The 141369-nt window shown below is 37.6% G+C and overlaps 13 protein-coding genes across 16 annotated transcripts in view; 5 read left to right on the top strand and 8 right to left on the bottom strand.

Moving 5' to 3' along the window:
* The window catches only part of LOC132854608 (stereocilin), a 16216-nt gene extending 12492 nt beyond the window's left edge, over nt 1-3724 (bottom strand). The window contains exons 1-5 of the mRNA XM_060883177.1: nt 3657-3724; nt 1780-2930; nt 1368-1392; nt 790-1285; nt 1-700 (exon numbers count right to left, since the gene is read on the bottom strand). The exon at nt 1-700 is cut by the window's left edge and continues 188 nt beyond it. Of these exons, the coding sequence (XP_060739160.1) occupies nt 1-700; nt 790-1285; nt 1368-1392; nt 1780-2930; nt 3657-3724 (2440 nt within the window). The remainder of the gene's footprint in view (nt 701-789; nt 1286-1367; nt 1393-1779; nt 2931-3656) is intronic.
* Nucleotides 3725-6752: 3028 nt separating this feature from the next.
* Nucleotides 6753-13294, top strand: slc39a1 (solute carrier family 39 member 1). Its single transcript, XM_060884483.1, has 4 exons — nt 6753-7208; nt 9221-9345; nt 9984-10286; nt 11338-13294. The coding sequence occupies exons 1-4, from the start codon at nt 7094-7096 to the stop codon at nt 11689-11691; spliced, it is 897 nt and encodes a 298-aa protein (XP_060740466.1). The 5' UTR covers nt 6753-7093; the 3' UTR covers nt 11692-13294.
* A 2740-nt stretch (nt 13295-16034) lies between these two features.
* Nucleotides 16035-24982, top strand: rlbp1a (retinaldehyde binding protein 1a). 2 transcript variants are annotated; one of them, XM_060865186.1, is made up of 8 exons: nt 16035-16067; nt 17262-17302; nt 17508-17627; nt 18246-18450; nt 19035-19213; nt 21024-21182; nt 21501-21611; nt 23115-24982. In XM_060865186.1, the coding sequence occupies exons 2-8, from the start codon at nt 17294-17296 to the stop codon at nt 23259-23261; spliced, it is 930 nt and encodes a 309-aa protein (XP_060721169.1). In that variant the 5' UTR covers nt 16035-16067; nt 17262-17293; the 3' UTR covers nt 23262-24982. The 2 variants fall into 2 exon arrangements, with proteins under 2 accessions (XP_060721169.1, XP_060721160.1); XM_060865177.1 differs by having other exon boundaries at nt 17508-17636.
* Nucleotides 24983-25515: 533 nt separating this feature from the next.
* On the bottom strand, nt 25516-43789 carry abhd2a (abhydrolase domain containing 2, acylglycerol lipase a). Its single transcript, XM_060884468.1, has 11 exons — nt 43625-43789; nt 42080-42162; nt 41764-41979; nt 37195-37370; nt 35616-35783; nt 34967-35150; nt 33670-33762; nt 33438-33539; nt 32125-32194; nt 31902-31986; nt 25516-29299 (listed from the first exon to the last, which is right to left on the bottom strand). The coding sequence occupies exons 3-11, from the start codon at nt 41970-41972 to the stop codon at nt 29085-29087; spliced, it is 1302 nt and encodes a 433-aa protein (XP_060740451.1). The 5' UTR covers nt 41973-41979; nt 42080-42162; nt 43625-43789; the 3' UTR covers nt 25516-29084.
* Nucleotides 43790-46970: 3181 nt separating this feature from the next.
* si:cabz01068815.1 (solute carrier family 51 subunit beta) lies at nt 46971-56017 on the top strand. Its single transcript, XM_060884444.1, has 6 exons — nt 46971-47053; nt 47740-47812; nt 49095-49466; nt 50575-50676; nt 54611-54701; nt 54863-56017. Exons 2-6 carry the CDS (start codon nt 47773-47775, stop codon nt 55140-55142), a joined length of 885 nt encoding a protein of 294 aa, XP_060740427.1. The 5' UTR covers nt 46971-47053; nt 47740-47772; the 3' UTR covers nt 55143-56017.
* On the bottom strand, nt 54153-62125 carry rasl12 (RAS-like, family 12). Its single transcript, XM_060884457.1, has 5 exons — nt 61650-62125; nt 61329-61385; nt 60787-60860; nt 60035-60225; nt 54153-57888 (listed from the first exon to the last, which is right to left on the bottom strand). Exons 1-5 carry the CDS (start codon nt 61753-61755, stop codon nt 57549-57551), a joined length of 768 nt encoding a protein of 255 aa, XP_060740440.1. The 5' UTR covers nt 61756-62125; the 3' UTR covers nt 54153-57548.
* Nucleotides 62126-64051: 1926 nt separating this feature from the next.
* Nucleotides 64052-66145, top strand: kbtbd13a (kelch repeat and BTB domain containing 13a). Its single transcript, XM_060865161.1, has one exon. It carries the CDS (start codon nt 64136-64138, stop codon nt 65630-65632), a length of 1497 nt encoding a protein of 498 aa, XP_060721144.1. The 5' UTR covers nt 64052-64135; the 3' UTR covers nt 65633-66145.
* A 576-nt stretch (nt 66146-66721) lies between these two features.
* Nucleotides 66722-74298, bottom strand: ubap1lb (ubiquitin associated protein 1-like b). Its single transcript, XM_060884400.1, has 4 exons — nt 72903-74298; nt 71668-71871; nt 67260-67361; nt 66722-67090 (listed from the first exon to the last, which is right to left on the bottom strand). Exons 1-4 carry the CDS (start codon nt 73365-73367, stop codon nt 66956-66958), a joined length of 906 nt encoding a protein of 301 aa, XP_060740383.1. The 5' UTR covers nt 73368-74298; the 3' UTR covers nt 66722-66955.
* pdcd7 (programmed cell death 7) lies at nt 73359-80944 on the bottom strand. 2 transcript variants are annotated; one of them, XR_009649329.1, is made up of 6 exons: nt 79755-80944; nt 78710-78848; nt 78375-78605; nt 78035-78122; nt 75225-75358; nt 73359-73484 (listed from the first exon to the last, which is right to left on the bottom strand). XR_009649329.1 is itself a non-coding variant. In XM_060884390.1 (5 exons), exons 1-5 carry the CDS (start codon nt 80772-80774, stop codon nt 77217-77219), a joined length of 1599 nt encoding a protein of 532 aa, XP_060740373.1. In that variant the 5' UTR covers nt 80775-80943; the 3' UTR covers nt 77058-77216. The 2 variants fall into 2 exon arrangements, 1 of the variants encoding a protein (XP_060740373.1); XM_060884390.1 differs by lacking the exons at nt 73359-73484; nt 75225-75358 and adding an exon at nt 77058-77337 and having other exon boundaries at nt 79755-80943.
* Nucleotides 80945-82507: 1563 nt separating this feature from the next.
* On the bottom strand, nt 82508-95330 carry clpxa (caseinolytic mitochondrial matrix peptidase chaperone subunit Xa). Of its 2 annotated transcripts, XM_060884422.1 has the most exons (14): nt 94987-95329; nt 92693-92844; nt 92467-92584; nt 91514-91668; nt 91099-91261; nt 89951-89992; nt 89032-89208; nt 88114-88278; nt 87898-87986; nt 87480-87644; nt 86991-87293; nt 86568-86660; nt 86372-86478; nt 82508-84246 (listed from the first exon to the last, which is right to left on the bottom strand). In XM_060884422.1, the coding sequence occupies exons 1-14, from the start codon at nt 95039-95041 to the stop codon at nt 84153-84155; spliced, it is 1878 nt and encodes a 625-aa protein (XP_060740405.1). In that variant the 5' UTR covers nt 95042-95329; the 3' UTR covers nt 82508-84152. The 2 variants fall into 2 exon arrangements, with proteins under 2 accessions (XP_060740405.1, XP_060740415.1); XM_060884432.1 differs by lacking the exon at nt 89951-89992 and having other exon boundaries at nt 94987-95330.
* Nucleotides 95331-96195: 865 nt separating this feature from the next.
* On the top strand, nt 96196-106525 carry spg21 (SPG21 abhydrolase domain containing, maspardin). Its single transcript, XM_060884379.1, has 9 exons — nt 96196-96282; nt 100601-100663; nt 100956-101117; nt 101570-101650; nt 101748-101893; nt 101980-102088; nt 104585-104692; nt 104787-104927; nt 105023-106525. Exons 2-9 carry the CDS (start codon nt 100601-100603, stop codon nt 105146-105148), a joined length of 936 nt encoding a protein of 311 aa, XP_060740362.1. The 5' UTR covers nt 96196-96282; the 3' UTR covers nt 105149-106525.
* A 511-nt stretch (nt 106526-107036) lies between these two features.
* ankdd1a (ankyrin repeat and death domain containing 1A) lies at nt 107037-120088 on the bottom strand. The gene is made up of 15 exons (XM_060884369.1): nt 119729-120088; nt 117831-117934; nt 117073-117171; nt 116466-116564; nt 115793-115897; nt 114586-114684; nt 112601-112699; nt 112413-112511; nt 111791-111889; nt 111199-111297; nt 110969-111067; nt 110242-110337; nt 109941-110139; nt 109076-109207; nt 107037-108304 (listed from the first exon to the last, which is right to left on the bottom strand). Exons 1-15 carry the CDS (start codon nt 119760-119762, stop codon nt 108243-108245), a joined length of 1524 nt encoding a protein of 507 aa, XP_060740352.1. The 5' UTR covers nt 119763-120088; the 3' UTR covers nt 107037-108242.
* Nucleotides 120089-125118: 5030 nt separating this feature from the next.
* plekho2 (pleckstrin homology domain containing, family O member 2) lies at nt 125119-141133 on the bottom strand. The gene is made up of 6 exons (XM_060884408.1): nt 140713-141133; nt 134689-134838; nt 134011-134133; nt 129759-129863; nt 128439-128537; nt 125119-128286 (listed from the first exon to the last, which is right to left on the bottom strand). The coding sequence occupies exons 1-6, from the start codon at nt 140719-140721 to the stop codon at nt 126601-126603; spliced, it is 2172 nt and encodes a 723-aa protein (XP_060740391.1). The 5' UTR covers nt 140722-141133; the 3' UTR covers nt 125119-126600.
* Between the last annotated feature and the right edge of the window lie 236 nt (nt 141134-141369).

Raw genomic sequence — 141369 nt, 5'->3', positions numbered from 1 at the left:
CAAGGCCTGCTGAGAGCCCCACAACAAAATCTAACACTTGGAGCACATAACTTACTGTGGCCAGCCAACCCACACGTTCATCAACAACACCCTCACAATGATTTAATTTATACACAGCTTCCTGTAGGATTGGAATAGGATTTATACAGAGCTGATGAGTGTCAAAGTTATACGGTACAGGCAGCATGTCAAACAACTGCTGGAGAACACATTGGGTCTCCTGCTTTGGTTCTGAATTGGAGTTGCAGTAGTCTAAGAGTATGGGCTGTTTAGGAACCAGCATGATATATAGACTCGTGTTCTTGCAAATGTGATCCCTCAGACCTGCTGTGTCGCCACAGAGTTCAAGCAGATCAGAATTGGTGAAATGCTCTGCTGTCCAATTTAAAAAGTTACAGAGAGCATTTTTGGAATCATGGTGGGAATCTTTGTTCAGGATTTTGGAGCAATATTCTGCAGCCCAGCCAGTGTGAACTAATGGATATGATGCATTGCCACACAAGGCTAATATCAGTGCGGAATTGTTAGGCAGAAAACACCTCCTGAAATCTTGTGCATTTAGAGATCTAACACTGAGCAGCTCTAAGCAGTCTTCAGCTGCAGTACTTCCAGAACTTCCAGAAACTTCACTGGAGAGTTGTTCACAGAGGTCATTAATACTTGATTTGTTGAGGTAATGGTAGTCCTTGGTAGCAGCAGCCTAATAAAATAACACAGTTACAGCATACTTGTCAATCAACCTCATAGTTTTTTTTTAAAACATATGATTTAAACATTTATTACTAATACCTGATGGGCTTGATGAAGCCAGAAGGAAGTGTTGGCACATACTGTATTATTGAAATCCTGTGCAAAGTATTCACTGCACACATGTACCCACAGGAAATCTTCCTCTGCCGCAGAGAGGTACCATGCTGCATTAGAGCAGCTGACATGGAGGTCAGGCACTACATGACCAGCCTCTGGGTCCAATGTTGCATCACCTCCATCAAAAAGATTACAGTAGAGAAACACAGTAAAGTTTGAAACCCCAGTGAGACCTGGAATGGAGGCATTGCATGCTGCTTCCAGGATCTCAGCTGAGACTGACAGCTCTGATTCTATTTGATCATGGAACAACTTTTGGGGCTGGAGCAGTCTGGTTCTTTTCACTGATTGCTCTTGGTTTAAGTCATGTTTTTCCATCTCCGCAGACGAACAGGTCATCAAAGATGGCCGAATCGGTAAACCTTGTGACGTGAAACCCATGGCTTGAGCATTCCATGTCAGATTATGTCTAATCCCCCTATGCGATGAAGAGTATTACAATAGTGTTAGAAATGTATTAAATGCATGCTCAAAACATAATATTTTAAAAAGTAACTTACCACAATAGCAACTGTCTCAGGTCACCTAAAAAAAAGAAGTTGCAAACCAGGATGAGTTGGATTGTTCTCTGTTAATACAAATCAGTAAAAATTACTGTGGGTTGTTAATGAATTGCAAAAAGTAAAGGACTGCCATACAATTAGGCTCAATGGAACAGCATAGCTGGGTACATAATGTCAGGGGTATATGGTTACAAATCAACAAAAGGGTGGGTAGATTATCCAGCCCATAGGATTTAGCGTACCATGATCTTCTTGATGACTAACATGGCCATTGTGATTTCAGGAATCCAGAAATATGTTTAAACTATAAAGATTTTATTGTTCAAAAAAGTATGCAATAAAAGCTATAGAGAAAAAGCTATTAAAAGGAAATGATTATTTTCAACTGAAAATATAAGGATAAACTTGCCTACAGTGCACCTTCCCACTTCAGTGGTCTTTGGCTCACCAGCCATGCTACCTAGATCATCCAGCAGTGCCATGGTCACACGCGAAACCTTCCTCCTCAGATTACTGTACACTGTGCTACCCACTCTGTGCAACAATCCACGCTGAAGACCGTCAAGACCCTGGACGAGGGCAGGATTTCGCTCAGCAAATTGTGCTGCTCTTTCCCCACTGTTTGACTTCGACAGTGCCTGCAGAAGTAAGACTTGCATAGGGCTAAGGCTCTCCATGTCTTGAGATTTATTGTTCTCCCCATGTAAAACCTCGGGTGGAATGCTAAATGGCTTCAAACGTCCTGCCAAGAAGTTACCATCCCTGTGGTCACTGTAAGCACCTGCAGGGTGCAGATTCACCACAGGTTTCCAGTTCATTGTCTCCAGGAATGTCAGGAGTTTTTGCAGCCAGCTCAGGTTGAACGTACAATCACTCTGTCCTTTCAGGATGCAGATAAAACCCTGGAGACCTGCACTGGCCTGGCTATAGGTCCCACTGACAAGAGCTTGTAGTGTGGTGTCAAGCAAAGCACTAATAGTCTTCCAGTTCTGCGACACAAATGTGAGAAGAGGTTTTTGCGGCTGTTGTTCTATGAGGGTAAGGATGCTCTGCAGCAGACCTAGTAGTCCATCCCAATGTGGGCTACCTCTTAGAGAGAGGAAGAGGTCTTGTAGCCTGAAGCTTGGTCTAGGAGGAACCCTCCCATCCCAATCTCCTAGTTGCGTTTTTCCATCAGACTGCGCAAAAGATTGCAACAAGTTTTCCCAAAAATGATCATTATCAACAGGGAGCTCATCATCTAGTTCAGCACTCATTTCCTGAAGATACATTGAGATGTTATAAAGAAATCCTGACAGCCTGTTTCGGTCAAATGGTTTGTTAAGAGATGATAAACCAGGAGCTTTCTTGGGCAGGAGTCCTAGAGACTTGAGACCTCCAACAATGTTCCTTAGAACTGTATGGATTTGTTCATCCTGTCTCCTCTCTGGCTGTTCTCTGCGGGGGTACCAGCCTCCACCCTTTCGCCATATCTCAACCAGCTCCTTCAGAATTGCATCTCTCTGTTCCTCCTTTTTATCTCCTGCAATATGACATTTGGATGTAAAGCCTAAATCTGATTAAAGAATATAAACTATGGTTGAACAAACAATACATGTATTTTCTCACCTTCAGCAATAGTGGATACTTTACCCAATAAGAAAACCAACCCCATTACAATTCCAAACCTTCCCATTCTGAGCGCCATTCACGAGTTTCAAGACTGTGTGGATGAAATCATACCGATGCTCCTTTGAGAAAGCACCTGTTCCTTTTAGCCTAAGACTCTCACGGAGTACAATGTCACACTGCAGAATGGATATCAAATGTTAATGACTGCCCACAGTCACTTGATTACACTTTCACTAACAAAAAACGGACTGCGGTTACTTTGCATACAATAATCACTATTCATTTTACATTTAAATGATCTGTAATACAACAGATTTATCAAGTGATAGTCCATAATTAGAGTATCAAATATGTGTTACTTGTTTAATTAAAAAAATGCTCAAATAAAGAATGTAAAACAATTGTTGCTATATTCATCATTTTAACTGCTTATTATTTTCATTTCATTTATAAACACCTGCAATTTAAGTCTTCAGTGTTTTGGCCATACTCACACGCGGTCATAATCCATTCCCTCCATTGGAGTTCAGGGGAAAATGCAGATAATACTCATGAGAACATGCAAAAAATGATCATATATATGAAAATAAACCTTAAATACTATATTGTCTCCTTTCTGTCAGTCTGCACCTGTCTCCTGCTTTCCCTCTCTTCTGTCTTGCCAGAGAGTGTCACTTTTTTTCGATCTGTTCTTCCTTCAGCTCTATTGGAACTTCAGCCAGAGCTTCAGGTTTCAGCGCCATCATTTGAGCATGTGCCAGCTGGCAGGCTTACCAAGCGAATTTATGTATGGCTTGAGGGCATTATTCTGCTTGTCAAAAATGACATCCCATGTGACATGTGGACTTGTGAGCATATCAGTTATGAAGTATGAAACTATAAATATTATGAAGCTCAGTGTTGGTGAATATCCCTGCAACATTAGATTGCAATTTGCTTCTTTTTAGTTAGGAAAGGACTGAGTCAATAACATGCTATATACTGTTACTGTTTAAAGACAACAATTGCAAAGGTTTTCTTTTTAAATGTCTAAAGGCTTAGATTGCTTGATTATATCATTGACACTGTCCTGGAGGACTGTTCTGGGTTCTTTTTTCTTGTTTTTTTTTTTTTTGCCTGTCCAAAATTAAAAAATAAAGCACAGTATCTGAATCTGTACTGTCATGATTACCCTGAGAACTTTTTGTTATCTGTTGGACATGTCCTACTATCCTGTTACAGAATATAACTTTGGACAATGTCCTTGAGCATACTGCTTTCCGTACACGAATGCCAAAAGGTCTCCTGCAGCTGTCATAAAACAAAAACTCTCCAGCAGCACACAATCAGGCTCTTCACTAACAAACATAATAATCTCTCTCCTGTCTGAGTTCTGTCTGCAACAGTGGAAACCTGAGCAGAAGCAGTGAAAGGACCAACTCAGGCTCCCCACAAAGCCTTTTAATTCTGTCAGTGTCACCCCCCAGTGGAACAATAACTTCCTCTTGTATTATTGATACCTCGGGGAGCGGCGCTCACTCAGCGGCATGGGGCTCAGTTGGCAGCAAGCATATTAAATGAGAAACTTTACTCTTCCTGCCTTTTTCCCTAATTTCCAGAAGCTTGTACTTATAATAAGGACAACACTAAAGACAGAACACTAAAGACTTTTGGTGTGAAAAATAAATGATAATTTTTAATCATATGTGTTTTATGTGTTTTAATATATATGATATTATACCTTAATATAACCTACAATCCTTAGTCCTTAAAAATAGTTGAATGTTACTTGTACTAGATGTTCGTTGTACAAAAAAATTGTAGATGTTTCTCAAGTATTCAATGGATATTTAATAGTTGTAGCTTCTACCTAGCTGAAAGACAAACCCTGGCTGCATAAAAAATGATTGACTGCAACCAGTCTGTTGGACTCAGATCCTTCTATTCTGTTTACTGACGGAATGGGACATAGGACAACCACTGATCAACTAATATTTTGGTGGTGGAGCAATGTCAGCAGAACCAACCAAAAATTCCAACCAACTGTAGTCATGTGGTTTTAAAAACCCAACAACCTGAGGATGAGCAACATAAATTGCATGTGAAAAAAATGAGCTATAGTAAGTAGTTCTAAATAGTCCCTAGTGACCCATATGTTATTTGTACCAGTAATTAATAAATGCTAAAATTCAAGGTCAGTGTCACTGCAGTGCTCATGTACTGTACCACAGTTCTGGTCTTATGGTGGACAGTACGGTGGCTACAATCAATACTTGTACTACAGTCAGTTACAAAATGCACCAATATGGATAAAATGGCCACGGAATATGAGTCAGGCACACCAGTGCTTTATCTTTTTCCAATACCAATGTCATTTTAGGTAGTACTGCTACCATGGAGCCCCAGAGTTTAGCGGTACTGTCTGTAAGGAGTTTTGTGTGTTTTTGCCATGTTGGCATGAGTTTCATCCACTTTCTTCCCTCTTCTCCTGAAACATGCTGAAATATGGACTGGCTACACTAAATCGCCCCTAGGTAACAGTGTGTGTAAATGTCAGAATGGGTGGCTGAATATTCAATTCAATTCAATTCAAATGTATTTGTATAGCGCTGACATTGACTCAAAACAGCTTTACAGAACATAAACATAGAACAAAAGGTTATTATAAAGAATAATATAAACATTTGTATAATACAAAATTCAAGATTAATATTAGATTTATTTAAATGTGTTTGTATTGATCCCCAATTAGCAAGTCTGAGATGACTGAGGTGACTGTGGTGAGGAAAAACTCCCTTAAATGGTGAAGGAAGAAACCTTGAGAGGAACCAGACTCAAAGGGGAACCTCATCCTCATGTGGGTGACACCGGAGGGTGTGATTATAAGTATACAGTCTGATAAATGAGGAGGATGAGGAGATTGTTGTCCTCTAAGACCACGTGGAGTTGGCGTCTCCTCTTTAGTATAGCAGAGTCTAACCGGAGCTGGTAGATCTCTAGATGCCTCAGGATCCTCACAGAGTCGCCCTCAACTCAGTGGAGGTCCAAAATCTTCATGGCACTGAAGACAATCCGGATATATTTTACATTTTTTAACGCTTAGCATAATGTTAAAAATCTGAAGAGATTAATGACTATACAATTTTTGGACATAAAGCTATATGTATCACAGTTTATGAACTGAAAAAAAAATAGGAAAGTTACAGTGAATATTATATTCTATCTATATAATATTATATTATATATTATATTCATTCTATATTATAATGGATATAAAACACCATAATAAAAAAGTTTGGACTTTGAAAGTTTCTGAAATCAGTCAACTACGGAGTGGGACATTACCTAGTTACTTTAACTAGAATTTTAGTATTTTTTTTAAACGACTTTGCATAAGAGTTCATTTCAGTTCAGGCGTCAATATATTGACTTTACCTAATCACCATCACAAGACTCGTCACGTGTCCATTCATCATGCACGCGCTTTCTGAATCCTACAGTCATGCCCCTGCTGGACAAGTCTGGAACTGCATGCTTTGAAACACTACTCTGTAGTACGCATGTATTTAGTATGGATCTATATTTCTGTTTTTATTGATCGAAACGGCGAATTAAAATGACTGTCTAATAATTTTAAACTTGACAACACATAAATGTGAAAGCCTAATCTGTAAAAGCGCTAATAAATTAAAAAAAAAAACATTGACGTGCTTATTGTACTAATCCTACTATTTAGTACGCAAGTTACCATAGCAGCGCAGAAACCGGAACACGGAAGCTTCAGATGAAAATAGTGGGCGGAGCCAAAGAGAATGCGGTCTACACGGATTTTTCGGCATAGAAATATCGAAAGCTATTAGTTCTTTATTTTTTTTATCGGTTTTACGATAAATATAGACTTTTGTATTGTTTGTAAATATGTATTGTAAATGGATGACTGGCTAACGCATGAGAAATAGATATTTGTTTATAGAGTTTAATTTTATAGATATTTGTTTTATAGAGTTTGTTTACATCTCGAGTTTGATTTCATCTCGAGTTTGTTTACATCTCGAGTTTGTTTACATCTCGAGTTTGTTTACATCTAGATTTTGTTTACATCTAGGTGGCACTGAGATACATTGCCGGTCAGGATGGAGTATTTATTACTGGTTAAAATAATAGCCCTGGTTGGCTTGTTAGTTCTTACTCTATTTTTCGGGTTCATTCCTGTCCGGATGAAATTTTTCCGAGCTGCGAGTGGAACAGGTAAAATTCCTCCTGGTTTTATATCATGTCTTGTACTGTGAATCAGATCTGCACTAATTTATCATCGTTGTAATACACAATGTCATGTGTCTACATTATCTTTGATAATTCTGAGTGTTTTGCACTTTAATATATTGTTTATCAGTAAATGGATTTCTTTATGTTATAGATAGATAGATAGATAGATAGATAGATAGAACGTCAATGCATAATACAGATACACAGCAACCAAATGCAGTTTGGCATCAACCAGAAGTGCAAAGTGTAGCAATTGTGCAAATAGACAAGTGCAGTTAAATATGTAGCATATGTATATAGATATATATGTAAACATATGTACAGCATGTAATATATATAGGTATATATGTACAGTGAATAAATAGCAGAGCAGGGCTATAGCAGTGCAGAGATGTGTGGACATTGTTGAAGAGTACAAGTAAATGGTTCTAAGGCTATGGCATTGTAAATAATGTGCAGACACTACTGTAAAGAGACAACAAGTATAAGGTAATAAGGTTTTGGCATTAAAAATGTGCAAGCTGATAGAATGTATATATATATATATATATATATACATTCTATCATATGTATTTTATCAGAAGCAAGTTAGCACTGTTCAAGGTCTGCTGACCGATAAGGGAATCAATAATAATGGAATTTTTTACTATGTCTAAATCAGTGCTGTTTGTTCTTGAATGGTCTCTTTATCTTGCAGGCTTGATTTGTGATACATACATATTTGATGTTTAGACATCGTTAACTTAACATACATGATCAAACTGTGCTCAAGAGTGCATTTATCTATCAATACATTTTAACAAAACTTTCCAGTTCTCTTTTTTGGAGATTTGAAAGGTCATGTTAATCTCATTCATGCTGAGCAAGCTTTTAACCATTGACTGCAGTTTCTAAGCCTTGCATTTAGAGACAGATGGTAGAAATGGGTTAAAGAGCAAAAACCTGACCTGACACATATTCAAAAATAAGTCAATGTAAGGGTTCAATTTTGATCATCCAACAACAGATTATTTTCTGTTTTGTTGAGACAGTGCTTATTAAATATAATGATAAGTTTAATGAGCATGAACTAGGTGGATTATTTACTCTATCAGAATCAGAAGGAGCTTTTTTGCCAAGTATGCTTTCGCATATAAGGAATCTGTTTTAGTGTCATACACAGAGACGACACAGACAATAACAATAAATAAATAAAAATACACATATGTAAATACATAAAGAATTACAAATTATATATATAAAAAAATTGTGTGTACAGTTGTGCTATAGATGATAGAATGGAATAGAATAGTATAGAATGAGATGTACTAGGATGGAAGTGGTAACAAATAAATATAAGATTATTGCACATTGTTATTGCGTAATGGGGAAACATTTAACTGTTCATGAAGTAGACTGCCTGAGGAAGAAACTGTTCTTGTGCATGGTTGTGCTGGTATTTGGGGATCTGTAGTGCCGGTCAGATGGTAAATGTTCAAAAAGCGGATGACTTGGATGTGAGGGATCCAGAATGATTTTCTGAGGCCGTTTCCATACAGTTCTTGAAGGGTGGGAAAGGGAGCACCAATAATCCTTTAGGCTCTCCGAACCGTTCTCTGTAGTCTTCTGATTTTGTAGCTGAGTCAAACCTGACAGTTATTGATGTGCACTAGAACCTAAAAGTAGATGCATGAGGCACAGTTTGTCCAATAAAGTTACACAACATTCTTAATAAGTATATATGACATTTTGTAATTGCTCATAGTATTATATTTTTTATAACACAATTAATAGATTTTAAATTTTGGCATCCAGTTTAAGATCATGACCTACCATCACTGCTTGCATCATTAGTTCACAGAATGCTTGTTTTGCACTTTTATTTTTGCTTTTTATAACTATAATCACTTCTTAGATGTTTGATAAGTAATTAAAACAGGACCAAAGATATAGGTTCATCATCACCGACTTTCCTAATCAGTAGTCACTCTTGTTGTTTTGTGTGTCTTTTCCAGAAATCCACAGGACAGTACTGAGTTTAATCAGCTGTTTCGCTGGAGGAGTGTTCCTTGCTGCCTGTCTCTTGGACATTATCCCAGATTATCTGTCTGATATAAGTGAGCAACTACAAGACACAAATGTGAGTTCTCTTGGGGTCAGAATTGATCATAGTACACATCTGCGTCTGAAAAACACCTTTCCTGAATGAATGGCGACTTTGTGTTTTTGGTCCTGTGAAACAGTCTCACAAAATTAATACACACTTTGTATGTTAATTACAAAGTTAATTAATTAATGTACACTTTTTCTGACACACTGTCTGTATCAGTTTAAGCAGGAAATTCAGTGCTTACAAATAATCCAAAATATCTAAATGGTATTTGAATCCAATATTTAATAATCCCAAAATTTGTATTTTTTTTCCTTTCTAGAAGGTCAACACTTTAATGTCTAAGTTGTGTGTGTTTTTTTTTTTGGGTTGTTTTAATTTTTTTTTTGCCAAAATTAAATTTACCCAGTATTAAAAATGACCTTTGGTCTGTCCATAAAAATTCTGTATTTGTTTACCTACAACTTGCTTGACTGGATCCAACACACACTGAGCAGTTACGGTCTTCTATCTTTTGCATAATATGTTCATAATGTATATAGTAAATCAAATGCAGTAAATGCACTATATAAACAAAATGTATAGGAGCGAAGTACAGTACAATAATTTCTTAATAAGGAACAGAACAAAAAGGTTAAACCCCAAACGAACTCCTATTATCTCACCAGATCGACTATCCTCTGGCTGAGTTCATCATGGCATGTGGATTCTTCATCGTCCTCATCCTCGAGCGGCTGGTCCAGAGCTGTAACAAAAGGGGGAATATGGAAACAGCTCCTCTGCTCCCATCTGCAGGTCACAGCCACTCACACACACATCGCTCCATAAACGAAGTGGATAATAGTAGCCACCATGTTCACATGGATCTGCAGGCTCATTCATCCTTCCGCTCGTTCATGCTCTTCCTGTCTCTCTCACTGCACTCTGTGTTCGAGGGTTTGGCCATCGGTTTGCAAGCGACTGACACTAAGGTAAAGGCTTTACTCTTGAGCGCTGACTTTTACATTGCAGGTGTCAAACACGAGTCCAGGACAGCCAGGGACGTGCACAATGAGCGTGTACTTCAGCTATGTATTTCAAATACATTCCTTTATGTAGAGTAACTATTTATTTAAGAAATCCTGCCCTAAAATCTGGTGTGATTTTGAATGCAACATTTTATAATTTGGTATTTTGGTTGAGAAAGAAATCCTATTTTAGCCTGACGTGATCTTGACATTTTTGTACTCTCATGCCAATATGGTTTTAAATGACCTATAACCTATACAGTGAACAATGGTTGCTACCTTATCTTTGGCTTGGGTCAGAAATCCAAGAGAATGAGTCGCTTCTTCAAATCTGATATGATCACTCAACCTCAGATTTCCACTTGTGTTCACTTGCCCCCTGAGCTGCACTCAGATTGTTTGGGTTATAAACAAGTGATTGGGTTTTTTTTTTAAAGTGCTCAAGTCTGAAGAAGAAAAAAACATTTTGTAGCTGCTTTTTAATAATGATTTGAAAATCCATGCACTGATGATTCGGAGAAATACAACCGAATCATTTTATATACAGGCTTTATGTGCTGTGATGATGATGATGATGATGATGATGATGATGATGAGAAGTGATCATTGTGAAAGTCATTTTGTGGCAGGTTTCCAGATTATACAGAAGCACAAAGTAATCAAAAGGTGTTTGACTAGGTTCATGGATATTCACAGTTTTATTTACAATTCTATTTTTATCACCAAAAATGCCTAAGCATTAAAATGTGCTGGCTTGATGTATTTTTTGCTTGAACAGCAAGTTTCCGTAGTTATGGTACATGGTGCACCCTGCAAAACTTAAGGAACTTGTTGGATGAGACAAAAGCATTTCACTTTTGCAGATTCATGTTTGTTTTCATTACATTGTTTCAGTTCTTTTTTTTTTTTTAGATCTTCCTCTTGTGTCAAATTACACTGGCTGTTGAAATGGCAAACATGGTTACCTTTCTTTTATTTTATTTTATTTTATTTTATTTTAATAAATCCTGTCTAGGTTTTGGAGATCTGCATCGCCATCTTGATCCACAAGAGCATAATCGTATTCAGCCTGTCGATAAAGCTGATCCAGAGTGCTGTCCCGATCATGTGGCTCATCATCTACATCCTGGTTTTTTCCGTAATGTCACCAATGGGCATTGCTATCGGCATCGGGGTGAGTGAAGCTCAGCTACAGATGGGAATGTTAGTCCAGGCTGTGCTGGAAGGCCTGGCAGCAGGAACCTTTATTTACATCACATTTCTGGAGATTCTTCCTCATGAGCTCAACTCTCCAGAGCGACAGCTCCTCAAAGTGCTCTTCATCTTATTCGGATTCTCTCTCATGGCCTTTCTGTGCTTCCTTGGCTAAGAGGAGATCACAGGGATTTATATGGAACATTAAGGACTATTATTTTTAATGACAATAAGTAAAATACACACAAGATTCATATTTTATTATTTTTATTTTATTTTATTTTTTTATTTTAACACTGATGATTTTTTTTATGGATTTGAGCTGTATATCTTACTATAACACACTAATTAAGAACCATGCAAATGTACAACTCACTTATCAGTTAAATCCAGTGTAAAGATTTATTAATTTATTTTTTAGAAAATATGCCATTTAAATATTATCTGACACATTTCAGTGTTCTGAAGGTTTTCATTCAGAGAACCATTTTATTAACCTCATGATTTTATTTTATTATCCACTCGAAAAGGACGTCTTATATATCTAAAGAGATTATGGATTATTTTAATTATTTTCAAGCGTCCAATCAAATTTAGCCAATCAAATTTACTAAACTGATTACTAGTAATTGCATTATTCCTGCACAGTATTTTCATTGTGAAAGTGTTCATCTAATATCTATCCCTTTTCTCCAACACCTTTTGCAGTTCTGACATAATGTGTCCCGTGTGGACAGCAGCGTATGAATAACTGACTTACACAGTGTCTCATTTTGGGCAAAAATGTTTTCTATGAATAAAATATTCAAAGATGCGGGGTGAAGTGGGCCGACGTGTAGCACCATTACAGTTCTGATCCCAAAGATTTTAAAATTTTATCATTAACAGTTTTGTTTTGTTTGTTTAACTACAGCAATTTGACAACGGTGACAGTTTTCTATATATATTAAAGAATGATAGATCATATATTTAATGTTGTGAAACATCTCAGAAACAAGTCAGTTTCTGTTCTTCCTTTGCTCTTTTTAAAAAAATCTTTTCCCCTTTTTTTCTTTTGAAATGACTAAGACAGAAAAGCAGCTTGACATGTTACTGACAAAGTCCTCAATCCTAAACACTTCCCTTTTTTGGAAAACCTAACAATTTGATCTCAGAAATCTCTGACACTAAATTCATTATAAAAAAAAAGGAACTAATAAACATCTACTTTGATAAAACTTCCTAAATTTCCATGTTAGTTGTTACTATAGAAAAAGCAAAAAATTATGATACATTTTTAGAATGGTATTTATAATACATTAATCTAACTCAAATCTAATCAATAATACATTAATCTAGGACAAATGATCATCATAGCTGCTGTTATAGATTTTTAATCATCACCGTCTGACACATTTCAACGGATAATGTTGACATGAAATATTGCCACTTTCCTACTGCCGGTGTTTGCATGAACGCCCAACTGACATATTTGTCTAGGCTTGAAAAGACTTCATCATAAGACCGTTGTTGAAGATAGCTTGAAGCTCAGAAAAAACACAGATGAACCTCTCTGTTGTATTATTTGTATTATGCACTCAGTCACTAAGTTTAGAATTTCACTGTGTGAGATACACACACACACTGTTATGGTGTAAATGTTTGCTGTAAATATGTTGCTATATCAATACAGTGCCTTTTTGTAAATCCATACATGCCATTCTTTGTGCAAAACAAATGAGACGGGAGTACTTTTTTTTTGTGCCTTACATGATCAATAAATCCACTGTGGTGAGAGATGTGTGGAGTGAATGCTATTTATTTTCATCATGTGTTCCTTGCTTTTGATCAAACTGCATACAAAAGCTGCTGTTAGTTCCTCAAAAATATCACAGAATAGACACAGTGACACGCCTGTAAGCAGTGAGTCACCGTGACTCATGACTAGGAGATAGTGTTGTGTACAGTTGAAAGTGCTAATTCTTAACTTGGAAAGTCCTGTTACATTTGACCCAGAACACTTTTCATTATTAACTGAGGTCTTATTACTGACTTAGAAACCACTAAACGAGAATCTCTTCTTTTCAGTAGCTTACCATTAAGAATATGGAAAAAAAAAAAAAAAAAAAGCACTACTCACTCACTCATCTTCTACCGCTTATCCGAACTACCTCGGGCGTCATCGGGCATCAAGGCAGGATACACCCTGGACAGAGTGCCAACCCATCACAGGGCACACACACTCTCATTCACTCACGCAATTACACACTACGGACAATTTTCCAGAGATGCCAATCAACCTACCATGCATGTCTTTGGACCGGGGGAGGAAACCGGAGTACCCGGAGGAACCCTCAATTTCTCAGCTGTATAAATGTTTCACAGGTTTCACAAGAAACACAAACAAGCTGATTTATTAGAAATGTCTATGCTTTAGGTGCTCTTTGTAGGCATATCGTTACTGAGTGTAATATTTAAATCTGTAAATGCATCAATGTAAAGAGCCCACCAGTGGACCACTGCCTTCCAGATATTACATGTGTGGTCACTGACATGGTAGTGAGTGTGGTATGAGAGAATGAGGCACAGCGGTGTTGATGGATGTTTTAAACCTTTGTGCACAGTATACAGAGACTCACAAGAAGAATCAGGAAATACAGGTAGTATAAATGGTAAAGGCACAGGTGTGCCAGGAAATGAAGATATTTGGCAGCAGGAGGTCAACAAAATTCTTCTTTGAGGCATCCAGTGTATCTTAGCAATGGTCCCATCTCTTCTGTTGAAAAAGTTTATGATTCACGGTTCTGTCAGCCTGAATAAGGAAACAATAAATAATGAGAATGAAGCATCATGCATATAAAGGTCCAATCATATTCACTCAGAATGGTAAAGACTAAATGACTTGTATTTGTACCCTGGTAGTGTTCTACTTTTGCAGCCCATCTTTTTACATTTACATCATTTTTGGCAGAGCAACTTACATTATCTCATTTTTTAATACAGCTGAGCAATTGAGGGTTAAGGACGTTACTCAGGGGCCCAACAGTGGCAGCTTGGTGGACCTGGGATCAAACTCACAACCTTCCGATTAACCCCTAGGCTACCACATCTGTCCTAAGGTTTTGCAAGATGTCTATTCTGAGCTGCTTTTCTGTTCACCACAGTTGTAAAGAGTGATTATTTGACTTACCATAGCCTTCTTGTCAGCTTCAACCAATCTGGTCATTATGCTCTGACCTTTCTTGTAAACTTTTTTTTTTAACCTTCAGAAATGCAGTTCACTTTTACTGTGCTGGTGAGACTGCTGTGTGTGAAAATTCTAGGATATCAGCAACACTACTATGGTCAAAGTCACTGAAATCACATTTTCCCCATTCTGATGTTTGACATGAGCGTTAACTGTAACTCTTGACCTGTATCTGGATAATGCAATGCATTGCACTGATGCCACGTGATTGCATAAACATACAGGTGTACAGGTGTTCATATTAACATGATCAGTGAATGTACAGTATGTTAGCTTCAATAAGATTAGTTTTTTTGCTACTGAAAATGAAAGTGTACAACCCATTGAACCACACACGTGTCTAAATTAGATAAGGAATAAAAAATATGATCATATAACTACAATTTTATCATCTCTACACTGGCTACATGTCAAAACTCTTACAAACCATTGCTATTTATGTACAAGGCTCTAAACGGTTTTGCTCCCATGTATCTAACCAGTCTTCTAACAAGTTACAATCCTTCACGTTCTCTGAAATCACAAAACTCATGACTTCTGGTAGTTCCCAGAATATAAAAATTTACTAAAGGCGGTAAAAGGTTTTCGTATTTAGCTCCCAAACTTTGGAATAACCTTCCTGATAGTGTTTGGGCCTCAGACACACTTTCCCAGTTTAAATGTAGATTAAAGACATATCTCTTTAGTCAGGTGTACACATAATACTGTACATCCCATAACCGTACCTTCATTGAGACGACACCAACCATGTCAGAATCCTGAGGCATCTAGAGATGTACCAACTCCAGATGGACTCTGCTTCATGAAGTGTCTGGACATTTTAAGAGGAGATGCCAACTCCATGTGGTTTGAGGAGAACAACCCCAATCAATACACAATTGTCAGACTGCATATTTATAATCACACCCTCCAGTATCACCCAAATAAATATGGGTTCCCTTATGAGTCTGGTTCTACTCAAGGTTTCTTCTTTTTCCATCTAAGGGAGTTTTTCCTTGATACAGTCGCCTCAATCACCTCAGTCTTGCTCATAGGGGATACATACAAACACGTTTAAATATAAGTCTAATATAAATTTTTGTATTATATTAATCTTCATATAATATTACATTTCTTGCATATGTCTCTTATGTTCTGTAATGCTGAACTTTGAGATGATGTCTATTGTTAAATGCGCTATACAAATAAATTTGAATTGAATCACGCATCCAGACCTTTGCAGACCTGCCCCTTTGTAGCCCCCTTCACTGAGTGCCTCAAAGTTCCCTGACCCATCTCATTCCTTATTCTGGATGGAAACGGCTTTTTCTGTCCCTGCGGCTAAGGTAAGGCATGGGGTCTTTTACCTGTGAATCTCAGATCTGAGCTTTTTATATATGTTTTAGAATATTGAGATTGTTCATAAAATGTATACAAGAGTATATGCTGAAGACAGCTGCTTTATTGGTGCCATGTGTCTTTCTCTTATTTATACATTATAGCAATGTAATGATATACTGATCTAGTGATGATTTTAGTAGTTATTATGAAAATACATGAGATTCCCACATAGTATTTAATAATCTATTAATTATGAGTGTATGCTGAAGACAGCTGCTTTATTGGTGCCATGTGTCTTTCTCTTGTTTATACATTATAGCAATGTAATGATATACTGATCTAGCTATGATTTTAGTAGTTATTATGAAAATACATGAGATTCCCACATAGTATTTAATAATGTATTAATTAGTGTAATGACATGACATGACATGACGTGACATACAGCTAAGTACGGTGACCCATACTCAGAATTCGTTCTCTGCATTTAACCCACCCAAAGTGCACACACACACAGCAGTGAACACACACACACACACACCGTGAACAAACACCCGGAGCAGTGGGCAGCCATTTATGCTGCGGCACCCGGGGAGCAGTTGGGGGGGTCGGTGCCTTGTTGAAGGGCACCTCAGTCGTGGTATTGCTGGCCCGAGACTTGAACCCACAACCTTAGGGTTACAGTAGGATTCAAACTCTCTAACCATTAGGCCACGACTTAATGTGCGGTATCTCTGCCATTCACACAGAAAAACACTTAATGATGTAAGGATCACTAAAGTACATCCCTATAGATGTAAAATCCCCATAGAACAATCAGATTGAAGATTTTGCAAGTATACTTTTGCTTTAGCTTGCTATCTCTGACACACAGTAAATGCAATATATGAAAATTGCTACAGAAATCAATATTATAATCCCTCTTACATTAAGAAGCTTAAAAGGGATCCATGCAAATTTTTTTTAGCATAATTCATTTTCACACTGTTTTGCTTACACAGCTGTTTTGTTTGATAGAAAAACTACAAGTGGAACAACATGTGCCCTCTGATGGGTTTTTTCTTGATTTCTCTCTTGCTTGTATATATATATATATATATCGCTCTGGGATTTGTTGCATGACCTCAGGATTTGAACTTGTAGCAGCAGTAGCACGTCCCCAGTGAATGGATTTAATTAGATATTGTTTCTGTCTTCAGTGTCTGAGTAACTGCTGAACGATCTGGTGATTATGGCTTCTGTAAGTTCACATGTACCACATATCTATTCCTACTTTGCATCATTTCGGGTATTTTTAATACCCTTTAATGCTGTTTTTGTGTGAGATCTGTATGATTTCATCCTCAAATCATGGGCAAGCAATTAGCTTTCTTTAAATCTTTTAAACTTTGTTGTACACAGTGGTTGGTTGCTTTACACTTTCTTTGTCTTTGTTGGTGAAAAAGACCGGCACTTTCCGCATGGTCTCAGAGGATGAACAGGCCTTGCGCTCCAAGCTTGAGCACCTGACTGTGAAGGATCATGGGCCGGTGTTCGGGCCATGTGAGCAACTCCCTGATCACACAGTACAGAAGGTTTTTTACGTTCTTTTGTTTGTTTTTTTTAATATTAATAGTATCTACATAATGTAAAAGTAATGTGCCAGTAAAAGAATAAAAAAATATCTATTATTTTACATGGATTTTTATTTTATTTTTAGATTTTGTTCCATAAATATCACAAGAAAAATGTCAGGATCTAGCCCTTTTTGCTGGTGCCACCTGTTCCTTATGTGTCTAATTGTCTCCCCTGTTTGTTCCTTCTTGAATCCTCATCTTTGTGCTGTCTTTGTATCTCTTACCTGTATCTTTGAGTTTCGGTTTTCTTTTCTTTCTCCTAGTGTTTCCCGTTTTTTTGTGTTATGTTTTATTTAATAAATTGTGCTTTTAGCTGTCCCCGTGTTTGGGTCTGAATTTTATCCACGAAGACACCCCACTTTTTGGGACAGAAAAAATATTATGATGAACATGAAAGAAAACTTTATAAAATGTATTTTATAAAGTGTTTTTTGTTTTTTGTAAAATGTAAATTTTAATCTTTTGTGATTAAGAAAAATCAACAACAGGAAATGAAAAACAAAAGAAATTTTGAAGTAAATGAGTCTTCCTGTTTTGTTCATATCTGTATGACTTCTTTTCTAACAGGCAAAGGATGAGCTGAAAGAGACCGTGGAGAAAAGAGTGTCTGCAGTAAAGGAGCTGAGATCCCTGATTTGTGAGAAGCCAGAGAATATGGATGACTTGTCCGTGGCCGTGAAGGAGAAATTTGGGAACAAACCAGATTCTCTGCTCCTGAGGTTTATTCGTGCGCGCAAGTTTGACGTGGCCAGAGCATATGAGCTCATGAAGGGTGGTTAAACAATTTCCTGGGTCTCTAATATCTGATAGATTGTCATTGTCATTTGTTTATGTCACACCGCTGCTTTTGTGTAAAAAACTGTGCTGTTCTACTCTACATCTCTGGGCTTTTTTTAACAAAGAAATCATTTGTCTCAATTAGGCTTTCAGGGGAACACTGACAGAGGCTCTTTGTGCATAATTAGGGCACATTTATTTTCCCAGAAACTTCAGATAGTTATGACCAGGCAGACAAGACAGGCTTTTATGCCTCAGCCTTCAGTTGCTGTGCACATGCATGAGAGAAAAGTGAATGTGAATGTACACTTACTGGTTAATTGGTGCATTCTAGAGTGTATAAAAGGACAATCCATTATTGCATCATCTTGTAAACTTCTGACCGAGGTTGAGGACATAGAGGATGTGGACAAAACATGACAAAGAACTTACTGTCTTTTGTGTGTGTGTATGTGTGTGTGTGTGTATGTGTGTGTGTGTGTGTGTGTGTGTGTGTGTGTATGCGGCATCACACTTGCACTCTTTTTTCATATGCAGACAGTTCTTGCTGTTTGTATTGATCTCATTTCTGTTCACCAGGTTATGTGCGTTTCCGACGTGACTACCCCGAGCTGTTTGAGGATTTGACCCCTGAAGCAGTGCGCAGTACCATCGAGGCTGGCTATCCACAAATACTTGGCACACGTGACAAGTACGGACGTGTGGTGCTCCTTTTCAACATAGAAAACTGGGATTTGGAAGAGGTCACCTTCGATGAAGTATGTGTACGAAACACAAATTACACCCAAAACACAGATCTGGTAAAGGGACAGCTAAGCCTCCAGTCTTTCAGAGATATAAGAAAAAAATCAACCAGGATTCATTGTTTATGGAAAATGTTTCTGCCTCATTTTAAAGGGATAATAAAAGATAATTGTGACTTTATATCTCAGAGTTGCATCGTTATTTCTCAAAATGATGTCTTTATATCTCAGAATTGCGTAATTTTTTTCCTTGCAATTCTTGTATTTTTCCTCACAAATGCACCATATATTTCATTGTTCTGATGTAATTTCTCCCAGTTACTTATGTTGATCTTGCTGTATGGTTATGCAGAACATTATAGAGTATTGTTTTTTTGTGGTTTCACAAATCCTGATCCTTCAAGAGAGATCCTGATTTCATTGGAGGAGTCAAACAACATAAAGCTAAGCCTCAGGACTCTTGAAAGAACATTACAGAGGAATCGGTTGTGGTGTAGATGCAACAAAACAAGATGATGCAGAAGTGGCACATTTCAATTAATAAGATTTTTAAATGGACAAAGTGTGGCCCATGACTGTTATATATGTGTCGACGTAGATGACCTTTGTCCATCTAAAAGTCTCATTAATTGACGGACAGTTTCTTTGTCTGTAATAATCCCAGACATCCAACATTTCTGGTGTATCCACCAACAATCATGTTGACATTCTGGTGCATGAAGCTGTTGGTGTATAAAATATGGCACTTCTGTATCATCTGGTTTGTTGCGTCTACACCACAACCGATTCCTCTGTGAAAAAAATCAGAATTCTGAGATACAATGTCGCAATTATCTTTTATTATTTTTTAAAACGAGGTGTGAACAATCTTTGATAATTCTTGTTGCTCATATCAGTTAAAAATATTTTAACAAGGATTATTTGGATTCTTTGTTAAACCAAGTCCAACAGCACCACCAATGGTCGACAGATATTAAATACACAGAATTTCTAAGATAAAGTGAGATTGATTTTTCTTTGTAGCCTGAAGATTCATGCCATCTATCAGTGAGAGACCTGACAGGTGATTAGACAGAGTAAAACCTGACATAGATCTAGATTAATTATCTATTTGGGATGATCTTGTTTAGCCATTGTCGCTGACACATCTCTTACACGTCATTAGCAATGATTAAGAAGGTGTGTATGAAATACGTTTGCAAGTGAAACAAACATAAACATAGTGTATTATTTGTCTCTCAACTTTTTTTTAATTTTATTTATTTATTTATTTATTTATTTATTTATTTATTTATTTATTTATTTATTATGAAATAACTTTGGAGGAAAAACTTAAAGTAGATAGACCGACAGATAAGCACACATTGTTTAATCAGATACAAAGTACAGATGAACAAAATGGTTCCAGAGGAAACAGGATGAATCCAGTTGGCCATTGCGATCTTCAAACACTGCTTTTGTTTGTGTGTGTGTGTGTGTGTGTGTGTGTGTGTGTGTGTGTGTGTCTTTGCCCCATATCTTATTATGCCATTTTTACATACTGCTCAACTGTAATAATCTAAATAGTAATAATAAAAAAATTTAGTTTATACACTGTCACATTACTTCATGCCAGTTTATGGGGTAAAAAAAGCAACTTGTTGCTTCTGAGTGCTAAAAATTGAACGCTGTGCCAAATTACTCCCTTCTAATACAAAGGTGTCTTTGTCTTGCTTACATAAAGCAGCTTGAACTGTCATAAATATCTAAGTGTACCCTGTGGTGCTATGTTGGCTCTAATGTTCTGTTCTAACCCGGTCTATGGCTTTTCTCTTATAAATGACAGACTCTGCGGGCTTACTGTGTCATCCTGGAGAAACTTCTGGAAAATGAGGAGACTCAGATCAATGGCTTTGTACTCATTGAAAACTTTAAGGGTTTTACTATGCAGCATGCAGCTGGCATCAAACACACTGAGCTGAAAAAGATGGTGGACATGCTGCAGGTAACAAGCACATGGACGAGATGTTCTTGTCACATACACAGTTATATACATTATACAACTGGCAGTGGGATAAAAACATGACTTTCTCCTCATTAGACTGTTCATATAAATAATATAAATTAGAAATGTATAATAAGAAGAAGAAATAGATTGTGCAAAATGTGATGTACAAACTGTGCATTTGTGTTACATGTTGTAACAGTAAGCGCTTTGTGTGGAGTTGTGAATGTTGACATGAATGTGAAACATCTTAAATATATGCGTGTAATACATCATGTCCAGTATGTACAAAAGTAACTACTATTTTTTAATACTTAGGACTCGTTTCCTGCACGCTTCAAGGCTGTGCATGTGATTCACCAGCCGTGGTACTTCACAACCACTTACAATGTGGCCAAATCCTTCATGAAGAGCAAACTGTTAGAGAGGGTGAGTGAACCAGAGTGAAGGGATGCTCTGTACTAGCACAGACACTTACTCCAGCTTTTGAGTGAGTCGAGTCCAGAACTTGATTTCAGAAGCGATATGTTTTGGTTGGGGAAAAAACTCATTCTTATCCAATACTGTTTTATTCCTTTTTCAGATTCATGTTACTATATGATCGGATAAGCGGTAGAAGATGAATGAATGTTACTATAATGATCACATAATGTCTACAAATCAGCAAACAAGTGATATAACATCCCAGTCAACTCTTTAGATTCCACCATGCTGAAGAAATGCCACTATGCTATTACGTAGCTTACCTCAAGCATGATGCCCATGATTTTCCATGTCCAAAGCTATTCGATTTATTATTTTTTTAAATTGTGAAGCATTGTGAAGCAAACCAGTGTTGTACATCACATTATGAGTTATTTATGTAGAGATTATTTTTCCATGAAGAGCACAACTCAAATTTTATTCCTCTAATGCCACAGCAGGTTTTGTTGCGGAACATTCAATTCAGATTTTAACAACAGATATTTTCTCAAATCAGCTTTACAGAAATATAGAATAGATGATTTTGAATAGAAATGACAAAGTTTCAAATTAAATTTATATTCATCCCTAATAAACAAGCCTGAGGCAACACCAGCAAGGAAAAACTCCCTGAGATGATATAAAGAAGAAACCTTGAGAGGAACCAGGCTCAGAAGGGAACCCATCCTCATTTGGGTGACACTAGAGAGTGTGATTTATAAATAATTTCCTTACTAAAGATATCAAGTGGGGTTGTGTAACCAAGAGCTGTCGAGAAACTTATAGCGTCATTTCTGAGCACAAAACCGATTAGCTGCAACAGTAGTTCTATCTGTTACAGCTATTACACAGTTATCTATTTGTATTATTGCATTATTGCATATATAGTATAAAAAAAACAACAACTCATATCTCTATTCTTGTCATGTTAATATGGCAAAAACAGCTTATGTTCTCATGAAACGGCAAAGCTCTCTATACTGAAGACGTTCTCATGTCAGAAAACTTCGAAAACTAAGTACTTAGTACTACACAAAAATACCAGCTTTACATGACTGGCACAAAATAATGACACTCGAGAAGAAATTTCTACTCACCTTTTACAACAATTACACATATATCAATTATTCAATTTCAAAAACCCCTCTGTTACAGAATTAGAAGCTTTCTCTTGAGACGAGATTCGATGAGATGAGAGAATTTAATTTATTAATCCCCTGTAGGGAAAATAAGTCAATACAGCAGCACAAGTAGAAGGAATAACACCTAAGAAAACCCTATACATCAAAAATAGTGTAAAATACAAATAGTTTAAAAAAAACCATTATGTATATATTTTTGCAAGAAAACATTACATTTACCCTGGCCTCTTTTTTTTTTTTTTTATCAAAGTAAAGTATTTACATGTTCCTTTTTTAATGAACCATTTCACAGAAACAATAGGTTTAATCTCCTTTACCTCCTGCTCAGGTGTTTGTTCATGGAGATGATCTGGACGCTTACTTCAGAGACTTTAGTGTCGAAATCCTCCCTCCAGACTTCAGTGGGACAGGACTGAGATGTGATGGCAGAGAGACAGCAAACAAGCTGTTTGGCTCAGAAGACACAGCTCTTTAAACGACGGGAGTCACTAACACGCTAGTCTGGCCAACGTATATGGAGTACACTGATGTACGTCCTTTAGGCAGTATAAAAAAGTGGGAAAAAAAGATGTTAAAATATGGATGAACATAAAGAACTGTACCATGGGAGAAATATAAACAGTATACTGAACAACGGGAGCAGAATTTTTTGTTAAAGGAGACGAGGTAATAGAGGTCATGAGGGTTATGTACTATTATGTACTATGCTACTCTTTAGTAGCATTAACCCAGCTAAACTTTAAGACATAGTGTGTATATAATCAAACATACACACACTCCACAATGAAGTGTTTTAAGCTAAAGTGCTGATTGACTGACATATCGTGGTACAGATTTTGTTCTCCATGACTGGTTTTATGATCTAGATAATAATTAGCAGTGTTTATAATAAAATACGACTAATGGAAACGTTAACCATTTTAACATGTGGTCGGTCAAGGTGGCAATACATATGAATTAACACTTACATTCAGATCACTGGCTTTGTGCTCAATGAAAACTAAGTGGTTTACCATGCTGCAGGATTAAACACTGGATGTTCATGTCGATGTGAACTTCAAAAGAAGAGAATAAGAATATAAAGGGGTTGGACAAAATAATGAGGACACATGAAATATGTAATATCTCTTTATTAATAAAGTGTTGGGCCACCATTTACATTTAATACAGCTTACAACCTTCTTGGAATAGATTCATACAACTTCTCAGTATCTTCTAGTAAAGTTTTGTACTATTCATCTAGCAGAATATCTTCTAATTGCTTCAGAGCGGTTGGTGTAGGGAACCTGCTTGTCACTTTTCTTTCGAAAATTTCCCAAATTGTTTAGATGATATTCAAGTCAGGTGACTGAGCTGGACAGGGTTGATGTTGAAGTTCTGCTCTGCAAACCAAATCATCTTGAAAAATGACTATTGTTTGGAACCAACATTTGAATCATATTATGAACACTTTTAAATACTTTCTGGCAGAAACACGACCATGTAGACTAATGATGGGGCCAGAAGAATACCAATATATGGCTGCCCAATGGAACCATACAGCCCAAGTTGTACACTTCCTTGGGGGTTCTCCATACATAAGCTCGACCTGCTGTTGGGAACAATGTAAATGAGTCATCAGACCATATCACTCGTTTCCAGTCTTCATCTGTCCAGGTTTTATGATCAAGACACCATCTTTTTCACATTTTTGTGACATCATTGTTTTGATTTTCTCCACTATTCTTTTTCAACTATGAAGTCCTATCATGCTTTGTATACATCATGGAGATTGTTGCTCTTAAAACACCAAATAGTTGGGCTGAAACAGTTACAGATGCTTCTGCTAAACAGGCTTCCATGATCTGCCCCCTTTGGAAGTCTGACAAGTCACCAGTTACAACAGTATCTTAAACTTACCACTGCTGAGAACAACTTGTTTTATACTGGCATGCAACCTAGACAATATATAGCAACACAAAATAAATAAATGATAGTCACAACATTTATTTTTTCACAGTAGCCTACACAAATAATATTAACTCCATAACAATGGGTGTCCATTTTGTCCAACCACTGTTTTTTTTATTCTTGCATGTGATCCACCAGCTGTTGTACTTCACAACTTCTTACAACGTGGCAATGAACAGCAAACTGCTGGAGAGATTAGAAAGAGGCACCTCTCATGTCTTTTCTCCATGAGAAAGATCAATAAACAGGAAATAAAATATAATCCCTCATATCCTAAATAACCTTTGTTTCTTTTGTATCATCATATAACAGTAGTGCTGATTCCAATGCCATCATTTAAAGGACAAAGTTACTTTAATCAACTTGAGTTACCTCCATCCATTTTCTGTACCTCTAGGACGGTATATCAGGGACAGGGTTCCAACCCATCACAGGGCACAACAAACACACTCAGACACACACACACTCAGATACACATGCACGCACTCAGATACACATGCACACACTCAGATACACACGCACACACTCAGATACACACGCACACACTCAGATACACACGCACGCACTCAGATACACACGCACACACTCAGACACACAGACACACACTCAGACACATACACAGACACACACTCAGACACAGACACACACTCAGACACACTATGAACATTTTCCAGCTGCATGTGAATCAAATGCCTAGAATCAAACCCTAGAGATACCAAATACAGCACAATGTTATCCATCCATAATATAAGAGAAGGAAAAGACAAACACACAAGAAATATTTATACAAGAAAATAATTTATTTTAACACATGAATTATATTTAATCCAATTATTCATTCACACACTGTTTTTTTTTTCACCCCAAAAAAAAAAAAAAAACAACCAAAAAAATTTTTTTTAAGACAGACACACAATGTTGTTATGGTTAGTAAAGGTGGAATATGATGTAGTCATGGGTACAAACAACCCATCAAACACACAGCACGGTGAACACACTGTGATCAGCTCTATAAACCTATAAATCAAATTTCACTGCATAAATCATGGAATGATCTTACACTGCATTAGCAATTTTCACCTGATGGTCTAACGTGGTCAGTGGGAATGCCAATGGATTTTTAATGCGGGCTTTACTGTGTGTGAACAGCAGGAATGGGATTTCACACTCCTAATTTGACACGCTTCTTATTTATCTGGACAAGGCCCTTCAGTTTGGCATGGTAAAAAAACAAATAACAAAACTCAGATTTTATTGCTGATGGGGAAATAACAAAAACACACACAAAGAGAAAAAAAAAAAAAAAAAAAAAAAAAAAAAAACACCGTTATATAAAGTACAGAATTCATGTTCACCGTGTTATATTTACATTTTTTTCTGGTTTTGGTTTTCAGAACAAAACGTGCTGATGATCAGCACACACTCACTGATGATTATTCATGTACATCATAGTCCAAAACAAATGAGTAAATAACCAACACCAAGAGACAATTATATATAGATATCAATAAATGAACCTTGAAAATCAAAAGAGACGCGGCTAAAGCCTGCATTTGTGCAAAAAAAAAAGTAAGAAACATTCAGAAAGGCAGAAGGTTGCTGAGCATCAGATAATGGAGACTGGAATGATGCTGGTGTTTCTGATAGCTCAGATCTCATGATGTGCTTCAATACTGAAGGAACAAACTGATTTTCCTTGACCAGTGTCCCGCTAACAAGAGATCTGATAGAAGAGCGATCAGAAGCATTTTTTTCCTGCAGACGAATGAAAGTGTTTACTGCATAAGATTTGAGCTTGAGGTCTGAACCAAATACAAATACTATAAAACACAGGATTTTGGTGTAAATTGAGATTAACCAACAACAACAACAACAAAAAAAAGGCCAGGAGGTGGCGTCTGTGCTCTACTGACTGACTAACTCGAACTTCCTTATCTTTCAGATGATTTAGAAATAACTGGCTGAGTGCAGTCACAAAATGAAGCCATCGATGGTCTCAAACATCTGCATCCCATTTCCAATAACTCGATCCCATCCAATTGCACATATATGAATAAAATTATTATTGCTACTAACTAATCATTGTCTTACAGCAAGCTGTTTAGCATTGTGCATGCTGGATGTATACTGTGTTGAGTTGTTTGGTATCTCAAGCAGACTCGGTTAGGCCACTGGTTTATACTGTAAGTGGCCGCAGACATTCACATTCCTTATCAGCATGTTAGTAGTGATTCAGATGACAACAGGTCAGATTTCATTTGTAACTGAAAGTAAAATAAGTACATTTAGCAACTTTAACCAAATGACTTTTGAATTCAAGTCACTGATGGTTTAAACACTGATTTGGCTACTGATCACAGGTCGTGAGTGCAAATCCAAGCAGTGGCAGTTTGCCCTTAACACTCAACTGCTCAGCTGTGTAAATGAGATTAATGTTAGTAGGGGCAATTTAAGAGTAACCAAAATGTTTTAGGAGCAAACTGGAAGAAACCAACAAGGACAAAGTGGAGAATGAAAAAAAAACTCAGGATTTAAACAAGACCCTGGAACTATGAACACTTGACATGCCCAGCGTTAATCTGATGGCTGTAAGCGCCCTTCATTCGACTGGTAGCAAGAACAGTATCAGTGTTTCACTATAAAACCAATGAAGTGAACTTCAGACACTAAACATGTCTCAGTCTAAAAGCTGAAAAGTTTTTTTTTTCCCCCTTTCACTTTCTTGTGCAACTTTTCTTTCTGCTTCCATTCTACTCCAACTATTCAAGAACATGCAGTTACTCTGAACAACTGAAACACAAAGTCAGTAATTTGCTCAAAGTTCAGATTCTGTTCCTTTTACAAATTACAATGAAACAACCATAAAAACTGGTCACGAACCACAAATGAAAAATGAAACACATGCGTGCAGTGAGCCAGCATTCACAGACACACGCAGTCTCCTGCTGAAACTCCTACTCTGATCCACACTTCAACCAAACTAACAACAATCCTAACAACATCACAGCCGAGTGCACAGAACTGACAACGTGTTTTGGTGAATGTCAGGCTTTGGTGAACAGGAGGGATCATCGAGTCATTGAGCTGAAGAGATTGGACATCTCTCCCTCTTAGTGCATTGTATGATCTAGTCTGTTTTAACTTTAACTATGCAATAAATGTTATGGCAAAAATAATAAAGTGCTTTAATAAAAAAAAGAAAAAGCGTTTTTTAGCTTTGATGATTTATGTTTAACATTTTTTTCCCCCACCCAAAATGAATAATACAGTAAAATGAAAAGTGCTGACTCGGTCTAGTCGAGGTATCAACAGACCAGAGCGTGTTGAAGAGCACAGAAAGAGGCACCAGCAGCATGCCCGTCCTCGCTATAAGCACACAGTGCCTGCATAACGGCCAGTTCCCTCAGTGTTATATACAGTGTAGTAGTGCACGGTCGGTCTACAGTAGCTGTTTGTGCTGAAGTCTTTCCACTCTAGCAGCTTCAAGCAAACTTCTTTTACACTAGGGCCAGACGTATTTAAACCGACATGATGTGTACCGTATTTTCCAGACAATAAGTTGTATCCAAGAGCAAGACGCATTTTATATGGAGCAGTTCGAGTTGGCTTAATGTAGCAGTCATTTTTAAATATCTTTTCACTGCATCTATAATGGCACTTTAGTGTAATTGGTCCGGTCTGTAAGTCCATCCTTATCAAGAAGTCATAACATATATTATGGTCTGCAGAGCCCTTCAGTTGTCACTGTGTGTTAAACATGATGGTAAAATCAGGCAGTCTGACTAAAGATTCCTGAAATCTTGCTTTGGGATTTCCTTACTCAGTGATCTTTAAACGCAATTTCTCACTTTTCTGGAGTAACTTTAAAAATAGTTCTGAAAAGTCTGTAGTTTTCAGAACGGTTGTGAAATAGAATGTGAAATATAAGAATCTAATATGTATATATATATATATATATATATATATATATATATATATATATATATATATAAAGATTCAAATTTCATCAGGCAACACATCTTTTATGCTTGCGTTATTGTAGTGCCAAACTATTGTTTGGGTTTTAACACAAATAAACGTACTTAGAATTAGCGTGATGCAAAATATATGGGTCACTATATTAAGTAATAATCTTTAAGTCCAGAAAATATGGTACATGTATAACACTGTCCTCATTTCATCCTCTCTAACGTCTATGTGCCCGTATATGAAACATTTTCTCTAGCACTGATCACAAAGACACTTTTTTTGTGTGTGTAAGATGAGTCAGAAAGGTCAGACCAGTCAGGAAGGTCTGAGTGGTTTGATAGGGAATGGGTATGATTTGAGTGAGGGCAGAGGTCAAAGTTTAGGAAGTATTGTTCAAGCATGTGCCCTCTGAGGCTTGGGCTTCCTGGCTCTGGCATGTTGGCTTCTGCTTCTGCCACTGGCAGATGGCGTTGGCGTACCCCACGATGACCTTATCCATCCAGGTGAGAGGCTGCGGGAAGAGAACGGCGCCTTCGAAGAATCCCAGGTGGCCGCCGTGCAGCGTCAGAGAAAAGATCACATTCTCTTTCTTTTCTGGAGAGGGGAAGAGAGGAAAGAACAGGGAAAATGGGGAAAGTTACCTAATTTCATCAGACTACATGAGTCTAACAATGTAAAGTATCTGGACTTCAGCCTTCTCAACCATTCTGGACTGTTCTGAAGTACAGAGTGTCTTCTTATCTCTTTTATGACATTTTATTGCACATATTTTCAATTAAATGCTCTTCCATTTTTACCTTTAATTTTCAAAGCCAAATCTCAGATGTCTCATCTAAATGAGCTTGTTGCAGTGATAATACAGAGCTGTTAAGGGTGTAATATAATACCAATATTTCTGTCGGTTTTATGCCCAAAATATCTGGATCTGTATTCAGATTTGGAATTCAGATGTGGAAAATCCTGAAGAGAATAGTTGTTAGTTGTCTTTTTAAACCCGAGACCTGAGGGATACCATTCCTGATGGAGACTTCTTGTCTCAACCAGATGCTCGTGAAACTTTCTGCCAAGGCTTTTTTAATCTGTTTTCTAACTTTTTTGAATAATGTATTCATATGTGGCTACATCCTATTAGATTAATAGAAATATCTTGGCTCAGGTACAGAGAATACAACTGGTACCAAGAAAATGTATCCTATTAACCAAGATCTCTTTAACCTCTCTTTAACTTGGCTCCTGGTCTATTACAGGGTGAACTTTAAGTTTCTATTTAATGTTTTTTTTAAAGCTTTAATGAGCTACGTCCTCAGAGATCAGGGACTTCCTCTGCTTTTACATTTCCCTCTGGTCTCTGAAGTCCTCAGATCAATTCTATTATGGCTATTAAGTCAAGACTAAAACACACAATTTTTTTACTTTGCCATTCTGTAATATTTAAGCCAGCAATGGATTTAAACCGAGAAATGTAGAAATTATAAATCCATTAAAGAGGAAAAAAAAAGCAGAGTTAGGTCATAGTAGCTAAGCACAAAACATACTTTAGTCTTACTTCAGAAGTCTTTAATAAATCACTTAATTGGAGATTTATTAGCTTTATTTCCTCCAACCCACGTGCTCGAAAACCTTGTACTAGAACAATTTAGCTTTGTTGTTTTAAAATTGATTTCTAAGTAAAATTAATTCCTACAGATTTTAAAAGTACTCCAAAATTTTATTTACTGGACATGTCTAGCCCCGTGTTTAGCCCCGCCTCCTCTATAAGATAAAGGTTGTTGTATTTTCCTTGCTCTGAGATTGGACCTGAATCACTCTGAAGATAAAAGTCTTAGTTAGAAATGTTTAAAACTAAATTAGGAGCTCTTTTAGATCATTCTAAAAGAGATTCATAGATCATTATTCCTTTTAGATCTGAATGTTTTTTTTTCCCTTATTCTTTTACCTCAGCATGACTGAAAAGACAAACATTTCTTTAAGTGTTCTCTGGCAGACACTGAAGCTTGAACCACTTGTTCCACAACCCACTCATTAAGCAATCTTAAAGCCAATAATAAACTAAACACACTTGAAGCCAAAGAAAACTAAGAAGCTTACGCCCTCTGTGTCTCTCTTGAGTCGAGGAATCTAAAGGTCACAGAGCAGACACTGAGACATATATGGGTGTAAAAGTGTCTAAGTAAAGCATTGAGTCATGAGACCAATTTTCACGGTGCCCTGACAACAATTATACAAACTGTACAAGAAAGATGAACATTATTCCTAATCGTCTAAAATCTACCACCTTTCCACCACAGAGCTTTTTATCCATCCAGGTGTACATTTTTTTGTTCTTGCATAAACATGGTATCAAAAATTATATTTGTAACTCGGGTCACATCATGGCGCATGGAACTAAATTTAAAGTCTTGGACAGAACTGAAGTTGAATACTCAGACCAACAGAAAAGGGCATAAGGTAGTTTAAGAGTCACTTTTAAAAAGGTAAAAGCAAACAAACAAAAAAAAAAAAACTAGCTGTAACAATGCAGGTATCCTTTCCTCCAAATCAGTCTCAATTATCTACCTTGTCAAACATTAAATATGCATGTAACTACCAAACCCTGATCTACTAACAGCATCGAAGACATACTGTAGCTCAATCTAATATACACCCTGTATAAATATATATTAATATTAATAGAATATCACTTTCATCGTTCATCATTTCATCACAGTAATGTGTTCTGACTAATCTCCATGACGAAGCCTTTCCTCATACTGACTGGCAGTCAGCTGTGTCTATGTGTGTGAGTATCTAGGACTAACATGACATCTCAGTCACTCATCGTTCTAAAAACAGCCAGCTTGTCCTTGGCGAGCCTCTTCATATTCAGAAGTAGGCAAGCTGTAAACTGCATGGTGTGGATGTACTGTCAAAAGATGTTGCTACATGCAAAAGACTAAAAAAGAGATCTGTTTGAAATAATGGCTCACCCAGTGTTACAAACATTTGCAGCTCAGCAGTTTGGGCTCTAAGGCCCTAATTCTCAGAAACGGATGGAAGAAGCGCAGCAGAATCCGTCCGGTTCAATATAATTGTGAAAGCAACTTGTTGGACACTAGTGTAATAAGACAGATAAAACTGTCTTTTCTAGCACTTCCTCAACAAAAGTGTGTGTAGTGAAGTAACTAAAATGAAGTGTGTGTTCAGAAAGCGGCGGTACCTGCGAGTGTGCGTGGGATGGTGAGAAGAGACTGGTGTACGAGAGGATCGTCGGCGGAGTTCACCAGCAGGAGTGGAACGTTCACCTACAACACGTGGACACAAAGCAGTTGATTTAATACAACAACAAAGACAAGGAAATTCAGAAATGTTCGCATTTAAATAATATCTGATATATGAAAATACATTTGTTTGTTTAAATGGCCAACACGAGCTGTACTCACATTGTGAATGAAGTGCACACAGCTCTCCTTCTCATAGTACTCTTTCAAAGAATTGTGTCCATGGAATTTTCTAGAACATAAAAAAAATCAATACTGATGAACAAAATGTAAAGCAGATCTTTTTTTTTTTTTTAATATTCTATTACTATGCCTTCTAAAATCGTCTTACTCCACAAACACGTTTACTGCCTTCACTGAATGAGACTCCTTAAATATTTTGTTCTCCTTAATACAATATTAGGTCAACACAGGTGTATACAGTTAGTGCAAAAGTTTGCACACCCCTACTTTTAAGCTAGAAGAAATTGCATGCGAGTTGTGATTAATAGTAGGAAATAAGAGATGATTAATCATGTAAGATATGAGCGAGTGGGCGGGGCTTCCTTGTTATTAACAAACACTGGAGATTTCACAACACCTGCACAACTGTCAGTCATTTAGAATCGCATGCAATTCAAATCATCTGCCTTTGTTACCGTATGAAAACAAACTCAAACAGATTTTTCCTTGCATAAGCCCACGTTCCTACGCAAATTGCATAAAAAGGTTGGCCAGTCTAACATAATGTTAACATATTAATACTGGAACAATAATATTACAAATTGTTTGGTGAACATTTAGACTTCTATCGCACTAAGGATCGCACTAGGTTTGTTTATGTGGATTTTCTTGCCTGTCTTATAGTTTCATTCTGTTATTTTCTTCCTCTTATTAGTTCTAAATATTAGTTACTAAATAGTCTTAATGGTCTTAGTAGGGCCTTCTCTAGATGTGCATAAGGGCAATGTTTTTGTTTTAGTACATACAGTACATTTATATTTTAAGGCATTTGGCAGATGCCCTTATCCAGAGTGACGTCCAATTTTATCTCATTTTATACAACTGAGCAATTGAGGGATAAGGGCCTTGCTCAGGTGCCCAGCAGTGGCAGTCTGGTGGACCTGGGATTCAAACTCACAACTTTCAGATTATCTAGTCCAACACTTTAACCACTAGACTACTGCATCCTCAGTATAATGGTGTTTTTCTGATTCCCACTTTGCTGTGATTGCTGAGTTTGAATGTGCTTTAAATATAACTTAAAAGTAAAATGTGTTTTATAGATAAACTGCGGTATAGGTGGTGCACTCAATTTATGTACAAGCTAATATATACATTTTAGCTATGCAGATCAAATTATCCTGGATCCCTTCATATGATTTTATCATTAATTATCTCTAAAACAGTTGCTTTATTTCATTTTAGGAGTCTGAACTACAATTTTTTACAAACATAAGGTCTTTTTAAAACCACAAAGCGGCACACGCACACACCTCATGATGTTGTCATCGATCTGCATAAGAGAGGTGGCAGTGTAAAGGCGTCTCAGATCGGCATCTATCAACTTAAGAGAGCCTCCTCCAAATAGACTGCCCCTGTGGGAAGAAAAGATCAAAAACAACTACAGCAAATACCATAGAGAATTACTCCTAACAACCAGAAAGAAGACAACTGGCTCTGATGTTTCACACATTCAGCTTTGTCGTTTATTGTGACTGGCTCTACCTGTGTGACAGGATAATCTTCTTCATGTTGTCAGCCATGAGGAAATTATAGAAGCGCCGGCATTGGTCCCACTGCAGAAAGGTCTCCTGAGCTCTAAATACACAGAGAAACATGCTATATCAACCATGTACACGAAAATGACATGATCCTGTAATACTTTCCAAAGAGTTTCACACACAAAATCTGCTAATATACTAGAAATTTCCCACTGAGCTTCTGAACAGTAAAGCAGCTCACTCATCCACATTATTAACACTGCTGCTACATGAAGAGTGGCTTCATGCCATGACTCGATGAGTAATGTCTAACAGCAAGTTTGTTCTGTTTATAGATTCGGAGAGTTCCTGCGAAAATACGGTTTACATGTGGAGCACAGTATGTTAAATAGTCGCACGGTTGTAGGATGTTACAAATAGTGGTTCAATTTTGATTAGAACCGCAATAGACAAAGATGTGCTACACATGTGAGGATGAGAAAACTCCCACGTCTAACAACCACCGCTGCTTCGCCAATACATTTCAGATGCCAGGCTGAGGAAGCAAGCACAGCTGGTAAAATATATTATTTACATCTGTTTAACTAACAAACTACATACTTGCTAATCAAGCAAAACAATGAGTATCTTGATACCCAAATAACAATCTGCCGTGAGAAAGCATTAAAGCATTAAACCTGCAGCTCCTTCATTTTTGCGCAGCCACAAAAAGACATTTTGGTGGACCTGACAAGCTCAGAGGACACAAGCTCAGAGGACACACCTCTTTATTGGGCTTAACAAGCACCTACGGCAACACCACCTTAGCTGGGATGAAAACAGACAGCCGCTGTTCCTTCGCCTTGTACCGACAGCCAAAAAGACATTTTTGTTTAACCTTATGCCTCCTTCATTAGACATGACAGGTACAGAGTCCAATATTCTTTTACTAAGCCTGATAAGCACCAAGGCCACACCTAGTTCTCTTTTGTATGACAGCCAAGGCTCCTAATGCCAAACTTCCTTCACTGGGACTGACAGGCACATATGCCTCCCTTGAACAGGCCACACAATGCAAAAGAAATGTATCTGAAAATAATTTCTAAATATTGGTTTACTAGTAATAAAAAGATGGCCTGTGGGATCTAACCTCACTAATATAAAGACTTGCAGATCCATTAAAGCACAAACACCCCACAAACACTGCTCTAAATTGGTACAGCTGTTTCGTCAGCATTGAAACAAATGAATGCATCTTAATGTTTCTAATGCAGAACCACATTAGATTTTGCATGATTTTATTCAGAAAAACTCCAGCTTGCCTGAGTGCACTGTAGCCCTGGCACACGCTCACGCAGCACAGCACACGCTCCTGATTGGCATGATTCTCCCCGAGGAATTTGCAGACGATGTTGCCACCGAGACTGAAGCCCACCATGATGAGCTGGCTCTGAGGGTAGGTCTTCTTTATGTAGCCCACCATGGCTGCAAACTCCCAGGTACAGCCTACAGAGTGTGGAGAAAGAAAAAAAAACATTCAAAAACCACATAAATGCTACCTAAAAATGACTGTAGGCATCACTGAGTATTTGTGTATTATTATGCACAAGTAGGTTGTGTGTATGTACCATATTCTTTCTTTACTTATATAGCAGTCTTTGGTGTGAGAAACATATTTTACACATTTTCTCTGAAAGTTCTATGAAAAAGCAAAAACATCAATGTCTGTATAAAATATACGTGTATAGATACCATCACAAAATCAGGCAAATAGGCAAATAATTTTGCTATTTACTTAGAAAATGTATTGCTTTCTTTCAAGAATAGATTAGAGCCTTTACTTTGTCATTATTTTAAGAACAGAAGAAATGGGCAGAATTATGTTGAAGGGCAGGGCAACAAGACAACAGTCAGAGGTTTCAATGTTTTTTAACCTCAACAGCTTGGCTCTAAATGTTTAATGGAACGTACCATAGGTGAACATGCGGGGGGAGGTGAGCTCGATGTTGGGCAAGGCCCCGAGGTGGTTGAGCACGGCGCAGCGGTAGCCTTGCTTCTGTGAGTAATCCACAAATGTGCGGATGTAGTGCTTCTCGCTGTGGTTCCCAATGCCTGGACAGATAACCATGGTGACGTCCGCTGTGTGAGAGAGCGAGAGAGAGAGAGAGAGAGCGAGGGTGAGTGAGAGTGACAACATGAAAATGTGACCGCAAGCAATTTGCATGCTGTTCAGGACATGTCTGATTTGGCCAGTGATAACAGAATGCAAATGTGTCACCTTTTTTACACTTCATCCAAACTAAAGCTGTAGATTTTTTGAGAGTTTACCCTTGCATTCACTCATCATTATTTTCTACTTCCTTAGTTCAATGATCTGTAGCTAAACAGTGGTTTTTCTATATGCTGCTAGAATACATTTTCTGTGTAGAACACGTTCACTGGATGGCTGACATTTGGGAAGTTTTGAGCAGCACATGAAATATTACAAATTTAACTCATATTAGATACACGTTAAGGTAAAAAAACACATTCTCAGAGAAAACCTTCATTTTTATTATTTTTGCCCATTATATAAAAATAACTAAGACATAAACACTATGAAATAAGACATTTGATATTATGCCATGACCAAAAAAAGTGATACATAAATAAATATTTTATCAATATAATTATCCACTCTTGGCATCATCTGAACCATTTTACCCATGAGGCTTTTCTTTTCTTATATTTGTGCCACCAAAACAGCTCTGGCCCTGTATTTCTGAAGGTATGGTGTTGTATCTAGCACCAAGATGTTAGCGACGGTCTATGGCTACGCAGTCTCATACACAGCGAGCTGCGATGCATCTTAAATATTTTCTGTTCTTGAAAAGTTGACGGTAAAAACTGGTCAGACGTGTCAGACATAACCAAGTGTGTGCAGCATTCCACAAGTAAAAACATACTTATTTCTGAAATGCTAAAACAAGCACTTTTTCCTGTTTGTATGATGTATGTAAAAAATGTGCTTTAACAGAGTTTTAGACTGAGTTAAGTCCTCAGTCTGTGACCTGGTGAACCGGTGCTGATGTTCTCATTGATAGAGAGTTTAAAACACTTTTGTACATTGCTCTGGATAAGTTTGCCTGCTAAAATATAAATGTAAACAAATACACAAATATCAGTTGATAACATACCAACAAAAATGACCCTGAGGATGGTGGATGGTGTGGTAGGAAATTAGTAATACAATTGTTTGTTGAATATCTGCTCTTATGTCCAAGCTTTGATTCGGTCGCTATCTGGCTGGTAATAACGCACATGGTCATGCTAGCTCTTACACTGCTGTTCTTCATTCTTGTGAAGGTTTGTTATTACAAAACAATTTCCCCAAAACATCCTTTTCAGACTGAATTCTTGGTATTGAGAAAGATACAGCCTCGTCTTTCTTTCCCTGCTTCTTTAAAGCTTTAACAGTTTTCAGTGGAAGAGGCTAAAAGGATTCCATGAAAGGTTTAGCATTTCACTGCAGCCCAAAGACAAAGCAACTGTACTCCCATGAGGCACTGACCTCCACTCTGATGATCCGCCAGGGGTTCGAAGAGATCAAAGGTCGCTGTGGCGCCATCCTGCATCGGCAGAAACTTGCGCAGGCCGGTCGGGTGTGGTGAACTCACGCGGCCCAGCTTTCCATACAGAGCCGTCTGTAAATGGCCACTTTTCCCCCACAACAGCGGAGGAATGTACCTACAGGACAGAGTCGAATTACTGTGAACCTTTTAAAACTTAATCATTTGTACACATACATACTATAATCCACAGATGCCCTTAAACATCATCAATAACAACTAATTACCCTGTAAGTTAATTAACCTGTAATTGCCTACCATATCTGACCTAAGCTGTATACTGAACGATTGATGTTTTACCTGATCCGATAAGACGAGATAAATCTACACACTCTAGTTTAAAGAAATAGAGAGGGTGATTTAGAGTGAATCTTTTCTCCTCCTTAATGTAAAATAGTCTGAAGCCAGATGGTCACTTTAGATGTTTATATCTTGTTACTGATTTGTTTTGGATTTGATATTTGAATTTTTTTTATAGCTTTATCTCTTTCTTGCTTGAGATTAGATTTAGAGTACAATTAGAGCTTTAAGTGTACTCTAAATCTAATCTCAAGCAAGAAAGAGATAAAGCTATAAAAAAATTAAAAAAAAAATCTAATTTCTATTAGAAAACTTTATTGATTCTAATCTAACACCTTAGCAGAAGGTTCCCTTAATCTAATACTGATCATGATGTCAAAATCAGTAAGTGTTAACAGGACCTAACTTTATTTCCAGACTTTGCACATCATCAAGTAACTCTAACCGGTCAGAAGCCGTTTTGAACATAAAACTAGAGTAAGTGATTCTAGGATCGATTCAATCTAAACGTCGACAAATTGCTGTGGTATAAAAGGAATAAAACTCTTCAAGATGGGCTGTTATTAAAAAACACAAACTTGCTCCATCACGTGACCCTGTGGTTGATTATTCTGTTTTAACCACATGCTTTGTTTTATTCCTTGCTCAATGGACTGTATTAATCATGACCATTTCCTTGTTTAAATGTCAGCTTTATTTCCTTATTCAAGTTTATCGTTTTGTATGGCGGTGCTCTATGATACCGTGTCACTGGTTACATCAAGGCCTTCTGAGGAAACTAGAATTAATATAAAACCTGTAATATAAAGATGTGTAATTTTATTTCATCTATACACTTTCCTATAGCACACTAAGGTCATGTAAAGGCCACGACCGAGAGATGTGAGGCATTTGGCTTGAGGACATAAAAAGTCAAATGACACCAGATGTTGCTATGGGGATTTCAAATAAATCAATAAATAAAATTTAAAAATAATAATAATAATAATAAAAAAAAGTGGTTGTGCAACAGTTCTGTCCACAGTCAACCTCTGTGAAACAAGCTGCCTTCAATCTTCAGGGCAGAAATATAAACCCAGAGAGATTTTCTAAGATGATCATTTCCCCAGACATACTCTTCTCGTTTACGTCACTAACTTACTCAGTCCATCATGTGTCTCTTAAATTCTCTAAACAGGTGTAATAAAGCACAAAGCCTTAGCAGTACCACAGTAAGGCTCAGTCATGTCTCCTTCAGAATACCTCAGTGACAAGCAGGTTCACCTGCAATCGCTGTGATAAGTGAATGGAACAAAAGCAAAACCAGGCGCACTTAAAGGGAGGAGAAGGTGGTCAGCTGTCGAGAAAGCAAAGTCCACCAGCATCCTGTTCGCACGCACACACACCCTCTTCTTCTATATCTCTTTAAATGATAAGATAGCGCCGCTTCCATTACGTTATATACATCCACAATTACTACTGTTATCATTTTATAAGGGCACTTTATTTATTACACATTATAAAACTGATCAAATGAATGTTTATAGCTAAACTGGTTGCTATAGTAGGAGATTTAGGAGCTTGATTTAAAGAAGCAATCCTCCAACATTTTTAGCACTTCATGTCAAGTTGATTAGCAATAAACAGCTAAGAGCTATAAGAGCAGTGTTTGATAAATAGAAACTGTTACAGGGCCTAATTAGACTGATAAAAAAGATGATGATGATGTTTGTTAAAAAAAGAAGTGACTAAAAGAGTAAATTTAGCTGCAGTTTATCCTGACAACAACAAAGGATGAAGCAGCCCCTTGAAAAGCCTCCAACACAGAGAGACAATTAGAGATATATAAAACCCTTGGCTGCTTTGTGTTTATGTTTCTTTCCTCCGCTATTATCACTAAGCACCAGTAATTAAGTAAGCGATAAGCATGCAGGATGTGAGTAACAGCAGGGCCGCGCTGGCCTGACCCGCCTATTAATGTTCAAAGGTCCAGACACATATCAGCGAGTCCTGTGTTCTCTCTTTATCCACTGCTTCTGCATCATACAATGTCTGAAAAGATCTCTGAACCAGCTTTGAACGTGAGTTTACAGGAAATACTGCAAGAGATGAGGCGCTCTGCTGCTGAATTGATTGATCCTTCGACCCGGGGAGTTGTAACTTCAGTGGGAAACAAACGATTACATAACAAGCGCTAATTTAAGGCTGAGAAAGAAACAGCCAGCCGTTCTTCATGCTAATGAACTAAAGTGTGCAAGGTAGAAAAGACACGTGCAGTAATAATGTGCGCACGCACAACAGACACACACAACATACACACACGCACGCACACACACACACACGCACTCACACAACATACACATGCGCACAATACACGCACGCACCCACAATACACAAGCGCAGACATTACACACGCGCACACACCACGCGCGCACACACACAACAACACACGCACACATACATACAATACACACATACCACACACATGCGCACACACACGCGCGCCCACACCACACACACAGCAATTTAAAATGCATACCCAAGCCAGTACTTAGAAAAAGTGAATCAATCACTACAGCAGGGATAGAAAATACCAAACATTCAACTCCGTTGCCTTGACTACGTAAATATTTCTGCTTGTACAAAAGCACAGGCTTTTATTAAGATGTGTTTTGAATAACAAACTGCTCACAGCAATAACAACATACCTACAGAGTGAGAAGAAAAACTCCAAACATCCCATAGCTCTCAGAGACCGCACCTCATTTATCAACAATATACAAACACATTTCTCTGGAAAAGGTTTCTAGAATTACAAGAAAAATGTTTCCTACCACAGATCATGCGTAAATTAAACCCTGATTAAACTGCAGAATCGTTACTGCAAGAACCGTGGTTACAGTTTACCGTGTCATGTTTAAATCGCAAACAAAATCCTTCCATAAGAACTAATAAAACTGGCCTTTTATTTACGACAAGAGAAATGACACCATATAAAAAGAGGAAGTGTCTGTGCCTAACTGCCATTTTCACTTTAATCATGCCTTTAGTGCGCTGTTAGTTTAGTAGGTGTCACTAATTGTAACTCAGCTTTGCCATGTTGGCACTCGATGCATTTACCAACATACAGAGTAACATCTGAAGTAACATCTTACAGAAAACTTCATAACAATTACAGATCTTGTAATTGTTCATGTTTGTGTGATGCATCTGTCTCAAGTCTCTGTGTAACGGTGCGTTCAGGTCATGGTAAAATGATCGTATTTACGAGTTGATTGCACATGAACGTTACCAAAGTCGGAATTAGGAGTTTCTGAGTTGAGGGAATGTCAGGAAGAAAGCATGGGGGAGGTGATGATTAGAAAATTGAAAATGAGTTGAAAATTAATGTTTGCCTGAGTTATTATGTGTTTATGCAGCAAGTTAATGAGATACAAGGAAATTGGTTGACATTTAAGCACCTATAGAAAAGAAATAGTTTGATGTGAAATGTCATGTGTATATTATTTACTCATTAAAAACAAATACGCAACACGTTTTGTTTCACTCACTCATGTTCTACCGCTTATCCGAACTACCTCGGGTCACGGGGAGCCTGTGCCTATCTCAGGCGTCATCGGGCATCAAGGCAGGATACACCCTGGATGGAGTGCCAACCCATCGCAGGGCACACACACTCTCATTCACTCACACAATCACACACTACGGACAATTTTCCAGAGATGCCAATCAACCTACCATGCATGTCTTTGGACCGGGGGAGGAAACCGGAGTACCCAGAGGAAACCCCCGAGGCACGGGGAGAACATACAAACTCCACACACACAAGGCGGAGGCGGGAATCGAACCCCCAACCCTGGAGGTGTGAGGCGAACGTGCTAACCACTAAGCCACCGTGCCCCCCCACGTTTTGTTTTATATTTTATATTTATATTGTTTTAGATTTTGTTTATTTAGTAGATGTATTTTTTGTAGTTAATTATGAGAAGTTACACCTCCATCTTTTCCAGACCATCGCCCATGAGATCTAAACTACGACTTCCCAACTCGTGTAATAAATCCAAATCCAAGAAGCAAAAAAAAATAAAAAAATACAATCAGTTATAAAATTACCACTACAAACGATGCTTGTGCATTTGCTTTCATATATGGGCTTTTAGGCAGAGTAACACAACTGTAATGTATTATGTAGGATGTGTTTCAAGATGAAAGTGACCACCCACAACACTCACTCTTTGGTCAGTAAGGGGCAGGACTTGAGAAGGAAGCGGTTAAGCGGCGTGTCCTGGCACGTGAGGTCCGGGGCCGCAGTGGGGCTTTTCAGATTCAGGCACCGGACGATGATGTAGAGCACGGTGGCAACGGCCGCCAGCTTCATTCCATCAAACATGGCTGGCATCTCCGGTGCCACCGGGTACACCTCTGACTCGTGAGTGGTCATGGCTAGTCTGAAAAGAAGAAGAAGAAAAAAGGAGGAACCTCAAATGAGTTTCATAAATAAAGTGTAAAGACGGACTATTGTGGTATCTATGCAAAAGTGTGACTTACTCTGTTGCTTGTGCGGCTTTCTAAATTGTAATCTCTTCTGCTCGGATAAAGAAGACTGAGACGTCACAGTGATCAGGTCCAACCTGTGAAGAAAAACAAATATATATATTAGAAAATAACAATATTTAAGACAAGATCTGAAAGATATTGAGATTTTTTAACTGTAGTGTTTGTAAGACCTTTTAACTCAATAACACAGTGACCTGGCCTCAAATGCTTCAAAAACAAATCGTAGATTATTGGCCGCAAGCCCATGACCACATGTTAGGGTTACATACAGCTTCCAGGCTCAACTAGCCTGAATATAATTAAGAGTAGTTTGCCTTGAATAATCCTACAAATGTCCTCACAGTCAGGAAGGCCAGAGTTAAATAACATAAAATCTGTTCACAGCCTGCAGCAATAAAGACACATAATACACAGAGGCCTGCACTTTTGCCTTCACCATCCAGTCTAATAAAAGCTTACAAATCATTAATAATAATAATAATAATAATAATAATAATAATAATAATAACAACTCATATTATTCACTTATACAGACCCAGATCATACAGCCTGATGTAAGGGATAATGCAAAACAACTGATTAGCTACAAAATCTCTACAGAGGTGATGTTGAGGATGTCAACAGAAAGTGTTCATAAGCATGATTTTTAAATATGATCTCAGTGACTCGACTGTTTGTTCCACAAAAACACTACTGCCCTTACTTCTCTTTTCCTGTTGAGAAACCCCTTTTGTGTTACATGACAAATAGACAGATAAATAAAGACAGACCGACAAACAAAAAGACAGGTATAAAGACAGATAGATAAATATAGAAACACATAAGACTTTTAGAGAAATATTAAAATAGAGAGACAGATCAATATGAAGACAGAAAAAAAAAAGCTAATACACAGATGAGTATGGTCAGACAAGTCATTATAACAAATAGAAATAAATATAGACAGGGATGGATATCATTAGAGAGATACATATTTATGTTTAGCTGCCTTACTATAGAATATATAGACAGACAGACAGACCCATAAAGACAGATAGACAGACTGACATGTAGTTAGGTAAATGTAAACACAGGAAATCTGATGGATTTTTTTTTTTAAATTATTATTATTATTATTATTATTTAGATCAGGAGGTTTAATTCTGCAGCATTTGTATACAACATAAAGTATAAGGTCAGTGTGTTAATACACACTAAAACAACCCGTTTCCTGTTTGTGTATAACTGAAATGAAGGGTTTGTCTGTTTCTCTCTGGTGAGGCCGAGGCATTGCTGAGGCAACTCCACCTTCACACAACACACACTTTAAGCTGCACCTTATTCACCGTTTCTGTATACACAAAAATGTAAATAAATCTAAATAAAAATGACATTAAACACGAATCTGTTTTGTAAGTCGTGTAGGACAGAAAGTGGATAAAAGAGTGCTGCACGAGGCGAGGCGAGGCGAGGCAAGGCAGGGCGAGGCAAGGCAGGGGCTAGCCCGCGTTAGCTACTGTAGCTAGGAGCGATAAATAAAGCATCAGCCTGACTTACCTTTTTCGCTCAACAACAGATCTCTCTCTCAGGTTAGCTGTCTCCAAATCTGTCCATACGGACAACCTGGATCTATGTTTGTATCCGCATTTATCCGCTGTCCTTTTCTAGCAGATTCTCTCTCTCTCTCTCTCTCTCTCTCTCTCTCTCTCTCTCTCATCCAAATTACAGTTAACGACAGCAATAGACACGCTCTTTCTCCCACCCGCATTCCGATTTATCCCGCCTACTGCGTTTTCTGCATTATGACTGGCTATTGATTGAAAAAAACAGCCTGGGTAGCCAATCATAGTGCAAAGGCGGAGATTGAGTGTGTTTCTGAATAGGGAACAACGTCGCAGTGCTAATACTACACTTCCTATTGAAACCGCGCTGATTAGCATACGCGCTTTCTATTGGTTTATTACGAGCACGTCACTTCGACAACCGCTATCTGTTGGTGATATGTACTGTATATTAAATACAAAAAAAATCAATAATCAATAATCGTAGTGATAAATGTATTAATATAGTTTAAACCTTTTAATTATTATTTTTAACTATTAAACTATTTAAAAAAAACGTTAAGCAATAGCTGCTTTTTCTCTTAAATGAGAAACATGGCTGGAATAAATAGAATAAAAGGAATAAATACACAAAAAGTATCCACAATGGCATAAGGAAGCTAATTAAGTTAAAGACAATACAGGAGACAACTTACTTTGCTTCTTCCCATAATCAGAGTATTATGGGAATGCAAAGTCCCAGATTAACACGTGATTTGTAGAATGTTTCATATATTTCATGTGTAAATGTGTTCAGGTAGAATGGCTAAGTATAATCTGTGGGATACAAAAATCTTTTATTTTTTTTGTTTGTTTGCTTGTTTGTTTAAGTCATTAAAATGTTTTTATAATCTAGAATATATTAGTTGTGGAAAAACAATATTTCAAGCCAAACCTTTATTCAGGCTCAGTTTGGCCCCAAGTCAGACTCTGTATGTCATGTATAGTCTTACTGTGTTATTGTGTAAATATTATAGAAAATATAATTATCTCTCTCTCTCTCTCTCTCTCTCTCTCTCTCTCTCTCTCTCTCTCTCTCTCGCTCGGTTTATCCTGCAACTCCTCTTCATTCATTCATGTATCTAGATGTACCAGGACCTTGACCAGGATATTAATGATGGTTACTTCTATTTAAATTACTTAATTTTTACTTCTATGTAAATTACTTCTATTTATGTTCTTTTTAACTCATAAAATTTGCTTCAAATACAATTTTACTTTACTTATAAGTTCCATAAAACCAAGTGAGCAAATACAAATGTGCAAATATTACAAATAAAGCCACATGCTGCAGGGTTGCCATCTGCTGACATACCACTGGAACTTGCTGTGGTCATTTAAATGATTAGGGATACATTTGTTCATATATTTTGACAAATTACAATGAAATCAAAATATGTAATGCCATAATCTTATCTTAAATTATTTATGTGACGTTTTATAATTACATCAAGTGTATTTTTAAGTTCACATCTATGTATTTATAGTGTATCACAATCATTAATAGCTAGTGCCATCTAGTGTACTGTACACAGAACAGCTATAATGGAGGTTTAGTTTAATATGATTTGACTTTGTGCAAAAATTCAGTCATATGATATATAAAATTTAATACACACTATATTGCTATAATATATATCATTCTAAATGCCTGTGTTACTCTGTATGGTTGTGTATGTTACAAATAAAGTAGCTAAGTGTGTTTTTCTAAGTGTGTTTCAGCTTTTAGTGACAGAAGCTACACAGTGCAACAGAATGACATATACAATATATACAATTTGTATGTACACATGTGCAAGTGTGAAATGTGCAAATGAAATATAAATAGTATGTGTTTTAAGTAAATGTAAGAATTTTAAGTGATGTGTAAGAATAGTGTTGTGTGTTCCGCGTATGTTAAGTGTTCATCAGATGCAATGCCTGAAGAAACTGTTCCTATGTCTGGTCGTTCTGGTGCTCAGGGCCCTGTAGCGTCGACCAGATGGCAACAGTTCAAAGAGGGAGTGTGCTGGATGTGAGGGGTCCAGAGTGATTGTCTTTGCCCTTTTGCTCACTCTGGAGAAGTACAGATCTTGGAGAGTGGGGAGAGTTGTGCCAATGGTTCGCTCAGCTGTCTGGACTACCCTCTGTAGTCTTCTGAGGTCAGATTTGGTAGCTGAGCTGAACCAAACAGTAATTGAGGTACAGAGGATGGATTCAATGATGGCAGTGTAAAACTGTTTCAGCAGATCCTGTGACAGGTTGAACTTCCTCAGCTGGCAGAGGAAGTACAACCTCTGCTGGGCCTTTTTCACAATGGAGTCTATAGTGAATGTCCCACTTCAGGTCCTGGGAGATTGTGGTTCCCAGAAATCAGAATGACTCCACTGCTGTCACAATGCTGTCCATGATGGTGAGTGGGGGGTGTTAAAGGGGGGTGTTAAAATACTAACAAACTAGCTGTAGGCACTGAAAAGCAGGTGAAACAGCAGCACTCATTACCACCAGACTTGGTTACTGGGCAATATACATTCTATTCCACATTTAAATGAAACAACCATAAATGTTTCAGTAGAAAGCTGTAGTTTCTTCATTATAGTGAATGACATTGAGGTCATTCACTCTGTGTGGCTCAAAGCACGTTCCGTAATAAATAACACAGAACCCCACCATGTGTAGAGGGTTTTTGACCGTTAAGTCAGCAACAGTGTGTGTTTACAAGGCTAAGCACAAGGCTAACTAAACACACACACAGACACACAGACACACACACACACACACACAAAACATCCAGTAATGGCCTTGTGTAGTAAGGAAGGTTAAAAACTGGAACAAACAGAAAAGCCATACATATATATATATATATATATACGTTGATATATCAACGTGTATTTTTTAAAAAGATTTTTAAATGCAACTTTATAGAACTACCAGTGGTGGAATTTTAGCCTGATTAAGAAGAAAGCTACAGTCTTAGTGGCACATGCAGTATAAATTGACCCAAAATACTCCATCCACCCAAGTGGAGTCCAGAATAAGTTTTCAGAGAATAGTTGAACATCACATTCTCTCAGCATATGCCTACAACATGTATATAGTAGTTTGTATGAAAATATGATTGCATGTGATTTATATGATAAACCTTTCTAGCTCTCATTAAAATACAGGTTTTATAATGGTTTCATTTAACTCAACAAGAATTCCAGGTTAATATTAAAGTACAAATGAGTCTCATTTTGTCATTATATTTTAAAACTGTCCTCCTAAAAGCCTGTAAAGGCCACAAACTGCACTGTAACCTGAAGAATGAATTGGATCAATCTCCTCCCATGTGATCTTTGGAAGCTGCCTGTCTCATGTGCTGGCATATTCCAGTTCAGACCGACGCCTGAGCTGCGTATTCCAGGTGTGTTTGATTTCTTTATTCAAACTTTTGATAAGCCTGATTTATCCATTAAGGATAGATTTGTATTTTCAGGTCCTGAATTTTTCACAAAATTCTCCAATCATATCTGTCTGGTGAATGACGACAGATAAGATTACAGAATTATATTATGATTGGTGTCATGTTTATTAAAATGCTTGTTCTACCTTGGCTTTTTGGGATATTTATACATCCTGAAAAATTATCATATCCTACTTTGTCTATTTTGTAACTTACAAAGCTAAGCATTTCAACTCAAGCAATTTAAGACAATTAGTCAACTATTTACTTGGCTAGTTTAGTAGACATATTTGGTGCTGCTTACCAGTTGGAAAGTAAAGTGGAAAAAAAAAAAAAACAGGATTTAACAGGAATTAATGATGCTAAAACAGGCATGCTTTTACAAACTGAACATGAACATGTTTAAATCTGCCTTTGCCCCCAGTAATTATAGAGAAATTACAGCAAGCACATGCTATGCCAGTCTGCTCATTTTGATAATACAAAGTAGTGGAAAAAACAACAGGGCACATTTGCCACATACTATATTACAAACTACGTGCCCTTACTCTCTATTCGAAGTCACCCGTTTTTAAGGACTATCTAAACATTCCGAGTCACAGCTTCTACATTACATACTATATTTATTATATACTGTGATTTTCCAGTACTTGCAGACTGCAGTGGATCATCTTGCAGAAATGCTGTGGGTGTGGATAACACTGTGCATCATGTGGCAAGGTAAAATAATCTCTATTTAACTTATATAGACAATCTAATACTTGGTTTGGCAACCAAATAGTGAGAAGTAGTGTATAATATGTTCATACAAATTTATATAATAATATTAATAATATATATATAATGAATTCATGAAGATACCCCTTTGGGGGTTCTCATAAGATGAGAAAAAAATAAGCATATGTGAATACAAATAGACAAAGAAATAGAAAAATAAATTGAAAAATAAATAAATTGTATGTACAATTTGTTGTATGTTGTGCTATAGGTGATAGTATGGAATAGAATGTAATAGAATGATATGCAGGGATGTACAAGGATGGACGTAGTAACAAATATATATTATTGCACATTGTTATTGCATAACAGGGGGAACATTTAACTGTTCATGAGGTAGATTGCCAGGGGGAAATAATTGTTCTTGTGCCTGCTTGTGCTGAAATTTGGGGCTCTGTAGCGCCAGCCAGATGGTAAAATTTCAAAAAGCGGATGACCTGGATGTGAGGGATCAGAGTGATTTTCTGAGCCCTTTTGCTCACTCTGGATATACAGTATACTCTCTTTGACAGTTCCTCAACCTACTAATTCAAACCAAACTAGAGATATGTTTTTTAAATCATTCTAGTAACAGCATATAAATGTTGTTTGTACATCACTGTTATGTTATCTAACAAATGCAGTTGGTTTAGGATATATGGATATGGATATATACATATATACATATATATAGATATATATAAAAAAGAAAAGAAAAAAAATAAAAAGAATTGAATACATTTCAGCACTGTGTAAAATATGTTTATTTTATGTCTTCGGTATTACTGTAAAATAGACCACATTTTAGATTTTCAAATGTTCGAAAGGTTTTTTTTCAACAAAGTAAACATTACGGGGACATGTTGTTCAAAAGAGCAACAGATAGACCATGAACAAGCTGTCTAGAGTTACATGCTGTAATGGAAGCATGTGTAGAGGACAAAGTCTACAGAATGAAAAATCTCCCTGGCAGATATCTGAATTATACTGTACATACAATGTAGCTAGAAGAAGTGATGCAGTACAGAAGGGCAAAGTTTAGCTTTAACAAATACAGATTCGATTTAGTTTTTTATTGTTTAATACCCTTTATATTAAAAAGGTAATATAACATATGGTATATTTTCACAATGTATTTTATATGTGTATATAGGTGTTTCATGGATGCATACGAGTTGCAAAAAATGACCTCACTTATTGCTGTATCAACTTTTAAAATGTCATAAAATGTACCTGACTTATTCAGGAACAAGCAGCTTCATGATCCACAACAAAGTGGAACGCCTGTGCCTGGAGGACTCGCTCGGAGATGCCGGAGTTCAGTTAAAGAGATGCAGTGTGGACTCAGAGCTCCAGCAATGGGTCTGGACAGAGCGGATGTTCCTCATGAATGTACACACACAAAGGTGCCTGTCTGCCTTCCACAGTGACCCAATCCAGACTCTCGAATGTGACGGTGAAGATTATCTGCAGTGGCAGTGTATGGACCATAGGCTCATCAGCATGAGTCACTCCCTGGAACTAGGTGTGCAACAAGGAAGCCTGACTCTGATTAACACAGGAAAACGAACCAGGTGGACATCTTTGGATCAAGGAGACATCTGTCAGGAGAAGCTGAGTAAGTCTCAGATAAGAAAATGTAAGATTTTTGGGTCAATGTAACAAGATAATATTGTGTGCAAATATAGTAGTCATGCACTGTTAATAATTAAATAATTATATAAAATATAATTAAATTAAACAATAAAACAAGATGGGGTATACTTTTATAGGAAAATAATCAATGACATGGTGGTGTGTTACCAGTAGCATTGCATCCCAAAGCACAATATGTTCTCAACTCAAATAATGATTTTATTAATATGGTGCAGCCACCATACAACTTTGTACAACATCATACAATAAGACACAATAATATGGGCTCTGATATAAAACTTGTAGCTGGCTGTACATTCAGTGCCATGCAATTACAAATGATTATTTATATCAGAAATCAGATATAAATCAGATATAAATATATAATCAGAATCTTGCAACAGCACTGTAGTATACATATACAGTATGCACTATACAGTATATAATATTCCAAGTAATGAAAACTTATAATTAAGTGAATGCATGAAGATAATGTTTCAAAATTGAACTGGAAGTGAAAAAAGGTTTTGATGAGTATTCAAAAATCAAAAAGTAAAAAATAAAGGTTTTAACTGATGAAATTAAATCAGTGTCACGTTTTCATGTGAATAGTAACAGTTCCAAGATGATAGTCATCTTAAAGCAACTCAATCGGTTTAAACATCATTCAATCTATGTACGTTTGTAGGTACGTTCATTTTCCTAATGAATTAATCAGAAGTAAAATATGCTAATAACTGATGGTGTAATATAGTAACTGATAACCTGCCATTAGCAAAGAAAACAGGCTAACTTTGTTAAACAGAGTCAGTTAATATTAGAAAATGAGCAAAAGCTACCTCAACATGCTTTTTGTCAGGGGAGGCAAAGGAAAAATCTTATTTCATACAAGTCTTTACAACTATTAGCATATTTTTATATTTCACAATCCAATCCAGTGTTAGCTACAACATTACATTGTGTAACATGAGAAGGTTACCACAGATGACAAATAGGCAAGATCTTTGATTTTCTATTTATTTTATTCATGTTTCAACCTGTATTGAAACATACTGAGAGATGCAAAAAACCTTTGTGATTTGTCTAAACAGGATCCAGAAAGCAGCGTGACACAGATGAGTTTCCATCCACAGAGGACACCATGACAGAGGAACAGAGAGAGTATCTCAGGTGGTACTATCGCACTGAAGACGGTGAGTACTGTATGCGTCTGCTACTTCATTTTTTTTTCTTTTAAAAGATATAACCTATAAAATACATTTACATTTACATTTACAGCATTTGGCAGACGCCCTTATCCAGAGCGACGTACATAAGTGCTTAAATCTCTAACATTGAATACATTAATGCTGGATCACTAAGTTACATACTTAAGATACCATGAGTTTAAAACATTTGTTCAAAGTTACAATGAAAGTGTCAAAGGTGTGTTTTTTTTTGTTTTTTTTTTTTAAATGCAAAAGATAATGAAAGAAGTGCTAGTTGAAGTGTTTCCTGAATAAGTAGGTCTTCAACCGCCGCTTGAAAATAGCCAGTGACTCAGCTGTCCGGACCTCTAGGGGAAGTTCGTTCCACCACCTTGGTGCCAGTACAGAGAAGAGTCTTGTAGTATACTTGCCTCTTACCCTGAGAGATGGTGGAACCAGTCGAGCAGTGCTGGTAGATCGGAGGGTGCGGGGTGCAGTGCGAGGAGTGATGAGGGCTTTGAGGTAAGAGGGAGCTGGTCCATTTTTGGCTTTGTAGGCCAGCATCAGTGTTTTGAATCTGATGCGTGCAGCTACCGGAAGCCAGTGGAGGGATCGCAGCAGCGGGGTGGTATGAGAGAACTTTGGCAGGTTGAAAACAAGCCGGGCAGCTGCATTTTGGATCATTTGCAGAGGACGGATTGCGTTCATAGGTAGACCTGCCAGCAGTGCGTTGCAGTAATCCAGTCTAGAAATGACAAGAGACTGAACAAGTACCTGAGCAGACTGTGTGGACAGAAATGGTCGAATCCTTCTAATGTTGTAGAGAAGAAACCGACATGAGCGAGTCACATTAGCAACATGAGAGGAAAAGGACAGTTGATTGTCCATGGTTACCCCAAGGTTGCGAGCTGTGGCTGAAGGGGAGATCAGATCGTTGTGCAAGGATATAGCAAGATCATGACCTGGGGATGAATCACCTGGGATGAAGAGCAGCTCAGTTTTGCTAGGATTAAGCTTTAACTGATGAGCAGTCATCCATGATGAAATTTCTGCCAGACATGCAGAGATCCGGTCAGAAGCTGTGGCATCTGCGGGTGGGAAAGAGAAGATAAGTTGTGTATCATCAGCATAGCAGTGGTAAGAGAACCCATGTGAGGAAATAACTTCACCAAGAGAGTGAGTATACAGGGAGAAAAGAAGAGGACCAGGTACTGAGCCTTGTGGGACGCCAGTGGAGAGTCTGCGTGGAGCAGATGTCACTCCCCTCCATGTTACCTGATATGAGCGTCCTTCCAGGTAGGAAGCGAACCATTCCCAAGCTGATCCGCATATCCCAAGACTCCTGAGGGTGGCTAAGAGAGTCTTATGGTTGACCGTATCAAACGCTGCTGAAAGGTCAAGGAGGATAAGGACAGATGAGAGATTGGCTGATCTAGCAGCATGTAGTTTCTCAGAGACATCTAAAAGGGCTGTCTCTGTGGAATGAGCTGCTTTAAAGCCAGACTGGTTGGGGTCTTGGAGGTTGTTCTGTGAGAGATAGACAGACAGTTGATTAAAGACAATGCGTTCAAGAATTTTTGAAAGAAACGAGAGAAGTGATACCGGTCTGTAGTTACTGATGTCTGATGGATCCAGAGCAGGTTTCTTCAGGATGGGAATAACCCTTGCTCTCTTGAAGGTAGTTGGTACCTGACCAGATGCTATGGATCTATTGGTGATAGTTGTAATGAAGGGCAGAAGGTCTTGCGAGATGGTCTGCAGCAAAGTGGAAGGGAGTGGATCCAATGGGCAGGTGGTAGGATTGCAAGACTGGATGAGTTTTAGAATCTCTTCTGCTGTTACAGTTGAGAAATGTGACAACAAAGGTGTAGGGGAGTCCATACTCTGAGATGTAAGTGCAGTAGGGGCTGAAGTGAAGGTCCGGCAGATTTCCTCAATCTTCTCCTGGTAGAAAGAAGCAAAGTCTTCTGCAGTCAGGGAGGATGAAGAAGGTGGAGCCGGGGGGTTGAGCAGAGAAGAGATGATGTTGTGGAATTTCCGAGGGTCATGTGAGGAAGCTTCAAGCTTTTCCTTGTAGAAGGAAGTCTTGGCAGAAGTCACATCTGAGGAGAACTTGGCCATGAGTGTTCGGTAAGAATCAAGATCTGCATCAAGTTGTGATTTCTTCCACTTTCTCTCTGATGATCTTAGCTCTCTTCGATTGTTGCGCAGCACATCTGAAAGCCAAGGAGCAGAACAAGAAGTTTTCTTGGGTTTAGTGGACATAGGGCAGAGGAAGTCCATAGTTGAGGAAAGAGATGAGAGGAAAGTATCTGTGGCCGAGTCCAAGGGCAGTGAGGAAAAAGACTCAGGATCAGGAAGGGAAGAAAGAGTGCCAGAAGCTACAGAAGAAGGGGAGACAGAGTAAAGGTTGCGGCGGGTTAGAGCGAGGGGGTGAGAGGTAGTTTTAGGTAGGGTAGGGAGAGTGATGGTAAAGGATACCAGGTGATGATCAGAGACGTGTAGTGGGGTAGCAGTCACGTCTGTAGCTGGAGAAGGACGGGTGAAAACCAGGTCCAGCACATTGCCTCCTTTGTGTGTGGGGATGTAGCTGTTGAGTGTGAGTGTGAATGAGTCAAGAAGAGACAGGAGGGAAGAAGAATGTAGCTTGTCAGAGGGGAGGTTGAAGTCACCAAGCACTGTCAGGGGGGAGCTATCAGAAGGGAAAGCACTAAGCAGTGTGTCCATTTCTTCCAAGAAGTCACCTAGGGGACCAGGAGGGCGGTAAACAACAATGATAACAAGGTTAATTGGAGAGGTAACTGAAATGGCATGGAATTCAAAAGAGGAGATGGTTAAATGAGACAAGAGGAGAGGTGTAAAGCACCAGATATCTGCCAGGGAGCACCAAAATACATACATATAATACACATCTACAGTAAAGAAAGAAACCTGACTCCGGTTCTAAGCTGCAGCTGTGGGTGATTCTTATTGATTTAAAATCAAATTAGTAAAAAAAAAAATACAAATTAGTGAGTCCCCTCACGAAAAATACTAAACTCATTGGAGTCATTGACCTCCAGGACCTTGAAAAAAAATGGAGACTAAGTCATGCTTAGTTACTAAGCATAACTGTCTTGCATGTTTACTGTCATGACACTCACTGCAGCTTGTGGGACTGATTCTTTTGTTCATTAGGCATGGTAAAATATATATATATATATATATACACACATAGATATAACGTATATATATTGGTAAAGGCTAAACATAATGTTGTCACTGATAGAGGTGTGACATTGTAAGTTATGACCTATAACCCAAAGATAAAGAACATGCAATAAAATTCATAAAAATAAAACTGGCATCATAAAGCAGCTATAAATTGTGGTATCTGAACTTTTGTCTCTATGTTTACTATGCTTATAAAACTTTAACACCTATAACTGTTTTTATACATGTTTCTTTGCCCCATCTCAAATAAAAAAAAACAGCAAAAAGTCTGAAATTTGCTTCTTTATTTTTACACATTTTTATACACATCCAGCTCTCTATCACATTTGCAACGTACAATGAACAATAGGTAGAGCTTAAAGAGTGCATTATCTAACGTCTTTGTCTACGATGTGTCTCTGTTGCAGATTTAAGTAGCTTTTCTTTACAGAAATTGCATTTTGGGTTATACAGTGTCCTTATAGTCCTAATCTTTCATTTTATAAATTCATTCACTTCTAAATGACAAATCTGTATCACTTTTCTTTTAAAATATGTGTAATTTGAGACAGATATGTACAGAAAATGTATTATAGTCTTATAGTCACACTCAACCATTTGCTTTGCCTTATATACAATTCAGACATGTCTAGAAATGAATGAAATCTAGTTTCAGGATTCAGGATTTAATAAGTTTTAGGATGGTAGTTAATATTTCACACACTAAGACGTGATTCTCTTTTTACAGCAACACCCTGGAAATTTGCCATGCTGGGTTTGTCTCTTGTGGTTCTGCTTATGGGGTGTGTGCTCTGCATCATGGGATTGATGAGTAACAAGTCAGTATTCACATATGTGATAGCACAACAAATTTTGCCTTGTTTAAATGCCTTGTATACAATGGTAAAGGTTGGGCTTTGGAGAAAAGTCTTAAAGTGAAAATGACTCGAGTAAGTGTGTCTGTACAGAATGGGTAAGTAATAGATTCCTTTTTTTACAGACATCGGCGAGAAATAGCCAAGTACAAAACCGCCACTGCTGCATCTCCTGCCTTAGTAAAAGTGGAAATGGAAGAGCTTCAAATTATCACTGTGTCCAAGGAGGACAAAAACTCCTACCCTGACCCAACACAAGATGGACAACTGGAGAGCAAAGCACCACTGGAGGAAGCTAGTGAGACTGAAGCACTGAACCCTGGTGAGATTATGGTCACGTGGAAGGATGGAACTGCCTCCAAACTCTACTCTGATTCTAATGAAGAGGGTGAGGAAGACAAGTGATGTGGGACTGAGAGACAAAACAAATTCCCATTTCCTTAGTTTGCATTCTTATAAACATTTAAATGTACAAAGAGTCAAAGGCTTTTTTTTTGTTCTATCAAACTTGATTCAACACATATTGGCCTTACAATAGACCAACTATTGATACTTAGTTACTGTTGCTTTTTGTTGATCAAGCCAATAAATCATAGATGGAGATCTTGAGTTAAGTCAAAAGATATGAGACCAAGACAGAGAGTGTGTATTGTTCTCTATCTCTTCAAATCAGTTTGGTTTAATTTTCTCTAAATGCTGTTCTGACAGGTTCATATTAATGTAATTGAATTCATTATCATCTATTATTAAATCTATAGTAACAGCATATAAACAGGGACTTGTATGGATGCTCTACATAGTCCAAGAAGACCAATAATAAACAGATTAAAAAGATCTTATTCACCATGAAAAACATACAGTATCTCTCTGCAAGACCTTTGTGGAAGGAGTCTGCAATGTCATGACTTTGTGCTTGTCAATCATTTTTCCACCATGGCAAAGTCTTTTTCCTTGGTAATGTAATGAGTCTGTCTGTGTTTCTGCCCTGTTTCTGTCTGCTGTCTTTCTCTGTTGTTAATTGTTTGCTCCGCCACTCATTGGTTACCACGGACATTAATTGAACTCCATCTCTCCTTCAGGTGTGTTGTCTTTGTCTCTGATTGCCTCTGCTTTGTCATTGGTTCCTGTCAGTTATATATACTCTGTTTGCTCACTTCCCTGTTGCTAGTCGTTGTCTATATGTTTGTGTTCCTGTTAGCTCTGTGTGTTGCCTAGTTTTGCCTGTCTGTCTGTTTCTTGTCTTGGTTTATTAAAACGTTTCAACTGCATTTGGATCCTCACTCGCCTTTGTCCTGCACCGTGTTTTTTTTTTTTGTCTGACTGCTTTTACTAACATGCACATTATGTGTACTTATAAATGGATGAAAAGCATTTGCTGTTCATTTATACAGTGAGGGGAAATAAAATTATTTGATCCCCTGCTGATTTTGTACTTTTGCCCACTGACAAAGATTTTAATGAGTTTAATTCATTTTAATGAGTAAAATAAGTATTAGGAGCACTCTCTTAAAGGGAGTGCTCCTAATCTCAGCTTGTTACCTGTACATAAATCACCTGTACACAAGACTGTAGACTTACACAAGGCTGGAATGTGCTTCAAGATCATCGCTAAGCAGCTTGGTGAGAAGGTGACAACAGCTGGTTTGATTAATCGCAAATGGAAGAAACACAAAATAACTCAATCTCCCTCGATCTGGGGCTCCATGCAAGGTCTCACCTCATGGGTTTCAATGATTATGAGAACGGTGAGGAATCAGCCCAGAATAACATGAGACGATTGGTAACACACTACACCATGAAGGCCTAAAATCCTGCAGTGCCCGCAAGGTCCCCCTGCTTAAGAAAGCACATGTACAGGCCCATCTGAAGTTTGCCAGTGAACATCTCAATGATTCAGAGGAGAACTGGGTGAAAGTGTTGTTGTCAGATGAGACCAAAATCAAGCTCATTGGCATCAGCTCAACTCTCCATGTTTGGAGGAGGAGGAATGCTGCCTATGACCCCAAGAACACCATTGCCACTGTCAAACATGGAGGTGGAAACATTATGCTTTTGGGGTGTTTTTCTGCCAAGGGGACAACACAACATCAACACATCAAAGGGACGATGGAGCCAGTCTCCAGACTTTAATCCCATAGAAAATCTGTGGAGGGAGCTGAAGGTTTGAGTTGCCAAACATCACCTTAAAGACTTGGAGTTTTGCCACCAAGTACTAAGTCATGTTTTGCAAAGGGGTCAAATACTTATTTTATTCATTAAAATGCAAATCAATTAATAACTTTTTTGAAATACATTTTCTGGATTGTTTTGTTAAAATAAACCTACCATTAAAATTATAGACTGATCATTTCTTTGTCAGTGGGCAAACATAGAAAATCAGCAGGGGATCAATTATTTTTTCCCTCAATGTAAGTAAAAACCCTAGCTACTATAGTGCTAATAAGTTGATTAAGTTAATGGTGATAATGGCAATAAACAGGGCTTAGGGTTACTCGTTTAAATGAGTTCAAACTGTTAAAACTAGTTAAATCTGGTGAAATGCACCAGTGAAAACAATAAACTGTGCATAAAGGAATAATCCAGAACTGAGACTGACATTAACAATAATCTAATGCATATATGTTCAAATATTATACTAACCATGAATGAGTGGAAATAGCCTGGCTATTGTGGGGTGGGGGGCTGGGTGTGGGAGGAAATTTAATTAAAAGTTCGTACATGGGCATTTGGGTTTGTATTACTAAAAACATTCTGGGTGAGAGAGTGTAAAACTAAGTGTATCTTCTTGTACCATAAGGGAGCACTGTTGAGTCAAAAGATCTTGAAGCCTTTGAGGAGGGTGAGTGTAGGTGCTCTGCGCTTGCTCTGGGCCCTCGAGGACTTCACAGTCACTAGCTTGGCTGTGGCCGGAGTGGGCAGCTCCTTATAGCAAGGTGAGAGAAGAGAGGCAGAGGAGAGGCTGATTGGTGCTTTGTCTTCACTGATGTAAAGAGGCCGGGGTGAAAGACTCCTCTCTGCCTCACGCCTAACCTCCCGGACAGCTTCATAAAATACGTTTTGCACAGACACAAAGTCCAAGCAGGCTGACACCTCAAAAAACAAGCAGCCGAAACGGGCAGCCAAGGTCGCACCATCCGCCTTATTCACTTGTCTGAAATACAAAGAGAAACAGAGCCCAAAGTCAGTGCCACGGCTAATGAGAGTAAAATAATAATTTATCCAAAAGCTCCTGGATCTAAAAAAAAATAGCAGTACAAAGAACTTATAGGAATGTAGACCTCATTTATATCACAATCTGTCCCTGCATCCTTTCGCAAATCCAAGACATGCTTGGTGTCCATCAGTTTCTTTAGAACTTTGCTAAAGTTATCAGGCTAGCTAACAAATAATGGACTTCTATCTCACTTAAAATCTTAATTACAGCACCCAGATTTTCAGATATTTGCTGCAAATGACAAGATAATCTATATCAACAAATTAAAATCCTTTACATATCTTTACAATGATTGAATTTCCTCTGGGATCAGTATAGTATAGATCTATCGATTTGGCTTCAGACTTTGAGAGGCCAGGCCAAGGTTTTTTTTTCAGTGTGGTTTTGTGTAATCCTTGAACCACAAGCCTTAAAAATGTCCTCTGTTTTTATTCCATTATTTCAACTTAATAATATGATATCATGACTTAATAACTCTATTTTTAGTTGAAATCGCTTGAAATAAGGAGTTATGTGGAAATGTTAAGATATTTACTCAAAATGACAATTTGTACATCAACAGTTGAGAGAAAATATTGTGCAGAAATAATTAGATATTACGTAGTCATAACAACATAACATCAAAACACAATAAGTTATTAAGTCGAAATGATCAGGTTCAGTTCAGGGATCCTGCAATGTCCATGTTGGCACGTTGTGACAAGCTCTGGATGTGTTTTGAGGCAAGTGGGTGGTCTGGTATCTATGGGAAATATTTTAGGTGAGACAAATTTCCATTTCTTATCAGCATTTATCATCATTTTATCATGTCTACATTTATTATAAGGTGAACATGTGTGAATCTGATTTTTGCCAAACTATTCTCTTAAGATGAATGGATTCCTCAACACACTCTTTCTCTTTCTTTCTCTCTCTCTCTCTCTCACTCACACACACACACACACACACACACACAGACACACACACACACACACAAAGACACACACACACACAATCCTTAATGTGTCAATAGAAAGACCTTGATGGAATATAAACCACAGGCAAAATGAAAGATTAAACATTTACTTTCACACTACACTCCATAAAATTAAGCTATTCTTAAAAGCCTTGCATAAACGACCACTTTTCCTTGTATATATTATTAGCAGTGCATGTTTTCTGTAATGAAACCCAGCTGTGGGATGCCCATTTTGATTTAAATACCACACAGCATTACTTTTGAGGAAAGAAAGCAAAGCCTGCCAATACATTCTTTTCATTTGGCAAACACTTTTATCCTATCCACCTTTCTGACAGTCTTGCTAGCATAATACTCAGTTACCACTAACTGTTTCCATTTCTAAATATTGTTACCTTATGATATACATATTTCCTTAAATATATGTATGTCTTAATGCTATTTTCCAGCCAAATCTTTTTGTTTTACAAGTGTAAACGATTTCCGTTATCCTAATTGTAGCTGCTCAAGTTTGCTTCTTTGGATGGTTTTTAAGGCTAATATTGGTAACGGTTAATGAAAAATAAGAGTTATCAATGTAGCATAAGATGAACTTAACTAAATCATCAAACTCTTGACTTAAATCTAGTTTTTCATTATCCAGAGAGAAGAATTAGCAAAGTGTGATTAATGTGTTTTTGTTATTTCATCAATATTTCTTAGTAACCTTTTTATTTATTTTACTTTAGTTTTTCTTTCGTATAATACTTTTACATTTCAAGAGGCATCTTTATCTCTACTTTTTCAAACACCACATTTTTCTTTTGTGAATCTTTCTTGTCATTTTACATTCATGCTTATAGTTAACTTAAGGATCAAGCTACTCTTCTGCTTTCATCAGAATATTGATTTAGACAATTGATTTAGATTACTTAGAATTAGGATTGCATATTAGAATGATTCAAGATTTTGTCTAAACTGAAGCTTTAGCCTTTTAATAACAAACATGCATACGAAAGGTTTTAAGATCCTTTGATATTGTTTTCTACAGAGAGCAATGTAAATACATAGCAGGTGTGGAGGTTGTGAAACCACCACTATTAGCATGCAAAAAAAAGTGGTTTTGAACAGTGAGTTGAGATGAACCTGTATCTCTCCATGTCCACTTTGTTGCCTACTAAAATGATGGGAGCTTCAGGCTGCAGGCCTTTGGTGTACAGTGTCACGGCTTCCACATACTGTTGACATACTTCGAAACTGAGCCTGCTATCAATGCTGTAGATGATGAGAAATGCACTGGCCCAGGCCAAGTAGCGATCACAGTTCACTGGACCATCCTGAGAAGAAAAGGAAACCAGATAGGAGGCTATTTGGAGCTTCTGTTATACTATATTCCATCCATCTATCCATCCATCTTCTGTAATGTTTATCCTACACAGGGTCTCTGGGAGTCTGGAGTCTATCCCAAGGGACTCTGGGTACAAGGAAGGGAACAGCTTGGACAGGGTGCCAGCCCATCGCACAGCACAATCACATACTCACAAATCCATTCATGCAACACAAAAAATTCAGAGAAGCTAATGCAGCCTGCAACACGTGTTTTTAGACAGGGAGAGGAATCCAGAGCACCCAGAGGAAACCCCAATATACTACAATCATCAAGAAAAATAAATTGTTATGGCTGGAAAGTATACCTAGGATTCAGGAACACATAGTGATCATTGTACTGGTAAATCTAAGAATCTATGTATATTATATAGCAGTTTTATTCAGTATCAAGCTTATCAAGTTAAAACTCTGATTCCTCTAGGGCTCCGAACATATGTGTATGCTTAAGAAACAATTAAAAAAACTTGAATTAATAACTCTATACTACTAATAATACTATAAATCATTACCTGGTCTGCTGTGTCCATTACTTTGACCAGAACTGGTTGCTGGTCCACTATTTCCTCTGAGGAATAAGTGTCTTCTACAAACATAATGTAAAAAAAAAACTCAGCATTTCTACAAGACATCTCACATTATACTTATTAAACCACGTGCACTTGCTTTATGTGGTATTTTCCTTACATTTATTTAATGGATCAGAGATTTCCTTTCAGATTCAAAGAACAGATTTAGTCACGGCTGTCCATCTGGTTACCATATGACTGATGATTTAACAGGCTGTGGTTTAGGCAAGATGACAGAATGATATATTGGAACTTGGTCTTTTTTACCTCGCTTTGAAAGGTTTGCATATGAGCTTTGAAGTATTGGCTATTTTTTCATCTTCCAAAATTCTCTGAATTACACTGGGGCAGTTGTTTTCAATTCAACAGCTCGATTTATCTCTGAACTTGAAGTAATAAATGATCAAAGAATGAAAAGAGAAGCGCCTGGAGATGTTTATTTTATTTTATGATTTTTAGGTAAAAGTAAAATCAGTGCAGCTCACCAAGGTTTGGGTCGTATTCGCTAATAAAACGCTTCGTGAGGAACTTCACAGTGAGAGCTGCAAAGAGGAAGAACACAAACATCCTGTGACTACAAGCAGTAAATTGCTACCACTTATATAAGGTTCCTCTAAGGCCATGGGAAAACCATTGTCCCAAGCAACATACTCCTATGGTATAAAATTTAAGCTGGGAGTTCTTATAGTTTCACTAGCTCAAACAAACAAACAAACAAACAAACAAACAAACCACTTTCTGTCTATTTTAGGATTTCAAGTTCATTTACATTTATTAAATCCAGACAATAGCCATGAATGTCTTACCTGATTTGCCTGAGCCCATCGATCCCAGAACTACAATATTGCACTCTGCAGGTTCGTGTTCAGGAACAATGCTGCACGTTTTTGCTTTCCCAAACATGATAGACATCCTGAACAGGACAGAAATGATGCATTGAAAAAAAGCCTTGGTTCTTTCTAAAAGTGACAGCCTACATGGTCTCTCAGACCCGTGTCAGCTTCTAAGGGATGCTATCCATAAGATCTTCTCAGACGCTCCTCTGGAAAAACAGCTGCATCCTCTTATGCTTTTCCAGTGGGTGACATTTCTTAACAATAAGCAAATCTGAGGTGTGTAGATTTAGATGGAAAAGGCTTGTTGTAGAAATGAATCATATTTGGCAAAGTTGAGAGCTGGAGAGACTGAGAAAGGCACCACTTAAAAAGTTCAGCTGCGTTGGTGTGTGTAGGCTGGAGTCTGCCTGCTTTTGACCATCTGGAAACCGCACCTCCGAAAGGAAGAAAGCAATCTGGGGTCACTGCTTGCCTTACCCAAAATAATCATGTGAAAGTTTAGTCCTTGGGAAAAAAAACTGAATGTTTTAACCCTGTTGGAGAGGGGGAAAAAGCCAACTGTCTTTAAGGGGTAATACTATGACTATGGAAATATGGGAAAATACAATATATACAATATAAATAATTATAATTATAATTGTATATTATAATTATAATTAATTATAATTATAATTATAATTATAATCAAATCAATCTCTTTAAAGCAAAACAATTAATAGGTTAAATGTTAATGATTTACAACTTGAATGGACAATGAACAATGAATGGACTCAAACTATGAAAACCAGTAGACATTAATGGAAAAATATTTAATGAAAGCCATGAGACCAAATTAAAGGTTATTAGGACCTGTCTCCGTGGAATAATGCATAAAAACATGGTCAGTTTATGTTCACATCAAACATCAAAATTTTAAACAACGTGATCTTAACGATTGGACTGTGGCCTGGTTATTAGTACCATATGGGTTAGTTTTTCAGAAACTGCTGATTTCCTGTAATCACACACAACCAGTCTCTAGAGGTTACTACAGAGTATATACAGTCACTGACTGTTTTAATAGTAACACCTGTGCACCTGCTCATTAATACAGTTATTCAATCAACCAATCATAAAATCATGCAGTTTGGTATAAAAGAAAATTAGATTTTTTTCTATATCCTGTGATTTCATGGTGCAATTAAGGAAAATCCTCCAGTGAATGACAGCTCTGTTGACAGAAACACATTGTCCTCCTTGACCACTTTAAGGTCAAAGAATAGCCAGACTGGTTTGACCTGACAGAAAGGTCAGACAACCAAAGTCAGATATCCACTGTGTGCAATTGTGTTGAGTAGAAAAGACTCTCAGACTGGCTTAAATAGTCAAGTCAAGAAGCTTTTATTGTCATTTTAACCAGATAAAGCTGACGCAATACATAGTAAAATTAAACAACATTTCTCCAGAACCATGGTGCTGCATGAAACAACACAAAGTTACATAAAACAACACAGAGCTATGGATTGAAAAGTAATTGTCATAGCCACATAATGTGCAAGACATGAGAGACAGTGCAGACAGAGTAGAAGACTACATCAGATTACACTTCTGTCAGTAAAGAGCAGAAAGCTAAGGATCCAGAGGGCACAGCTTCACCCAAACAGGACAGCTAATCATGGAAAAAACATTGCCTGGTCTGCTGATGCACACATATGGTGGGTCAGAATTTGGCACTAACAGCATGAGGACCCAACCTGCCCTGTGTTCCAAGTTGGTAGTGTGCATAATGTTTCCTTGGAACCAATCAATCTTCACTGGAATGCCACAGCCTATTTGAATATTGTTGCTGACCATGTGCATACTCTTCAAGTTCACGATATACTTGCCTACCTCCTGCATGGTAATGCACCATGTCATAAAGCAAAAGTCTTCTCAAACTGGTTTCAAGAATATAACAATATGGTTAATGTCTAAGAACAGGAACCTGAGACTAGCAGGTGATATAGTTAAAACATTGTGTTTCAACAGCTCAGGTATTATTTTGAGTGAACATGAGTGAAAGGAATGGCATGTACGAAATTTAACATAGCACGACCTTGACTATCGCACTTTTGTTGTGGCCCCAAGTAATGCACCTTTGAGTATCAGATTTACATGCTCTACATTCCTGTGAAGAACACAAGGGCATTAATCATGAGTAAAATAGCTGTCTTCTCCAGTCTCAATAATCTGCCTCTGCTTTCTGTACAGCTGACTCGGTTACTGATGATGCATGCAATGCATTTTGCTTCTATGTATAGCCAATTCTATTCTTGTAGCTGTTAAGGGAAACACAAACAGTGTTTACTCAGTCAAGAACATTTGTCTTTTTCCCAATGCAGAGCAAGCTACTTAGTTCTGTCTCTGCAACTGTAAGTACAATATGATCTGAATCTTACTGCCATCAGAGGTTTCCATGAAAATTACTAGTTTTGACGATGGAGGCTAGCAGCTGTGCTGGCTCAGAGTTACTGCTTACTAAGATGGTTTGTCAAGGTGAAGTCTCAGAAAAAGCAGCAGTGAAAGTGAGGCTAGCTGGCAACGTTTTCACAGTGGATAAAACCCTCTTGAAAGACAACTGTGAATATTTCCGGGCGCTTTTCCAATCAGGAATGAAGGAAAGCCAGCAGGAGGAAATATGCCTACAGGTAGTGAGCGCTCGTGGATTTCTTCTTGCACTTCGGGTGATTCATGGTGAGAGACCTTTCCTTGATAGCGATGAAATTGTTGAAGCTGTTGAGTGTGCTGCCTTCCTTCAGGTTAAGCATCTTGTTAAACATCTTGTAAACATCATTAATTCTGATAACTGCCTCCTCATTTATCATTCAGCTGCCACTTTTGGCTTATGGGAACTGTTTGAGAGTGCAGCTTTGTTCATTTGCGATATGTACCAGGACCTCAAGGAGGATGTAAAGTGCTTGTCAAAGGAACTTACTGATCACATTGAATCTCTTATTCCTAGTACATATGTTACCATCGGGACCCACTCACCCACAATTAAGATGCTTCAGGACTTTATGAGGACAGTATGTTACCTTGATGAGGTTGAGAATGACTGGAAAGTTCTCACTCACCTTCCACTTAACACTAGCACTACCATGGCTGGGGTTACAGTCCTTGATAACAAGATCTTTATTGTCGGGGGTGTGTATGACATAAGCAATAAAGTTGTAGACTCTGGCTTTTGCTATGATGTGGCCTCAGATACCTGGACTACATTTTCCAGCCCACAACAGCTCCGGTATAACTGTTCCTTGGTGGGACACGAAGGCTGTCTTTATGCGTTTGGTGGTGAGTTTGAAAGATCCATTATTTCATCTGTCGAAAAATATAATGTGGCCACAGACACATGGAGCTTTGCTGCTCATCTTCCAAGACCTGCTTCTGCGGTAGCTTGCACCAAGACCATGGGTAGGATATTCATCTGTCTGTGGAAACCAAAAGATGCCACTGAGATCTACGAATATCTAGTAGACAGGGATGAGTGGAGTCTAGTGACCACGCTGGTAAGACATCAAAGTTATGGGCATTGTATGGTAGCACACAAGGACAATTTGTACATAATGAGGAACGGACCGAGCGATGACTTCTTGAGATGCATGATCGACTGTTATAACCTGAACTCTGGTCAGTGGTCAGCCATGTTAGGACAGTATGAGAACAGCAAAGGAGCTTTATTCACAGCAGTGGTGAGAGGTGATTCTGTTTTTACGGTGAACCGCAGAGCAACAGTGGAGTATGCCATTGAGGATAAGATATGGAGGACAAAAAAAGAGATGACAGGATTTCCAAGAATTGGGTCCATGTGGACTTTTCTCCTGAGACTGCCAAAGAAAACCAAAGAGCCTCTGGGAAAGGAAGATTTGACAAATGGCCAATTTTTTACTGCATCTTCTCAAATCCTTCCAAATTCTTCTGTAGACTGCTATTATTGACAACAAATTCTAGATAACTATTTTCTTTTTTCATATTTCCTTACTTACCCAAGGCATAGTTCTTCTACATCATGTCTAAAATAAATGTAGCTATGTCCATATACTTGGTATTTGTGTTGTGTTGCATGTTCTCCTCACATCCTTGTGGTATTGCTCCAGGTTCTCTGGTTCCCTCCCACCTCCCAAAATCATGCTGCTTGCTGGGTGGTTTGGCTACATTAAATTGCCCCTGCATGTGAATGAGTGTGAGAATGGGTGTGCATTTTGACCCCGTGATGGACTGTGACAAATCCAGGATATATTTCCACCCTGTGTCTTGTGAACCCAAGAATGACAATGAATAAATAAAGCATTTATATATTTAAATTAATAACAAATGTGTTGTAGCTGTCAATGGGCAAATGACTATATAACTGAAACTGAATGCAGACTACTTTGATTTAACTACTAAAAATCAAGTTTCCATAATACTGCTCTCCATGGAATTTTTGTTTCTAGGGCTACAAAACAAGCATCAACACAACATCAATACACCAAAAATATTTGTCAGATTTGTGTTGCTAGTTTGTCCGTGCTAGAGTAACAGGATAGTTGAAGTTAATACATAACGATATAACACAACACTGTTCCCCATGTAAAAGTAGTCCTCAAGATTTTTTATTTATTTATGATACCAAGATAAGTATTCATTATTACATGTCAATGCTGATTATTACATCAACAGAGCAAAAATCTCTTTAGTTCCTGGAGATTACTATTAATCTAAACAATTCATAAGAACAGAACATGTATTCTTTCTTTCTTTGAAAAGGTACTGAAAATATTCTAACAACTTGACAAATAAAGCAGCAGGTTAAACAATGCACTGTCAGCCAAGTTTTGTTTTTGGGAACAGTTCATTTTGATTATCTCCTATTATAAAAGTGACTAAAAAGCTTATCAGTAGATGTTTCATCAAGAATAACCAGCCGTAAAAAAAAAAAAAAAAAAAAAAAAAAATCACAGTCACATTTGTGCATGGTGACACCATGACAGAACACCATATATATTTTTCCTTTATATAGATATTGATGTGTATATATATATATGTGTGTGTGTGTTCCTGATTTAAAAATGTATGTTTAATATGCAATTGATAAATGATATGTAATCAATAAATAGATTTACAGAATGAACAAAATCAGATACCCAGATGGGATACATTGGGCATAGAAAACTTTCTTCCATAAAAGCGCAATCAAGTAACTTCTATCAAGGCCACGGTTCTCAGCTTTAAGTGTACTCCAACATCAATATAAAAAATGTACTGTATGGCTGGGTTGATCAGGCGACATGCATCATAAGCTCTTCCAGGGCACGATCTCGGTGGTTCCCATGCATCAGCAGGACTGCTTTGATAGCATTCTGCTGAAACCCCATCTCATGAAACTGCGTGAGAAGGTGAAGAAACTCCTTGGCCTAAAATACAGACAAAAAAGTGTTTCAAACTACTGCTAATATTGCACAAGAGTCAACTCTAGTCTTACAACAGGTACAGGTAATGGTAAAGAACTGATTAAAAAGTAATTTTTTTAAATTAATAATAATAATGAAAATAGATTTTTCATTTAGGATATCAAACAATTACCTTTGTCTCACAGTTCTGAAACATCTCCAGAGCTTCCTCTACTTGACACTCATCATAGCCAAGTTCACACAGATGCTCACTTGCCACTAGGTAACTCAGGATCTGAAGAAGAACATCCATTTATCTGGTTAATGTTTTATACCATTCTTACCAACTTTGACAACAGTAACTGTAATAAGGGGTAAAACAATTTGGGCCATGCTGTTATAGGAAAATAATGAACTGAAGTGAGGTGTAATTAAAGTAGTTCATTACTGTTATATATAACACAGCATTTTGCTGTGGTATATATTACAAATTTCTAATGATTAAAGAAAACACATCTATTAACAGTTATGTTCATCAGTTAAAACAAGTTAGTTCAATTAATAATTATGTCATCTCTAAACAACCATTTTTCCTCTTTGGAGTTAATAAGGTATAAAATTCACAGACTTCTCTTTCCTGAAGACTTTCCCATGTCTGGAATTACTATCATTATCACTGTCTAATTTATTTTAAAATTCTCTCTGAAGAGATTTAGTACCTGGCACAGGCCATTACCTCAAAAATAGGCTATATTTAACTATAAAACAATATACAGTTGTATGCAAAAGTTTAGGAACCTCTGACAATTTCCATGATTTTCATTTCTAAATATTTGGGTGTTTGAATAAGCAATTTCATTTTAATCTATCAATCAGATAACTGAAGGACACAGTAATATTACACATAGTAGTGAAATGGGGTTTATTGGATTAACAGAAAATGTGCAATATGCATCAAAACTAAATTAGACCGGTGCATAAATTTGGGCACCCTTGCCATTTTGTTGATTTGAATACCTGTAACTACTTAGCACTGATTCATTGGAGCACACAATTGCTTTGGTGGCTCATTAAGTCTTGAACTTCATAGACGGGTGCATCCAATCATGAGAAAAGCTATTTAAGGTGACCAATTGCAAGTTGTTGGTTTTTTTTAAACTCCTCTGAAGAGTGGCAACATGGAGGCCTCAAAACAACTCTCAAATGACCTGAAAATAAAGATTGTTCAACATTATGGTTTCAGGGAAGGCTACAAAAGGTTATCGCAGAGATATAAGCTGCCAGTGTCCACTGTGAGGAAATGGAAGACCACAGGCGCTGTTCTTGTCAAGGCCAGAAGTGGCAGGCCACGTAAAATATTGAAGAGGCAAAGGCGAAGGATGGTGAGAACGGTCAAAAACAGCCTACAGACCACCTCCAAAGACCTACAACATCAACTTGCTGCAGATGGTGTCACTGTGCATTGTTCAACAATTCAGCGCACTTTGCACAAGGTGAAGCTGTACTGGAGAGTGATGCGAAAGAAGCCTTTTCTGCACACATGCCACAAACGGAGTCACTTCAGGTTTGCAAATGCACATTTGGACAGGCCAGCTACATTTTGGAATAAGGTGCTGTGGAGTGATGAAACAAAGATTGAGTTATTTGGTCATAAAAAGGGGCGTTATGCATGGTGGGAAAATAACACGGCATTCCAAGGAAAACACTTGCTACCCACAGTAAAATTTGGTGGAGGTTCCATCATGCTATGGGGCTGTGTGGCCAGTGCCGGTACTGGGAATCTGGTTAAAGTTGAGGGTCGCATGGATTCCACTCAATATCAGCAGATTCAAATTCAGCAGATGTCTAATTTCGTTTTGATGCATATTGCGCATTTTCTGTTAATCCAATAAACCTCATTTCACTACTGAAATATTACTGTGTCCTTCAGTTATTTGATAAATCAAAATTAAATTGCTGATCCAAACCCCCAAATATTTATAAATGAAAATCTTGGAAATTGTCAGGGGTTCCTAAACTTTTGCATACGACTGTAACCTAATTCATCATCTAGATCTACAGCAACATTGATGAACCCAGGCTGCATGGTGGTTCCTGTCGCTTTAAAAAGAATGAAACCGAAGTTGTAGTGTGGAACGAGAGAGCGATGATAGTCTGATTGGTCACCTGAACAGTATGAGCTGTTGATTCAGCTCTGATCATCTGACTCACCCTACTGCCTGCTGTTAAGCTGACCGGAACACTGTACAACTAATAGAAATCGCATTAATTGGCATTAATTTATTTGACACAAAATTTTGCATGTCACATATTTTAAAACATAGATTTCAGGTTAGTTTGTTCCTGTTCCTTAAGTGTGATTCTGAATTTACATAACTGCATTAAAGAGGTGTGAGCCTATTATCATGCCTAGGCTGTATAATTATAATAATAACCTCTTATTTTTTAAGGTGCAATTTATAATATTCAAAAGTGATCCCTATTCTATAATGATCATATTATTGTACGGTTAAATTAGAAAAATCACAGTACTACTGACCGTCACACATACGTTTAGGCATGTAAACATATAAAGATTTTAAAGCATAACATATAAAGATTTTATAACATATAAAGATTTTCTGGACATCTGCACACCCCCATCTTCATTGCAACAGATATGGATATGATGGTTAGGTGTCCACATACTTTGGCTATAGTTATTTTCTACATATATAGTTCTAATATATAGAATCTCTCAAGTCAGGTTTTATCATTTAAACTTTTCAATTTAAAATAATATTTCATTTCAATTCCATTCCAATTCCAATTCAATTCCAAAAAAACAACTTTATAAAAAAAAAGTTTACAATTGGAAATGAGTTCTCACTTTGATTATCAGCATCATCCACATCAATGTCATGTCTTGCAGAATTCATGTCACTGAATTTGACAAACCAGTCTAATTTATGTCTCTTCACTTGTCCTCACCAACATCAATGAAGAAATAATTACTGATTAATACATTGTTCGGTTAATTTATTTTCATGTTCTAAATAACATTTCATTAGGTTTGTCCTCTGTCGTCTGTAGAGTAGGTAAGTGCTCTTATCTGTTTTGATGGACATTTTAAAAGCCAGTATCTCATTACAAACTTGTACAGATACAGATTTATATATCTGTTTCACAACTGATAAGGCAGTTTCAGTAGAGGGGGTATATTTGGTTGGTGTAAGGGATGGAAATGATCAACATTTCATTGTAATCGTATTCACCTCACAGGCAGTAGAAGGTTTAAATGAAATTAAAAACAGCTCCTACAGAACATTCTCTAGCCAGAGCAATGCTGCTACCACAAAGCCACAATTATATTCTTAATACATTTCTCTGTATTTTAGCATCACTGCTAAAGCTGACTTCCTATTTTTATACCCACTTGGACACTAAGAACAGTTAATGCATCTGGTGGTGGAAACTTCAGGGAGATATGGTATTTATTCTGCTGTGGTATGCTATTTGTACACACTCATCATGACCTGAATTAGATTAAGATATCTGAATCCAGATGTTGTTTCCAGAAAAAGGAGCTTCACTGAAATACACAGTGAAGGAACAGGTAGGTAAATAAAACATCTGGCAGCAGTGGAAGATATTATATAATTACATCACTGCAGAAAAATGTATTCAATTTCCATGTGTTACTGTGAGGATTTATTCACAGTAATGGACTTTTGTACTGTCTTTATATATGATATAAAGATTGGAAACATACATCCCATAAGTTCAAAATATGCACAGCATTATAAATACTTCACTTGTAGTATACCTAGCCAAATGTCAAAAGCTGTACTATGAAATTCCAGGAATTGGATACTAGTGTACATTTGGCCAAATGCTACTTGGTTATAAGTTAATTAACCACATAATTGTTGGAACAAGGGTTAAAGTAAAGGCCAAGGGAAAGTAAGAATATTCGGGACCACAAAGGATGCTCAGTGGGAACAGTGGGAAATTATATTGTAAAGAGTTCCCAAAGACATTGTGGGTAATCAGAACCATTATATCAGAGGAGGGATGTATACTGTATATTGGTTATACTGAGGTTTATATTCCAGAGACATCCTAAAGAGATTCTGCATTGAGCTGAACTTCCATTTAAAGTTAGTTTTTTACAGTGCCTATCTTCCTCCATGGCCATACTGATCAGAAGGTTAGGACGTCAAATCATTGTATTGTTAGATTATCACTGTTGGTGACCATGCCTTTTTGTATCCATTCCCAAACATCCAAAAACAACTGTACAAAATAATACTACTATATTGCATAACATACCACATCATTATTGTTTTCATTACTATTCAGGCATACCACATAGTGTGTATGATTAATGCAGCACGTTCCACATTGCCAAATCTTCTTCCACAAGTACAGTAGCTGTAAATTTGCATGTTCCTACTAAAGAGGGTAAAAATTCTCAAATTCTACTGTGTGTACTATTCTAATATGAATTAAACGTACACATAGTGTATGTATTTCAGCTCTGGATTTTAAAATGAATGCCTGCATGTACTGTACATCCGGCAATAATGTTCATGAAACATTACTCCTCAGACCCCACCAACCTGCTCTGGGCACAGATGGCCTGTTTTCTGTAGGGCAATGATGGCTGTCCGTAGTGGGTATCCATGCTCAGTTACAGCCTCCAAGAGCTGCTGTTCTTCAGGGCTGAGAGCTGAGAGCAGCTCCAAAGAGGAGTCATGGACTGTCACATGGGAACCGAGGGAAAGCGTGGGGGCCAGGGGCACGCTGGAGTTCATGCCTGGAGACTGGAGGGAAAACAACAACATTGGTTTGGAAAGTTAGTTTCCACAAGAGAGAAGAAGGAAAACACTGCACTATTGCCAAGAAATTAACAATAAAAAAAAAGTATAGTGACACACTGTTGAAGTGCTTTTTGTTAGTTTAATATTTTCACATTAACTACTTTTATTTCAAAATAAATTTCTCTATATTACTGCTCCATTTATTTCACCTGAACATAGTGTGTTTAACAAGTCATGTTAGTCATAGACTGTTATTAGTGGATTTTTATGTACTTTTATGCACTCTTTGTGCTTTTAAGCATTCTTTGTGCTTTTATGATTTGATTTCATTTTTGTCTACCAATTTCTTTCCACTTTAACAGCAAGAATCGGTCAATTTTCTTATTTATAAAGTACTCTGTGTAAGGGGCATAGCATGTAGGTGATGCCATAGACCTTGATAGTTAATAGTTCATCTCGGCACTGACTTTGACACCTAGCCTTGGTTAGAATAACATGTAATGGGCCTTTCCATGTGCTAATCCAATCCAACTTGTGGCAGCTTGGGCAGATTCCAGGAAAAGTCTTTACACTGGTTATAATTAGCTACTTCGATCTTCAGGGACAGCTAAGAAATGTGGATTGATTAAGAAGTGAAAATAGCTGGGAGAATGATGTCACTTGAAAGTCAGCACTATCAATAGCTAACAGTACTAACCACAAATAGCCTAAAGGTTAACCCTATCAATGAATAAATTTAGCACAGGGCTATTTGAATAGATCGTTCTGGGGTGAATAAAATATCCTAATCATATGGGTACTGCTGTTACTTATGTTGCAAATAGTGTATTCATAATGAGGACAACTATTACAGGCTTAGACTTTTACAAAGCATGGCTCAGAAGAAAGTGTGTAACGAATATGAGAGTCTATGCAGAAGTCTCCATCATACATATTGGAAGGATGTGATTTTCAGACCATAAAATAATAATTCTTTCAAAAAATAAATAACCAAATTTTGCTTAAAGCTATTGAAAGTTCATTTAAAGGTGCACCTTTCTAACCTGTGTAATGGGTGTTGTGTGACGAAGGGTCAATTGTTGTTGGCTTGCTGTAAGCTCATGAAATGAATCTCCGCAGTTCTGCATTTTCCACAAGTTCTTTCCTTGTGCTTTCAAATTTGGTAGAGAGCACTGAAGGATACAGGAGTGCTGCTGTTTGGAAACACCGCAACACGATGGTAGGTTGAGATATGAAGAGCTGCGAGAGCGTAGGTCCTTCGTATCTAACTTTTGTCCCCTTGAGCCTGAATTGTCACCTTTTGGTTTTGTGAAAGAAGACTCCTGATTATCATAAGAGTCATCATCATCCGAATTGGAAATGTTGAATGTGACTCCATCATTCATAGCATGGAAGTGAGTAGCATTAAGACTGTGGCTGCGTCGCCGAGGATTGGGCACCCAGAAGTCACTGTTCCAGCGGCTAGCCAGCCTGCTCTGCTGTGGACTGCTGAACAGCATCCAGTATGGAGGGCAAGTCGCTGCCAACTTAGAGGGTGCCTTGGGGTTGAGTGTGTTCAGCACACTGTATCCACCCTGCACACTCGTCAGAACCCAGTTCTCAAGACTGAAGACATACTGTCAATACAAGAGACAAACAGGGAACCTCTGCATATCAATGGCATTACCTCAAACTTTTAAACTTTATGATAACTAAGATTTATTTTCATAAAAGTCTACTTACAGCAGAGGTGAAACTCTGAACATATAGTTAAAAGGTTCACCACCCGCCATTGGAATAATATTTGATGTAGCCCAGATGCTTGATGCTTCAAGTGTTTGAAATGCTGAATGAAGTAATTCAGGCAATTTCCTGTTTGAATTCTGTCAGCATTCCAGAGTATATAACACAGCATAGATCTACGATCGAATCCCACTAGACATAAACTATATTTCTTCATTGCCCTCATCACTATGATGACTGAGAGAACCTCAACAAAGTCATTCAAAGGACAAATCAAAACCCCAGCCAATCTCAACAGTCTTGTCCATTCGTTCCCATTTAAAATAGACACCAAATGTTGGTTCTGGATGGACAAAGAAAAGTTTGAGGGGGAGTTTGAATAAAACACAGCACTACCTTTTCCATAAAAGGCTCTTGCAAGCTCATTTTAGATCAGATAACAGAGGCTATTGACTCTCCACTTACATTTATGGCAAAGTATCTGAACTGATGTGTTTTGGCATTTAGCCAGAAAACCATAATGCTATCTGATATGAAGAACAGTCATCATCCAACAGTCTTTTTAAATGGAAGGTTTTGTGTTGCGATGACAAATTAAACCTCATGTTCTGAGCAGTACTTCTATTTTAACAAACTTGCCAAAAACAAGTTGCCAGCCATGTTGAAGGTAGGCCGCTATGGTAAATAAAAAGTATTACCAGCAGATCAGCACTCCATGAGTGATCTGTCTGTTTTCGGATCCTGCCGCTGCTGCTTATTGATAATTAAATTAAAGGAGGAAAACGTTCGAGCCAGCAGATGTTCTAGTTCAATTCCACTTATCCAACAGTGAAGCCAGAGCTATCAATGTCCAGAAAAGCATTTCCAAGAACAACATGCTTTGGGAAATTAATCCTAAAGTCCAGAAGGATGACATAATTTAGTTAAAAGAGATTGATAGGACTGTCTTTTGGCCATAATATGAAATCAGACTGTTTATAGAGCTGGACTGTCTGTGTGGTTCTGTGTGGCCCTAGGTGAGATCTTAAGAACGTGTATAATAAACAAAAACCAGAGAATCATGACAAGTCACGCAATATAATAGGTTAGTGTCGAGGGATGCACACTTGTGCAGTCAGTAGTCTTCCTACCTCACATCCTCACTTCTGTCTTTCCATGTGAGATTCTACTGGGATTTCTGGTTTCCTCCTCCTATTTTTAAAAGAGTACATGCACTGTCTATGCTGAATTTTCTCTAGTTGTGTACAAGTGTTAAATGTGTGTATGTATGATGACCTTCAAAAAACTGGCATCCCAGTATGTAGGGTAAAGGCTCCATACATATTGTACGAACATCACTTGCTAATGTTATAGGTGAATTACATGTAGCTAACTAGAGTAGCAGAACTCTGTAATGATTAGCTATCTACATGTAAACAGTACTTCACTTAGCTAAAGACTTGAAAGAAAGCAAACAATAAGAAGGTTGAAAATTCAAGTGTGGAATTTAAAAAGCATATTTTTTTAAATGGCCTGTTAATGTTAAAGCGCTTCTGTACATGTAACAGCTTACATATTATTACAAAGTCTTGAAAAACTAATTGAAGAAGCTAACAGGTCATGCTAAAACATTTAGTAGATCACCAAGATGTAACCTCTGTTTCCAGAAGGATCTTTAGATAGTCTGGAACAGTGATTTCTGGAGCTGTGACAAGCTCCACCTCCTCTTTGACTTCTTCAAGAGGTATTTTGATGGGCACTTCATCCAGCCAAGACATTCTCCCTTTCACTGAAAAGACAATCATTAGAATTGTATTAAAGAGAGTGTTTAGATTGCTCCGATTTGGACTAAAGCTACAGCAGCTGGCACTGTTTTTCCTAAATGCACTGCAGAAGCATCTTAATCAGATCTTCCCCTGAATTCCTTCATAGCAAAACGCTCTAGTCTACTGGGTTCCATGCCTTAATCACAACATTGTGCATGCAGACAGAGGATTAAGGGATTAGAGATTACATAGTCTTGACCATCTGACTTGCAGGTTTCAACTAATGTGATACTGTGATACACTTCCTCTTGGAAATGTTGATCTGGAATGTGTTTTGTGTACCATTTCTTTCAGGAAATACCTAGGAAACTTATGTCGTGTCAAATGGCAGCTTATTTCTGAATGGACAGTTTATTGCCTCAATCTAGTGATCTAGGAGAACTACAGGAATAATCATGGCCAGCAAAAACTTGTTACAAAGCCCATGATAGAATACTCAGAAATCTTTTCAGCTCGAGACCCTTAACTGATCCTGCTGCTTTGAACTACCCGCATGGGTAGTTCAAATGGGTTCAGACCTTTAAACCAGTCCAGATGCTCAGTAAAATCTCCTAAATTGTTTTCCAGAAGGTTTAAAATGTCAGCTGACTAGCAAATCCAATAGATTTGCAACTTCTATTCAAATAAAATTGAGAATTTTAAAGTCAGATCAAAGTGATGCAATGTGGTCTGATTTTTAAGATCACGAGGAACAAGAGCAAGAGTCTCACTGTCTGGTCTTTAAAAGATTTGGCAGGTTACAAATCAAATAGAATCGCATCTGGATCTACACCGAATTGTTTTAATCAAAACATCATCAAGCTTGAAAATTATGATTACTTTTAAGAGAGTAGACATACTTCATTAAGGGGGCAATCATCACAAACACTATTAAGCGGATTGTGTTACCCAATAAAAAAAAAAAAGGACACAGTCAAGTTTTCAGATGTGTCTACAGACAGGATTACAAACAAAGGATTCCTGGTTTACTATTTAAACAATTTATAGACAAATCCTTTTGGGAACCTATTTCATAAACAAGTAGCCCGACGCTTATACAAATCCGAACATAACCATCTTACATCCAATAAAATTAAGTCAATGCCTTCCCTAAAACACTGGAAAGCATCTGAAAGCAAAATAACAAGCAAAACTCTACTTGGCAAAGTTACATATAAGCAAAGATCATGTTCATCACATCACCCACCTGTTTTCTGGAGGGTGTGTGTGTGTGTGTGGTCTCAGAGCTGAAGCCGTTTGTGCTTGTCATGTTATTGTCAGCCTACTTAAAGGGATAACCCTCTGCTCCATTAATCCACTAACATAACACCTCACCGTCAGCTGTTTACCTCAGCCTGTTTCTGATTATTTATATCCAATACAGCAGATTTACAGACATCAAGGAAAATTAGAGTATAAAAAGAGAGACATTTCGGAATTAAAAATGTTTTTCTGTGAATTATTCTATTGTAATGATTAGATGTAAACACTGCACAGCCGGCATAACCTCTATTAACATTGTTGAAAAAAAAAGTCATTTCAGAGCTACATGTGCGATCACTATGCTGCATCGTTGCTAGTCAACATGGTTTGTGGCTAATTCCTGAGAACTTCCTGGGATGATCTCTGCTTGCTTAGCTTTTCAAAAGAAACAGTCACAAACACTCACCCAAGACAAACAACTCACTATATACACTTTATTCTTGTTAGTATTTACATAGCCCAATAAATTATAACTGGCTTTAGGACGATTTTGGTGCACCATAAAGTAAAATAAAAAAGTTGTAGTGCAATGTGTAAAATATCAGTCAATAATAAATTGCATGTGGTTTTTCTAGACATTCATTTCTCAAGAGCCATGGCCCAGACGTCATCTGCTGGTGGATCTGGTAGAACCCAACCCTGAGGAATGGAGGAACCATCAGGGTGATCTACAGGAACCAAAAACTGATCCCACTCTCTCCTAGGGTAAAGGACATAATAAAGAGAAATGACCGGACGGAACACTTGACTGCTGTTTTGCTTAGAAACTTAGAAAACATGACATGTTGACTTTAATTTATCTGTGCTGATGCTCCTCAACCAAACAGTTCTGCTGCAGTGTATTTACTCCTTTTAGAATTCCACCACTTCCAGTGTCATATCACTCATATCCTGTACATCCTGCACCTTGTTTCCTGTTTAAATCTGAGCTTAAATTAGCTTAAAGTTGTGTGTCTGGCAAAAACTGAAGGTTATATAATTAACTAATAGTCCATTGTAATAAACTGATATTCTGCTTATAAAATTAGGTAACTTTGTAGCTACACAATGCAATACAATGATTATAATAACCATATATAATAACTAGCAAAGAGCAAAGCTTAAAGCTATTTATAACACCATCATTCAGTTGAATAAAAAAAAACATGGAAATGACGACTTAATCGACTTTTTATTTCTTTAATAATGCTCATCAGACCCTACATTAACCTATTTCATATGTATTAGTGAAAATGCTAATTACTACGACGTCCTAACCCTTAAGTCTCAGTAAAGACAAAGAAGAACAGAGCCTCTGTAATATGTGTAAGCTCATTTTATAAAGAGATTAGACGTGAAGAATGAGGGCAAAAGAGCTGATAAATTCGCTTATAAAGTAATCCTGGAAAGTTCTTCACCTTATTTGGATGAGTGCGTGCAGTGAGCTCTCTGCCTGAGTGTAGTACTCTTGGTACGGCTGAAGCGGGTGATCAAGAGGCAGTTCAGCTAGGAAGAAAGAACATAAGAAACTTCACTGAACAACACAGTCATGCTTTTTAAATGAAACAGTAAAGACAAGACCGACACACACACACCTCACTAATCTAAACCAAATGTTTTGCTGATAAAGACTGTGTGAAAACTTGCTAGACATGTAAACAGGATCTAATGCTTATATAAAAAGAGGAGAAATATTTCCTCTAGCACTGTGTGAGCTTGCCACAGGAATCAGCAAGCAAAACGTTTGCTGGAAATTACCTCCAAATAGCATTGTGTTGATCTCTCGCTTTTTCTGCAGCAGCTTCTCTCGTTCTTTTTTTTGCCGCTTCTCACGATCACGTTTGCGCTCTTGTTCTTGTTCTCCCTCCAGCATGACTCTCAGCGCTTTCTCCTCAGCCCCGTAGACAGCTGTGCGTTTACTGATCAGACTCCTGAGTCGCGTCAAGTGGCCCTCAAACACCTCGTCACTCTCCTTCTCTGGGAACATACCTGGGGGTAAAATATAAGCCTTTAGATTATACAAGTGTTTCATTTAAATACATTTAAAAAATTATTTTTATCATGTTAAACTTATAAATAAATCGTATATAAACCTTTTCTGGAAGCAGCATCTTTGCGGAGTTTTCGCAGCTTTTCCAGAGCTTTGAGTATGTCCAGCATTCTCTTGGCATCAGATTGCTTCTTCCTGACTTCAGACAACACAGCATCAGCCGCCAGCTTCAGTTCTCGCTCCTGCATTTAGGAACAAAAAGCAAAAGCATTCAGGAAATGCGTTCCTCTTCAAAACACTACATTATTCTATGGACTGCTCAAGCCTCGTTACGGTGGTTGCCTAGAACCTAAATACAGTGGTCACTTTTAACACAGGAAGAAAATGCTAAGGAAGGAAGGTGATTCAACTACAGACCATCTGGGGCTACTGTTTTTAGCTCTGTGATGTTCCATGGCCCATTTTTATAAATAACAGTGTATTATACAATGTCGGAAACCACATAAACAAGCCAAGAACACACTGAACTTGACAGAGATTAAGAAGGCTGTAAGACGAAGCTAAACTAGTGGCTACAAGATGTCCAAACAATTTTTTTTAGCTTTATAGCTTAAGTATAAAACTAAAGTAGTTCATTTCAGGACCAATCATGTCTTAGGTAGAATCCAGATGGCGACTGGAATGTTAGTCCATCACCACACACACGCACACAGACACACACACACACACACACACACACACACACACACACACACACACAAGCACACAGACACGCACATGCACCCTTTAGTGCAGCCATTTGAACCACTGGCCTGTTTACATAGATTTGGAAGGTGCAAGGAATCCAGATAACCCAAAGGAAACCCATGTGGAATTATGCATTTCATTTTGTCCCAAACAGCTACTGGGACCAGGTTGCAGAACAAAGAGCTGAACCTGATCTCCCACCTGTGTGGAGTCCAAGCAAAAAGTCCAGGAGGCGGAGCCAACTCAGACCGGTGTGTTCTGATTGGCTATTTATATGAAGCGTTGTTATATATATCGCACACCATGGAGGAGCTGGATCATGTACAGCAGTACAGAAATCTCCATTCGAAACACTACAGCACCCCCTACTGTATGTACACGTATAAATACTCGATTCTCACCCGTTTCTTTTCTTCAATTTGTTGCATCTTCTTCATCTGCTGCTTATCGATGGCTGCTTCTTTCTCTGCGGCTCGCGCTTCTTGCTCTATTTCCTCCTCCTCGCGCTCGGCTTTCTTCCTGCGCATGCGTGCTCGCCTCTTCTTGATCCAAGCCAGTTTCTTCTTCACCATGTCCACTCGACCAGGATCGTTCAGAGTCTTCACGCTTTCTTCCAGGCTGCCCTTCAGCTCTACAGCTCTCGAGTACGAGTCTGTCCACGCGTTTTCGTTCTCAAGGTTGTTTTTTAAACTTTGACACACCTCTGAGAGCTCAGAGAGCATTTTAACTGCAGTGTATAACTTCTTCCTGAACTCCCACACAGACTGCTTTGGAGGAGAGAGCTTGGTAGATGATTGTGTAGTTTTTCTCCTGCCTAAGAAAGCATTAACCCATTGCTCGTCTTGTTTTCTCTGCCAAGCATCCGCATCAGATGTGTTCCTATTTTTGTCAGAGTAATCATAAGGAGCTTGTGATGGATCATGATGATGATGATGATGATGTTTACCATAATGCACAGAGTAATTATGAGCCAGGATGTTATTAGTTTGAAAATCAGGCTGATAGGACGGTGCAGAGTTAGAAAAGCTTCCACTCTGATCAAAACGTCCTCTATGATAGTGATCCATGTCTCTGTTGAGGGGGTGAAAGCGCGGTGGATCCTCAACGTGTCCAGAGTTTAAAGTTGAAGAAGAAGAAGGTGTCAGTGATGGAGATGTGGGGAAATAACCAGGAGGAGGTCTGCTGGGGTCGAATGGTGGATGAGGAGGATAGACATGAGGAGACCTGTGTGGTGGTGCTGCTGGTCTTCCTGAGGGAAACGGTGGCCAGTGATGGTGTGTAACCTGCTGCTGTGAGTAAACATCCCATGACTCGTGTGTAGGTGCTGCAGAAAAGTCTCCTCTCGGTGCCATATTCCCTGAAGGTCCAAGTGAAGGCGCATGTTGTCCACCTGTATAACGATATTGCTGAGGATCGTCCATATTCACGCTGCAGTGTATCTGCCTTTCAAATTCCACCACTTCCGGAATCACATCGTGTACATCCTGCACCTCGTTTCCGGTTTAAATCTGATTGGCTGACACGGACTGTTACCACAGTAACGAGCTGAAATATAGTCCGTTAATGAACGAATAGTTGTAATTACTTGACCGCTTACTTCTAAAAATTCGGTAACGTTCATTGTAAATAAAGCGATGACTTTAATTACTTTAATCGCTAGCAAATTGCAAAACGTAGCTACGATGAATGCCTTCGTTCAATCCAACAAAATGTGGAATTGATTCAACTTTTCCTCAGTTTACTAACAGTAGGCATTTAAAAGACACTATTAAGCCTAAAACTAGTCGATAATGTTGCTATCTATATACATTTAATTCAGGCGGATAAAACGGCTACCTAAGAGCAGCCAAAACGTCAGCAATCAGTTCCTGTCCAGCATGAAATAGGGTCCCCTCTGAAACGGAGGTAACGTAATTCGGTTCCATAACATAAGCGATAACGCTCAAGCTTATATCTCGCCTCTGGAACGCCGAATTTCACCAGAGAATGTCCATAATGATTAAAGTTTTGAACTTCTGCGGTGTCTCTCATCGATATTTCTGTTCTTCACTGCATATATTTATGTACATGTACAGTTCTCTGATATACCCAGTCTCCCTGCTGCTATTAGACCTTACAACCAAAGCTGCTCCCAGTGAACCAGTCACCATAATACACAGTTATTACTGTTTCACTGCAGTAATAAACAATAAGAAAGTATTTTAAACATGTGCAATAACATAAATCTTTAGAAAAATGTGCAATATTACCTATGTGCAATATGTCTTCAACGTAACCACTACTCTTTTTATACATTTTTGTTTTTGTATACACTGTATATTATATTATGTCTTAATTCTTTTTTATATATTTTTTCTGCTGTAACAGAGAAATGTCCCCATTGTGGGACGAATAAAGGTATATCTTATCTTATGTCTTGCTGTCCTACTGCTGTTAATCTTATTCCAACCTATTACCCACTGCTAATGTTAGTATTTATTTATCCATCTTCTTACACATATCCTTACTATTATTCCACTGTAATAATTTAATCCCCATTTCTTACCGTATTTGAGTATTTTGCTGATCCAGTTCTTTACTTTTTACTTCAGCAGGATCTTAGTCAGGGTCCCTACAGATTTTGGGCCTCATCCCTGAATCGACAGTTTTTTTATTCCCTAAATCCTTTGGAATAATCCCTACCATTTACACACCTCTGGTATTAATATTCTCAGCATTTCTGATTAATTGTGTAAAACAAAAGGCTTCAGGTTGCTGTTGGAGTGGGCTTTTATTAAACAGACCACTAATCATAGACAATATTTTTTACATTTTTTTTCCTGGGGGCAAAAACAAAGTCAAACAAAAAACTAAACTGAAAGAGGCAATCTTTCTAAACAAAGCTCTTAATGGACTTGTACATTGTTCAAAAACCCTTTAATAATCACGGAAATGATTGCTTTAACAACACGGTCAATAAAATGAAAACTGCAGTAGCATCAGAATTGAGCAGTATATTAAGCATTATATCAGATCCAATGTGGAGTTACACCAACAGCCTGATTCGAGAAAGTCCTCATCAAAATCACATTAACGTCTTGTTCAGTTACACAGAACTGCAAAATGTATACATTGATACAATATCTTAATGGGGGAGAAATTCACCCAGAGCCCATTAGAAAGTCATTGACAGCTTTATTAATCCATATATATATTTTGACCATGTTCTACAAAACATTCTACAAAAGACTGAGGAAGGCTGGGCTCCAGTTCATCAAGCGTCTCCATGTAAGAGTTTCGATCAAGAATTAGCCGTCTAAAAATCACTGAACCATGAAGACTACATTGTGCATCATGAGAGTAACAATGGGATTAGACCTAAACTGCTCTTGAAGCTGATGCAGTTGCACTTTGCCAGATGTGCACGAGTGAGAAAAAAGCTACGCTGTTTATGCACGGCACACACCCCGACACCAGATTGTTCCCCGTTCCACATGTGAACCGGATAAATTAACCAAGCTCGTTACTCCCCTCCTGCTTGCACTGCAAATTTAACAAGCATTCGTTTGTAAATGTAGGAAGAAGCACAGAGGGATGATTCTCTGTGATGTTAAGGCTAAACAGAACTGTACACAATGTAAGCATCCATCCAGTGCAAACTGAAGGCAATCGTAAGCTTTACTAAAGAAACAAAACAAAACATTTGGTTCAGCAATTCTGCTATTAATAAAACTGCAGAACAAGTGATGCTACATCAAACAGTTCTGAGGAAGGAAGTGCTGTAATGCTGTAATCAAATGATGGCCTTTACACACAGGCAAGCAGGAGAGAGGTGTGTGTTACTGTTCAAGCAGAAATGAATGCATTTTATTGGAGTAACTGTACTGTGTTACAGCAAAAAAAACATTGTCTGGAATTTAAGCAAAAGCCCAATGAGTCAGCCGTGTTCAGTATCAGTGATTAGTTTGGTGGTGTCCAGTCTTCTCCGCGAAGGGCTGGTTTTCTAAGGGTGCATGTTTTCATCCCAATCAAACAGGAGCCAAACCAGATTCCACCAGATTCCTCAGTTGATCTAGGCTTTCTGTAGACCCAGGTGTGGCTTCTGCTGGTTGAAATGAAAACCTGCACCCACACTAGCCCTTTCCGTATAAGACTGTACACTACTGCTTAACGCTAGTTGAAATCAGTCCACTAAAATAAACCCATGCACAAAAATACTGCAGCTGGAGTAACAGTGACAGCAGCAGATACTCTGATAGAGAACTGTTACAATGACATTTTGGTAAAAAGCTTATCTGGGGCACCAAAATACAGAGTCACTTCCCTGTAAAAGAGCCACACAGCACTGTCCACTAACATGGATAACAAAATGAAGTGCCTCAGCTGGTACCGGTCATAATTACAGATTATGAAAAAGAAAAGTGGCTGGACGTCGATTTTGCTTTCTTAGTGAATTTATGACCTTAATCTGCATAAATATCTTGTTCAAAAAAGCTCATAAAAACCAAACACATTCATTTGGTAAGGAATAAAATTTGTTTTTTTTTTACATTTAATATTAACAGTCGCTCACTCTGAGGCGTAGTTAATTCAGTACATTTCTCTTAAACACAACTGTCTTCACAAAGTTCAGGATATATGTAATATAGCACACTGTAACTTACAGCTTACATATTAGGACAGATCATTCAGGCTTGTGTTTCTGTGTGTGTATACGAGCCTTCAGAAGTACTTGCATGTCGATTGATTGCTTAATGGACTGGAACTGGTCTTCATTAAGAGGTTTTACAAGAAGCTTGAACAACATTACTCTGACTGTATTAATTCTTGGCTGCATCAACCTGCAACCTGGTCCAGTTCTCTTCTTCGATTCCTGAGTCGTACTCCTCTTCTGCTGCCTCTTTTGCTGGGGCTCTGTGAGTGGGGATAAAGCTGTATTAGTGGTCAAATCTTTGGAGTGAATGAATTGATCACATTCCCTGCCATGTAGTGACCTGTATAAAACACATGACTTCTTTGGCAGCTTTGTTCTGCTTTTTAAAGACTGCATTAGAGTGCAGCTGGAATGTATGGAAGGAATTACGTCCCTAACTTTGAGGCTGAACATGAGTCCTAGAGCTTCTCATTCTGAACGAAGTGATACTTGCAGTTTGGGAATGAAATACACAAACTACAGGAATAAATAAGGAATTGCTAATTCTCATGTCAGCTGATGGACTTTGTTCATTTTTCCACCCGTTCAACAAGAAGAGAAAGAGGGCAAGTGTGTAGCGCTAAGACAAGCCTTATGTGTTGTTGGTAATGATCAGAGTTTTCTATACACAAATTGGTAAAGATAATTGGTGGCTATTTTTTTTAAACTATAGCAGCACTGAAATCTACTTAATATACATAAAGTGTTTCACAGTCCACTCATATCCTAGGTCATGAACACGCTCTCAAAACTAGCCAACACTGACTGAAATGTCTTTCTTCAAAATAAATTCATCAGATCTTGTGGATGGGACATGAGAAGTTCTGATCATACACCAAAACCTGTGAGTAAGTCAATGAAACAATGACGTCTAAAAAGACACTCCTGGGGTGCGGTGTTATGCGTAAAATAGTGTCACTGAATAAATCTTTTTTAGTGAACGGAATCAAAAGGTTCAAGTCACTGGGATAAATGGAAATGATCACCACTAAGCCACACATAACTGCATTACCGTCACAGTGTTGCTAAATATGTTGGTTTGTTTTCTAACAGTTTTGTTTCTGCTGTAATTCAAATGACAGGTTTCTATTAATGTGCTCGTTCTAACGCGTCATCTTTTCTATAGTAATAATCTTAATTGAAAAGTCTTCATTTAACACCAATAATAAACGGAGTATTAAAAATATGTTGTTTTGTAACAAAGAAAAGTAACAGTGGTTTGTAGGATTTCCACCATGTTTGCCGGACAAGGTTTTATCTTATTAACTTTGAAGTTAGAGGACAAAAAGAGAGGTTGGTCAGGGAACGATGCACCTCAGTGTCCGTGCTGGGTTGAAAAAAGTCTGCCAGAGCCAAGTAAAAGTAACCAGTCCATAAATGAACATTTATAAAGGGTTGGAGAATTATTCCAAAAGAATGGAATAGAAGCATTTATTTATTTAGTCACTTATACACTACAGCACAGTGAAAGTATTTCTGTGCATATCCCAACTTTAGAGATTGGGGCCAAAGCACAGGGTCAGCTATGATACAGCACCACTGGAGCAGTGAGGATTAAGGGCCTTGCACAAGGGCCCAACATTGGCAGCTTAGCAGTGCTGTGGCTTGAACCCTGATCCTCCGATCAACAACCCAGAGCCTTAAAGGTGGGGTGCACGATGTTTGAAAAATGCTTCAGAAAACCGAGTTGGGCCGACAAACAAAACAAACGTGTAGCCAATTAGCTGAAAGGGGCGTGTCTTTTCAATATGCGGCAGAGAGAGTGTTCAGTGTTACCATAGTATTACTCATTGAGTTCATTTATTAATAAAAATATCCCCTCGGCCAGCTGCCCCAGCAGGTTCCACCATAATAGTTGCCTTGGTTACGTATGTATGTGTGGGTCGGAGCTATCAAAACAGGGGTGACACCCATTTGTGTTAGGGCGTGTTTGTTTAGGTGATTTCAAATGTCAACATTGGCTTTCAAACATCGTGCACCCCACCTTTAACCACTTGAGCCACCACTGCCCCCTTGAATCATGAACGAATACGTTATTGTGTCAAATCTACAAGATTGTGTTTATAATAGCATCCAAACAAGTGGCACTTCCTCAGAAAATGCTACATTACTTTAGACCAGAGCACTGTGTTTCGGTCACACGATCCCAAAGTTAACGTTTAGCATCTGTATCATGTGCATATGTTCTTTTCTTCTTCCTTGAACTGTATGAGGAAGCAAAACCCTACAGTAAAATTCAATAAGAGGAAATGAATCTCTGTCGAAAGGAAATCACATTTTTGGGAACGTGTGTCATAGTTAATGACAGTGATTCAGCAGAATTTCATCCTCCTCATGAGCGCTCACCTGACATACTGCGGTGACGTTTTCCCCAGTACCACATCCTCGTTTACTTCCACAGCTACGATGTCTGAGTGAGGGACTTCAAACATTGGGTCCAGTAGCAGCTTCTCCTGTAGAAGGTCAACACCATCACCAACATTAACAACCCAAGAGCAGTGAGAAGGAAGCATCAACACAGCTGACAAACACAAGTGCTCACCATTATGGATCGAAGTCCTCGGGCTCCTGTCTTCCGCTCAAGCGCCATTCTGGCAATAGCCCGCAGAGCAGGAGAGGTCACAGACAGCTCACACTGGAAGGAAATAAGAGTGGAAATCTTAGTGGTTAAGCTTTAAATATTCTAATTTTCAATTCAGAGCTCTGAAAGATTGCAAATGATTTTGATTAACTCGCTCTGATCAGGTCAAAATGATCAATTTAAATTTTAAAGCAAAAGACCATGAATATGAAAAAGCATTAACATTTCCAACATTAATCAAGCTTAACAATGCAACATTATCTGATGATTATTAAAAAAATCATGTTTATAAACCTGAATTAAAAGTCGTCGTCGTCTTACTTGGAACCACATATATTGTGAATTATACTTTATAAATCTTTGAGTAAATAAGAAGCGTGTTACCTTGTCCATGCTGAAAAGTGCTTGGTACTGGGGCACCACAGCGTTGCGGGGTTCAGTCAGGATGCGGACGAGTGTGTCCTCATCCAAGCTGTGGAGCGGCACAACCACGGGCAAGCGGCCAACAAACTCGGGTATCATGCCGAACTCTATGAGGTCACGTGCTTCCACATGCTTCAGTAGTCGGTCTCTTTCCTCAATCTCAGCCACAACGTCCACCTCACCACCCGTCATGTGGGCCACGTCGGCTGCAGCCGCGGCCCTTCGGCCTTTACCCAGGCTAGATGGTGCTCCAAAGCCCAGATACTAACAGGAGTTTATAAGACAAGATGAATTTTAAAACAAATCACAACGTCAGCAATGTTTACATTACAATCAAATGCCTAAATATGACACAGACCTGATTTTACTTTTAACAGTTCTGGACTCTTCACATACCCTGAACATTCACTTCAAACCAAAGCAGAGACACAATTACTACAAAACACAAACCTTCTCATTCTTTCTCCTGCCGATTATACGATCCAGCCCATTGAAAGCACCGGACGCCACAAATAAGATGTTTGTCGTGTCGACTTGTACAGTCTCTCCTCTCAGCTTTCTGGTATTTTTTTCAGGAACGTTTACAATAGTGCCTTCCAGGAGTTTGAGTAATCCCTATTAAAAAATAAAGCACAACGAGCAGATATTCTTAATATGATATTATTTATCAACTCGACTAAACATACAACACGTTATAGACATTTCATGGAAAACATCTAAACACTGAAATATTTAGTTACTAACAGATAAATAATGTTGAAGGTTGTTATGGTGGCAAATATTTGAAATGCTACTCAAGCTGACCTTCAGTCACGTCTGGATTATTTAGCAAGTGATTATCATTTAAGTGCAGTGTTTCATCACTGACCTGCTGCACACCTTCTCCACCCACATCTCTCAACTGATGGATCCCGGGAACACTGCCAATTTTGTCGACTTCATCCAAGAAAACAATGCCTATAGGGTACAAAAATAAATAAACAAAGTCATAAGTTAGCTCATCACAACACCCACACATGTTTCCATGACCATTATACTTCAAAGATGAGCAAAATATTTCAGTGTCATAAATGTTTCTTCTTACCCTGTTGAGCCTTCTCAATAACATAGTTGGCGTCCTGCAGCAGCTTGGCGATGACCGACTCAATGTCCTCACCCACGTAGCCAGCCTGTGTGAGGGTAGTGCAGTCGCAGATCGCAAAAGGAACATCCAGGCATTTAGCTAGAGTTTGGGCTAGAAGAGTTTTTCCTGCATAATAGACACAAAAAGATTTCATAAATTTGCATCTCATTTCTAAAATGCTGTTTGCTGAGATGCACTTTAGAAACTAACATGTGTGCACTAGAATTATTAATGTAGAACAGTCTGTCTGGTCTCTAACATACCGATCAGGCACACAGGCAGCAACTTCTGTAATTTGATACTATTTAAGGTTTCATTTGCAAAGTTTGGCCTTTACCTGACCTTTATTCAGGCATTTTAATCTGTACTTCAGGATCACAATGGCTAGAAAATGAACGCTGGTTACTGTGGCTTTAGACATCTCTGTATCTGTAGAGAAGGCACCAAACCACACATAGCTCTTTTTATATTTTTTTGTAGGAGGCGCGGCCTCCGTGACGGTCAGTCTCAGTGTAGGAGGCGCGGCCTCCGTGACGGTCAGTCTCAGTGTAGGAGGCGCGGCCTCCGTGACGGTCAGTCTCAGTGTAGGAGGCGCGGCCTCCGTGACGGTCAGTCTCAGTGTAGGAGGCGCGGCCTCCGTGACGGTCAGTCTCAGTGTAGGAGGCGCGGCCTCCGTGACGGTCAGTCTCAGTGTAGGAGGCGCGGCCTTCGTGACGGTCAGTCTCAGTGTAGGAGGCGGGGCCTCCGTACCAGTCAGTCTCAGTGTAGGAGGCTGGGCCTCCGTGCCAGTCAGTCTCAGTGTAGGAGGTGCAGCCTCTGTGCCAGTCAGTCTCAGTGTATGAGGCGTGGTCTCTGTGCCTTTCATACAAACAGTCATACCAGAGCCTGTGGGTCCCAGCAATATAATGTTGCTCTTCTCCAACTTGATATCAGTGTGTGTGGAGTCAAGCACATCTCCTCCTCTTCTTTCTTGAGGGACCTGCTGGTTCACCTGCTGCTGCATGGAGGCTCCTAAAGCATTACCATGAGGGCTGATCCCTGCAATCTGCAGCAGCTCTGTAACAGTGATCACACATACACAAAAACAGAACAAGTAGATGTAGTTGTATATACTGTTGAAAAATCACTGCTACTTAAATTAAAGTAAAGCTTTGACAACACTTTTCAAGGATTACAGAACAACATAGCCCACAAACTGCTTCCACAACTGTCTTTCAAATAAGTCAATGCTGCACGATAAAAGAAGGGCTGAGTCAGGGATATAAACGGATTTCCTGTGGCAACAAGCTCAATAAACTCGGAGAATGTAAGTTAAACATGCATGAACAGTGCAGGAAGAAAAAAAGTGAAGAAGAAATGGGTGATGATTACACACATGGACGCAACAAGTGAAATTACTCAACAGATGATCATGAATTTTGTGAAATTTCCCAACTAAATCACACAGAGGACTGAAATTTCTCCTGGAAATCAATAAAAAAAAATCAATAGTCACATTCAATAAGCACTGCTTCTACAGTATAACCCAGTTATACCCTCAGGAGAAAATAAATCCATAATCTTCTACTTAAACTTTTCACTGATGATGCCCCAGAACGCCACCTCACTGTCCTCTCTAATAGACAGACAGAGTTTGGCATTTGTACAATAAACAAGTTCATGAACTGAATTAAAGTAAATGAAAAGAACCGAAAGTGTAGGGGATTCGGGCTGCCTGCATGTTTACAGAAATTATAGACCTGCGTTATAGAAAGCAATTGGTGAACTCTAAGGTTATAAGCATTAACAGGACACTTACTTGTGAATCTGTACTCATCCTCTCGACGTCTTAGCTCTAGCTCTACAGAAAAAGTAGGAAATTTACAAACATATCACTACCATTATGCACATATTTTCTCTGAACAACTTCAATGATTTCTTTTGCATTTATTTTTGCAAAATTGTACAAATGCCAAATCACAAACATCCTACCAGGGCGTGACTGACCCATAAAATCAGCAAAATTATTTTCCAAAAATAATCATCTCCATTCATGGCAGGCAAGTGTTTTTTTTGTTTTTTTATTAATAAATATACTGTTGTAATCGTAAATGCTTCTTTCAGATGTTTTCTGTTTTCAGAAACACTCATATTAGTTAAGTACGTCTTAAATGAAATATTGCCATTATATTTTTGACCGTGTACATATTATTGGCTGATGTTATAGATGTAACCTTTAAAGTTGTTTTAAATTGCAAACAGTGCAAATTTCAGCCAGGGTCTAATTCCTACACCGGAAAACACTGTCAGTAAAAATATAATGTAAAGCAGAGGCTCATAAACATTTTGCCAAAAAAGATCCCAAATGGACATTTTTAATTTAGGGCCTTGTAAGGGCTTAGGGCAGCAGTGTCCAATCTTATCCAGAAAGGGCCGGTGTGGGTGCAGGTTTTCATTCCAACCAAGCAGGGACATGACTTCTCTTTAAAGACGTTCCACCGTCGTCGTGATTGTTGTCACGAGCTGCTCAAATCTCGATCTTAAAAAATGTCTTTAGTTGAGTTCGACATGTTTTATTTAATTCATCTTAACATGGAAACAACATATGGTTATTTTCCTCATGACAAAAATAAATAAGGGAAGTGACTTCTGGTTAAATGATACTCAGGAATGATACTCATTGTTGCACAATCCAGCAGTAAAAACCGAGGACATCTACATGCAACAAGGCTTTAGGGCGTACGCATAAAGTTTCACTATACAGAGTGACAGCACAATCACTTCATTAATGCTGTCCATCATGTCACACTACTGAAAACAGTCTTGATATTAAACTTACCAGCTGTTTGTTTTTCTAAAGGAAAGACCAAGTAATGAAACTGACTCAAAGTATAAAATTTTCCTAAGCACACATGTGTTCTCTCTATAGTGTCTCTTATCTACAACAGATATAAACGTGGTACAGACCTCGGGGTGTGAGAGAGGCCTGTTTCTCCACCTCTGCCTGGTGTTGTCTGGAGCCGGAGGGCATGTTGTTATAAATGCGTTTGTAGTGATTGTACACAGCCACCGACAGCACCTTCTTCGCATGGGCCTGACCAACTACATATTTGTCCAGATAGGCATAGATCTAATTAAAAGGGAAACAACAGGGACTTTAAAACCTGTCTTTAGTTATTAGTCTGAAAAATAAAAACATCGTTCAGTGATCTGGAAAGGAATGCATCGTTCAGCTGTAGTAATAACAAGCGAGCAGAGAAGGCTATGTTGAAGGTCACATAGGATTTTGGGTTGAAGTTCTCTTGAAAAGAAAAAACAAACAAACAAAAAAAACCAACAACAATGTAATTATAATAAAGATGCCAACATGATACACAGGTACCTTCTTGGGTGGTGGTGGGGGTTTCTGTTGGAAGGCAAGCTTCACGGCTTCGGCAGCTGATTCGGGGTCTTTATTCAGACTCTTCTTAGTGTCCGTTTCCGAGAGCACCACGAAAAAGTGATGACATTTTTCACATTTGACAAATCTAGTTGAAGCTGACAAAAAAAATAAAAAATAAACATATGAACTGCTTAGAGCAGAGTACAAAAATGCTTTTAGAAGACATTATGTATTTAGACAGAATTCTAAGTGGAAATCCAATTACAGATTGATCTAATATAGGCGCATACATTAAACACCGATAAGATAGGCTTTAATAACCAGATTTACTACGGGTAACTAACTTAAACTAACACTGTTACAATGTAAATCATGAGAAGAAATAAGGTGTGATCTCAAAATGTGTAATGATGGTCCATGGCCTCCAATCATTATCAAACTTTTGACTTGGCCAAAAAGCCTGAGCATTTTTTTTTAGTTTTTTTTATTTATTTATTTATTTTTTTAAATATTATTATTAGTAGTTGTTGTGTAATTTCATTATATTTTAGATATAATCATAAAATGTGTAAATCTCATATGTAGTCATATTGAAGCCACATAAATCATTCAGGTTCCTGGAGCGTTGTTAGGTCGTGTACTTTAGCTTATGAGCAGCTACTTCTATATATTCTTCTCTTCCTTTTATTGTGATAGTTCATATTTAACTTATCTGTTCATAAGATGTTGTTTCATCACTGTACAGGCTTTCTTTCTTTACAGACAGGCAGATGGATGGATGGATCTATAGATCTACCTCCTTTTAAATCTGCTATACATAAATTCAGAAGGCCAACTGGATAATATAACTTCATGAAACATGAACCAACAGAAAACTCATACAGCAATTTGTCCAATTGTCTAATTTGCCTAAATACCATCAGTATGTTGCATATTTGTATTATAATACTCACAAACAAATGTTTCCACGTGCGTGCAGGGATCTCCGCATTTGGGGCAACGAAGCTGACTGCCACCTTTCCCGGAGTTGCCCGAGCTGGATCTTTTGCCACTTCCATCACTCACAGATTTCTTCAAAAGCAACGGAGCCAAAATAACACATGGTTATTAATTTGAATTGAATCTCCTGATTTAAGATAAAACATAAGATGTAAGGTCCTTAAAAAAAAACAAGTCCACCTTTCCACCATCACCATCTTTGATGCCGTCCTTGGGCGCATAATACACTGAGGACTCTGAGAAGGGTCTGACCGGGACACCTCGTGTTAGGCGGATTTCGTGAGTTGCTGGTCGGCTAAGAGAGAGCAGATGAACTCTGGAGCCTGAGAAACCTGCAATCAAATCAAATACTCTAACATTAGCAAGCAGGAACTGCAGCTAAGTAACCCTTCAGTCACACTAGTCCTTTCTTGTGTGTGTGTGTGTGTATGTGTGTGTGTAGCAACCACTACTATTCTTTCTGAAGGGAATCAGTACTAGTTATATATAACTTCTATAAAAAAAATAATAATAATAATAATAATTAATAAATAAATAAATAATAATAATCCCACCCTCATGCTTGTCATCTTAAAGTAAATGCTGCATTCCATGTGAATAATTCAGATATACATATTTTTGTGTGTTCAAGCTGATGGTCGATGTAGCTTCACGTCATCAAAACAGCAAACTGTATAGTCAAGTTTATAGCATCAAAAAGCACATGTGTCTCAAACATGTGTCACATTATTACAAAGCAAACACTAGGTTATTCAGTATAAGTTTCAAATTAAAGAAGTGCTCTTTTGTGTACTTTTAATGGTCCGAGCAATCACTTACTGAGCTCGGGATGGGGAGGCTTTTTCTTTAGGTTTTCACAGGTCAGAAATTCAAACTCTTATGTGCAAGTTTAAATGGTGCATTCGATTTACTGAAAAAAGTAAGGCTGGCTGATTATTCCTTTTGCTGTAAAACAAATTCAAATGTGTTTCAGGTCAAAAGATAACAGAAGAAATTGTAAACTTTCTTCTCATGTTTATGTCCTGGTATTTACATGTAAATGTGTTAAAAGAGCTTGCACAATTTGCATTGGAATTTTACCAATTTGTAGGCAAGCAAAAACGTGACCAACAAGCGTTTCTTGTGTCCTGCTGATTGTTTATACAATAAATAGCTCTAAACATCTACTCTTGGTTTTAGTACAACATGAAGATCACAAAGCTGTTTATGAGAGAAAAGCAAGCCAAGATGAGAAAAGAGAAAAAAATCAATCAGATGAATTGCACAAACACTGGGTATAGCCAATACAACCATTTGAAATGTACTGAGAAGTGAAGGAAACCGTTGGTCTACTGATCAGCAAATGTTGAACAGGTCAACTAAAGAAAACAACAGCAGTTGATGAAAGATACATTGTGAAAGCTGTGAAGTAAAACATCAAATCGATAACGTCACCAACAACCTCCGCAGTGTAGAGGTGAAGGTATCATAACGCACGTTTGGAAAGACATTTAAAGCAGAAATGTGAGGCCACAAGATGCAAACTACTCATCAGCAGTAAGAATCATACAGTTAGATATACAGACGCAAGCCACAAAACCTCCACCAAAGTGTGAAGAAAGAAAGGATCTGCTCGTGATCCGAAACATATAAACTCATCAGTCATGAGATGGCTTGGGCTTGCACGGCTGCTTCTGAAACAGTATCACTAATCTTTATGAATGATGTAACTCCTGAGATGAATTTAGAGAGTTTACAGAAACATAACGTCTGACAATTTACAAAAAAAAAAATCATTCAATCTAATTGAGAGGAACACAACAAAGGACGTGATCTGGGTGAAAAGTGGAAGGTTTTTAGACTGGCCTGATCTCAAACCCAAATGTCTTTTGTTACATAATAAAGTACAAGCAAAGGAATAGGCCTTGCTGTTCCAATAGTATTGAAGAGGACTTTAAATATTGCGACCTCGAGTCCAACACAGCTGTTGTGCACCCAAGTCGTTTATCTGCAGTGCATTCTGGATCTTTATCACAAATGTTCAGCATTCACTCTCTCCACTACTTTGTATTTGTCATTAACATGACATTAACATCACGTGTTCCGAGCTAAAGGTTTCTCTTAATGCTTTTGACATATTTGTTTTAGGGAATGTGACAGTCCTTCTAACTGTTTGAACAAGTAAATAAGAGTAAGAATAAACGTTAAAGAATAAATAATAAAGTTAAATATGATAGGTGAACAATTCCTGTTCAAACAACTTTCTTTATCAGAATCAGAGCATTAACGACATTTATACTGAACCAAGTTTGATTCAACATTCAGGTGAGATTATGAAACAATATCAGAAGAGATCAGTATAAACTGACAGGCTTTAACAGAGTGACAGGCCTAGTGAGTTAGCTACATGACCATCGGGGTAAACACTCTATATTAGCTAACGTAGGTGAAGTAGCTTGTCAGCTAAACATGAACACAACAAATAGTGTTTTTACCTTTGTGGGCTGAATTTATGAACAGTCGGGCCACTGAAGTGCATGCACAGGACATGTTTCCTTCTTCGTTTTATTTTTATGCTGAATCAGCTAGCTAAGAACTAGCTAATACTGAACTGCTAGGCTAACCAGCTCACCACCATACCGTTCAATTAGCTATGTTAGCTTAGCAATGTTTTCTAGGGAAATTAGTCAGTGAAATAATATTAATCTATCGCTAACCTGTTAAATGATTAAAAATATGAGCTATTTTAGTAAATCTCCATAAGGTTAATTAAAGTGCACAAGCAACTAACAGCACTTGTGTTCTCAGTGACAAAGCAAAGCTAACTAGGTAGGAAGCTAACGTAGCAGGAAGATAAGCTACGGTTATGGTTGCGTCCCAAATGACGTCACACGTCACTACTCTGGTGCACTATATCGTGTTCGTTATAGTAAGTGTTTAGGCGGTTATGTAGTGCACTACGTGCTCACTGATAACGAAATGAAACTGGAGTGAGGTAAACGTGACGAGAGCACACTAAAACTGTCGCAATGTTAAAACGTCCAAACAAACGTCACTTAAGGAGTTTTTTACATAAATAAGACCCACAACTACATTTCTATAATAAAATTAAACAAAACACTCGGAAAATATTGCATTTAGATATTAAATAAATGTATATCGATATATTAAGTTAAATATTAAAATATTTTCATTTAAAATACTTTATACTTAAAGCTGAAAAACAATTGTATTGAAAACTACATTATTATTATTATTTTTTAATTATATTATTATTATTATTATTATTATTATTATTATTATTATTATATTATTAGTAGAATAATAATTATTATAATTGTTATAATTACTATAATTATTATTATTGTAATAATAATAATAATAACAATAATAATAACAATAATAATTATTATTGTTATTATTATTGTTGTTGTTGTTGTTGTTGTTGTCTGGAGGCTTAAACGATGAACATCTATTACAGCTGTGTATAATTTGGAGGAAACATTCCAACAGTGTTAAAATTGGCCATAAAAACAATGAGAATTAGGCACTTATTTAGGCATTTATTTTAGAAAATTTGAGTGTATATTACAGCATTTCCACATACTATATACATAGTTTATGATTATATTATAATACGTTTGATCACAGTGAGCATGCGCATGATAGAAACGCCTCTGCGCATGCGCAAAGCAGCCCCCCCCCATGTTCGATGCGGAAGTCAACTGTCATATGACTGCAAAAGAAAGCTAAAATGTCGCTAATCCGCGGATGACAATTTTCGCTAAAAGGTAGCTCAGTTCACCAAAATACAGTAGGGCGAAATTTGCTGACTTCTCAGAGATGTGTCTGTGTAGTTATTTGCTTTTCTCTGTTTACTTGGTTGACTGTTTACATGTCGTTCACTTGTGATGTTATTTGTGTAAGAAAGCGTGGGGATTAAGAGCAGTTACTGTTTTGTGTATCTGGAGTCTCTTTTCCTTTTGCTTTGACCTCCGTGATTACGTGTGTGTGTAATTCTCCACTTTGTAGGTTGTTAAAGATAAAACAAAGTGCGTGTCAGTCTGAGGTTGAATCCTCAATGACTCTGAAAATATAGTGCAATATCTATGTTGTGGAAGTCAGTTTGTTTGTTGTTTTGTGTAATGCACGCATATAGGGAGCATTGTACAGTTTACGACTGAGCCTGCTTGTACTGAAACAAAGTGTGAGTGAGTGAGTGAGTGAGTGAGTGAGTGTGTGTGTGTTTGTGAGTGAGTGAGTGTGTGTGTGTTTGTGAGTGAGTGAGTGTGTGTGTGTTTGTGAGTGAGTGAGTGTTTGTGAGTGAGTGTTTGTGAGTGAGTGTGTGTGTTTGTGAGTGAGTGTGTGTGTTTGTGAGTGAGTGTGTGTGTTTGTGAGTGAGTGAGTGAGTGTGTTTGTGAGTGAGTGAGTGAGTGTGTGTGTTTGTGAGTGAGTGAGTGTGTGTGTTTGTGAGTGAGTGAGTGTGTGTGTTTGTGAGTGAGTGTGTGTGTTTGTGAGTGAGTGTGTGTGTTTGTGAGTGTGTGTGTTTGTGAGTGTGTGTGTTTGTGAGTGTGTGTGTTTGTGAGTGTGTGTGTTTGTGAGTGAGTGTGTGTTTGTGAGTGAGTGTGTGTTTGTGAGTGAGTGTGTGTGTGTTTGTGAGTGTGTGTGTTTGTGAGTGTGTGTGTTTGTGAGTGTGTGTGTGTTTGTGTGTGAGTGAGTGTTTGAGTGAGTGAGAGTGTGTGTTTGAGTGAGTGAGAGTGTGTGTTTGAGTGAGTGAGAGTGTGTGTTTGAGTGAGTGAGAGAGTGTGTTTGAGTGAGTGAGAGAGTGTGTTTGAGTGAGTGTGTGAGTGAGTGAGTGTTTGAGTGAGTGAGTGTGTTTGAGTGAGTGAGTGTGTTTGAGTGAGTGAGTGTGTTTGAGTGAGTGAGTGTGTTTGAGTGAGTGAGTGTGTTTGAGTGAGTGAGTGTGTTTGAGTGAGTGAGTGTGTTTGAGTGAGTGAGTGTGTTTGAGTGAGTGAGTGTGTTTGAGTGAGTGAGTGAGTGTGTTTGAGTGAGTGAGTGAGTGTGTTTGAGTGAGTGAGTGTGTTTGAGTGAGTGAGTGTGTTTGAGTGAGTGAGTGTGTTTGAGTGAGTGAGTGTGTTTGAGTGAGTGTGAGTGTGTGTTTGAGTGAGTGTGAGTGTGTGTTTGAGTGAGTGTGAGTGTGTGTTTGAGTGAGTGTGAGTGTGTTTGAGTGAGTGTGAGTGTGTTTGAGTGAGTGTGTGTGTGTTTGAGTGAGTGAGTGTGTGTTTGAGTGAGTGAGTGTGTGTTTGAGTGAGTGTGAGTGTGTGTGTGTGAGTGTGAGTGTGTGTGTGAGAGTGAGTGTGTGTGTGAGAGTGAGTGTGTGTGTGAGAGTGAGTGTGTGTGTGAGAGTGAGTGTGTGTGTGAGAGTGAGTGTGTGTGTGAGAGTGAGTGTGTGTGTGAGAGTGAGTGTGTGTGTGAGAGTGAGTGTGTGTGGGTTGGTGGTGGTGGTTGTGGGTGGTGTGAGTTTGTGGTGTTGTGTTGTGGGTGGTGTGGTGTGTGTGATGTGGGTGGAGTGAGTGTGTGTGTTGGTGTGGAGTGATGTGAGTGTTGGTGGTGAGTGTGTGTGTTGGTGAGTGATGGTGTGGTATGTGGTGATGGTGTGTTGGTGTGAGTTGGAGTGAGTGTGTTGAGTGAGTGTGTTTGAGGAGTGTTTTGTGATGGGTGTGGTGAGGTGTGTTGGATGTTGAGTGTGGATGTGGAGTGGTGTGTTGTGTGGTGGAGGGTTGTGTGGAGTGTGTGTGTGAGTGGAGTGTGTGTGAGTGAGTTGAGGAGTGGTGTGTGAGTGGTGAGGTTGGTGAGTGAGTGTGGTGAGTGTGTTGATGTGGTGTGTGTGAGTGAGTGTGTGTGTTGATGTGAGTGTGTGTGAGTGTAGTGGTAGTGTTTTGATGAGTGAGTAGTGTTTGTGAGTGGTGATGTGAGTGAGTGAGTGTGTGTGTTTGAGTGAGTGAGTGAGTGTGTTTGAGTGAGTGAGTGAGTGTGTTTGAGTGAGTGAGTGAGTGTGTTTGAGTGAGTGAGTGTGTGTGTTTGAGTGAGTGAGTGTGTGTGTGTGTGAGAGTGAGTGTGTGTGTGTGTGAGAGTGAGTGTGTGTGTGTGAGAGTGAGTGTGTGTGTGTGTGAGAGTGAGTGTGTGTGTGTGTGAGAGTGAGTGTGTGTGTGTGTGAGAGTGAGTGTGTGTGTGTGTGAGAGTGAGTGAGTGTGTGTGTGAGAGTGAGTGAGTGTGTGTGTGAGAGTGAGTGAGTGTGTGTGTGAGAGTGAGTGAGTGTGTGTGTGAGAGTGAGTGAGTGAGTGTGTGTGTGAGAGTGAGTGTGTGTGTGTGTGAGAGTGAGTGAGTGTGTGTGTGAGAGTGAGTGAGTGTGTGTGTGAGAGTGAGTGAGTGTGTGTGTGAGAGTGAGTGAGTGTGTGTGTGAGAGTGAGTGAGTGTGTGTTTGAGTGAGTGTGAGTGTGTGTTTGAGTGAGTGTGAGTGTGTTTGAGTGAGTGAGTGAGTGTGTTTGAGTGAGTGAGTGAGTGTGTTTGAGTGAGTGAGTGTGTGTGTGTGTGTGTGAGAGTGAGTGTGTGTGTGTGTGTGAGTGAGTGAGTGTGTGTGTGTGTGAGAGTGAGTGTGTGTGTGTGTGTGTGAGTGTGTTTGAGTGAGTGAGTGTGTGTGAGTGAGTGAGTGTGTTTGAGTGAGTGAGAGTGTTTGAGTGAGTGAGTGAGTGAGTGAGTGTGTTTGAGTGAGTGTGTTTGAGTGAGTGAGTGAGTGTGTTTGAGTGAGTGAGTGAGTGTGTTTGAGTGAGTGAGTGTGTTTGAGTGAGTGAGTGTGTTTGAGTGAGTGAGTGTGTTTGAGTGAGTGAGTGAGTGAGTGTGTTTGAGTGAGTGAGTGTGTGTTTGAGTGAGTGTGTGTGTGTGTTTGAGTGAGTGTGTGTGTGTGTTTGAGTGAGTGTGTGTGTGTGTTTGAGTGAGTGTGTGTGTGTGTTTGAGTGAGTGTGTGTGTTTGAGTGAGTGTGTGTGTGTGAGTGAGTGAGTGAGTGTGTTTGAGTGAGTGAGTGAGTGTGTGTGTTTGAGTGAGTGTGTGTGTTTGAGTGAGTGTGTGTGTGTGAGTGAGTGAGTGTGTTTGAGTGAGTGAGTGTGTTTGAGTGAGTGAGTGAGTGTGTGTGTTTGAGTGAGTGTGTGTGTTTGAGTGAGTGAGTGAGTGTGTGTGTTTGAGTGAGTGAGTGAGTGTGTGTGTTTGAGTGAGTGAGTGAGTGTGTGTGTTTGAGTGAGTGAGTGTGTGTGTGTGTGAGAGTGAGTGTGTGTGTGTGTGAGAGTGAGTGTGTGTGTGTGTGAGAGTGAGTGTGTGTGTGTGTGAGAGTGAGTGTGTGTGTGTGTGAGAGTGAGTGTGTGTGTGAGTGTGTGTGTGTGTGAGTGTGTGTGTTTGAGTGAGTGAGTGAGTGTGTTTGAGTGAGTGAGTGAGTGAGTGTGTTTGAGTGAGTGAGTGTGTTTGAGTGAGTGAGTGTGTTTGAGTGAGTGAGTGTGTTTGAGTGAGTGTGAGAGTGAGTGTGCGAGTGTTTGAGTGAGTGAGTGTGTTTGAGTGAGTGAGTGAGTGTGTTTGAGTGAGTGAGTGTGTTTGAGTGAGTGAGTGAGTGAGTGTGTTTGAGTGAGTGAGTGAGTGTGTTTGAGTGAGTGAGTGAGTGTGTTTGAGTGAGTGAGTGAGTGTGTTTGAGTGAGTGAGTGAGTGTGTTTGAGTGAGTGTGAGAGTGAGTGTGCGAGTGTTTGAGTGAGTGTGAGTGTTTGAGTGAGTGAGTGAGTGTGTTTGAGTGAGTGAGTGAGTGAGTGAGTGTGTGTGAGTGAGTGAGTGTGTTTGAGTGAGTGAGTGTGTGTGAGTGTGTGAGTGTGTGAGTGTGTGAGTGTGTGAGTGTGTGAGTGTGTGAGTGTGTGAGTGAGTGAGTGAGTGAGTGTGTGTGTTTGAGTGAGAGAGAGAGCGTGTGAGAGTGTGTGTGTAAGTAGAGAAAGTGTGACCCTTTGTCTTTTTATAAAGTTGATTATAAATAGCCCAGTTTCTTCCAAAACTTCAGATTTTTTCTGTTTCTACTAGAGATGGAGGAGATAAGACTGTCTCCTGACTACAACTGGTTTCGAAGCTCAGTGCCCCTCAAAAGAGTAAGTGTGATGTACTTTAACATCAACTTTATTATCATATAGCTTTATTACTTTATCAAATTTGTAATCTTGTATGGTTGGATTATTTAATTTCACAAGTTAAGTTCCTTTTTCCTTTTTTTCATTCATTTATTATTATTATTTTTTTTTTTAACTACAGACGACATTCTATGGTTTTTTCTTCACAGCTTCTTAATTTGCCTCATTTGGTCATTGTTTATACGGTACCATGTGATCCCCTTGTGATTCAGCACCTTCAGCAATGTGACTTAGCCATGTTTGTTGCTTTTAGATTATTGTGGACGATGATGATAGCAAAGTTTGGTCACTGTATGATGCCGGGCCGAAAAGCATCAGGTGCCCAATCATCTTCCTTCCTCCTGTGAGTGGCACGGCTGAAGTTTTTTTCCAGCAAGTGTTGGCTCTTTCTGGCTGGGGTTATCGTGTCATTTCGGTTAGTTCCACAACAAATGTCGTTATATCTGTCACGTAGGTGTGGAAATGCCACACAAATTATTTTAGAGGGATTTATGAAGTGAGTTTTGTTCTGGAAGACTTTGAACACTTCAAAAAATGTTTATTATATTTATGAGAAATATTTAGAAAGGACATTTTAAATTATGAGTTGTCATTGATGTCAGTGTTTGGAGGTTGTATGTGTCAAGTGACTAAAGAGAAAAGAAGAAGTAATACAGGAAACACCTGGGCATAAAGGGAACCTTCTGCTGAAACAAGATAATATTAAATATGTTTTTTTTTTTTTTCTTTTTTTCTTTTTCAATAAAAATAGTAATGAAGTGTCACTATTAGTACCACTATTAGTAATCATTTAGGTAATGAACTCAGTCACAATTACTTCCTAATTACTAAATTACACAGTCATGTAGCTTGTCAAATCTGCTGCAGCTCCAGTACCCAGTCTATTGGGATCTTCTGGAATTTTGCGATGGATTTAAGAAACTTCTAGACCACTTGCAACTTGACAAGGTTTGTCTATTTTTTTCTTTACTAAATAAGTTCAGCTAAGTCCAATAACTTCAGAAAACGTCAGCTTACTCTCACATACTTATCCTGATTTAAATAGGTGCACTTATTTGGTGCTTCCTTGGGAGGATTTCTGGCTCAAAAATTTGCAGAGGTCACTCACAAATCCCCTAGAGTGCATTCTCTGATTCTGTGCAATTCATTCAGCGATACATCTATTTTTAACCAAACTTGGACCGCTAACAGGTAAAGCCTACACTTGATGTATACATTGATACTACTTTATTTCCTGCAATCCTCACATTTCCTCAATTTCTGCTTTTGTTTTTCAGTTTCTGGCTAATGCCTGCTTTTATGCTTAAGAAGATTGTTCTTGGGAACTTTGCCAAAGGACCTGTTGATCCCAAAATGGCAGATGCCATTGACTTTATGGTGGACAGAGTGAGTAATTCATATTCATGAAGTCATTTTGTTCTAGTCAATCCAGTTTTGTGGAGCTGTGGATTGAATTTAGGGAAACCTACATTCCCATGTGAAAGTACTGGAACAGCAAGTCCAAGTCTATTAGTTTTGTTCAAGTCGACTGAAGCCCTTTCGGTTCGAAATCAAAAGATGAATACGAGATAATAGATCAGAATTTCAGCTTTCATTTCTTAATTTTTCCATCTGGATGTATTAAACAGCTTAGAACATGGCAGCTTTTGCAAACAGTCCAAAAGTATTGGAACAGATCATTTTAACATGCATAACACTTTTCATTTGGTTGCATTTCTCTTGCTTTCTCTAACTGCATCAATGATGACACCAAACTGTTGCATTCATCTTTTGTGATGCCTTTCCAGGCTTGTACCATTCTACCTATTTCTTTTAGCTTGTTTGATCTTAGAAGCTTCTTTCTTCATTCTCCCCTTCAAGAGGTAAAACACTGCTCAGTTGGGTTAATGTCTGGTGATTATGTTAATTTATCCCCAGTGAGTTAGACTGAGGTGACTATGGCAACTTTCTGGCAAGGAAAAACTCCCTTAGATGGAGGAGGAGGAAGAAACCTTGACAGGAACCAGACTCAAAAGAGAACCTCATCCTAATTTGGGTGACACTGGAGTGTGTGATTATAAATATACAGTCTGACAATTGTGTGTTTTGCATTGATAAGGAGGTTGTTGTTCTCAAAGACCACATGTAGTTGGCATCATCTCTTGTCAGATGTCAGAAAACAACTCTGTAGCTGCCTCAGGATCCTCATCTCAATGAAAGTCCGAAATATTCATGACACGGAATACAACTGGAACTGATACAATCTCTGGATGTTTAGAAAAAGAGAACAAGTGGAGAGTAATTAGCATAGCTGCTGTTCATAATATTAGCAAGCACTAGATGCTAATGTGCATTTGATCGTATATTTACTAGAGCACAAGGTTATGGGAAGTATACATTGTATGTGTACAACTGACTAAAGAGATAGGTCTTTAATTTGCATTTAATCTGGGAAAGTGTGTCTGAGCCCTGAAAACTGTCAGGAAGGCTATTCCAAAGCCAGATACGAAAACACCCTACTGCCTTTTAGTAGATTTTGATAATCTTTTTTTAAACTTTAGATGGCCTTCATGTTGCTTTAACCTTCAAAACAACAAATGTCTGAAACCCAGGGCTCAAACTAAGCACAGACAGTCAGAGCTATGAGAACAGAGCACACCGGTCAGTTACTAGTTTTCAGTATTTTAGAAATTGTATTCAAGCAGCAGGTGACATGTTCTAAGTTGTATAACACAACTAAATGTAAATATCAGGAAATGAAAGCATAATTTGTCCTCAAGCCAACTTAAGTATGTACACCTTTATAATGCTTTTATTAAACAAATGTAGTTCACTTAAAAATAAACTCCAAAATGAGTTATAAAAATCTGATTAAAATTAACAGCTATCAAGCTATTTGTTCATGTAAAACTCATATTTTTGACTTCCTGAAAAGGGTAGACCTCCGCCAAACAATATTTCTAACCCTTCCTGTTGTATAATCACAAATTAATGCAATTTATTATTTTTATTATTTTATTTATTTTTTTGTTTTGGTTTTTAATCACTAAAATGGTTTCCGCATTATTATTCTCCAGCTTATTAAATAGTACTTGATCCAGGGCAGCCAAATATTTTGCATATAAGCATTTGATACTGTATTTGCAGACACAATGAAGCCACAAGAGATTAAATCAGAGTCAGAAAATTGTAATTTGTGCACAGGATGTGGACTGTTAATTAACCAGTTAATTTGCTATCTTCATAAGTCAGATTCATAAGTTAATGTTAGTTCAGTCCACTCATTTAAAGAAAACATGTCCACGGTCTGAAGGATTAACTATTCAGGCATTCATATGCAACATTTACTGTTGACTTTTTGGGGACAAGGTCAGAGAGGCTAGATTGATGTACAGTGAAGGGAGATGGTTCTGTTGGTGGAAGGATGTTTGAGATGGAGCTGCCAGGTAAGCGGTCAAGAGGAAGGTCAAAGAGGAGATATATGGATGTGTTGAAAGGGTAAGAAGGTAATCGGTGCCAGAGTAAAGGATGTTGGGTGGAAAGACGCTAATGGGAAAAGCTGAAATTAGAAGAAGATGACGGTTGACTTTTTAAGTCCTCAATTTTTACAGTCAAGTATAAAGGTCTTGGGGGATCATTTGTTTAATTGATCGCTATGTCAAAGTTGTTGGAAGTTGCTCTGTGGGCATCCTGTGTAAAATGAATTCCATTCCTTTTTAAATGAAATAACATTACTTTTAAAAATGGTGCACTTGTTCATTGAGTCCAGAGAATTATGTAACTGGTCTTAGGTGAATACACAAATATTTGTTAAAAGAAGGCTTTGTTCCAGTGCTCGGTGCAAATTTGGCCCATTCCTTGCCTGATAGGGTAACAAAGTAGCGTCTTTGTCTGTATTTACAGCTGGAGAGCCTGAACCAGAGCGAACTGGCATCCCGACTCACGCTGAACTGCCAAAACTCCTACATCGAGCCTCACAAAATAAAGGATGTTTCAGTTACCATTATGGATGTAGGCTTTCACCTTTTCTAATCATTACATTATTAATGACTGCACTTAGTTTCTTTTGGCATTTTAGTGTTTGTTTGTACTGTTGTGTTTTCAGGTATTTGATCAGAGTGCTCTGTCGAATGAGGCTAAGGAGGAAATGTATAAACTGTACCCGAATGCCAGGAGGGCTCACCTCAAAACCGGCGGCAACTTTCCCTACCTTTGTCGAAGTGCCGAAGTTAACCTTTACATCCAAGTGAGTGATTTAATAGGTTGCAAAATAAGGGGGCGAGCATACAGTATGTGGGTTTCCATCTTCTTTTTATTGTACTGGCTTGTTTGGCTCTGTAGATACATCTGCGACAGTTCCATGGGACGAGATACGCCGCCATCAATCCTGCTATGGTTAGTGCAGAGGAACTTGAGGTCCAAAAGAGCAATCTGAATAACATTAAAGAGAGCGATGATGAATCATAAGGAGATAAACCACCCACCCCAACCCACAGCCTACACTGAGCCGATTACAGAAGCTTTGACTCTCTTTAAGTCAGCGCTATACATCAGAAGCCGGGAAAAACCTTCTTTTGGCCTCATGTTTTTTCTACAATGGATTCAATCAAAAATGATGAACATAAAGAGCCTATTTTTACTTTCTAGAAACAATATTTTGATAAGTATTATTACTGTAAATAATTGGAGACTGGGTACTTGGTCTTATTTCACAGGATGTTATTTTGAACTGGTTGCCTTATACCTTGTATATGATTAGGTTGTTTTTTTTCTTTTCATATTTCATATTTTCGCACTTTTGTTTTGTTACTGTAACTCATGCACTGATTAAAGGTACAGCTTACACATTTCACAGGTTTGGAAGCATGGGAAAGATTATTGACAAATTTGTTATAGTCAGTAAAAATTTCCAGCTTCAGCTGAATCATTGAAATGTTACTATTAAATTACTTAAAAAAATAATTTAGAGCTAAAATACACAATGTTCAGCTGATTAGCCAGGACGTGCTTGGAGATTTGGTTTGGACTGGATCTAGAAAGCCCTAAAAAATTCGAAGCCTGTCTCACCACATTTTTTTTTTCCACTCTAAACATTTACCAATCTTCTCTGTAACATGATGGAGACCGTCATCTAGGACAATCCAATTTATCATTGTGTATTTGGTCAAAGTTTTCATTACTCATGTATACATCATGTCTCAACCACTGCAAAATTTAAGATGTAGAGAAATATGCACAATAATACTAAATCAGTTACTTATTAAAAAAATCACATAGCAGATGAATGTTTTTGTAGCAAGTGTTGGAGGATTTTACGGAAAAGACTTTGGGTGAGAGAGACTTCGTTTACTGAGTAAGCTATATTAAAGATTGTAGCTCCTGTGCAACATGTGCAGTTACATCCATTTGTAGTACAGTAAGTGTAGAAATTATTAACTGACCAATTTCTTTCTAAGGTGTGTGCACAGGATTAAAAAAGAGTGGATCTCTTCCACTTCATTTCTGCAGGCTAATTATAATAAGCATGGCTTGAATTCACTGTGAATATTCTTTGTGAAGTTTTCATTTAAATCGGTTTAAGCTTTTGCGATGAACAGAAAATGTCACACATGGCTTAAGATGTGATTCAAGGTTAAGTAACTTAAGATGCTTCTTAATTTAGTCAGTAATGAACAAAGTAATTTATTTTCAGCTGTATGTATGCAAATGCACATTGCTAATGTTTTTTTTTTCCCTCCCTCGTGAGGATCATGTATGAACACTGAAGAAGGACAGGTCGCTTGAGACAACTTCAGATTCAGTATTTTTATTACACAAATTAAAAAAACTCTCCCTGTGACTATATTCATGCTTGTAGCCTCTAAACTGAATCTTTTCCCAGACCGACGAGCTTATAAGTGGTGGCCCAGTATTAGGGTTCTATGTTCTAATTGTAAGAGGAGTTCAATTCTGAGGATCTTGCTCAGGTTCACTGATTTCAATGCTGTGTTTTAACTGTGTACAGAGTGCTCTTCCAAGTTTTTTTTTTTTCCCCAGGATGTCTGATAGTCATGAGAGGAGCACAAGTTTATTCAGGTTCATCTTGGAACACAGTCTCCAACTTGGTTCCCTTCAGCTATAATCGTTTAAAAGCCAAAAAAAAAACATTTACTAACACATTACCGTCTGCATTGTTGCATCATCTACCATATAAATGAATTGTATGTAAATAATTTATTAGACATTCATTAGGTCTTGACAGTTATTTACTTTATTTATCCAGTACTGATAATTATAATAATAATAATAATATCCATTACTAAATTACATTTTAAAGCTGTAAACAGGACATTTTAGGAGCTAAAACGTTACCTGAGTATTAAACACTATTAGAAAAGATTGATTTGAAAGATTCTTAAAGAAATAATTCTATAATTGAATCTGCTTGGGATTAAATTTACAATGTATGAGAGAGATTAAGGATGAGATCTTCCCAAAATATCCTTATTGTAGCCTTAAAATGCTAATTAAACACATTTAAGCAATGAAACCTTTTCATTCTATTTATACATGTATACACATCCACAGCTTTTTAAAACATTTTTAAGTCACAGTTTTCATGCTACAGCATGTGATATAGATATTTGGTTAAAGCCATGCAAGTGAAACAGTATTTTCAAAAGAAAAAAAAAAAAGCTGATTTAGGCCTAGGGAAGAAAGTGAATTTTGCAACATAAGACGGCAAACACTGACAAATGAGTCTCCTTGGTTGGACATTTATCCTCTATTTTCCAAAATCTTTCTCCTCAGTTGTTGAGTCATTAGACTCCTCAATGTGTCAAACCCACTAGCCTTGTGCAGGAGAATCAGTGCAGTTAGAGTCGCTAATTTAAATGATAACGTTTGTATGACAGTATACCGGCAATGCAATGCATAAAAACGGATTCGATTATAATAATTTTTTTTGGAACACAGTGTAAATTAACACAGTGCTTGTAGCTGTAGCCTCTTAACCCTGGATTTACAACAAAATAAAGGTGACAAGTTGCTGATGCTGGTTCATTTTCTATCTTAGAAATCATATCATATATCTTTATATCTTTAATACTTTACTATGCAGCTATTGTTGTGCTGTCTGACGTTTTCAACTATATGCAAAATTCATCAGAATGGTACATTTTTTGGTTTGCAAAATTTCTTTACAACTGTCTGAAAGTGGAAAAACTATCTATTGTCAGCTATATCTAGCTATTGTCAGCTATATCTCTATATTTTACACTATATAATTTAATAGATAATAAATGTAAGCAGGGCCTAAAACCTATACATAGAGAACTGGGGAATATCAGACCCACATCTAAGGAATTTATTCAACCATTTGGATTTGTCACGTCACAGAATTCTGCATATTTGCATAAAATTTAAAAGTTCAATTTTTTACTTTTCATTGTCACAAGGATCAACGGGTAGTACTGTAGTAGCCCTTCAAAACTGATTATATCAGTGTGTTGAGGAAAGAATCTTCCGAAGAAACTGGATTTCATCTTTTATCTATATTGCTGTAAAATTAATTTCCTCAGTTTCACATTGTTGCACACTTCTTTGGAGTGGCGGGGTCTGCATTGGCCTGCTGTCGCATACTCTCTGGGAGAAGAAATCAAAAATAGAATAACTCAGAATAATCAAAACAGCAATATAAAAATATCTTAGAAACCCTTATATTTCACTTGCTAGCAGGTATGCATTACCATATTCCATATTCATATAAAAGACAAACGTTTCAGATAAAATCAAGAGATCTTGAGCTGTAACGCAACAAGATTTAAAATCTAGGTACTAAGCAGATAAAAGATAAGCCTTAAATATTTGCAAGCATATTCTCATTGAGCGTTTGCAGTTTCCTAGCAACAATATGTGGATTGCTTTCACTAGCCTTCACCTAGCCTTATCAAAAGCATTCATTTATATTACAAACACAGAAGTAGATCTGGTAAAAAAAAAAATAAAATCACAGTTCTAAATCGGTGCTCTTGATCTCTTCTACCGTCATAATTTAACTAATTCTTTGGACAACACTGAAAGCGCTGAAAGCTTAATGCAAGGACTCCCCTTATTTGCTGATATCTTACAGTTTTAGGTTTGTCCTTTGTGTATACAGTGTTAGGAAAATGTATTTGCCCCCTTTTGGATTTATTATTGCTTATTTGTCACACTGTATAATATTACATGATATCAGAAAAAGAGAATCTGACTAAAGACAATCACATTTATAGTTATCTATCACCAGTATATCACAATGTAGTGTGACAAAAAAAACACAATAGTTGGGGGAACAAAGAAAAGGGAATTTATTTAAATATGTATATATTTTTTTACAGTACTAGTAAGCTTCAGGTTTACCATTTACATTCTTACCTGCCAGATCCTTCCTTGAGATTCCCATCAGCCCTTCATACAAGCTTTTAATTGGGTTTTCTCCAGCAATCAACACACCATGCAGCCAGATCAGCAGCATGCGATGCCCATGGTCCTTATAGCTTTTAGTACCTTATCAAGGCAGATACAGTAACCGCCATCACACAGATATTCTTACAGTATCTACATACAATGTTTCTGTTTTTTACATAATGATATCTTGTTTAAAAGCACCTTTCATGACTTTGATGTCACAGCTACAAGAAATTGTGCACACAATTGTAAAATAAATAAATCATTAAAAAATTAATAAATAAATCTTGGTCTGTCCGGTCCCCATGCCATTATAGTTCAAATTCAATATGAAAAAATAGGAAGTAGCAAATAATAATGGCAAAATCCATATTGATTCACAAATTTGCCGAGAGATCATTAGTGTTATCATAATACAGCATTATATTAGCAAGTGCCTTAAATCTTCTCACATAATGTTTCTCACATTAGTCTTTCTTTTTTATTTATTTTTTAACTGTCCCTTGCGTATATCTAATATACAATTGTATATTATTCTAGTTATATGTCATAAAAATAATTTTCTGCTTCATCTGTTCTATGCCCTGATTCTTTCAGGATTAATCGAACCCCGACCCTGGAGGTGTGAGGCGAACGTGCTAACCACTAAGCCACCGTGCCCCCCCTTTCAGGATTCAAGGCAAGCATTTATTTTTATTTATTTGAGACTAAGAATATGAGCCCAAATTATTTCAAGGTAGTAAATGGTAACATGAAACAGTATTAAATGGTAATACTAGTCCACTTTATTAAAAGTAATACGTAACACCATATAATTTTAGAATTGCTGTACCTGTCCACTCATCTTCTATTGCTCGGATGTGTGCGTCTGTGAAGTGCCAGTGCTGCGCCAGTGTCTTCCACTCGCCAGCTTTCAGGTATTTCGTGGCTAATTTCCACAAGATGGAGCGAATGTGCTGTGTCTCATGCTGATGGTCTTGTTTGAATGTCACATTCCTTCCCAGTAACGAATCTGAGCAGTTCACATTGTCCTGCAAAACTGAGACTCAGTCAAATGCAAAATATGAATCATGTTAAAAAGTCATATTTTCATAAACATATGAAAACATAATTTAATTTGCACACAGCCCTACCTGTTCCCGTTTGTAAAATCTATCCGCTTTGATAATCATGTCGACCACGTTCACATGATTGCTTCTGGCTGCAATGTCCAGTGATGTCTTTCCCTGCTGCAAGGTGACATACAGAGGTGTTATTTCAGTTCAGGTGCAAAGTAGTATACATGGGTACACTTGTGTGGTATAACTCATTCATTCATTCGTCTTCTACCGCTTATCCGAACTACCTCGGGTCACGGGGAGCCTGTGCCTATCTCAGGCGTCATCAGGCATCAAGGCAGGATACACCCTGGACGGAGTGCCAACCCATCGCAGGGCACACACACACACTCTCATTCACTCACGCACTCACACACTAGGGACAATTTTCCAGAGATGCCAATCAACCTACCATGCATGTCTTTGGACCGGGGGAGGAAACCGGAGTACCCAGAGGAAACATGCAAACTCCACACACACAAGGTGGAGGCGGGAATCGAACCCCGACCCTGGAGGTGTGAGGCCACTAAGCCACCGTGCCCCCCTGGTATAACTCAGTTTTATTTATATAGCATAAAGCATTTATCTCAAACCATTTATTTGAATTTACATAAATGTTTTATGTATGTTTGATGTTTTATGTTTAAAACAGCTTTGAGACAATGTCCATGGTTAAAAGCACTACAGTATATGAATAAAATAAAACTGAATTGAATTGGATTACACCATATGGACTATATAACACTAGACCTTGGAGCTGTACCTTGTCGAGAAGTTTGAGGTTAACCCCAGCAACGAGGATCAGTTCAGCTATGTTTTGGCGTCCGTGTTCTGCTGCTATGTGCAAGGCTGTTTGAAGCCGCTGTATAGAAATATAACTACGGTCAGTATGCTGACAATAGTCTGAATTGGGTCTCAAAAAAACTGTGATACTGTATTTAGTTTGTTAGTCTAAGATAGATTTTTTTCCGCTAGAATAAAACGTGTACTCACCTCATCAAAAACATCTAAGTCACATTCTGCATCAATGAGTATTTTAACAATCTCTGTGTAGTTGTTGAACACTGCCAAGTGCAGTGCGGTGGAATGATTCTAACAAAGAAAGATACAGCAGAGTCCGTTTATAAATGATTTCATTTTATGTGATCTTCTATAATAAATCTACAGGAAGCTTACATAATGAAAAGCTTAAATAACATCTCTTTTTTTCTGCCAAGATTATAACTTTCCAGATACATTGGTAACTGGTACCAACATAGACCTATGTGGAACTTTATGGTTTATGGAACTAATCATTTCTAATAGAGTTTTTGCCCAATCTTTTTACTTCCTAATAAAATAAAAATCATATACTGCTAATGTTCAATACTGCAGGATTGTATAGCACATTTAAAATTTCCCATTTCCATACAATGGCATAGTACTTTTCATCAGTATTAGTTATCATTTACCCTGATATATTGGTCTATAACACATATTTGTAAGATGGTCCCCTTAATATATTAAAAGTTAGAGAGAATAATAACATACTGCAGACCCAATGACTGCGTTAGGAACATATGAGCTAGCAAGCACTACTACTTACAGTGTTCACTGAGTCTACACTTACTCCAGCCTCCACAAGAAGCTTGGCCTCTCTTTCAAATCCATGCTGGGCTGCCAAGTGTAGAGCCGTCATATTCCTCTGAGAGAACAAATATAAATAAATGACTAATAAGGCCAATAAAGCATGTTTATCAGAATTCTGCATATTAATAAATCAATAAAATGACTCAAATTTGGAGATCACATGCACATATGATGCAAAGTAATAGATAAACAGATAGATAAGCAGTTAAGCATACCAGAAGTTACAAAGTATGGGTCAAATAGTGGAAAGTCTGTTAAAAACCTTTTATAGGTCAAACCATTCTGAATGTAAAAATAATGAAACCAAGAGCCAAAAAAGGTCTAGCTCTTGAATTTAATGATCCAGCTAACTGACACACACACAAAATATATATATATAAATATATCCAAGGACTGAAAAAACTCCAATCTACAATGAAATCAGAGGAGAGTAGCTTGGTGTGAAAAATAATAAAACAAAGAAGTACAAGCATATCATAAAACAACACACACAGTAAGATTTCTTCGGTTTTTCTATCAACAAAACCTTTACTATCTAAAGCCTTTACCATACACCAGACTTTAATAGTTTTACGTACATTTGTGAGTTCACTGACATTGCAGTGAGCCTCAAGCAGCAGCCTGACACAGTCATAATGCCCTCCATCCACAGACAAGTGTAAAGCGGTCAGACCGTCCTGACAAAAAATTGGGGCCAAAGTGCATAAAGCATTATGAGTAAAATAGAGTCATAAGAAATGAGTCGTCAAAGAAAAAAAATTATTACAATATTCTTCTTGTTGATGTTCTCCTCTGTTTCAAGAATCTTCTGAAGAACCTCGGCATGGCCGTGTTTCGCTGCCAGATGGAGTGCAGTGTTGTCCTCCTGGCCACACAGCAGAACTTAAACATTAGTACTTTATGGGGTTTGTACGGTGGCCGGGAAGTGCAAAACACATTAACAAATTCCAAAACACATTAACAAATCCGAAAACAAATTAACAAATCCCAAAACACATTAACAAATTAGAAAACAATTTAACAAATCCCAAAACACATTAACAAATCCGAAAACAAATTAACAAATCCCAAAACACATTAACAAATCCGAAAACAAATTAACAAATCCCAAAACACATTAACAAATCCCAAAACAAATTAACAAATCCCAAAACACATTAACAAATTAGAAAACAAATTAACAAATCCCAAAACACATTAACAAATCCAAAAACAAATTAACAAATCCCAAAACACATTAACAAATCCAAAAACAAATTAACAAAACAGAAAACACATTAACAAATCACAAAACAAATTAACAAATCCGAAAACAAATTAACAAATCAGAAAACACATTAACAAATCCGAAAACACAAGGACAAGTCAGACAACCCAGAAACGGTAGTGTATCGTTTTTGAATGGAAACATACCGATCATTAGACAAGTCACCTGTCACTCAAGATATACAGGCATGGAATCTTATGTGTAATGTGTAAAGTTCTCCGTTTAAATAAAGTTCTCCGTTCAAGAAAATAACAGAATTAATCCACAGTAATCCATTCCATCCATCCATTCCAACTTTTCCCTGCGGCAGACTGTTGAACTTCATGTATACCTTGAGTGACAGGTGTCTTGTCCAATCACAAACTATACCAACCGCTTCCGGGTTGTCTGAAATGTCGTTGTGTTTTCTGATTTGTTAATGTGTTTTCTGATTTGTTAATGTGTTTTCTGATTTGTTAATGTGTTTCGTGCACCGATTCAGACAACCCGGAAGCGGTAGGTATAGTTTGTGAATGGAAACTTACCGATCATTGGACAAGACACCTGTCATTAAAGGTATACAGGTGAATGAAAGGTGTCTCGTCCGATGATGGTAAGTTTCCATTCACAAACTATACCAACCTCTTCCGGGTTGTCTGACTTGTTAATGTGTTTTCGGATTTGTTAATGTGTTTTGGGATTTGTTAATTTGTTTTCTAATTTGTTAATGTGTTTTGGGATTTGTTCATTTGTTTTCGGATTTGTTAATGTGTTTTGCACTTCCCGGCCACCGTAGGTTTGGGATGCCACCATGTGGTCAACGCTTGAATATTAGCACCATCACATTAGCACATTTTACATCATGACATGTACCTATAACAAATGGGACAAAATTACACCATGGATTTAAACCAGTAGAAACAGCCTTACTGAAACCAGAATTATGTAATTTATTCCTAGTATGTTTTCATAGTATGATTACACAAATATCTGACTCAAGAAAGAGGTGTGTCCAAAAGTTGGAAGTCTTAAAGATTTTTTTTAATGTAAAATTCCAAATAATATCAAGATTTCTGGTATAAGAAGTTCTGATCTGATTTATTTTGGTTTTATTTAAAAAAGAAAAAAACCTCTTCTCTGAACAGGGGTGTTGTAGACTTTTTATATCCACTGTAGATCTAATTGGACTTCAAAAATCTTTTGAAAGAAAAAAATTTTTACCAAAAGCTGGTGATATTTTATTAAACAGTCTATACAGCTCCAGTATAAAACTAAGAAACAAACCTCAAACAAACCTCTTGGTTGACTGACTACATTTGGGGTAAAAAATGAGACTGTATACATTTTTATGTTTGACTGATCTGTTCAGAACTTGACTCATCAGACGTGACTCATGCAAACATGCTGTTAATGCTAACTTTGTCTTCTGCTTCGTCTTTCAGGACCCAGAAGTAATTAGCAGATCAGTGGGGCTGAAACACTCTACACCTCCTGCTGTGTCTTACCTTGTCCTTGAGGTCGTGAGCGCAGCCCATGCCAATAAGATACTCCGTCACTTCCAACTGTCCATGTTCTGTTGCCAGATGAAATGCTGTCTTACCTGACTGACACACAGGACAAGTGGGACACAGGGTCGATAGAACAGCATGCACCAATTCCTAATAATCATCGGTATTATATCACTGACAACTGTTTAACTCAGAAAGCCCTTACACTGTATTAACAGCCAATATTACCTTTCATTTTTAGTCCCACTTGGGGTCTGTTAAAGCATTTATAGTAGTATGTCTGTAGCTTAATAAGTAACTTAATTTTTATTAATTTTTGCAGTCAACTATGAACAATCATAAACCAAACCTGGAGTATGACTCTGTTTTGTCATCACTTTAATGTGCTATGCTTAAGATATTACCTTCAACCTATTGAGGGTGACAGTGTTTTTAGATAGTGACGAATACTGTAGTGAGTTGAGTCAATAAAACCTTGCGTCTAATATTTAACTAGAAATTTACAATAAGGTTAATGCAATCTTTACTCTGTTTATCTGTCGAGAAGGAGAGAATCTATTTGTCTGTGATTACGTAGTACAAGCTACAATGGAATGATTCAACATAAGAAGTTAAATCTTAAAATGGAATATACAATCGAGTTACATATGTAAGATATACATATGATATTGATTCTATTTAACAATTCTGATTTCCACAAAAGGAGAATTTTCAGAATTGAGGATTTACGGTTTATTAACTTTAAAAGGAAATAAAGGTGAGGGAAGGATGGTTTAGAGCTGCTATCATGTAAGTTATAACAGAAACTCAGAAGTTACACAATACATTTTTGCAATTGTTGTTTTTTAATCAGTATAAATTTATGTTTTACAAATTCGTGTATGAATTTTACACATTTAACTAATGTCTCAGTTTGGTTGCACTGGGCATGCCCATGCTTTTTGTTGTGTTTATTCTTTACTTTTAACACGTTGATTAAAAGTATCAGTCATTAAAAGTCAGTAAAACTCATTGGTATTAAAAGCTTGTACCTAAATTGTTTCAATCCGACATGTTTATGTTGTAACTAATCTAATACAATGACTCTAATTACAATGACTGCAGGATGAAACCCATTTATGTTATTATAATATACAAATTTCCAGAACCTATGCTAACTGCAAAGTCGCATTGCAGGACGAGGTAGTTTAATGTGTATCATCACCTTGTCAGCTCTGTCAAGTCGTACATCCTCCAGATCCTCCATGATGTACTCGAGAATATGAATATGACCCCGTTGTGCAGCACAGTGCAGAAGATTCAGCCCATTCTGAGGAGCAGGTTTGCATCATTCAGTGAACAAAAGTTTCATTTCAGATTCTTCCAAAAAATTCACATTAGTTTACTGGCCTCCAACACCAAACCTTTCTACCCAGAGCATTTACTTGTTTCCCTTGCACTAATGTACCCCATCCTGAGTTGGGGCATGAGTAGGTTTACTTGATGTCTCAAGTTTATCTGACCCACTACAAGTGTAATTTTTCTCTTATAAATTACATAAACATTACACTGCCTTAAAGGAAAAATCCACACTGTTCTTCATTACTTTGTTTATTATTCTTGCTGTAGACTTTGATTGACAAGTTAGTAATTTTCAATTTGACTTGCTTACATTACCCACAGTGCATTTTGAGTCTGTAACCACCTCTACCTTAAGTGAGATACAGCAGTGCTTTAGTCCACAGCTGTACAGTCTGCTCAAAAGTCTTATAACTGCATTGCATTCTGGAAATGTCATGTATTTCTAAATGGAGCTTTCCTAATGAGTAAAATGGTCTATTTTGCACAGGAATGAAAGTTATCGCACACCCAACGCATACCCGTCCTGTGTGCCTTACTTTGTTTTCACAGTTGAGTTTTGCACCAGATGAGACAAGGATCTTTAATATTTTAAGGTGACCAAACCATGCAGCCAACAGCAGTGCACTCATGCCAAACTGAAAAACAAACACACACAATTTGTAGAGATGTGAATTTTAGCAGGGAACAGGGATATGCAAGTTATCGGTTTATAGGGTAGGTCAGATACAGGTTTCTGATACTTTACTATATGTAACTCACCAGAACTGTTCTTGTGAAAAGCAGAAGATTGAGATCTTATCTAAATCTTGAATAATATTTAACTTTACAATTCACATGACTGGTGTAACTTGTTCCAAGCATCCACCAAAATGGCTCTTTCCTGCATGAAGTCATCAATGCAGAGAGTAAATACTCTTCTGCTTGCACAGTTGTGTTCGGTTCTGCTTGAATTACATAGCAGACTGCCCAAGGAATGTTAATCAGTTGTGCAGGTTATAACGTCCCACCAGTAAAGATCATAGCTTCACCCTAACAGTCATTTTCTGTCATTCAAAATCTGCTTAAATAATTGCTTTTCTTAAACTGAGTTAAACTATACCAACACATACAATTGGTTGTTTTCAAACAGATTATCATACATACACTGTCTCCATCATCCAGCTCTGTATCATGCTCCAGCAGCAGACGCAATGCATCTTCACTACCTGCACCTGCAGCCCAGTGCAGTGCCTTCCTGTCTACCTGCATATAAGAAAACATCAGTCAAACTGAAAAGATGTTTTCATAATCCCAGTGATACTCAAACATTGACCTAGGAGTGAACTGTTAAGAAAACATTCAGGATAGTGACATTCAGGAAGCTGCACTGCAATATAACAGCCTGGCAAGAGAATTCCTGCGATATACATAAAGGTACTACTGATCGGAAGGTTGTGAGTTCAAATCCCAGATCCACCAAGTTGCCACAGCTGGGCCCCTGAGCAAGGCCCTTAACCCTCAATTGCTCTATTTTATAAATTGAAATAAACTTGTAAGTCACTCTAGATAAGGGTGTCTGCTAAATGCCGTAAATGTAAATATAGATGCTTTTACTTGGTATGAGTTGAACTAAGGGTCATATCCTGTGATAAGAGCAGAAAAGACAGAGTTTCCGTAGCATTGGTGCATAAGTGATCTCGAAACAAAGCATTCCAAAGAGAATATCTAGAGTACTTCCGTTGAATTGACTTCCTCTGATTTCTGCCCACTGCTGAAAGTTGTGCAGACTGCTGACTATGACTTTCTTTTTACTCAAAGAGTCATTCTGCATAAAACTAATGTGTGTGTATTTTGCAAAAAAAAGAATCAATATAGAAATCATAAGAAGTTTAGTACAGCTCTCTAAGTTGCAAGAGACTTACTTTATTTTTAGCTTTGATGTCTACCCCGTTCCTAATAAGCTCCAGCATCTTTCCTGTGTCATTCCGTTTTGCAGCATTGTGAAACACCTTCTCAGATTGCAGCACTGCAAAATTCACAGTGGTTAGTTCTTGCAAAGTTCCTGCATTTTTTCATCATTCTTGGATTTTTTGTGCACTTCAAGGATATCTCAGAATTCACTAAGTTCCTCTACTATACATGCAACATACAATCATGCCACTTTTCCTATGCCAACTGTGTAAAAGTAAGAACTTTTCCTATGCCAACTGCTATTTTAGACAGCTTGGAGCTCTATTTCTGCTATTGTCAGTCCCAGGTCCCCAAATCAAACACTGTTTATTCAATCAAAACATTTTGAGAGAATTTATGAATTTACTTAATTATGTTTCTGAATTTGGATTATATTTTGTTTACAGTAGTAAATGTCTGTTCATAGAAATCTTTTGATTTATTTAGTTTTACACAGGCAAAAAAAGCACATTGTTCATTATGCAGAAATAAAAAAAGATTCACAAATTTTCTACATTTAAAGTTTGTTTGAATTTTCTGAGATTCGAGTGGATCAACTCATGATTGCAGTATTTTTAATGTTTTAATACGTTGTTAATCAAAACCTCACATACGATACAATAACTGTGTGTGGCTAAAAAATGTATTATGTAGCCTTCTAACATTGACAATTAACTATGGTAAAAGGCCAAATTAATGGCATAGCAAGGCTATAGTATGAAGTAATGCAGGCACATTTTATTTAACCAAAATTATACCAACAAAATCCATGAGAAAATGCTATTTTCAAATCATGGTAAAAATAATTTGTTAGACTCTGATAATACAGTCTGCAGAAACATTCTTCAGTTTGCTGGATACCTTATGATTTTAAGTTCAACCCAACACATTTGAGGGTTCTAGGAAAACGGTTCTATCTTTTATTAATACAACACTTTTTCTACCAAGAATCTAATCAAAGGCTATATGACATATACTGTAGCTATGTTTCAAAGCCAGCTACAGAACATTTGGATTCTATCCTTGTGGCTGATAAGACTGTCTTCCAAAATTAGTTAGTAAATCAGTACATTTTTGGGATTTAGGTGAATCAGTATGTGGTGCAATAAAACATGTTTCTGTTTTTTAAGGGATCCTTTTTAAACCATTTTAACCATTCAAAGCTATTTTAATGGTACCTCGTGATTTCCAGTGTAATATGTGATAGTTGTTTGATTAATGCAGTTCAGTCATAATCTATACCTTAATTTGTGTGATAGTAGTTAATGTGAAATCCAAATTGTTTCCATCCACCATCACACTACTGAACTCTACGCTACACCGTTAGAAAAATATTGTATATAGCTTCTGTAAACTTATACGTACAATGTACATATTGTATTTTTATACTCCGAACTCTCTACTGTGCTTTACATACATCTGCACTATTTCATTTATGTGTATCTTATAGTCTTTATATTTATTCACTGTACATATGTTTACATTGCTGTACATATGTTTACATATACAATATATCTGTATATATATATATATACACTACATGCTGTACATGTTTACATCTATACCTATATAACATGCTGTACATGTGTTTACATACAGTATATTACCTACTGCACTTGTCTATTTGCACAATTGCTACTCTTTGCACTTCTGGTTGATGCCAAATTGCATTTTGTTGCTGTACTATGTAATGACAATAAAGTTCTTTCTATCTATGTATCTACAGTATCTATCTATCTATCTATCTATCTATCTATCTATCTATCTACAGTATCGATCTATCTATCTATAGACTACAAACGGATTAAAGAAAAACAGTAACGTTTAGAATGAACTGTAGACACGTTTTAGCAATTGTAAGCTTACTCACAGATATCGTCTTCTGACGCCAAGCCGTCCTCCATTTCAGTGGCGAATATATTTGTATAAACATAAATAAAAGACAAACACGACTCTTCTTTACCGAGCGGCGTTTAGCTCCGTTTGTACCGAGGTCAGTATTAGTAATGTTCTCGAAATAATTTCACCGTTTTACACGAACACCTTATTCGGGAATATGAACCAAACGGTGTCGAAAACGTCTTGAATAGGCAGGTCATGGTTAGTCACAAGAGCCAGCTGTCTTTTGTTTAGCTTCTAAACTAAATATTTTACAAAATATGTGATATATACAGTATGTTTCCTCGCTACAGTCCCACCCTGGAGGAAGGAAAACAGTGGTGAACCGCTCAGCCTTGTGCTTTCCTACACCAGCCCCTGCACCTGCCCAGTGTTTGTGGTTAAGCAAACAAAAAGAATCTTTTCATGGAAATGAAATGAAAAGCCAGTCTGACAGGAACACTGAATTCTTTATTTATTTTATTTCTTATAGTAAGATGATTGTTGTTTTTATCCGCTGTTGTTTGTTTGCATATTATGACTACTATTATATGCTTTTTTTGTCTGCTCATGCCAGTGTCTGATCTTGACATCTATACTGATGTGGCTTTGGATCTGCAATTCATCCTGAAGTTCCACTTCAACTCGGAGCCTCAATATGTATGTATGTATGTTTGTATGTATGTTTGTATGCTTGTATGTATGTATGTATGTATGTTTGTATGTATGTATGTATATATGCTTGTATGTATGTATGTATGTATGTTTGTTTGTTTGCATGTATGTATGTATGTATGTTTGTTTGCAGGTATGTATGTATGTATGTATGCTTGTATATATGTATGTATATATGCTTGTATGTATGTATGTATGTATGTTTGTTTGTTTGCATGTATGTATGTATATATGTTTGTTTGCATGTATGTATGTTTGTTTGCATGCATGTATGTATGTATGTATGTATGTATGTATGTATGTATGTATGAACATTAAGTGAGCACCAGTTTTGGAAACGCTTCTGGTGAATGATCTACCATGAAGGATATAGTAGGTAATTGCTCTTAACAAGTGTAAGGATCTCAACAAACACAATACACCAGACCTTCAGATGGATGGGCTACAACAGCAGACCACATTGGGTTCCACTCTTCTTGGCAGAGGAGGAACCTGAGGCTATCTTGGACACAGGTTCACCCAAACTGGACATAAGGGCAGCATGTTGGTGCAGAGATTCCAGATATATTAATCCGAATACATTGTGTTGACTACCAGTGTAATTGTATGAAATGTCACAAGAGGGCACTGTATGTTAAAACACTGCATGTACATGATGCGTTAGGTACGGAGGTCCTAAGAGACCATGCACTATTCTACATTTTCTTTCTGTTTTTTTTTTTGCGAATTTGAATCCCAGGTCCACCAAGTTGCCACTGCTGGGCCCCTGAGCAAGGCCCTTAACCCTTAATTGCTCAGTTGTATCCCACATGTTTAATATGTAATGGATTATAAACTTTTATGTCGATATCATGAAAAACTGAACACTTAACACTTTGTCAACACGACAAAACAAGAAAGAAAAAATATACTAAGGCATGGTTTCATGGTAACAATAAATTCACAGTGCAAAAAAAAAAAAAACAGCTGTGTTGCAGAAGGGAAAACACTGAACAGCAAGATAAATTAAAAGTACATGGAAGAAAGGACTAGGAAAAGTATCAGCAAATAAAAAGGTATCTCACAGAGTGCTCATTACAGATCCTTCTAAAGCCAACACTGACACTGAGAGATGTAGTCAGCAGTGTAAACAACAAAAATACATCCTTGTCTTGTGTTTTCCTGTTATACTGTACCCACCGTGCCAACAGGGTTTTAGATTGATGGCACTCTTAATCCCTGACCTACTGTAGTGAACTAACATGAGTTCTATGATTCACTTGCAGAAGAAAGGGTTCAAGACCAACAGGCTCAGCTTTCCTATAAATCATCGTGGGATGATTATGATTAATACTGAACTGAATACTGTTTTTTCCAGCTGGCTCAGTGACAGGTTGATGGCAGCAGCTATGGCATCCTTTGTTGATAGGGTTAGGTGGTAGGTAGGTATTGAAACTGGTCCAGTGTTGTGGGAAGTCTGCTCTTTATGTGTTGTATGACTAGCTTCTCAAAGCATTTAATGGTGAGTGGTGTAAATGCTACATGCTAGTGGTTGTTGAGTCAGGACAAAGATAACGGGATAATCATAGTCATCTTGAAGAGATGAACAGATGGCTCAGTGACAAATTTTGTTTTTGGTTAGGATATCTGTAAACTCAGCCAGAACATTTCTAGAGCACGAACATTGTATCCCTAACCAGTGTTGCTGAGCATGCAGGTCATTTCAGAAGCCTGACTTGTCAGAACGTTATCTGCAGCAGACCACATTAAAAAGCCAATGTGAATAACATCACAAAACCATCAGAATGATAAAAATGTAAGTGCTTAGGCTTGCAGTGTAAGACCAAGATTTATTGCATTACCCACATTTTTTTCCTAACAATTACCAATGAACACCTTTTTAGTTGTCATTTTCAAATCTTACTTTGACTGATTTAAATTATAATATAATAGTAAAATCTACATATTTAATTGCAAAATAATTGCTACCGTTTAAAATTTGATATTTATTATTTTCGAAACAATATTTCTAATAATAAATAATAATGAGTTTATGCTTAATGGTTTCTCACTTAAGATGCCACTGCGCCCCCAAAGTTCACGTCTCTCATCAGCTACTCCTTGTGAACGTTACCCACGTCCACATGATTTTATGCAGTACATTGCTGCCACATCATTGGCTGATTAGATAATTTCATGAATGATTGTGTATAGGTGTTCCTAATAAAGTGATCAGTGAGTGTATGTTGCTTTAGAAACCACATCTCCCTCCACCAACCCTGTAGAAAATGCAATATCTATTTACTTTCTGTGTTTCTAGAATAATAACCCAGCAAACACACTGACTTTCTTTTTTTGTATAACAGTACAAGCAGATCCAGCTGTAAAAATGAACTTTCATATTAATGCACTTGTTGTAATAAAAGTCAGAATATTAAAGACATCTGGAGGATTTTTAATAGTGAAACTGCAAAATGATGTTGGCCATCCCTGTTGCTATAGAAACATACCCTGGTAGTGAAACACAGCTTGAACCCCCAGCAGCAGAGGGAGACAGTGCACTTTTATTGACTCAGGTCCTGTTATTACATCAGAAGGCCTGGATTATTATTTCAGTGATCAGTTATGCCATGGTCTTCCTCTGAATTTGCCTATTTATTCTAGCAGTGCGTTTATAAATCTAATACAGATAACAAATAATGAAAGTCTATCTTAACTAAGGACCTATTCTGTAAATATTTGTCTCAGAGGCTCAGACCACATTCAGTTCTTCCAGTAATGTCAACCACACACATTTGCTGATGTGTTTAGGACACAGTATGAATGTTGTAGCATTATGTTGGCGGCCATCCTGAAAACCAGACTGACTTTTTCCTTAAAACAGTTTGGCGTCGTTCCCTGCCTAAGTTTATGAGTTACAAATTAATAATGAATGAATAAATACAGATTTTTTGCAGAAATACAGAACATTGCTTATGCATAAGATATTGCTATAAGATATAAGCAGTGTTGCTTATAGTGAGTACAAGAAGATTTTATGCATGTTTTTGAGGAAAGGATTTTAGGTGAAAAAAAAAAGAGATCCATTACTTGTGAGGAATATTAACCTTGTAGCTGTTGTGGAAAAAAAACATGTCTCAGCTTTGGGTTAATTAGAAGCCAGAGTTTTTTTTTGAGGATTTTTTTTTTTTTAGGTTAATGGAATTTGACCCAATCCATGGCCAAGGCTATTTCTACATGGGAAGTTCATTGTTAATCGAGCTCACATTCTCTGTTCCACTGTAGAATTCATGAGTGACTATGATTTTACACTGTTAAACAGCTCTCGGTGCTGTACTGTTTTCATTTGCATGGCCAAATTTGTTACAATTTCATATTTTTAGACTCCATACCGCCTTTATTCAGACATTATTAATTTTTCAGTGACAGCTTTATCCTATTAATACATTACTGCTACTTTTTATGTTTTCCTAATCAGCTTCAATTTCTAGAAATATACAACTTAATTTAGAATTTAATGTTATGTTTATGTTACTGAATTATACACCACTTATACCCACAATATACTCCGAATGACCTCGTATACAATTTGTTTGCCTTACATTTATAGAAACCATATATATATGGGCTTCCTGTATCTATGTACAGAAGAAGGGAACAGTGCTTTATAGTGAGAGGAAGTCACTACTGATATAAGCCTGGAGAGAGCAAAGCAACCAAGCCAACCAATTCTTTCACTTCTCCATCATGTTGCATTCTCTGGTTGATCCAGTAATAGTGAACCTGCCCACATCCACATACATCTAATATTACATCACATACACAAACACACTAATCGCCTACTTCTATATACCTACTACTACAATACATACATGTAAACACATGTATTTTTCCAAACAAATTAAGTCATTAAGAAATCGGGAAGTGTTTTGATGAATCATGTTCAGACAGTTATTAGACTTAACTCACGTGCAACACATCAATTTCTACCTTCAATACCAATTCCTGGCTTCACTGGACTATAATAATAAGGTTTCACCTCTTTGGTAGGTTCTTTGATTCCAACTTCAGCCATGCATGCTTGAAGTTTACACATTCTGGGGATTTCTCCTAGGTACTCTGGTTTCCTCCCCATAGTCCAAAGACATTTGCTGATTAATAATGTCTCTGAATTGAAATAATAATAAAACACAGATTTCAAATATGTGGTTAATTAACAAAAATAAATATAATAATTAACATTGTGAAAACTCCAGTGACAGCATTTGTAACAGAGGTAAGTAAAATTGTTCCTTATCTCATTAACAAGATAAATGAATTTTTTAACTAAACGCAATGCATGCAAGCATGACTATATTCTAACTAAAGCTTCTGAAACATGATGGTTTCTTCCTGAGCTCATTACGCTCTTGGTGATAACATTAGGAGCTAAATGAGATGCACCATAGCAACACTAACCACCAGACTTTAGTGTGCAAGACACTGAAATGAGATCAGTTGTGGGAACGAATTATTGTCATTTTATTCTACATCGAGTGGTCACAAAAGCTTTCACATCCTCACTAATAGACCACCGTCAGTGATGATAGATGCTTTCTTCTCGTAAATACAGTGATGCAAGGGTCACATTGTGAAACCGTTAAAACTTCATAGGCAAGTATTATGGAGATGTGAAACATTCAAGTGTCATTTTCTTTCTGGTTGTTCATGATACAAATAGAAAAAAGGTAAAGGGAAGACGTTTTTATTAAGACATGCTTAGCAAAGCAGTGTGTTAAATTCTTTTTTTTTTTGCACATGAAACAAAAGACATCAAAAAAACTTATTAGTCCAGTTAGTAAATGCAGTCACTGACAAATAATATATTACATTATATAATCATAACTCTTCTTATAGTTTTAATGGTAAACATAACTTATCAGTTTAGTAAATTGGTATCTCTGAGTAAATTTATTAGGTTTTTTTAGGACAGGAACCAGTATGCCAGAATATTAATAACTTAAATATTAAGCAATTCATTGGTAGACATGTTATTTACAAAAGAAAAGCCTTTATAAAAATAATGAGCTAATATTGTGCTATACAATGTAACTATAAATGTTATTTGGATGTTCACAGAGAAATACTTTAGGTTCTTTGAACCATGTTTCAGTAATATTTTGATGAGTAGGCTATAGCAATCAATGGAGGTCTAAGACCTGTACCACATAATCTATTCCCATGTCTAATGATTTTGTTTAAAATAAAAATGATGTATTAAAATTATAACTAAAATTTCATACAACACAGGGGGTTAACTCTATTTCTGGATCATACACTGCATTTTTGACAGAATAACACTAATATTAACAAACCAAAAAGACACATGCCCTGACAAAACCATTTAAAGATAGCTGTTAGCATAGCATTCTACCCAGTTAAAAAAAGCAGAGGAATTCACACCGCATTTCCACTGTCAGTATGAAAATAAATGTTTGCGTGATGCACTCTGTATAAACTGTGAAATATATAAGAGCAAAATATCAGACAGGAAGTTACCAGTTCCAGAGTACTCTATCATAAAACTCATAAAAGGCCACTGCATTATTTTTAGCATCAGACTAACCTGACACTATTTTCTTCACCACAAGGCCCTGCTTTTTTGCTAGTGTATGTAACACTAAGGTAAGATGCTCTACAGTGGATAAAAGCTGTACTGTAGTACAGCTCATATAAGACAACATGGAATTTTGAGTGCAAAACCATTCGAGTAAATTACCATAAAGATCATTTTAAGTGCTAGTTGGATACCAGTGCTGGAAGGTTTTACTGTCGAACTGACATTAGGCTAAGTGTCATGTTAACCAATCGCAGAAAACGTCAAAGATTACAAATGCAAACAGAAGAATACATGTTGACATCCACTGAGAATCATAAACTTCCATTATCACTCTCATCAAGTACATCAACTGGGCTCATAAATCACGTTTAAATCATTTAATTCAGGGATTCATTTATCCAGCACTGCTGAGCAATGTTGTTTTGATATCAATACTCAGTATTGGATCCCTATTTAAATCCATGGTACCTGTTTATGAAGCAGTTTTAGAAGGTTCAATTAATATGCAGTGGTCCTGTATAAAAAGTAATGGGGATATAATTGCACTTGATGATTTGTAATGTTTGTGATTCCATTAACACAATATTACCCCAATATCTTCATAATATCAATTACCAGCTTATTCTATTGCTCTTGTTCTCCTGCTCTTTAAAACACTTGGCATCTTTCAAGAACTGGTCAGCTTTTTTAAGTTTCTCCATTGCTGTTGCAAGAAGGATCTCTGGGTTTGTTATCCCTTCACTGTCTTGACCGGCTTCAGGGGACCCTCTGGGTGCTATTTTACCCAGCAGCTCTCCAGTCTCCTCAAGCTCCCTGGACACGCTACTTTGCAAACCCACCATTTCTTCAAGAATATCTCCTGTGGATGCAGACCGTTTCTTCAAGGAGGAGTTCAGTGATGTAGCAGGACTGGAGATGTGAGGGGTGCTTGTATTTTCTGCAGCAACTGGGCTGGAGTCATCCATAGTGGTTTCAAGCTTAACATTTATGATGGCTGAAAGTGGAGCTTCCATTTTCTGGACCTTGCTGTCTGGTGTCTCCAGTTCCTCTTCACTGGTCACACCATCTAAGACTTCCAGACTACTCTGCAGCTTATCTGTAGATGGAGTAACTTGTTCACTACTTTCAGAGTCTTCAGCAGAGAGCTGACCACTGTCAATAGACTTTACCTCTGCTTCCACACCAGATTTATCATCCTGGTCCTCACTTGTTCCTGAATTACTGAGACTCAGAATAATAATCTTACGCTCTTCTTTTGGTTCGTGAGTAGCGAGTTGTGTTTCATCTGGCATGCTGTCAGAGCCTTTTTCAACTGAGGGTGACACGGTAACAGGAAATGAATTAGTTGAGACCTCAGGGTTGTCTAGAACAACTTGATCTACCATTTTGAGAGGTGGTTTAAGAATTTTCTTTTTGGGTGGAGCAGCGGGAGCAGCACACTTTTTAACAGCCTCTGGAGTTGAATGTGGAGTTAATTTGAGTTCACTGGCAGGTTTTGCAGGTTCAATCATTATTGTATTTACTACACTTTGAACAGATTTGTTAGCATTTTTATCAACAGAACTTTTCTCCATTGATGAAGAAGGTGAATCCCACATCACTCCTTGGGGCTTTGGGACATTATTCGAGAGTATGCACAGTTTTTCTTCTGTCTTACCCATATCTGCCTCATCTTCCTCATTTTCCTTACTGGTAAAACCTTCATCTTCTGAAAGAATTTCTTTGTCGCTTAAGCTGAGTGGCTGTTTGGGTTTCATGTCTTTGGATGGTGGACTGGGAGTATGGACGGTTTCAGGAGCATCTGTCTCACCTTGAACTGGACTGGACTTGTCAGGAGTGGTTGCTGCTTCAGACTCACCATTTTCTGAGGCAGTGTCTTCACTGGCACTTAATCTGGGTTTATTTTCCTTTGAGGGAGGCATGGGTGGCTTCACAACTTTCTCTTCCCCATTTTCTTTCTCTTCTTTTGAACTTTCAGATGGTTTCTGATCTTTTGATGGTGGCATTGGTGGCGTAAGGATCTTCTTCTGTGGGGCAGGTTCCCCATGTTTGCTCTCACTGTCCTGGCTTTCGTTGGAATTGTTGTCCTTTGAAGGAGGCATAGGAGGCTTCAATACTTTCTTGGGAGGTGCTGTATCTACACCTTCAGGTTCCTCCTGAATATTGTCAAAAGACTTGGCTGGACCCACTTTGGTTTCTCCATCAGTACTATCCATTATTAAGTGGGCACCATTAGGCATATTGTCAAAGGTGTCGAGATCCAGTCTCAAGATTCCATCTGATGAAACGTTTGCAGTCTTAAAAAAAAAAAACAACAGAACTTTAATTGGTAAAGACTGGGCACCTAATATTTCAGCATTATTTCCAAATAATAACAAATAGGAATGCCGCATATAGAACAATCCCTTTAGGCTGCTACGACATATGTGTCTAAATAAACTCAGCCTACCTCCTTCATGTGTATCCTGGTTGGTGGTCTTCTACCACGGTCTCCTTTCGGTCGAGAACGTGTCACATGATCTAAAGATATACTTTCATCTACTTTTACCTGCAGTGAAAAAAAAGATCACTCATATAAAAACAAAATGTATTACATAAAGTACAGTATATGCTAATTATATTTTGTATGGGAAATCCTAAATATTAAACTGTAGTAATATTATTAGAGCGTATATTATTAATGGTGCTTGCAAAGCATCATTCTTACTATCCTGCATACTCTTCCGGACAAAACTTCGGCGTGTAACTTGTCCCGCAGCGTTTGTCCTAGACCCATGAATAAGGTGTCAAATCGACAGGCTCATCGAGTAGAGGTTTGCTATGACTTTTATAAGCGATCCGAGTACCGGTACTTCCAGTACCAGGTATTAAATTTGCCTTTTTGGCAACCTTTGAACTATCTACACCAAACTCGGCCAGCTCCTTTAGGGTGATACTCTGAACAAACTTTTAAATTGGTGTACTGACTGGCCTTCGGTTGTGCCGCAGCCCCGCCCCCAAAATATGCAAAATCAAAAAACTTTTTACAACATGGACAAGTGACATATCAAAACACTCACAACAATGAGGGGAACTTCCTCACGTGTAATTTGATGACATCACGTGATGTCACGTGTAGCCCCGCCCCCAAAATAAGCGAAATCAAAAAGTTAGCACAACATGGACATGCCATATATCAAAACACTCAGCCCGATGAGGGGAACTTGCCACGTGCAAGCACCATTCACATTTTCTTCAGGAAATGTACATTCTACTTCTTACTACAGTAGTATTCTCTATACTATGTATAGAGAAGTCGTGGCCTAATGGTTAGAGAGTTTGACTCCTAACCCTAAGGTTGTGGGTTCGAGTCTCGGGCCGGCCACGACTGAGGTGCCCTTGACCAAGGCACCGAACCCCCCAATTGCTCTCCGGGTGCCGCAGCATAAATGGCTGCCCATTGCTCTGGGTGTGTGTTCATGGTGTGTGTGTTTACTGCTGTGTATGTGCACTTTGGATGGGTTAAATGCAGAGAACGAATTAACGAGTATGGGTCACCGTACTTAGCTGTATGTCACGTCACTTTCACTTTCACTTATATTAGAGATTGTCCCACAAGAGGCTTAAGTTAGCATGCTAACGGAATAAAATAAGTTTATAAATTCAAATTTTTTCAGTGCAATTCACATTTTATGAATGTCTACTGTTTAGTGATTATACGTGCACAAACAACGTAACATTTCAGTTGATTGTTTTTAAGTTTCAAATTTAAAAAGTGCATTTTGGATACCTCATCAAAGATTTTGTTCTTTGCCCTGTTAATGCCATCGCTGAATGCCTTGATCCAATGTTCTTTCTCTTCCTGACTTTGAGCCTGCAGTTTGACATCACAGACCTATAAGCAAATCAGCAAAAAGTTTCCAGAAATAATTAGTTTCCTATGTTACACAAGATACAACAATAATCAGTTTTAATAAGATGACACACTTGTAGCATGGATTATTTGTGGATCATAACCAATAACAAACAATTAATTATCAATTATAAAACACGACTAATCATATCCACCAATTATCAATTACTATGACCGTAAAGAACTAAGTGTGATGACCCAAAAATATAATTTTGCTGTATCAGTAAACCATTTAAAAAAATAAATAAACACCAGGTTGAAAATCTTTTAAGAAGATTTTATTAGATTATGAAATTTCTTTGCATGTAATTGTCCACTTTATTAGGAACAGCAATATCTTTGCTCATTTTGCAGTTATACAGTCAGTTAATCATGTGGCAGTAGCACAAATAATAAAATCATGCAGATACAGGTGCAAGAGCTTCAGTCAATGTTCACTTCAATCATCAGAAAGAGTAAAATGAGTGATCTCTATCACCATGGCATGGTTGTTGGTGCCAGATGGGCAGGTATGAATATTTTAGTTGTTAACTGTTGATCTCTTGGTATTTTAACACAAAGCAAATATAAATGGGCTGGTGAACAGGTGTTCCTTTTAAAGTAGATGGTGAGGGTGTATATATAACAAAACAAACAAACAGAAACAAAAGTATTAAATGCTGTTTTTCATATTTCTATTACATTGTCAATATTTAACATGTCATTGTTAGAATCACAAAGGGGGGTAAAGGGTGAATGCTTCGGTTCAGTTTTGGTCAGCAACGGTGTGTTGTTCTGTGCTAGAGGTCATGTATTATGTCAAAAACATGTCAGGAGCTGAAGCAGAGGTCACAAAGCAGAGTCAGACAGTTAAAGGGTTTCATTGTTGCCTCCTGAACAGAGAGGTTGCTGTAGAATGCTTTAGGGCATCCTGAGGATGGGGGAAATTCTTGGGGAGTTGAAATCAGACACAAATTAGAGGAGAAACTCTGGTGTCAGAGGCCTTAGGTGGGTTTGTACACTGTGATAAACCATAAAACCCTGACGGTGTAATAACACTAGTGCTCATTTCTGTGAGTGTAGCCCAAAAAAGCACAGAAAATATATTGATAATGATTTGCTTTAATGATTATTTATTTATATCCTTAAAGCATTCCAGTCAAATGTGATATTGTTATGAAAATGCCACTGTGCTGACTTTTTGGCACACATTTAGAATAAGATGAGTTCCTGTCAATGGATAACAGTAAATCATAACACCTTATTACCACCTGATTTAAAACCAGGTTGGTTTGTTTGCTTTTTTCTATTAAAAATTATGCTGTTCTGCTTCCTGTACAGATGCTCATGGAAATACCAAGATTTTGCCCTGTATCTTCACACGCAAATGATTCAGTTTTATGTTGTTTGTATAAATAAAATTCAAACTTTTTATACGTTCTGTAATCTGCTCTTCATTTAATATAACTATTAACTATACTAGCCAACAAGACCATATAAAAAGCAATAAATTATTTAGCCTAATCAAAATAAACCTGCTTTCTTATATAACCCCCAAATCCCAGGCATATTTTTCTTTGGTTATGTCTAAGTTTATTTCTACAGTCTATTGTTCTGGTGAATTATTAATGAATTACTGTGGAACTCAGCATGTGTCTGTGAAGATGCCTTCCCTACCCAACATAAACTGTAGTAAGAATCTACAACAGGCACCAAACTGTTAAAGTGTAATTGAAAATGTAAAAGTTAAGTCTGTTCTTTAGACGTTTAAGCACTTTTTTGTACAACTACAGTTCATGAAGCTAAGGGTTAAAATGAAGCCATAGGTGGAGCTGTCTGACTCACACAGCTGGCCAGTCACTGTGTTCAAGTGAGGGGAAAAAGTGACAGGCAGACTTTACACACACACACACACACACACATTCTTTTTACAGCTGCTGAGTCCTGATGAGCTCGCCAAAGCTTCATTTTCATCATCTGTTAGTAATACTGCCGGTTTCACTACTTAGGTATCTCTTTTGCATTTCTCAAGGCTTTTCCTGTATCAGATGAAGCTGGGAATTTTCTACAAGAGCTCACAGTTTATTAAGGATTACACACTGTGTGACTAGTCTGTATCTTTAAAGGAAATGAGCAAATGGAAATTGATGCATTAGTAAATTGTGTCATGCTATAATGATGGCAGACGTTAAACAAAAGCTGAGTAGACATTATGTTCTGACTGAATAAGACCAGGGGAGTTTGGTTTTCAGTATTGCAAAGCAAAAAAGAAAAAGAAAAAGATAAAAAAAAACAGCAACAACTGATACCTATTAGTCTAATGAAACAAACAAACATACAAATGTACTTGTAAAACTTTGGTCAGAAACAGGTCACACCTTTGTAAAACCACATTTAAAAAAAACATAGAAAACAATATAAATAAAATGAAATGGATGCATATAAACAAACAAACAAATATGACGTTCCTCGTTTATTTTTATTCAGAACATATCTCATTTCTGCATGCTACTGATCTGACCTTCTGCTTACTAAGCTCCAAAAATAGCATTACTGTAACCCAAAATATAAGCATGTTAGCTTCATTTTTTGTAGTCGAGTCAATTTTTTTTATCCCTGCACTCAAACTGAACTAGAATTCACTTGGAACCAGACTGAGACCAGCTCTCTCAGATGCTTTAGGAGCGGTTGTGTTGGTCTGCACCCCAGCATGAATGCTGTGTTCTCACGCGCCCAAACAAACCACAGTGAGGTGGAAAACGCTCCCTTAGCATGAGTATACGTGGGCATACATGATTAATTCCAGAGATATTCAATAAAGCATCAAGGCATGTAACATCAATACAGTAACATACAGTGTGTCCCAGAACAACCAGCAGTGACTATAATCATTTCATCACTCTTATGTTTAGGATTTGTATTCTTAGTATTATTAAAAATCTTTTTTACATGAATACTTTTACTACTTTTAGAAAAAGTTTTGCCTTTTTGCTGCTTATCGTCACGTTTTCACTTAGAATTATGTTACAAAAGTTTACTTTAATATAATGGAGGCAGGAGGTGCACTGTCAATGCAAACATGGGAACCTGAACAGGAACATTAAAACAATCTGTGGCATAAATATGGGCACCAACCAGAATTTATCCCTGTACTCAACATCATCTAAAATGTTTCAGTGGCTACATTTAAACATCTGCATACATTTTCCTGTTTGATTTTTTGTTATCCATATCAGATTTGAGACAGTTTGTCTGATATGAGCTCTACTCCATTTAACCTGGTTGAACACTTTTAATCTTTAATGGCGTCTGCCAAATGCTCTAAATGTAAATGTAATCTGCAGAAGAACATCTGGCACATATTTGAAAGCAACCTAAATGGTTTGTGGTGGTTAGTTTTATGCACCACAAGATATTCCTATTAAACTTGTGTTGGTAAATATACAGTAATTTTCGGTCTTAAACGTTTTCTTCTATAAAGTGACACAGCTATGCATTTTTGCTCAGTGATAGGTGGGTGTGTGAGCATTACGTCAGTGGATGTGGAACAGAATGTTCTTTTTCGTTTAGTGTTTTGTGCTATGCTAAAACTGTAATCGAATACCCTTATCTCTAACTTCACAAGTTAAATGATTTATTCGTTAAATACTATTGGGCTATTTTATCGCTATAATAGGTCTCCTAATATAGGATTTTAAAAGATTTTAGAATAATTCCTATGGTGCAGTCACAAACACTTGTGAAAAATGACAATTTCCTTTTCAATGTAACAAATCATGGCATGTGACTAACCACTTCCGGTCAACTCTATTGCGCACGATCATGCACTCAATTTCTGTTTAAAGTTCATCCTTACTAATGCAAAAAGTCAGAAGGAGATGAAGCATGACGAACGAGCGATATAGGGACTGGATGAGTGCGGACAGTTATAAGTCTGACTCATAGCAGCCCACACAAAGACCCAGTGTGCTTTTCCTGCATGCCATATTGAACCGCTGATGTCAGAGCCTGCTGACCTGCCCTTGCTTTGCATTGCATTGTAAATCGATGAGAGCCCCTCTTTATATTATAAGCACGAGAAGAGGGCTGCAGTGTGCTATGTCTGACATTGCAATGTTACTCATAATTAACTGGTAGCGTCGAGACTTACCTTACTTGCAGTCTTAGGCGCTCGTATCAGTATCAGCCTGTATTTCTTCTTAAATGGGCTGCGTAACTCGTGGCATTTGTCATAGTTTTCCAAGTCCAGACGCTCCAAGCAGTTCTTTAAGTCCTGGGTGAATGCACAGAAAGGACTTGTTTACAGATTTAAACAAGAACATGAAAGGAAGGATTTGAACAAAACATTCAAGTACTTTGTGTGTTAAAATGTTAAGCACGCCAAGAACAAAAATAGGCTCTTTAAGAGATATATTATGTAAATGTATTTTTGAATGTGGGTGTTTATTGTAGCCATATTTTTGTATTTCTGTGCACAGATTTCACTCTTAACATGGTACGAACAGTATAATATGTACAAAACAAATTTAAAGGAAGTGTGTAGTGATTTAGACATGCAGTCTGTATAATGTTAAACTGGTAGCAATGAGCATTTCATACTTACTGAAATTCGTAATTTATTCCAATCATGAAATTGGAAGCTAAAGCTGGATTTAGTAAACAGGGTCACTGCAGTGCACTAGAGCAGTTAACACTTTTAAGGACCTTTCTCAAGGGCCCTTTTGTGATGTAGAGGTTCAGGGATTCATAACCAGAGTTACTGAGATGATATGCCTACTTTAGGATCATTCTCAGTCCAGGGTGAATCAGCAGTCGTTGTCGTCATTACCTCGTTCTCATACACTGCAATCTCGGTCTTGTCCAGCTGGATGTAGCGGTCCTTGTAGCTGCTCAGGAACTTCCCTGAGGACTTCTTCAACCAGCCAGCTTTGCCTTTGAATGTTGTTTCCTTGGGCTTGGCTGGCTCATCTTTAACATCCTAGTACATGTGGGAAGAAAAAAAAGGAGGGGAGGAAGTCAAGGTTGCACAGTGGGACGACTCATCTGCTTCGTTTGTCATTTATTTTAAAATTCCTGAGCGGGTATTATGGTGGGAGAGCAGAGTGGGAGTTAAAGATGACTCATGTAACAGTGCTTAAATCTTAAAACAGTAGGCAAATTCACAAATTTGGATTTAGCAGTTTATCACTTTTGCAAAAGACAGCACCCAAATGAAGTAGTTCACGTGATTGAACTCTGGTAAAGTAAGATCATAAAATATCATAGAATTGCTTATTAACACTTTGAGGACCTGCCAAAGAAAGCACTTTTCAGCTTAATGATGACTAAGATTCTGATTATGTATGTGTTACAATGTTATTTCGTGTGTGTGTGTATACACGTTTGATAATAACAGTTCAAATTCACTGGTTTCACTAGGAGAGGAGGAAATGTCTCTCAGGATGTCTCTTTACAGGGTCATCGAGCTGTTTTTCCACTTTCTCTTGGCCTTTGGAAAAAGCAGGGATGGGTTAGTGTTAACAGGGAAAGCGCAGCTGTCCGACAGAGGGGGGAAAAAGGACAGAATAATAGGAGTAGTGCCGTGCCACACAATGCCTTTGTCCAGGAAACATCCTCGCTCAACCAAGCCAACGCAGGCTCTGCCTGTCTCTACCGAGGAAGGAGAGGTGGGGGTGGACATCGGAGAGGCTCTTTTGTTTTGCACATACAGACGGGAAAACTGGAGCACGGTGCACGCTGCATCCCAACGCCCCCACTGCTGAAGTCTCGCTGTGGAAAAATCTATAAGCCATAAAGGAGTTTGGATGCACAGAGCACCATTTGGCTTTAAGCACTGAACAAATGAATGTGAAAGGTGACAAAAAAAAGCCTGTCAGCAAATGTCCGTGGCCTAGAGCAGATGAGGAGGTTCGGGGGTTTTAGGTTTAGGCAGGAAATGATCAGAGACACTATCAAGAGTTAGTCAAACAGGAAGCTCTGCTCTAAGAATGAATTCACTAACACAGATATGGAACGGCTGACTGTACTCAAGTGCAGATGTTCATGTGAAAGTTCAACATTTATGTGTTACTGAAAATCTGCCTGAAAACTCCATGCTTTCTATTCAGTTTAATGTTTTTTAGCATCCACAAAACAAGACAATTCCTGTTGTCGCTTATGTTATAGCAGCTATAAACAGCTGTCCCCTCGCCGACTCCTCGTGTTAATAAAGTTTCCCCCTCTTGTTAATAAAGTTAATAAAATAAAAACTGCAGCTTTTAACACTACCAAAAATAGTATCTTCTTCATAAGGACTTACCAGTGTAAGAAAAACTACTACATAAATAAACTCACATAAAGCATGACTGTCAGAACGGTTTGTATGCTAAATGAATCAGCACTTTAAACCTTCAACAGTGTAAATAACAGATTCTAATCTCAATCAGTATTTAATATCAGAAAACTAAGAACTCATAACACTGCTTCTCGAAACTTTCTGAGCGGGTCACACCTTAAACATGTGTTCCATATAAATGCTGCATGCGGTGAAGTGAATGGCTGCATCTGGGATGAATCTAATATTGTCCTCTGTAGACAGGGCTGACCTGCTGGGTTTCAACCAACACACTACTAAAGTCCAATCATCTGCATGCACGGCTGGGTTCATCCAATGGACTTCTTAACACTTATGTAATGTTCACACTAAATTGACTCATTTTGATGGTTTTACCGAGAGCGGAACGATACTAAACTACTTTCTTGTGGCTCAGTGTGAGCATAAAACTCTGATTTTAGCAGCATTTAGTTACATTCCTCCCTTTACATTTAGTAGAATCCCCAAGCGTGGGAAAACTTTTGACGTTCATGTTCTATACCAATGATGATACATATTGGGTACTTTAGGATAAATGAGAAATCTGTTGCTTTAAAATGCTGTATGGAGAGATAACAGGTATGTGTCATCTTCCAAAAATGAGATCATGAACAGAACAGCTGAGCTATAAACACCTTCTTGTTATCAGCTGAACTCAAACCCCCACAACCAGTTTGCAGAATCCTGAATCTTGCAACCGAAGTTTCAGGACAATATTGCCAGCCGAATTGCAAAAACCTCATGCCAGTTCAGAAAAAAAGAGGAAACTAGATCTGTCCACTACAGTGTTAACAGGAATTAAGACACACTTGCCAACTGTCTGCTGCAGCAACAAACAATAGTTAGGCGAAGACCGAAGAGTGAATGTCTGCCTTCTTATAAAATGCACTATTGAAGTGGCATGTGCCAGTGCTGTGAGACCGATGCAGCAGAGTAGGATATAACACGATATCAACTTTTTCCTTATAAAGGAACTAGTGCTATGAGAATTATATACACATGCTTTTTAGATTCTTTATCATTTTCACCATACATCCATCTGTCTTTAGCTCTACAGCATTTGGTATATGCCCTCATCCAGAGTGACTTATATTTATCTCATTTATACAACTGAGCAGTTGACGGTTAAAGAGCCTTGCTTAAGGGCCGATCAGTGGCAGCTTGCAGTGCTGAGATTTGATTTTCATGATCTTCCAATCAATATATCACTGAGCTACAAAGGGCCACAGCGTCAAACGTACTTGTGGGTTGATTTCCCAAATAATTATTGCCTGTTCCTTTTTTTACCAATACAAACTAGTTACACAATCTTTAATAGCGTTTGTATTTGTCTTGTTTGTTTATGTCAGTTCAGACCCTTGTATTTCCTCATTTTCTGTTCTGTGTTTCTTGTATTAGTTCCTGAAGTTCTTGGTTTAAACCTGTGTCTGTTTGCTCCATTTACATTACAGGCCCATCTGCCCTTATTCTGAACTCTTCCACAGACTTTGACAATGATTTTAAGTATTTTGCATCTAGCTATCACCACAATATTTTTAATTCCAAGCTTAAAAATACTTTAACTAGGAAGAGGGCAAAGATTTGATGAGAAGATATTTGATTGTCCGAAAATATGACTTCATCCCGATGAGTTCTTCCTCTTAAACCACAGCAATTTGCTTTTTAAAAACTTTTTAATTTATTAATGGATGCCACATGAATGCTTATTAACTGTTAATTGTGTTTATCATTGCTGAAGGTCCTTTTCTGTTAGCATATTAGGGTAGATACAAACAATCCATCCCTCACCCCATGTGCCCCAGTAGAGATCAAATTCTAGAAACGAAAAGTCTTTCTGACTGTTTATATACTATAATATTCCACACCTTCTACCCACAATCAAAAACTCAAAAGTGCCGTGGTATAAATACTCATATTACATCATGCTGCCCACTCCTTTCTGTGAGGGAGCCAGACAGAGAGAGAGAGAATCAGGCAACCGCCTGGACTTAGTGTCTTCACGTGAGAAAAGACTCCCGGTTTTGTATATGTTATGATCCTCACACAAGTGCTCCACATCTACAGCTTAATGCCTCTACAGGCAGCTAGCCTTTCTTTCCTTGCCATATTAAATGAAGCTTGATTTTCCATTCGCTCATTATCATTCAATAAACACAGCCTGAAACAGACGGCACCTCGTAGCTTCAGAGGCTCATCACAGGGTATGGAGGCTGACAGAACTTTCTCGTGACCTGAAGCTTCAGATCCAAGCACTGGTTAATATTACAGAATTAAATAATCATATTAAGGAATGCACTGGTTTACATTTAAAGGGAAACACAGCTGCATTTTCAGCACACCTCGCCAAAGAAGACGCTTTAGACTGATGAAACATCTGCAAAGCAGTGCAGCCTGTGTTAATAACAACACCCCATTTAAGTGCTGCAACATGCAACACTTCCTCTTATACTTTATATTTCCTGAAACTGAAACTTTCTCTCAGGGTGCAGTAACCGCCTTTTTCTACACAGACCTGAATATAATTTAATAACTTAATAAATTCAATCAACAACTTTTTTCTTCCAAGCATTGATACAGGTGAAGTAACCGAAATAATTTGAAATGATTTGAGTCATAATTTTACCATCCTCTTTCAAAATCTTAAACTTAGGTGGCAAAAGGCTGACACTGTGCTGTAGGAGAAAATTGCAATAACGGAAAGGGCTGCTGGTTGCTATAACAGTGTTTCCCAATGTTGCTCCTGTAATGTTTAGGTTTTGCTCTGAAATAATGTGTCAGATTAGTGCTAAAAAAAGGAAGGACACTAAACATACGGAAAGAGACGAATTTTATAAATGCTCGATGTGATAAACTTTTCAGAAAGCATAACAGGTACTTCTACTACACTGACTCACTCCAAAGCTGACTGAACTGAGTAGTTATTAAATAACCTCCTGTAGACATTCATGTTGCGAGGCACATGTCTTCATTATACATCATTATATAATAACGACATAAACAAATTCCATTAAATAAAACTTCACTATTCACCATTCACTTCACCATCTAGTACAGAAGTACAGAAATGCTGGTGTTGTAAGAGAACAGGTGTTTAGGTGTTATTTAGTTCAAACATTAACCTTACTTCAGGCCCTTTCTCTACATCAAGCTGTTTCAGGATCTGAATGTTTCTTGAAGCACAAGAGACATGTAAATACATCCAAGAGAGCAACAACGAGACACAATATCTGGAGGAAGGGACGGTATTGTCTATAATAGTTAATGGATTATAGTAAGGTGTAATGTGAGATAAAGTGTGCTGCAATACACATGAATGTCGTCAGCACTTCGACAGCACTGGCAAGTTGTATCATGAACACAAAATTAAAAGAATTAGCGTCAAAAATCGGAAATACCGAATACAACCGTAAACCAAAATACATCTAGCTGAATCTAGATGGATGCTAAAATATTTTCTAAACAAAAGGTATATAATAGTTTTAGAATATATATATATATATATATGTATGTATATATATATATATATATATATATATATATATATATATATATATATATATATATATATATATATATTTACTTCCTTCTTGTCTCTGTCTCATCTCATCTCGTCGATTCGATGATTGGTTTCCCTGATTGTCTTTGCCTGTTCCTTATTTCATCCAATTTCATTAGTTTGTCTAGTTAAGCCCTCTGTGTTACACTTTGTATTACCAAAGCAATGTTGTTCACAAGCATGTCATCGCTGTGGGTTTTCAAGCTTTCTTTATCAGTATCTGCTATTTATATAAAGGTTGCACATCACATTCAATTCCATCACAATAAAAGAAAACACATATCCAAATTGCCTTAGATCTCATTTTTTGTGTCCTGTGTCTGTTTGCACTGTTTATATGCCTGCTTAATATTTTCCCCCATTTTCTTTGCAAGAAACACTTTTAGATTTAACAAAACTAAATATTTTCACTATGCATAATAAAAACTGCTTCAGGTACAGTGATAGGAGGTAGTCCTATCAGTGATAGGATGGGCTCACACCCATTTACAATGTATTGTCTGAAATATATATAATATATAATAAATATGATATAATATATAATAAATATGATATAATATTCTAATAAATATGAGATAATATTCTAATAAATATGAGATAATATTACAATAAATATGAGATAATATAATAATAAATATGAGATAATATTACAATAAATGAGATAATTTAACAATAAATATGAGTCAATATTACAATAAATATGAGATAACATTATGCTAAATATGATATTATATATGATAAATATATAAAGATATAAATTGAGATGAAACATTAAAATAAAGTGATGCATTAAAGTCGAATAACACTTGCAACAGAACACAAATAAAACATTTGTAGACAAAAATAAAGTTAAATACAATCCTGTAGGTGATAATACAGTTCTGAGCTGCATTATGAGAAAGGCTACAGAAGAACCAGGAAACTAACAGATAATAAATACTCACATCTCCCATGATAAATCACCTAAAGTGTCCGTTATGTGAAGGAGAGGAGAGAAAAAAACACTCGACGGCCACTTTATCTCAGGACAAATGTAGATATTTCACTTATTTTTGCTGACAACTTTCTCAGAGCCGACATGATGCGAAGATGAAAAAGAAGGAACTGTGCATCGTTACTCTGCTGTGCTGCTTCTGCTCATCGCTTTTCTTTTTTTCCTCTTTTCGACTCAGCAATGAAACAAGTTTGAGGTGGAAAAAAAAAGTTTGGTTTCCGGTTTAAGTCCCACGAAAGCTTCTAGTCCGAACCACAGATAAAGCTACGTCTAAAACCGCATACTGCAACACTAAATAATTCTGTTGTGACATACTATATAGTACGGTAGTATACGGTTTTTAGATGTAAGCTATGCTAGCTTGGAGGAACCGAATAAGACAGTGATGAGACTTGAGTGACTCTTTTACCTGAGTCGACTCTTTGAATTGTTATGACATTCGAATGATAAAACGTTCACCTTTTATTCGTATTTTTAGCAGATTCGGCTCACCTAAAAGAAAGTATTTCAACAAATTTGCTGTTTTTTATTTTAACCTTGCTTGTAACTCTACTGTCAGAGGACTGGGTGTCAAAATCCGTGTCGTTGTACCGAATAGTTTAAACAT

Source organism: Tachysurus vachellii, chromosome 1, assembly GCF_030014155.1.
Source record: "Tachysurus vachellii isolate PV-2020 chromosome 1, HZAU_Pvac_v1, whole genome shotgun sequence".
Taxonomy (NCBI): domain Eukaryota; kingdom Metazoa; phylum Chordata; class Actinopteri; order Siluriformes; family Bagridae; genus Tachysurus; species Tachysurus vachellii.
The sequence above is the reverse complement of the archived record's forward strand: the minus strand, read 5'-3'. Positions and strand labels throughout refer to the sequence as shown.

Excerpts from the sequence above, each read along its gene's own strand:
- rasl12 (XM_060884457.1), bottom strand. The coding sequence starts at position 61,755 with ATGTCTATCATGTTTGGGAAAGCAAAAACGTGCAGCATTGTTCCTGAA. Across the intron at positions 61,386-61,649 it reads GATGGGCTCAGGCAAATCAG|CTCTCACTGTGAAGTTCCTC; the intron begins GTAAGACATTCA and ends TCCTCTTTGCAG. Across the intron at positions 60,226-60,786 it reads TAATGGACACAGCAGACCAG|GATGGTCCAGTGAACTGTGA; the intron begins GTAATGATTTAT and ends TTTTCTTCTCAG.
- clpxa (XM_060884422.1), bottom strand. The coding sequence starts at position 95,041 with ATGTCCTGTGCATGCACTTCAGTGGCCCGACTGTTCATAAATTCAGCC. Across the intron at positions 92,845-94,986 it reads CATAAATTCAGCCCACAAAG|GTTTCTCAGGCTCCAGAGTT; the intron begins GTAAAAACACTA and ends ATTTGATTGCAG. Across the intron at positions 87,987-88,113 it reads TATTGAGAAGGCTCAACAGG|GCATTGTTTTCTTGGATGAA; the intron begins GTAAGAAGAAAC and ends TGTACCCTATAG.
- ubap1lb (XM_060884400.1), bottom strand. The coding sequence starts at position 73,367 with ATGCTGTTCAGCAGTCCACAGCAGAGCAGGCTGGCTAGCCGCTGGAAC. Across the intron at positions 71,872-72,902 it reads CCATTACACAGGTTAGAAAG|TCTCCAGGCATGAACTCCAG; the intron begins GTGCACCTTTAA and ends TTTTCCCTCCAG. Across the intron at positions 67,091-67,259 it reads TTCAGAACTGTGAGACAAAG|GCCAAGGAGTTTCTTCACCT; the intron begins GTAATTGTTTGA and ends TCTGTATTTTAG.
- rlbp1a (XM_060865177.1), top strand. Across the intron at positions 18,451-19,034 it reads AGCATATGAGCTCATGAAGG|GTTATGTGCGTTTCCGACGT; the intron begins GTGGTTAAACAA and ends TCTGTTCACCAG. Across the intron at positions 21,183-21,500 it reads AGATGGTGGACATGCTGCAG|GACTCGTTTCCTGCACGCTT; the intron begins GTAACAAGCACA and ends TTTAATACTTAG.
- kbtbd13a (XM_060865161.1), top strand. The coding sequence starts at position 64,136 with ATGGAGGCTAGCAGCTGTGCTGGCTCAGAGTTACTGCTTACTAAGATG.
- slc39a1 (XM_060884483.1), top strand. The coding sequence starts at position 7,094 with ATGGAGTATTTATTACTGGTTAAAATAATAGCCCTGGTTGGCTTGTTA. Across the intron at positions 7,209-9,220 it reads CCGAGCTGCGAGTGGAACAG|AAATCCACAGGACAGTACTG; the intron begins GTAAAATTCCTC and ends TGTCTTTTCCAG. Across the intron at positions 10,287-11,337 it reads TGCAAGCGACTGACACTAAG|GTTTTGGAGATCTGCATCGC; the intron begins GTAAAGGCTTTA and ends AATCCTGTCTAG.
- pdcd7 (XM_060884390.1), bottom strand. The coding sequence starts at position 80,774 with ATGGACGATCCTCAGCAATATCGTTATACAGGTGGACAACATGCGCCT. Across the intron at positions 78,849-79,754 it reads AAATTGAAGAAAAGAAACGG|GAGCGAGAACTGAAGCTGGC; the intron begins GTGAGAATCGAG and ends TCCTAAATGCAG. Across the intron at positions 77,338-78,034 it reads CACGCACTCATCCAAATAAG|GAGAGAGTGGGATCAGTTTT; the intron begins GTGAAGAACTTT and ends CCTTTACCCTAG.
- plekho2 (XM_060884408.1), bottom strand. Across the intron at positions 129,864-134,010 it reads CGCCTAAGACTGCAAGTAAG|GTCTGTGATGTCAAACTGCA; the intron begins GTAAGTCTCGAC and ends ATTTGCTTATAG. Across the intron at positions 128,538-129,758 it reads AGAACAAAATCTTTGATGAG|GTAAAAGTAGATGAAAGTAT; the intron begins GTATCCAAAATG and ends TTTTCACTGCAG.
- spg21 (XM_060884379.1), top strand. The coding sequence starts at position 100,601 with ATGGAGGAGATAAGACTGTCTCCTGACTACAACTGGTTTCGAAGCTCA. Across the intron at positions 100,664-100,955 it reads GCTCAGTGCCCCTCAAAAGA|ATTATTGTGGACGATGATGA; the intron begins GTAAGTGTGATG and ends TGTTGCTTTTAG. Across the intron at positions 104,928-105,022 it reads AAGTTAACCTTTACATCCAA|ATACATCTGCGACAGTTCCA; the intron begins GTGAGTGATTTA and ends TTGGCTCTGTAG.
- ankdd1a (XM_060884369.1), bottom strand. The coding sequence starts at position 119,762 with ATGGAGGACGGCTTGGCGTCAGAAGACGATATCT. Across the intron at positions 117,172-117,830 it reads ACATCAAAGCTAAAAATAAA|GTAGACAGGAAGGCACTGCA; the intron begins GTAAGTCTCTTG and ends TCTTATATGCAG. Across the intron at positions 112,700-114,585 it reads CTCACGACCTCAAGGACAAG|GAGGACAACACTGCACTCCA; the intron begins GTAAGACACAGC and ends CTGTGTGGCCAG.
- abhd2a (XM_060884468.1), bottom strand. The coding sequence starts at position 41,972 with ATGACCACTCACGAGTCAGAGGTGTACCCGGTGGCACCGGAGATGCCA. Across the intron at positions 32,195-33,437 it reads ATCGATGACAACATCATGAG|AAAATTCCATGGACACAATT; the intron begins GTGTGTGCGTGT and ends TTTATGTTCTAG. Across the intron at positions 31,987-32,124 it reads GTGTGCACTTCATTCACAAT|GTGAACGTTCCACTCCTGCT; the intron begins GTGAGTACAGCT and ends CACGTGTTGTAG.
- si:cabz01068815.1 (XM_060884444.1), top strand. The coding sequence starts at position 47,773 with ATGCTGTGGGTGTGGATAACACTGTGCATCATGTGGCAAG. Across the intron at positions 50,677-54,610 it reads GTACTATCGCACTGAAGACG|CAACACCCTGGAAATTTGCC; the intron begins GTGAGTACTGTA and ends CTCTTTTTACAG. Across the intron at positions 54,702-54,862 it reads ATGGGATTGATGAGTAACAA|ACATCGGCGAGAAATAGCCA; the intron begins GTCAGTATTCAC and ends CTTTTTTTACAG.